This window comes from Bradysia coprophila, unplaced genomic scaffold (assembly GCF_014529535.1).
Source record: "Bradysia coprophila strain Holo2 unplaced genomic scaffold, BU_Bcop_v1 contig_94, whole genome shotgun sequence".
Classification (NCBI taxonomy): Eukaryota; Metazoa; Arthropoda; class Insecta; order Diptera; family Sciaridae; genus Bradysia; species Bradysia coprophila.
The window spans coordinates 7,656,184-7,797,397 of record NW_023504022.1 but is presented as its reverse complement, the minus strand read 5'-3'; the positions used below and the strand labels follow the sequence as shown (position 1 = coordinate 7,797,397).

The window sequence follows — 141,214 nt, the reverse complement described above, 5'->3', positions numbered from 1 at the left end:
TCCAAACGATGAAATTCAACGTTTAAATTAATTATTTTCCAAACGATGAAATTCAACGTTTAAATTAATTATTTTCCAAACGATGAAATTCGAACGTTTAAAATTAATTATTTTCCAAACGATGAAATTCAACGTTTAAATTAATTATTTTCCAAACGATGAAATTCGAACGTTTAAATTAAACAATGAAATTCGACGTTTAAATTAATTATTTTCCAAACGATGAAATTCGAACGTTTCAAAATTAATTATTTTCCAAACGATGAAATTCGAACGTTTAAATTAATTATTTTCCAAACGATGAAATTCGACGTTTAAATTAATTATATTTTCCAAACGATGAAATTCGACGTTTAAATTAATTATTTTCCAAACGATGAAATTCGAACGTTTAAATTAATTATTTTCCAAACGATGAAATTCGACGTTTAAATTAATTATTTTCCAAACGATGAAATTCGACGTTTAAATTAATTATTTTCCAAACGATGAAATTCGACGTTTAAATTAATTATTTTCCAAACGATGAAATTCGACGTTTAAATTAATTATTTTCCAAACGATGAAATTCGACGTTTAAATTAATTATTTTCCAAACGATGAAATTCGACGTTTAAATTAATTATTTTCCAAACGATGAAATTCGACGTTTAAATTAATTATTTTCCAAACGATGAAATTCGACGTTTAAATTAATTATTTTCCAAACGATGAAATTCGACGTTTAAATTAATTATTTTCCAAACGATGAAATTTCGAACGTTTAAATTAATTATTTTCCAAACGATGAAATTCGACGTTTAAATTAATTATTTTCCAAACGATGAAATTCGACGTTTAAATTAATTATTTTCCAAACGATGAAATTCGACGTTTAAATTAATTATTTTCCAAACGATGAAATTCGACGTTTAAATTAATTATTTTCCAAACGATGAAATTCGACGTTTAAATTAATTATTTTCCAAACGATGAAATTCGACGTTTAAATTAATTATTTTCCAAACGATGAAATTCGACGTTTAAATTAATTATTTTCCAAACGATGAAATTCGACGTTTAAATTAATTATTTTCCAAACGATGAAATTCGACGTTTAAATTAATTATTTTCCAAACGATGAAATTCGACGTTTAAATTAATTATTTTCAAAGATAAATATTTTAAAAATTATTTAAACGATGAAATTCGACGTTTAAATTAATTATTTTTCAAACGATGAATTCGACGTTTAAATTAATTATTTTCCAAACGATGAAATTCGACGTTTAAATTAATTATTTCCAAACGATGAAATTCGACGTTTAATTAATTATTTTCAACGATGATTCGACGTTTAAATTAATTATTTTCCAAAACGATGAAATTCGACGTTTAAATTAATTATTTTCCAAACGATGAAATTCGACGTTTAAATTAATTATTTTCCAAAACGATGAAATTCGACGTTTAAATTATTATTTTCCAAACGATGAAATTCGACGTTTAAATTAATTATTTTCCAAACGATGAAATTCGACGTTTAAATTAATTATTTCCAAACGATGAAATTCGACGTTTAAATTAATTATTTTCCAAAACGATGAATTTCGACGTTTAAATTAATTATTTTCCAAACGATGAAATTCGACGTTTAAATTAATTATTTTCCAAACGATGAAATTCGACGTTTAAATTAATTATTTTCCAAACGATGAAATTCGACGTTTAAATTAATTATTTTCCAAACGATGAAATTCGACGTTTAAATTAATTATTTTCCAAAACGATGAAATTCGACGTTTAAATTAATTATTTTCCAAACGATGAAATTCGACGTTTAAATTAATTATTTTCCAAACGATGAAATTCGACGTTTAAATTAATTATTTTCCAAACGATGAAATTCGACGTTTAAATTAATTATTTTCCAAACGATGAAATTCGACGTTTAAATTAATTATTTTCCAAACGATGAAATTCGACGTTTAAATTAATTATTTTCCAAACGATGAAATTCGACGTTTAAATTAATTATTTTCCAAACGATGAATTTCGACGTTTAAATTAATTATTTTCCAAACGATGAAATTCGACGTTTAAATTAATTATTTTCCAAACGATGAAATTCGACGTTTAAATTAATTATTTTCCAAACGATGAAATTCGACGTTTAAATTAATTATTTTCCAAACGATGAAATTCGACGTTTAAATTAATTATTTTCCAAACGATGAAATTCGACGTTTAAATTAATTATTTTCCAAACGATGAAATTCGACGTTTAAATTAATTATTTTCCAAACGATGAAATTCGACGTTTAAATTAATTATTTTCCAAACGATGAAATTCGACGTTTAAATTAATTATTTTCCAAACGATGAAATTCGACGTTTAAATTAATTATTTTCCAAACGATGAAATTCGACGTTTAAATTAATTATTTTCCAAACGATGAAATTCGACGTTTAAATTAATTATTTTCCAAACGATGAAATTCGACGTTTAAATTAATTATTTTCCAAACGATGAAATTCGACGTTTAAATTAATTATTTTCCAAACGATGAAATTCGACGTTTAAATTAATTATTTTCCAAACGATGAAATTCGACGTTTAAATTAATTATTTTTCCAAACGATGAATTCGACGTTTAAATTAATTATTTTCCAAACGATGAAATTCGACGTTTAAATTAATTATTTTCCAAACGATGAAATTCGACGTTTAAATTAATTATTTTCCAAACGATGAAATTCGACGTTTAAATTAATTATTTTCCAAACGATGAAATTCGACGTTTAAATTAATTATTTTCCAAACGATGAAATTCGACGTTTAAATTAATTATTTTCCAAACGATGAAATTCGACGTTTAAATTAATTATTTTCCAAACGATGAAATTCGACGTTTAAATTAATTATTTTCCAAACGATGAAATTCGACGTTTAAATTAATTATTTTCCAAACGATGAAATTCGACGTTTAAATTAATTATTTTCCAAACGATGAAATTCGACGTTTAAATTAATTATTTTTCAAAACGATGAAATTCGACGTTTAAATTAATTATTTTCCAAACGATGAAATTCGACGTTTAAATTAATTATTTTCCAAACGATGAAATTCGACGTTTAAATTAATTATTTTCCAAACGATGAAATTCGACGTTTAAATTAATTATTTTCCAAACGATGAAATTCGACGTTTAAATTAATTATTTTCCAAACGATGAAATTCGACGTTTAAATTAATTATTTTCCAAACGATGAAATTCGACGTTTAAATTAATTATTTTCCAAACGATGAAATTCGACGTTTAAATTAATTATTTTCCCAAACGATGAAATTCGACGTTTAAATTAATTATTTTTCCAAACGATGAAATTCGACGTTTAAATTAATTATTTTCCAAACGATGAAATTCGACGTTTAAATTAATTATTTTCCAAACGATGAAATTCGACGTTTAAATTAATTATTTTCCAAACGATGAAATTCGACGTTTAAATTAATTATTTTCCAAACGATGAAATTCGACGTTTAAATTAATTATTTTCCAAACGATGAAATTCGACGTTTAAATTAATTATTTTTCCAAACGATGAAATTCGACGTTTAAATTAATTATTTTCCAAACGATGAAATTCGACGTTTAAATTAATTATTTTCCAAACGATGAAATTCGACGTTTAAATTAATTATTTTCCAAACGATGAAATTCGACGTTTAAATTAATTATTTTCCAAACGATGAAATTCGACGTTTAAATTAATTATTTTCCAAACGATGAAATTCGACGTTTAAATTAATTATTTTCCAAACGATGAAATTCGACGTTTAAATTAATTATTTTCCAAACGATGAAATTCGACGTTTAAATTAATTATTTCCAAGATGAAATTCGACGTTTAAATTAATTATTTTCCAAACGATGAAATTCGACGTTTAAATTAATTATTTTCCAAACGATGAAATTCGACGTTTAAATTAATTATTTTCCAAAACGATGAAATTCGACGTTTAAATTAATTATTTTCCAAACGATGAAATTCGACGTTTAAATTAATTATTTTCCAAAACGATGAAAATTCGACGGTTTAAATTAATTATTTTCCAAACGATGAAATTCGACGTTTAAATTAATTATTTTCCAAAACGATGAAATTCGACGTTTAAATTAATTATTTTCCAAACGATGAAATTCGACCGTTTAAATTAATTATTTTCCAAACGATGAAATTCGACGTTTAAATTAATTATTTTCCAAACGATGAAATTCGACGTTTAAATTAATTATTTTCCAAACGATGAAATTCGACGTTTAAATTAATTATTTTTCAAACGATGACTAATTTTCGACGTTTAAATTAATTATTTTCCAAACGATGAAATTCGACGTTTAAATTAATTATTTTTCCAAACGATGAAATTCGACGTTTAAATTAATTATTTTCCAAACGATGAAATTCGACGTTTAAATTAATTATTTTCCAAACGATGAAATTCGACGTTTAAATTAATTATTTTCCAAAACGATGAAATTCGACGTTTAAATTAATTATTTTCCAAACGATGAAATTCGACGTTTAAATTAATTATTTTCCAAACGATGAAAATTACCGGACGGTTTAAATTAATTATTTTCCAAACGATGAAATTCGCGTTTTAAATTAATTATTTCAAACGATGAAATTCGACGTTTAAATTAATTATTTTCCAAACGATTGAAATTCGACGTTTAAATTAATTATTTTCCAAACGATGAAATTCGACGTTTAAATTAATTATTTTCACGATAATTCACGATTGAAAATTCGACGTTTTAAATTAATTATTTTCCAAACGATGAAATTCGACGTTTAAATTAATTATTTTCCAAACGATGAAATTCGACGTTTAAATTAATTATTTTCCAAACGATGAAATTCGACGTTTAAATTAATTATTTTCCAAACATGAATCGACGTTTAAATTATTCAAACGATGAAATTCGACGTTTAAATTAATTATTTTCCAAACGATGAAATTCGACGTTTAAATTAATTTATTTTTCCAAACGATGAAATTCCGACGTTTAAATTAATTATTTTCCAAACGATGAAATTCGACGTTTAAATTAATTATTTTTCAAACGATGAAATTCGACGTTTAAATTAATTATTTTCCAAACGATGAAATTCGACGTTTAAATTAATTATTTTCAAACGATGAATTCGACGTTTAAATTAATTATTTTCCAAAACGATGAAATTCGACGTTTAAAATTAATTATTTTCCAAACGGATGAAATTCGACGTTTAAATTAATTATTTTCCAAACGATGAAATTCGACGTTTAAATTAATTATTTTCAAACGATGAAATTCGACGTTTAAATTAATTATTTTTCCAAACGATGAAATTCGACGTTTAAATTAATTATTTTCCAAACGATGAAATTCGACGTTTAAATTAATTATTTTCCAACGATGGAATTATTCCGACGGTTTAAATTAATTATTTTCCAAACGATGAAATTCGACGTTTAAATTAATTATTTTCCAAACGATGAAATTCGACGTATTTAAATTGAAATTATATTTTCAAACGATGAATTCGACGTTTAAATTAATTATTTTTCCAAACCGATGAAATTCGACGTTTAAATTAATTATTTTCCAAACGATGAAAAATTCGACGTTTAAATTAATTATTTTCCAAACGATGAAATTCGACGTTTAAATTAATTATTTTTCCAAACGATGAAAATTCGACGTTTAATTAATTATTTTCAAACTGAATTCACGTTTAAATCCAAACGATGAAATTCGACGTTTAAATTAATTATTTTTCCATTAAAACGATGAAATTCGGACGTTTAAATTAATTATTTTCCAAACGATGAAATTCGACGTTTAAATTAATTATTTTCCAAACGATGAAATTCGACGTTTAAAATTAATTATTTTTCCAAACGATTGAAATTCGACGTTTAAATTAATTATTTTTCCAAACGATGAAATTCGACGTTTAAATTAATTATTTTTCCAAACGATGAAATTCGACGTTTAAATTAATTATTTTCCAAACGATGAAATTCGACGTTTAAATTAATTATTTTCAAACGATGAAATTCGACGTTTAAATTAATTATTTTCCAAAACGATGAAATTCGACGTTTAAATTAATTTTTCCAAAACGATGAAATTCGACGTTTTAAATTAATTATTTTCCAAACGATGAAATTCGACGTTTAAATTAATTATTTTTCCAAACGATGAAATTCGACGTTTAAATTAATTATTTTCCAACGATGAAATTCGACGTTTAAATTAATTATTTTCCAAACGATGAAATTCGACGTTTAAATTAATTATTTTTCCAAACCGATGAAATTCGACGTTTATAAATGATAATTATTTTTCCAAACGATGAAATTCGACGTTTTAAATTAATTATTTTTCCAAACGATGAAATTCGACGTTTAAATTAATTATTTTCCAAACGATGAAATTCGACGTTTAAATTAATTATTTTTCAAACGATGAAATTCGACGTTTAAATTAATTATTTTCCAAACGATGAAATTCGACGTTTAAATTAATTATTTTCCAAACGATGAAATTCGACGTTTAAATTAATTATTTTCCAAACGATGAAATTCGACGTTTTAAATTAATTATTTTCCAAACGATGAAATTCGACGTTTAAATTAATTATTTTCCAAACGATGAAATTCGACGTTTAAATTAATTATTTTTCAAACGATGAAATTCGACGTTTAAATTAATTATTTTCCAAACGATGAATTCGACGTTTGATGAATAAATTAATTATTTTCCAATACGATGAAATTCGACGTTTTAAATTAATTATTTTCCAAACGATGAAATTCGACGTTTAAATTAATTATTTTTCCAAACGATGAATTCGACGTTTAAATTAATTATTTTCCAAACGATGAAATTCGACGTTTAAATTAATTATTTTCCAAACGATGAAATTCGACGTTTAAATTAATTATTTTTCCAAACGATGAAATTCGACGTTTAAATTAATTATTTCCAAACCGATGAAATTCGACGTTTAAATTAATTATTTCCAAACGATGAAATTCGACGTTTAAATTAATTATTTTCCAAACGATGAAATTCGACGTTTAAATTAATTATTTCCAAACGATGAAATTCGACGTTTAAATTAATTATTTTCCAAACGATGAAATTCGACGTTTAAATTAATTATTTTTCAAAGAAACGAGTGAAATATTCCGAACGGTTTAAATTAATTATTTTCCAAACGATGAAATTCGACGTTTAAATTAATTATTTTCCAAACGATGTCGACGAAATATCCGACCGTTTAAATTAATTATTTTCCAAACGATGAAATTCGGACGTTTAAATTAATTATTTTCAAACGATGAAATTCGACGTTTAAATTAATTATTTTCCAAACGATGAAATTCGACGTTTAAATTAATTATTTTCCAAACGATGAAATTCGACGTTTAAATTAATTATTTTCCAAACGATGAAATTCGACGTTTAAATTAATTATTTTTCCAAACGATGAAATTCGACGTTTAAATTAATTATTTTTCAAACGATGAAATTCGACGTTTAAATTAATTATTTTCCAAACGATGAAATTCGACGTTTAAATTAATTATTTTCCAAACGATGAAATTCGACGTTTTAAATTAATTATTTTCAAACGATGAAATTCGACGTTTAAATTAATTATTTTTCCAAACGATGAATTCGACGTTTAAATTAATTATTTTTCAAACGATGAAATTCGACGTTTTAAATTAATTATTTTCCAAACGATGAAATTCGACGTTTAAATTAATTATTTTTCAAACGATGAAATTCGACGTTTAAATTAATTATTTTCCAAACGATGAAATTCGACGTTTAAATTAATTATTTTCCAAACGATGAAATTCGACGTTTAAATTAATTATTTTTCCAAACGATGAATTCGACGTTTAAATTAATTATTTTTCCAAACGATGAAATTCGACGTTTAAATTAATTATTTTTCCAAACGATGAAATTCGACGTTTAAATTAATTATTTTCCAAACGATGAAATTCGACGTTTAAATTAATTATTTTCCAAACGATGAAATTCGACGTTTAAATTAATTATTTTTCCAAACGATGAAATTCGACGTTTAAATTAATTATTTCCAAACGATGAAATTCGACGTTTAAATTAATTATTTTCCAAACGATGAAATTCGACGTTTAAATTAATTATTTTCCAAACGATGAAATTCGACGTTTAAATTAATTATTTTCCAAACGATGAAATTCGACGTTTAAATTAATTATTTTCCAAACGATGAAATTCGACGTTTAAATTAATTATTTTCCAAACGATGAAATTCGACGTTTAAATTAATTATTTTCCAAACGATGAAATTCGACGTTTAAATTAATTATTTTCCAAACGATGAAATTCGACGTTTAAATTAATTATTTTCCAAACGATGAAATTCGACGTTTAAATTAATTATTTTCCAAACGATGAAATTCGACGTTTAAATTAATTATTTTCAAACGATGAAATTCGACGTTTAAATTAATTATTTTCCAACGATGAATTCACGTTTAAATTAATTATTTTCCAAACGATGAAATTCGACGTTTAAATTAATTATTTTCAAACGATGAAATTCGACGTTTAAATTAATTATTTTCCAAACGATGAAATTCGACGTTTAAATTAATTATTTTCCAAACGATGAAATTCGACGTGTAAATTAATTATTTTCAAACGATGAAATTCGACGTTTAAATTAATTATTTTCCAAACGATGAAATTCGACGTTTAAATTAATTATTTTCCAAACGATGAAATTCGACGTTTAAATTAATTATTTTCCAAACGATGAAATTCGACGTTTAAATTAATTATTTTCCAAACGATGAAATTCGACGTTTAAATTAATTATTTTCCAAACGATGAAATTCGACGTTTAAATTAATTATTTTCCAAACGATGAAATTCGACGTTTAAATTAATTATTTTTCCAAACGATGAAATTCGACGTTTAAATTAATTATTTTCCAAACGATGAAATTCGACGTTTAAATTAATTATTTTCCAAACGAATGAAATTCGACGTTTAAATTAATTATTTTCCAAACGATGAAATTCGACGTTTAAATTAATTATTTTCCAAACGATGAAATCGAAAAATAAAACGATGAAATTCGACGTTTAAATTAATTATTTTCCAAACGATGAAATTCGACGTTTAAATTAATTATTTTTCAAACGATGAAATTCGACGTTTAAATTAATTATTTTCCAAACGATGAAATTCGACGTTTAAATTAATTATTTTCCAAACCGATGAAATTCGACGTTTAAATTAATTATTTCCAAAACGATGAAATTCGACGTTTAAATTAATTATTTTCCAAACGATGAAATTCGACGTTTAAATTAATTATTTTCCAAACGATGAAATTCGACGTTTAAATTAATTATTTTTCAAACGATGAAATTCGACGTTTAAATTAATTATTTTCCAAACGATGAAATTCGACGTTTAAATTAATTATTTTCCAAACGATGAAATTCGACGTTTAAATTAATTATTTTCCAAACGATGAAATTCGACGTTTAAATTAATTATTTTCCAAACGATGAAATTCGACGTTTAAATTAATTATTTTTCCAAACGATGAAATTCGACGTTTAAATTAATTATTTTCCAAACGATGAAATTCGACGTTTAAATTAATTATTTTCCAAACGATGAAATTCGACGTTTAAATTAATTATTTTCCAAACGATGAAATTCGACGTTTAAATTAATTATTTTCCAAACGATGAAATTCGACGTTTAAATTAATTATTTTTCCAAACGATGAAATTCGACGTTTAAATTAATTATTTTCCAAACGAAATGAAAATTCCGACGTTTAAATTAATTATTTTTCAAACGATGAAATTCGACGTTTAAATTAATTATTTTCCAAACGATGAAATTCGACGTTTAAATTAATTATTTTCCAAACGATGAAATTCGACGTTTAAATTAATTATTTTCAAACGATGAAATTCGACGTTTAAATTAATTATTTTCCAAACGATGAAATTCGACGTTTAAATTAATTATTTTCCAAACGATGAAATTCGACGTTTAAATTAATTATTTTCCAAACAATGAAATTCGACGTTTAAATTAATTATTTTCAAACGATGAAATTCGACGTTTAAATTAATTATTTTCCAAACGATGAAATTCGACGTTTAAATTAATATTTTCCAAACGATGAAATTCGACGTTTAATTATTATTTTCCAAACGATGAAATTCGACGTTTAAATTAATTATTTTTCCAAACGATGAAATTCGACGTTTAAATTAATTATTTTTCCAAACGATGAAATTCGACGTTTAAATTAATTATTTTCCAAACGATGAAATTCGACGTTTAAATTAATTATTTTTCCAAACGATGAAATTCGACGTTTAAATTAATTATTTTCCAAACGATGAAATTCGACGTTTAAATTACATTAATATTTTCCAAACGATGAAATTCGACGTTTAAATTAATTATTTTCCAAACGATGAAATTCGACGTTTAAATTAATTATTTTCAAACGATGAAATTCGACGTTTAAATTAATTATTTTCCAAACGATGAAATTCGACGTTTAAATTAATTATTTTCAAACGATGAAATTCGACGTTTAAATTAATTATTTTCCAAACGATGAAATTCGACGTTTAAATTAATTATTTTCCAACGATGAAATTCGACGTTTAATTAATTATTTTCCAAACGATGAAATTCGACGTTTAAATTAATTATTTTCCAAACGATGAAATTCGACGTTTAAATTAATTATTTTCCAAACGATGAAATTCGACGTTTAAATTAATTATTTTCCAAACGATGAAATTCGACGTTTAAATTAATTATTTTCAAACGATGAAATTCGACGTTTAAATTAATTATTTTTCCAAACGATGAAATTCGACGTTTAAATTAATTATTTTCCAAACGATGAAATTCGACGTTTAAATTAATTATTTTCCAAACGATGAAATTCGACGTTTAAATTAATTATTTTCCAAACGATGAAATTCGACGTTTAAATTAATTATTTTTCCAAACGATGAAATTCGACGTTTAAATTAATTATTTCCAAACGATGAAATTCGACGTTTAAATTTTAATTATTTTCCAAACGATGAAATTCGACGTTTAAATTAATTATTTTCCAAACGATGAAATTCGACGTTTAAATTAATTATTTTCCAAACGATGAAATTCGACGTTTAAATTAATTATTTTTCCAAAACGATGAAATTCGACGTTTAAATTAATTATTTTCCAAACGATGAAATTCGACGTTTAAATTAATTATTTTCCAAACGATGAAATTCGACGTTTAAATTAATTATTTTTCCAAACGATTGAAATTCGACGTTTAAATTAATTATTTTCCAAACGATGAAATTCGACGTTTAAATTAATTATTTTTCCAAACGATGAAATTCGACGTTTAAATTAATTATTTTTCCAAACGATGAAATTCGACGTTTAAATTAATTATTTTCCAAACGATGAAATTCGACGTTTAAATTAATTATTTTCCAAACGATGAAATTCGACGTTTAAATTAATTATTTTCAAACGATGAAATTCGACGTTTAAATTAATTATTTTCCAAACGATGAAATTCGACGTTTAAATTAAATTATTTTTCAAACGATGAAATTCGACGTTTAAATTAATTATTTTCCAAACGATGAAATTCGACGTTTAAATTAATTATTTTCCAAACGATGAAATTCGACGTTTAAATTAATTATTTTCCAAACGATGAAATTCGACGTTTAAATTAATTATTTTTCCAAACGATGAAATTCGACGTTTAAATTAATTATTTTCCAAACGATGAAATTCGACGTTTTAAATTAATTATTTTTCCAAACGATGAAATTCGACGTTTAAATTAATTATTTTCCAAACGATGAAATTCGACGTTTAAATTAATTATTTCAACGATGAATTCGAGTTTAAATTATTTTTCCAAACGATGAAATTCGACGTTTAAATTAATTATTTTCAAACGATGAAATTCGACGTTTAAATTAATTATTTTCCAAACGATGAAATTCGACGTAATTAATTCAAACATGAAATTCGACGTTTAAATTAATTATTTTCCAAACGATGAAATTCGACGTTAAATTATTTTTCCAAACGATGAAATTCGACGTTTAAATTAATTATTTTTTCAAACGATGAAATCGACGTTTAAATTAATTATTTCCAAACGATGAAATTCGACGTTTAAATTAATTATTTTTCAAACGATGAAATTCGACGTTTAAATTAATTATTTTCCAAACGATGAAATTCGACGTTTAAATTAATTATTTTCCAAACGATGAAATTCGACGTTTAAATTAATTATTTTTCAAACGATGAAATTCGACGTTTAAATTAATTATTTTCCAAACGATGAAATTCGACGTTTAAATTAATTATTTTCCAAACGATGAAATTCGACGTTTAAATTAATTATTTTCCAAACGATGAAATTCGACGTTTAAATTAATTATTTTCCAAACGATGAAATTCGACGTTTAAATTAATTATTTTCCAAACGATGAAATTCGACGTTTAAATTAATTATTTTCCAAACGATGAAATTCGACGTTTAAATTAATTATTTTTCAAACGATGAAATTCGACGTTTAAATTAATTATTTTCCAAACGATGAAATTCGACGTTTAAATTAATTATTTTCCAAACGATGAAATTCGACGTTTAAATTAATTATTTTCCAAACGATGAAATTCGACGTTTAAATTAATTATTTTCCAAACGATGAAATTCGACGTTTAAATTAATTATTTTCCAAACGATGAAATTCGACGTTTAAATTAATTATTTTCCAAACGATGAAATTCGACGTTTAAATTAATTATTTTTCAAACGATGAAATTCGACGTTTAAATTAATTATTTTCCAAACGATGAAATTCGACGTTTAAATTAATTATTTTCCAAACGATGAAATTCGACGTTTAAATTAATTATTTTCCAAACGATGAAATTCGACGTTTAAATTAATTATTTTCAAACGATGAAATTCGACGTTTAAATTAATTATTTTCCAAACGATGAAATTCGACGTTTAAATTAATTATTTTCCAAACGATGAAATTCGACGTTTAAATTAATTATTTTCCAAACGATGAAATTCGACGTTTAAATTAATTATTTTCCAAACGATGAAATTCGACGTTTAAATTAATTATTTTCAAACGATGAAATTCGACGTTTAAATTAATTATTTTCCAAACGATGAAATTCGACGTTTAAATTAATTATTTTCCAAACGATGAAATTCGACGTTTAAATTAATTATTTTTCAAACGATGAAATTCGACGTTTTAAATTAATTATTTTCCAAACGATGAAATTCGACGTTTAAATTAATTATTTTCCAAACGATGAAATTCGACGTTTAAATTAATTATTTTCCAAACGATGAAATTCGACGTTTAAATTAATTATTTTCCAAACGATGGAAATTCGACGTTTAAATTAATTATTTTCCAAACGATGAAATTCGACGTTTAAATTAATTATTTTCCAAACGATGAAATTCGACGTTTAAATTAATTATTTTCCAAACGATGAAATTCGACGTTTAAATTAATTATTTTTCAAACGATGAAATTCGACGTTTAAATTAATTATTTTTCCAAACGATGAAATTCGACGTTTAAATTAATTATTTTCCAAACGATGAAATTCGACGTTTAAATTAATTATTTTCCAAACGATGAAATTCGACGTTTAAATTAATTATTTTCCAAAACGATGAAATTCGACGTTTAAATTAATTATTTTTCAAACGATGAAATTCGACGTTTAAATTAATTATTTTCCAAACGATGAATTCGACGTTTAAATTAATTATTTTCCAAACGATGAAATTCGACGTTTAATTAATTATTTTCCAAACGATGAAATTCGACGTTAAATTAATTATTTTCCAAACGATGAAATTCGACGTTTAAATTAATTATTTTCCAAACGATGAAATTCGACGTTTAAATTAATTATTTTCCAAACGATGAAATTCGACGTTTAAATTAATTATTTTTCAAACGATGAAATTCGACGTTTAAATTAATTATTTTCCAAACGATGAAATTCGACGTTTAAATTAATTATTTTCCAAACGATGAAATTCGACGTTTAAATTAATTATTTTCCAAACGATGAAATTCGACGTTTAAATTAATTATTTTCCAAACGATGAAATTCGACGTTTAAATTAATTATTTTTCAAACGATGAAATTCGACGTTTAAATTAATTATTTTCCAAACGATGAAATTCGACGTTTAAATTAATTATTTTTCCAAACGATGAAATTCGACGTTTAAATTAATTATTTTTCCAAACGATGAAATTCGACGTTTAAATTAATTATTTTCCAAACGATGAAATTCGACGTTTAAATTAATTATTTTCCAAACGATGAAATTCGACGTTTAAATTAATTATTTTTCCAAACGATGAAATTCGACGTTTAAATTAATTATTTTCCAAACGATGAAATTCGACGTTTAAATTAATTATTTTCCAAACGATGAAATTCGACGTTTAAATTAATTATTTTCCAAACGATGAAATTCGACCGTTTAAATTAATTATTTTCCAAACGATGAAATTCGACGTTTAAATTAATTATTTTTCAAACGATGAAATTCGACGTTTAAATTAATTATTTTTCCAAACGATGAAATTCGACGTTTAAATTAATTATTTTCCAAACGATGAAATTCGACGTTTAAATTAATTATTTTCCAAACGATGAAATTCGACGTTTAAATTAATTATTTTCCAAACGATGAAATTCGACGTTTAAATTAATTATTTTCCAAACGATGAAATTCGACGTTTAAATTAATTATTTTTCCAAACGATGAAATTCGACGTTTAAATTAATTATTTTCAAACGATGAAATTCGACGTTTAAATTAATTATTTTTCAAACGATGAAATTCGACGTTTAAATTAATTATTTTCCAAACGATGAAATTCGACGTTTAAATTAATTATTTTCCAAACGATGAAATTCGACGTTTAAATTAATTATTTTCCAAACGATGAAATTCGACGTTTAAATTAATTATTTTCCAAACGATGAAATTCGACGTTTAAATTAATTATTTTCCAAACGATGAAATTCGACGTTTAAATTAATTATTTTCCAAACGATGAAATTCGACGTTTAAATTAATTATTTTTCCAAACGATGAAATTCGACGTTTAAATTAATTATTTTCCAAACGATGAAATTCGACGTTTAAATTAATTATTTTCCAAACGATGAAATTCGACGTTTAAATTAATTATTTTCCAAACGATGAAATTCGACGTTTAAATTAATTATTTTTCAAACGATGAAATTCGACGTTTAAATTAATTATTTTCAAACGATGAAATTCGACGTTTAAATTAATTATTTTCCAAACGATGAAATTCGACGTTTAAATTAATTATTTTCCAAACGATGAAATTCGACGTTTAAATTAATTATTTTTCCAAACGATGAAATTCGACGTTTAAATTAATTATTTTTCAAACGATGAAATTCGACGTTTAAATTAATTATTTTTCCAAACGATGAAATTCGACGTTTAAATTAATTATTTTTCAAACGATGAAATTCGACGTTTAAATTAATTATTTTTCCAAACGATGAAATTCGACGTTTAAATTAATTATTTTCCAAACGATGAAATTCGACGTTTAAATTAATTATTTTCCAAACGATGAAATTCGACGTTTAAATTAATTATTTTCCAAACGATGAAATTCGACGTTTAAATTAATTATTTTCCAAACGATGAAATTCGACGTTTAAATTAATTATTTTCCAAACGATGAAATTCGACGTTTAAATTAATTATTTTTCCAAACGATGAAATTCGACGTTTAAATTAATTATTTTCCAAACGATGAAATTCGACGTTTAAATTAATTATTTTCCAAACGATGAAATTCGACGTTTAAATTATTTATTTTTCAAACGATGAAATTCGACGTTTAAATTAATTATTTTTCAAACGATGAAATTCGACGTTTAAATTAATTATTTTTCAAACGATGAAATTCGACGTTTAAATTAATTATTTTCCAAACGATGAAATTCGACGTTTAAATTAATTATTTTTCAAACGATGAAATTCGACGTTTAAATTAATTATTTTTCAAACGATGAAATTCGACGTTTAAATTAATTATTTTTCAAACGATGAAATTCGACGTTTAAATTAATTATTTTCCAAACGATGAAATTCGACGTTTAAATTAATTATTTTCCAAACGATGAAATTCGACGTTTAAATTAATTATTTTCCAAACGATGAAATTCGACGTTTAAATTAATTATTTTTCAAACGATGAAATTCGACGTTTAAATTAATTATTTTTCAAACGATGAAATTCGACGTTTAAATTAATTATTTTCCAAACGATGAAATTCGACGTTTAAATTAATTATTTTCCAAACGATGAAATTCGACGTTTAAATTAATTATTTTTCAAACGATGAAATTCGACGTTTAAATTAATTATTTTTCAAACGATGAAATTCGACGTTTAAATTAATTATTTTTCAAACGATGAAATTCGACGTTTAAATTAATTATTTTCCAAACGATGAAATTCGACGTTTAAATTAATTATTTTTCAAACGATGAAATTCGACGTTTAAATTAATTATTTTTCAAACGATGAAATTCGACGTTTAAATTAATTATTTTTCAAACGATGAAATTCGACGTTTAAATTAATTATTTTCCAAACGATGAAATTCGACGTTTAAATTAATTATTTTCCAAACGATGAAATTCGACGTTTAAATTAATTATTTTTCAAACGATGAAATTCGACGTTTAAATTAATTATTTTTCAAACGATGAAATTCGACGTTTAAATTAATTATTTTCCAAACGATGAAATTCGACGTTTAAATTAATTATTTTCCAAACGATGAAATTCGACGTTTAAATTAATTATTTTCCAAACGATGAAATTCGACGTTTAAATTAATTATTTTTCAAACGATGAAATTCGACGTTTAAATTAATTATTTTCCAAACGATGAAATTCGACGTTTAAATTAATTATTTTTCAAACGATGAAATTCGACGTTTAAATTAATTATTTTCCAAACGATGAAATTCGACGTTTAAATTAATTATTTTCCAAACGATGAAATTCGACGTTTAAATTAATTATTTTCCAAACGATGAAATTCGACGTTTAAATTAATTATTTTTCAAACGATGAAATTCGACGTTTAAATTAATTATTTTTCAAACGATGAAATTCGACGTTTAAATTAATTATTTTCCAAACGATGAAATTCGACGTTTAAATTAATTATTTTCCAAACGATGAAATTCGACGTTTAAATTAATTATTTTCCAAACGATGAAATTCGACGTTTAAATTAATTATTTTCCAAACGATGAAATTCGACGTTTAAATTAATTATTTTCCAAACGATGAAATTCGACGTTTAAATTAATTATTTTCCAAACGATGAAATTCGACGTTTAAATTAATTATTTTCCAAACGATGAAATTCGCCGTTTAAATTAATTATTTTCCAAACGATGAAATTCGCCGTTTAAATTAATTATTTTTCAAACGATGGAATTCGACGTTTAAATTAATTATTTTTCAAACGATGAAATTCGACGTTTAAATTAATTATTTTCCAAACGATGAAATTCGACGTTTAAATTAATTATTTTCCAAACGATGAAATTCGACGTTTAAATTAATTATTTTTCAAACGATGAAATTCGACGTTTAAATTAATTATTTTCCAAACGATGAAATTCGACGTTTAAATTAATTATTTTCCAAACGATGAAATTCGACGTTTAAATTAATTATTTTCGAAACGATGAAATTCGACGTTTAAATTAATTATTTTCCAAACGATGAAATTCGCCGTTTAAATTAATTATTTTTCAAACGATGAAATTCGACGTTTATTTATTTATTTATTAAATAGGGCGTATGACTAGTTACTCAGTCATACTGCACTTAGGCTGCCTGTGGGCCCATTGTGCTCACCCTTTTGGAAAAATAAATTTATAAAAAGTTGGTGCCGACGTGCACTGCATATGTATTTAGAGCGGAAACTTTCCATACTACACGTATGTAGTTAAGAATATCCCTTCAGTGCACTATTTTGATGTTACCGTATGTTAATGGTGATGTTACCCAAGCAATTATACCTACAAATGTACAAATGCTCGGCATTGGCACCTGTAGTGGGTGTGTAGTAGTAATTACACAAACAAACGATTACGTGGAACGCTTACAAGCGAATATTCCTTCTGGAACTCCAATTGCCATTAACAAAGCTCGACTTGTTCTCTTTTACATAGCTCGACTAGAAATTCGTCGTGTAACAAATCCCGACAAGGCCTGATATGTTCAATTTCTACTTAGCTCGACTAGAGCCGTGAATTTTGTCGTGAGACAGGGCCCGACCAGGGCTTACGTTTTTTTTTTTTTTTTATTATTATTACATAGACCGACTAGGGACGTTTGTTACACAAAACCCGACTAGGGTTTCGTTGCATAGCTCGACTAGAACTATTTTTTGTCGTGAGACAAAGCCCGACTTGGGCACGATGTAATTAATCGCTATAGCTCGATTAGAACTATTTCGCCGTGAGACGAAGCCCGACTGGGGCATCGTTTAATTCATTTCATAGCTCGATTAGAACTATTTATTGTCGTGAGACAGCTCACAGTGAATCTAGGTTATAAACCCGAGAGAACAAAAGTCGAAATGAAAACCGCATGACCACAAACAAAAGAACAATGAACTTCTTTGTACGCACCACTTTTATACAAAAGCAAACGAACATGATACATGAATACTTGTATAAAATCACAGCAAAAAAATAGACAAGCACAGGAAAACAAATCTAAATGGACTAATTATATTGTTGAATTACAATTATTGAATTACAAATTCACAAAATCAAAATTTTGTAGCGCAATGCAAGACGAAAACGCATTTTAGAGAGCGACGTAAAAACACGTCCGTTCTCCATGCCGTCTCTACTATAATAAATTAATTATTTTCCAAACGATGAAATTCGCCGTTTAAATTAATTATTTTTCAAACGATGAAATTCGACGTTTAAATTAATTATTTTCCAAACGATGAAATTCGACGTTTAAATTAATTATTTTTCAAACGATGAAATTCGACGTTTAAATTAATTATTTTCCAAACGATGAAATTCGACGTTTAAATTAATTATTTTCCAAACGATGAAATTCGACGTTTAAATTAATTATTTTCCAAACGATGAAATTTGCCGTTTAAATTAATTATTTTTCAAACGATGAAATTCGACGTTTAAATTAATTATTTTCCAAACGATGAAATTCGACGTTTAAATTAATTATTTTTCAAACGATGAAATTCGACGTTTAAATTAATTATTTTTCAAACGATGAAATTCGACGTTTGAATTAATTATTTTTCGAACGATGAAATTCGACGTTTAAATTAATTATTTTTCAAACGATGAAATTCGACGTTTAAATTAATTATTTTCCAAACGATGAAATTCGACGTTTAAATTAATTATTTTCCAAACGATGAAATTCGACGTTTAAATTAATTATTTTTCAAACGATGAAATTCGCCGTTTAAATTAATTATTTTTCAAACGATGAAATTCAAGCACCTCAGACATACGTTTACTTTTTGCGTATGATCAAGCACCGGGTCTTGGTCTTACTTTACGAACAAAATCCTTTACTCAGTACTCATTGTGTGATTCTATTAGATAGAATTATATTTACTTATTATAAGTGCCTACGCGATGGACTAGTTAACCTCGAGATAAATGTTTGATTTGAGATGTTGTATTAAAGTTTGAATCTGAATTATTGTAAAGTCATCAGAATAAAAAAATAAAAAATTAGTATTTAAATATTGTGAAATGTCGCAATGTGTGAGGATGCTGGTCTAGTTCGCCATTCATTACAAGTTATTTTCTTCATTGGATAGAAAAAAGGACTCGAAATCGTCCACAAATGTCCAACCATCAAACCATAGTGTAATTTGAAGTGTAATTTAGAATTAATGTAAAATCGGTAAAATCGGAAAAATTCAGGAAAATAAGGAAAAATAAGGAAAATTGGGAAAATCGATAAAATGAAGGAAAATAAGGAAAATCGGGAAAACGTTTTCCTTAAAATAGTCCCTGGTGACAAGGGACCCAATTGAATTTTCAAAAATGAACGGCTCCTGTCTGCCTGGTCTATTTTACTCTGCCGTGATTAGGTATGAGCTATACATTTAGCAAAGGTAAATAGGTAAATTAGGAGGCCTCCGTTCGCTCTTTAGTCAGGTACAAAGTTGCTATATTAATTTTAAATCCCAGACAGTTGCCATTGTGTCCGTTTAGCTACCGCTACAAAATAAAAACAATTTTCTCCAATTATACATTAAAAAAACATTTGCAGAAAACGAGTGGACATTGAAACCACGTTTAATAAGGAACAATTTTGAATAATTAATTTGGCGATGTATGTATGATGACACTATGGGGCTGCTCACAAAGTGCGCACACGAAAAATAGAAAATTTCCTGTGTACGAAGCAATGTATGGACGGGATGGGTCAGTGGTTATGTAATATTGTCTTCCACCAAAACGAACCGGGTTCCATTTATAAATTTATCATGTGTCTAGTCTACATTTAGGCGAGATATCAACTGACACCTGACTTTTCTCAGAGAGTGTTTGCATTATTTGAGGTGTGGTTCGGAAGCCAGGTCAAGCTCTGCACTTGTTATTGGCAGCAAAAGACTGTTGGTGTAGTGAGGTATCTAAACAAATGAAATGAAATCACAAACAGAAATGCACAGAGTGGATGCCTCCCATTCAAGAGTATATTACGTAGTTTGTGAATGGCCTCCGTCGCTGCGGTTGATTTATAATTACTGCAGTACCCGGCTTTGCTTGGGATTAATGACAAAATATCAAAACAAATTTTAACGCATCAAAAAATTTCATGTGCGTCAAAAAACGCAAAAAAAAAAATTTGACGCGTTTTTCACACTTTTTCCTTATTTGTCGGTGTGCCAAGTTTCATGTTTCCGCCTGGGCTCCTACAGACATGTCTGCAGACAAAAAAACAAACATTAGACTTTATATTTATAATTTATTAAAATTTACCCATTGCAAAGGGAATTATTGGTGTTCCACATAGAGTTTTCACAAATGAGAGTTTTCAATATTCAATCAACCGTTTGCTACTGCATACACGACGTGCATACATTCGAGGATGTATTGCGCTAGAATTCATAAGTTTATCGCTCAAATGATTTCTCTCTTTCGTCGTATGGGTCTATGGCATGGAGAAGACAGGCCTACAGTTAGGCAACTCGTGTTGAAGTCATTCTATTGCATCTACTACCTGTCATTTATGATTTCATTATCGATGGGATCATATAAAGCAGAGAGTGTTGATGAAACCATTTTCTTAGCGGAAACCGCACTTATTTGCGCAGTTCTGAATATTAAAAATTGGATGTTCCTTTGGAAGCAGACGGAAATTGTGGAGTTTTTAGATCGGATTTGTGTTTTCACAATTCGAGATGAAGAAGGGCTCGCATTTTTCAACGACAAAGTGGAAAGATTTATCAATTTTTTGAAAATGTGCGTGTATGGTACTATGTGTGCGACATTGGGATGTGTAGTTGTCCCATTTCTTGGAAGTAAGAAGTCACTTCTTGTGAATATTGCGTTTCCATTGGATTGGAAAAATAGTGAAATTGGGTTTTGGATGGCGTACATTTTCATTGTTACCGAATATGTTATAGAGATTTTGGCGATAACGTTTTCCGTTATCATTTGGTATTTATTGCTGCACTGTTCAATAAGATATAGAATTTTGGGAATGGAAATGAAAAACATGGGACGAACCGCAGGAAAAGTGAAAATGTCGGTTAACGAACAACAGGCCATTTTTTATCAGGACTTACAGGCGTCGATTGAAGGTCACCTTCATTTAAAGGGGTATGGGTAACACTTATGTTAAATGCTATCTGTCGACACGGTTGAATATTTTCTCCTTTTTTTTATCAGAATAATCGACGAAGTGGAATCATTTTTATCAAAATTGTTTCTGTTGCAATTCGCCACCAGTAGCCTATGCATTTGCGGTTCAATTTATTGCTTGGCCTTCGTATGCATGAAACCAATCCGTACGGTTATGCAATCAAAATTAAAATTTTCGATTTATTTCCAGGATATAAGTGCCAACATTGTGGAGCGCTTAGTTCACGTCTATCTATTTTTATTCAACACTGCTGAATTGTTCATGATAACGTATTTCGGGAATGAGATTATGTTGTCGAGTAGTACCCTTTCATACAGTTTGTTTGAAAGCGAATGGATCGGGCAACCACATTCGACCCAGAAATGCATAATCATTTTTGGTGAATACTTGAAGCGATCGTATTCGATGCTAAAGGATAAATTGTATCCGTTAACATTGGTAACATTTACTAAGGTAGGCGAAGCTTTCTTGGTCAGTCGGTTTAGTCAATGTTGCAATTTTATTGCAGATTTTGAATTCGTCGTACAGGCTGTTCAACATTTTAAAGAACACTAAGCAATAAAAATGGAGGAGGACGCAGAGAGCTCTGACTGAGCGTTTCAATATAAATATATTCTGACACAAAACAGCTCGAGATTTCCCACAATCACTAATACAATCACTAACTAAAGAATGCACATTAGTTTTCACCAATGACCATAGATTAAAAGCAATCTTCAAATGGCAAATTTGTAGCCTACATTTGGGCACAAAAATGTTACATTTTTGACGATAATATTGCCCTCGCATCCTTTTTGGAAAAAGTAAAAACATCGTTTGGTGCTGAAATGTGTTAGCTTTGAATAAAAAATAGAAAGTTTTGTGATGCTGTAACCTAAGTTGGAGAAAACTCAATAGTTCATGAAAATTGACACAAATTTTGAGTTTTCTCGGACCCAGGTTACATCACCACACACCTTTCTATTTTTTATTCAAAGCTAACACATTTCAACACCAAACGATGTTTTTACTTTTTCCAAAAAAAGATGCGAGGGTAATATTATCGTCAAAAATGTAATATTTTTGTGCCCAAATGTAGGCTACAAATGTGCAATGTGAAGCTTGCTCTTAAGAAGCGGAGACATGTAGTCAGGAAAGGATTAGGTGGTTACACTGCAATCATTTATTAATAATAAAAAAATATTGTTCGTTGCTGTTGGACGGCTTTTTTGGTAGTTATGCTTGTCAGTGGCGACGACTTTAGATTTGTTGATGGGGAGGCAAAGAGCACAAAATGATAAAAATGTTGGAAAACCTGGAAAACAGCTGAAGCAAATTCATGCTAAAATTTCACTGCCTCTGACTGTATTTTATTTCTCGAAATCTTGATGAGAATTAATCTTTATCTTAAAAATCTTGAATCTGACTCATACAAGTCCGAAGAAACCTCGAAAATTGATGTTGTGGAAATCCAGATATTTCGAGTACAATCACCAAAAATTAATTACAAATTTTGTTCACAATTTAACCGTTCTTCAACCCACAATTCCAACATAGAAATCTATAAAATATACTAGGTTTCACCGGTAGTTTTGGGTCAGAACCCTTGACTTGACTGTTGTGTAAATCAGTCAAAAAACCCTTAAAGGGTAAATGTGACGAAGGTCCTTTATCTTACTTACAAAATAACTGATATCGCTGAGGGTGACGCATTGTGCGCCGTATGTAAAATTCTTATCCACAAAATATTGACCCAAAAAAATTTTGAAAGAAAGTTTTACAAAAAGAAATTTGCGTCACAAGTGGCAGATGTTGAGGAAACTATTGTTAGTAAAATAGTAAAAAATGTACTGAAAGAATTTACACGGAAGAAAGCCGAATCATTTTGCTCATTTTCATTCAAACATCAATATTTCGAAGTTCAATATATCGGCAAATTTTGAAGCTGCAGTAACGTGTGATAGCTCGTTGATCTCGTATTGATGCCTAGAAAATATCTAAGTTTGGGGGTCGTTGAGTTAAGGGGGAGAACTCAAAAAGTTGCAGTAAATATGCTCCGCCGTCCTCAAAAAAATTTTGTTAAAACATTTTTGGTAGTTGACTTGCGTCACTCCCGCTTACTAACGTGCGAGCATGATATTTGAAAATTTTAATGTGAATTCATTTCCGGACTAGTTTTCATCAATAATAACTGACTTCATTTCGACATTTAAAACAGACCACTGCTGATCTACTCTACCGATCATCTTCATATTCAGACTTGACCTTTGATCGAAATGCCTCTTTTTAAACCAAATTTGTAGACGTTGGTTCGAAATTACACGCTCTCTCGTATTCACAAACATTTAGAGGGATTCTTTTGAAAAACCACCCTCCGAGATCGGACTTATTTCGTCTGGGATGGATATAGCGTTTCAAAGGTCTTGGCCTGAGGAATTCAAAATAGGCCTCAGATCTTTAGCCGAAATTGGTTACTGGTAGCAATGCTTCAAAAGTCGATTGGGTGTTTTTTAAACACAATTTACGGTCGCTAAATATGTGCGATCTGGATGTGAGTGGGTTCGTTGAAAAGCTGAGGTCAAGTACTTTTAGGGCATGCCTAGTTTGAAGTAAAAATCTATGACAAGGCTGTGTCGGTAGTGATGACTGCTAATGTGCAACTAACATGCTCTCCGCTCCGTAACATACGTTATCCAAGCTTTCCATTGATGCTTCATATGCCGATTTGATACTTTTCTGTTGTAGTAGCCTAATAAAACATCCCACTTTTCGGTTTAAATAAACTAATTTATTCAATTATAAAAAAGTGTTTCTCTGTGCTTCCCTTTGATCATAGCACTGAACAAAGCACTAGAACCGAATTTTCAAGAGGGACCTTCTCGACGCAGTAGTCCAAATTTCTCATATAAAAATAAATAAATTAATTGGAACGCAGTAGCATTTTTCAAAAATGAAGGGGCAAATGACCGTTAAAAAAATCTGTTCTACTGCTTGGTTCAGATGCTATGCTTAGACCCAAGATGCAGAGGTAAATGCAGAACAGCAACGAACGAATATTAAATATTACCGTATCTGTGGTGGACGGTATATTTTAGTCAATTTCGCGAGTTATAGCCTCAACGAAGTGAGAGTGATAAGCTAATGCCTAAAATAAACCATCCACAACAGATACGTGTTTCATGGCGAGGGCCTAAATTACGAGAAAATTCCGAAATTTATGCACAAATCTCAAGGCAATGAAAACTTATTTACTATAGTGAACATAATTAGGCCAAGGAAGGCGTGCTTGCTATACTGAGGTACAAAGAAATTATTTTAATTTTTAAAGAATCCCCGCGAATCGTTCTTTCAAATTCAACTTACCATCTATGGGAAACACACATACATACAGTTGCCAATGTTTAGACTGAATTGTTACTGGGCCTTGGCCTGTTATTTGGTCTTTAAACGAAAATAAATAAATAAATGTGTCCAGGTAGCTACCACTAACAATTTTCTCCAATTATACATCAAAAAAACATTTACAGAAAGCGAGTGTCCACTGGACATTAAAACCACGTTTAATAAGGAACAATTTTGAATAAATTATTTGGCAACACAAAACATAACAATGTACGTATGATGACACAATGGGGTTGCTCACAAAGTGCGCACGCGAAAATTGGAAAATTTCCTATGTACGCAGCAATGTATGGACGGGATGGCTCAGTGGTTATGTAGTACTACCAAAACGAACCGCGCTTCTATCACATCACAGTGTTTAAGGAGAGCGATTTTTGATCAATTTGTTTAAACTGGTCTCGGGGTCACACGTCAAAATTAGAGAAATCACATACAAATTTAAACTGGGCTCAACTCTCAATTTCTTTTTTCATTGATGAATATTTAACTTGTTTTCGCTCTCCTGAAACACTGTATTGATAACATCCTAAAGTTCAATCAAGCTTTATATTATAATTTGGATGCGATGAATTTGCATTCATGTGTCTGGCCTACATTTAGGCAAGATATCAATTAACACCTGGATTTTCTCAAAGAGTATTTGCATACTTTGAGGCGTCGCATCGGAAGTCAGATGAAGCCGGTGGTCTGCACTTGTTATTGGAAGTAAGAGGCCGTTAGTGGGGTCTACAAACAAATGAAATCAAATCAATAAAACAGAATGAATGCCTCCCCTTCAATAGTATAGTTTGTGAATGGCCTCCGTCGCTACGGTTGATTTTCATTTATAATTTATTAAAATTTACCCATTGCAAAGGGAATTATTGGTGTTCCACAAAGAGGTATTACGAATGAGAGTTTTCAATATTCCATCAACCGTTTGCTACTGCATACACGACGTTCATACATTCGAGGATGTATTCCGCTAGAATTCATAAGTTTATCGCTCAAATGGTTTCCTTCGTCGTATGGGTCTATGGCATGGAGAAGACAGGCCTACAGTTAGGCAACTCGTGCTGAAGTCATTCTATTGCATCTACTACCTGTCTTTTATGATTTCATTATCGATGGGATCATCAGGGCTCGTACTGCAATTCGATTCGTCCTTATAAGGAAATAAGGACAATTTAAATGCAAAAATGAGGACATTCTAAGGACAATTTTGAACTGAAAATAAGAGCAATTTCGCTTGAAAGAAGTATTTTATTTGCGAAAGAAAGTTGTAAGGTAAGCGAGGTAGTAGCTGACCGTCTAAGCAATTTTTCAACTTTGGTCATCAGTATCTCAGGATGATTTCGATGAAGCTAAGTTTTTCCTTCGTCAGAATTTTTGATCTGTTCCCATTCCGTAGAATATCAGAAATATTGACAATTAATTAATTTTTATTGTAAAAAACTGATTTTACTGAAGCACTGTTTTTGATGCAGTAGCTGACCACTAAAAAACGGATGTTTTTATACCTGACCAGTCTTGTTGCAGTAGTTGACCGCTACAAAATTAAGACATTTTTCACATTGTTCGCAATAATTTCGCATTATTCGACACATTTTCACTCTTAATTCACTGATATTAACCAATTTCAATGATAAAAACTCATAAAAACACAAAATATCAACGAATTTTAATCACATCATTTTGTACACAACAATGCACATGGAAGGTGAATTTGTCACATGAAGAAAAATGTACGGAATTTGGTGCGGTCAACTACACAAACATGGCATATTTTTGATGCAATGTTTTGACCACCATGTAATTAATCAAATATTAACTTTTAGACGCTATTTATGTTAATAATATTAATTGTCGAACTATTTACTACCTAAAAACACCAAAACTTTGTCCATTAATAATTCTTTTGTCAACTAGCCTTTTTTTCTATTAGCGTATATGATGATGATGACGATCATATACGATTGATTATGATGATGATGATATATTATCTATGATGGGATATGATCTATGATGGGATATGTGCTACGATGGGATATGTGCTACGATGAATTATGTGCTACGATGGGATATGTGCTATGATGGGATATGTGCTATGATGGGATATGTGCTATGATGGGATATGTGCTATGATGGGATATGTGCTATGATGGGATATGGGCTATGATGAGATAGGATTGAAAATGAGATACGATTCACGATTAGTACAATACATAGACGATATATGTCCACAGTATGCAAACAGAATGATCGAAGCACAGTGGGAGACGGCGCTGAAGGCAGCAAAGCTGCCTTAAAAAACTGATCCTAGTTGCTGTCCGGGGGGGAGTTGGGCTTCTTGAGTTCCGTTTCGCTCTTTTTTTGGAAAAAAGAAGTTAAAAAATGTTGTATAAGGGAAAATCCTAACGGGCCGTTTCATTAATTATTTTTAGTTCAATCTAAAAATAGAAAAACTCTTTGGCTTTGTTCGGTTAATTTTGTAAAAGGAACAATTCGTTGTGATCGTTCCATCTGATATTCTCCCGCATTTTGCAAAAGGCAAAATTAAAAGAATTTGTTGTATTAGCGATTTCCGGCTCATTTTGTAAAAGGAAAAATTTGATGGCTTCGTTAAAAATAAAAATTTGAAAATTCTTTCTACATTTTGTAAAAGGGAATGTTGCTTGGTTTTGGGTTATTAGCGACTTTTCGGTTCATTTAGTAAAAGGTGAATATTCTCTGTCGATTTATTTGTTGAATTTGTAAAACGGAAAATTCGATGCGATCGATACATTGGACATTTTTCTCATTTTTTTGTAAAAGGGAAAATTGGAAATTCTCCCCACATATTGTAGAAGGGGAAATTCAATGATTTTCCTGTTTATTTTGTAAAAGGAGCAATTAAAAATTCTCACCACATTCTGTAAAATGGAATATTTTATGGCTTCGCTAAATTAGCGCTTTTAGGCCCATTTAGTAAAAGGAAAAATTCCAAATTCTCTCCACATATTGTAGAAGGGAAAATTCAATGATTTTCCTATTCATTTTGTAAACGGAACAATTGGAAATTCTCCCCACATTCTGTAAAATGGAATATTGTTTAGCTTTGCTATTATTAGTGACTTTTCGGTTCGTTTCGCAAAAGGGAAAATTGGAAATTTTACCAACATTTTGTAGAAGGGAAAATTCAATGAATTTGTGGAATTACCGGTTTTTGAGCTCATTTTGTAAAAGGGAAAATTCGTTGTGGTCGGTTCCATTAGAAATTCTCATTACGTTTTGTATAAGGAATAATTGCATGATTTAGGTCAATTAGAAATTCTCCCCATATTTTCTAAAATGGAATATTCTCTGGCTTTGCTAAATTAGCGATTTTTCGGTTCAATTCGTAAAAGGAAAAAATTCGAAATTCTCTCCACCTATTGTTGAAGGGAAAATTAAATGAATTTGTGGAATTACCGGTTTTTGAGCTTATTTTGTAAAAGGAAGAATTGGAAACTCTCCCCACATTCTATAAAATGGAATATTCTTTGGCTTTGCTAAATTAGCGTTTTCGGTTCGTTTCATAAAAGTGAAAATTGGAAATTCTCCCAACATTTTGTAGAAGGGAAACTTCCATCAATTTGTGGAATTAGCGACTTTTCGGTTCAATTCGTAAAGGGAAAAATTCAAAATTTGTAGAAATTCAATGATTTTGTTGAAATAGCGATTTTCCTGTTCAATTCAAAAATCGGGAAAAATTGGAAATTCTCACAATATTTTGTAAAATGGAATATTCTTTGGCTTCGCTAAATTAGCGATTTTTCGCTTCATTTCGTAAAACCAATAATTCAATACATTAGAAATCTTGTCCACTTTTTGTAGAGAAAAAAAATAGAAATTTCAGTGTAGAAAATGACGTAGTGAGTGGGGGTTCCACCCCCACACCCCCGGGCCTCCGGCTATCAGATTTGCATTGACGAAAGTAACGTATTGAGGGAAAGTTCAATTTTTCCCTTTTCAATTAGCGAATTTCCGATTCATTTTCTAATAGGAAAAATTCGATCCACTACTCTATATGTGTTCTTGGATATAAGCGATATTTTTCACTTTCATAAATGTTTGCCGGAAAATGTGAAACGTACTGCCGTTGCACAGCTGTCGTCAGTGGTAACCTCATAAAAAAGAAACGACCACTGAGCGCACAAAAATTTCATTAAAAGTAACCACACCGACAATTTTCCATTGTTCCCACTGTCGATATTTGTGCGAAATGCACTAAATAAACGCTAATCGTCTTAAAACGCGTTAATCCGTCGAAACAGACCAAAAAAATCGATTCTCCGCACTCAAAATATCAAAAAGGCAAAAAATTGCATTTTCGACCGCTGTGCCGGCAGTAGAGCGTCCACCACCAAAAATTTATATGCGTTCGAACGGGCTTGACTCACCCGTCAATATGAGCCATATAACAAAAAAATGCCATTCCAAATGGCCAAACGGCAATCAAAAACATTTTTGCTTCACTGTGCTTTGGAGTAGCTTCGAAGTGACCCATTTGAAGAGTGTTTGTGCGGCGGAAAACATAACCACCACGGCGTGTGAGGTGTCTAATGAAAGCTCAGGACCTGCTCTATCGAATAGAGAAAGAATCCCGTTACCACAGTCCACCTGATCCGCACAGCAAGTGCGAAAGTGTTCCCGACCCTAAGTTTCCATCTCACTTCCAAAGTGTTTTCTCCCAAAATTCAAACCGTACCATATCGTGTTTGGTATCGTTAGATAGGTCTTGAACGTGCCGTCATTTTGAGCCCACCGACTGATGCACTGGCTGCAAATAGTCAAAAACCAAAAGTCGACCGAAAGTCAAAAAATTTTTTTTTTCACTTTTCTCAAAAATGTGACATATCGATTTATTGAGTCATATATGTATCGATCGGGCCGTTCCAGTCGAGGCTAAGGTGAAAATATGAAGAAAAAGTATGGAGCCATTTTTGAGCAAAAAATTTTTCACTAACGTAAAATGACCAAATTTAGTTTTTGAGTAATATATCCTCGAAGACAAAGCCAAATGGGTCGATGTTTGGTATCTACGTGTCGCTCATGAAAATCTGCGTCGATCCATGGCACCTCCGGGTGCCGACGCTTCCATCATACCCCTACCAAAATTCGCAATGTAAGCTGTATTTCATTCATTTTCGCTCAAAAATCGTAAAAAATGATTTTTTTCAAATTTTTTTCACCACTATCATATCGGGCGGTTCCCGCCCGACGTTATGAGACATGGTTAAAAAAATGGAAAAAAAAATTCGAAAAAAATTTCATCCCGAAAATGGTCTAAACACCTAGCCACCACCCCACAGATGAGCCCTATGTATGTCGCTCGGCCCTTGAGGCGCTCCGCTCGCTTTACGAAGCGACTTGACGAAGGTGTATGAAATCAGGGAATTGGACGAACTGACCGAAGATTGGTTGAAAGAGAATTTGACGCGCGTTTAGATCCCAAGCTCTGTCAATCGATTTCTGGATTGGTTAGCCAGTCAGAATAGTTTAATGAACTCAAGTATTTACTAAAAAAAAAATTGCGACCAAAATTGACTCAAATGTGAGGTAAAGTTGTTGGGTGGTTTTAAGTGAGGTCACGTCACAGATTGGTTTAGAATTACATTGGCTGTCGTAATAGTTTTGTTGCATTGATAACGTATAATCGGTCATACTTTGGACTGTGAACATCCACAAAAAATTCTCTAAATTTATAACATTCCTAGTCTAGAATCCCGTATTTTCCCAGTACCCATTCGTGTAAGCAATAATTTGAAGTTAATTAAGAAAAATCAAAATTCGAAAAATTTCCAGCGAAAGTGGTTAAGTCTTATGGAAACGACTAGTCCACTGTTATCTACAACTACCACAAAAATTATCGTTGCTACTAGGAGATACTTTACGCAATTGAAGTAACAGATTTATTTGTCTTGTGTGGATACACTAGCCGTTTCTATAAAATATCAAAATCAATAAATTAGTGCCAAATGTAGTTGATCAGGAGCCAACGTGCGTATCACTGCCCCGCGGTCTGAAGCTATGGGATATTGTTATACTACTCAAATTGAAAAATTTTTTATTCCTAGCACTTTTAGGCGAAAGGAGGAACTCTCACAGTATAGGTCTAGCGTGCAACTAAATCAACTTACATCTTTGAGAATATGTGAAAAATTTTGTTGAAAATTCTGTTGTCAGTAACAAGTTGAAAGATTCGTAAGTTTGACTTGATAGGCACAACGGACTTAAAAAAAAAAATAATTTGATCACCTTTGGGATTAAGTGCATGAATCGAGTGGGTGGCGAACAGTTTTTCGGCCCATACGGAAACTAATAAAAACCCATTTTAAGTGTCGTGTTTTCTAGATGGCATGGCATAACACGGCCCGCTCAATAGTAATTTCTGAAGCTATGTCGAGTTGATTCAGGTTAATACCAAAACCCGATTTATCTCTAGTCTCTAAGATATCAGTTGATTAAGGAATGCACTAGGCCACGTTGAGGCACTCATACTGTTCAAAAACGACAGTGGTATAGATTGCAGATTGGCTTTTGATGTACAGCAACAGCTGTTTTTTGCTCAACATGTGCAAATCCTTAGACAAATTATGCCTAGACTGGTATTTCATATGATAAAATGTGCCCTCAACATCAGTTTTTTTAAGATACACACTTCTTACGATTTTACGAAGAATGTTACGCCAATACATCCAGGCGTACGCTTTTGATTGTTCGTTTTGCCCGCTTAATTAAGAGAACAAATACATACTAAGGTAGGTGACCATGATGCGCGGATGCGAAAACCTGTCATCATGATTTGCTTATGTAAATTTAAATGTAAAATAAATTTTACCGCAAACCACGATCATGTTGGATCTTGATTTGCGGTATAATTGTATGACGCTTTAGATACCTCCAAATATCGGTCTCTATTGAATTTCATAGAAATACCACAAATCACGGACACCATAACGCAAATCTCGATCCAATTAAAAAATTAAACTTAGTTAAAGAAATTCTTTAAATATCGATTAATTTTTGATTAATTGCGAAGCCAAATGTTCAATCTGCATAATAAAGTTAGTCATTACTCCTGGATGTCAAAGGATTTCAAGAAAACGACGTTCAAAGTAAACGAGCCATCAGAACAGTCGGAGCGTTTGCTGCGACTGAGTCCCGTACAAACCCGTATATCTATTGCGTACGTGACCCTAGTGCGTCTGTCACCCTACTTTGACCGTAAACCTATTGCGCCGGTTAATGTAGTTAAAGTAAAATTATTATGTAATATGTACATCTTACAAATTGCGCATAGCGCAATTACAAAGCCCCGTACGACGTTCCTTTCAAATGAAACAAAAATTTCAAATCGCCCTAAAATTTTATTTTTTTTGAAGGGCCTAGTATCGGCCTCAGTCCGAGGGCACAAATTTAATTTTTTTTCAACTACATTCTATTCGGCCTTTGATTACCTCCCAAATGAAACAAAAATTACGAAAAACGGATGAAATTTGCTCGAGTTATATGTAAAATACACATAGGGCCCTAGTAGTGGCCTTAGTCCAAGGACCCAAATTTAATTTTTTTTCAACAACATTCTATTCGGCCTTTCCTTACCTTCCAAATGAAACAAAAATTACGAAAAACGGGTGAAATTTACTCGAGTTATATGTGAAATACACATAGGGCCCTAGAAGCGGCCTTAGGCCAAGGACCCAAATTTAATTTTTTTCAACAACATTCTATTCGGCATTCGATTACCTTCCAAATCAAACAAAAATTACGAAAAACGAATGAAATTTACTCGAGTTCTATGTAAAATACACATAGGGCCCTAGTAGCATTTCACTTCTAAGGCCCTAACTCACGGTCCACTCACCCGATTTTAAAAAACTTTTTTTTCCTGGATTGGTATTGACAATACCTATCATTTGCCGTGTCATTTACATTTCCATCGTTTATTTTGCCATAAATATCAACAAAAGACCTTAAATCACTTAGGTGGCCCTAACTTACGAAGGGCCGACCCGAATATGCCCATCTTCGAACTTAGCCTCACTATTTCGACTATCTTTCAGGGAAAAAAAAAATTTTGAAATCGGATTTGATTTACTCAAGATATCGACGTGACAGACGGACAGACGGACAGACGGACAGACAAAATTTTTATTGCAGATTCGTCATCTATGAACATAGGCAAACACTTTGCCCTTACCGTCTGCTTCGAATTCCATCAATTACACACGGCATCGTAATCCTATAAGCCCCTTTGTACTTCGTACGGGGCTAAAAATTGTCACAATACCACACATCATGGTCAGCTACCTTACTATTGGCATTTCATGTTGGGACCACATATTTTACGTAAGTTTGTTCGAAATTTCCTCTCTAGGTACGATTACTCTCAGTAAAAGTCGCGCACATAAATTCGAATATTACCGAAGACCACTTTACGCCACTAATTCAGGTCCATTAAATTTTATCGCATTTTTATTACACACCATGTGGTTGTTGAAATAAAGTAATTTTGTTGATAAAGAAAACCTACCAAATATGACAAGCAATCCAACAATCACAGAAATTTTACAGCGACCAATTTTTGTACATTTTTTATAATTCAATTTGTAACTGCAAAATTTTACATAAAACTGAAAAAGTTGATGCATTTCATCAAAAAAATGAAAAAAGACAAAATGCCAAACTTGCCGAAACTCGAAACTTGCCACCAGAAAATTCCTTTGAAATTAAATAAAATTTTTGGAGATTCCATTTTAATCTTAAGTTCTTGCATTCCTCATATAACTTCCCAATTAAAAAGTAGAACAGTTACAGTAGCACAGTAGAAAGATTTTTCTTGTGGTAGACAGAAATGTGTTTTAGGACAACAATCGATATAATGAATTTACTCAATCTAATGCACCAATTACAACGTAGATAATCATTGATAACAAATCATTCAAGCACTAAAAATGATAGTTTTCTAAATTAATAAGATAAATGTGCGACTCAACTTATAAGCTTTAAAAATTTGTGTGAATGAATTCCAAATAGTTTTATATAACCGAAAAATGAGGAAATTTAGTGTTCATGTTACTTAGTGTGTATTACTATTGTAGAGACGCTATATAAACTGTAAAATTAATGTTGAATAAATTCGTCAACAACAATTCATAACGTTCAGTTCAGTATGCATTTAGTGTCTGAGAAAGCATTTGTCACTCGGTGATATAAGTAACATTATGCCACTGAATGATATTGCTTTGTAGGCAGAAGATGTGTAGATTCGATGCCTTAGGTCACTCGCTTTATACCATTGATCCGAATCCACCATCTCTTGGAATATCTACAGAGAGTGGGTGAATCATTTGTACATTTGTACAAATGCCTCGCTCCCCATGCCTAAACTATTTTTTAAAATTCTAAAAAAAGATACGGGCCCAATATTGAAGCCTTCCGGACCAGAAAAACATCTCATTACCCCAATATCACACATTCCCCGGAGTCAGTGAGTGGGTGATGCTTTTTGGACTTTATTTACTATGGCGCTAGTTTGATGAGATGAGGCCGTTTCGAGTGAGAACATTGCGTTCAACCTCGAAATTCTAAGAACGGATCTTTCATGCTTAAGACATCGAACGTAGTTCTTGAAACATGAAAATTTCTGCTTTCAACGCATGTAAAACCTTGTTAATAGTCTTATAAAATAGCATAACACGTTCTTTCGCACACTTTATGATTAACGGTATTAATCAATCGTCAGATATCCATATTTTGCTGTAGCAAAAAGTCATTCTAAAATAGATATTTTACTTGTACCATGTGAAATAGTACATTTTGTTACAGTCGCTAAACCTGTAGAAATGTATGTTTTCAGTATAGAGTGTTATGATGAAAGAGAAATTTGCATCAAAGGTACACTTTTCTCAAATCACATGAAACTTTCACAGACAATTTTATTTTTTATTCAAAGCTGACATATTTTTACCCGAAAATGTGGTCGTACATTTTTTAGAAAGGGCTCTCGTAAAATCATATCAGCAATCAAAAATTTCGAAACGCACAAATGTAGGCTACAATTTCAGCGTAGGCTTGGATCCTCTTAACCGTCATTTTGAAACCTCTTAGTAGATCATTTTCATTATACGGTACTTGTCAACGTAACCCCACTAAATGTTTCGTCCAGTAGTCCTTAACCTCAATTAATTGACGTTGACTGCGTTCAATTTACTGGTTTTTACATGAAAATCGTTCGTTCTATTCATTCGATATTTTTCGACATGTCTGACAGCTCTGGGATCGTGTCTGACATTTACAAGGTCATGAAAATGATCTATACGCCCAAATGAATTCGGGTGATTTATTTAATGTTTTCTGCGCTTTCGGTGAATTTCTACCAATAATCAATTGTATTTAACTTATGTTAACATTATGACCAAAAATTATAGGCGCACACACGTCTTTAGCACGGCTTTAGTTACGAAAATATTTGTGTTTATTTGTGAAATCTGGATGCCATCATCGACAACGACATAGTCCGTAATTTTCACCCGGAATCAACATTTGTAACGTTAGTTTCTCAAAGGAAAGAAAACTTATGTCTCGGACGTTTTCACCACTTGTCAGCAATTTTTCCATAGCTGAATATGGCACTGTTGTAGTTTTCAGTATAAAGCTTCACGAAACTACCGTATTCAGCTATGAAAATTAAGGTGGCGCTTTTGTAGTTTTCAGTATGAACTAGTACTGCATGACATGCATGACACATACTATTGTATTATGAATAATTGATAGATTGAACCAATTTTTGAAGCAAACATAAATGCAGTCTACTTGATCGTTCATACATAATTTCGTTCATACAGTTGAATGTAAGGTAGCTGACCATGATGTGCGGATGGGAAAACCTGATCATGATTTGCTTATTTAAATTTACATGTAAAATAAATTTTACCGCAAAGCACGATTCTATTGGACTTTGATTTGCGGTATAATTTGTATGACGCTTTAGATACCTCCAAATATTGGTCTCTATTGAATTTCATAGAAATACCACAAATCACGGACACCATAACGCAAATCTCGATCCAATTAAAAAATTAAACTTAGTTAAAGAAATTCTTTAAATATCGATTAATTTTTGATTAATTGCGAAGCCAAATGTTCAATCTGCAAAATAAAGTTAGTCATTACTCCTGGATGTCAAAGGATTTCAAGAAAACGACGTACGAAGTTAAAAATTGTCACAATACCACACATCATGGTCAGCTACCTTATGTTAAAGGTAGAGTTATGTTTTGCATTTCAAAAGTTTATTTTTCACAGCCTGTTTGCAGAAAACGTTGTATGCAACACGTTGCGAAAGTAGCAGTTTTCGTCACACGACGTGGTTATCATAATATCACATCTAGTGACAAAATCTACCACTTTTCGCAACTAGTTGCATAAATTACTATTTTGGAATTATAATACAAACTCTTCGAAAAACTTCAATTTAGAAAAAGCTCTACATGGTGTGAAGTCTAGAATGTTGTAGCAGCAGCTTTACCTGCTTCACACTTCGTTGTATGGACTGTTTTCCATGCGATAAAATACTAGAATTTACATCATTAATTTTCCCATTTAGAAAATCTACCGTAAACGCTAATGGAAGGACGTAATGGATTTTTGCTTTTATATTAGATGTATATTATACGTTGATGGTACCTAGGTTCTGAAAGAATTTTATTTAGAAAGCTATTATATGAACATTCTCGACTATATTAAGTTGTTAATTTAGAACAATTGTGGGAAATAATCTAACACACCCCCTCAATTTGATATCTTCGTCCCCACAAAAAAGAAATTTTGTCACTCCGCATTCGTTCAAATTGTCCAATGTTCCAATAAGACCCGAGTTGTTTACTATTGCAGTAAGATACCGTGACTCGTGTCAAATAAGGCTTCGTTTTGGCCGCAAACTTCGCACTCGTCAGAGTTGTATAATGTTAGGTTTGCGTTGGTCTCAAACTTCTCAATCTTCCGAGCTGTCTAATATTGCAATAAGATACCGCGAATCGTGTGAATTACGACACTCGCTTCGCTCGGGCCGCAAACTTCACACTTGTCAGAGTTGTCTGATGTTACATTTGCTTGGCTTTTTTAATACTATATATTCACTGTAGTGTATATGTAATTTTAGGTATATGATGCTTGTTAATTATCACTATCAATTATCAGTTATCAATTATATTGTTCATTTAATTTTCTGGCATAACTTCCGAAGCGTTGATCACACTTAGCTCATCGTCGAACTTGATCTTCCCAATGTCAAATGGATAATTTTGGGAACCTATTTTTCACTATTTTCTCAGTACAAGTAGAACAGCGGTTACTGGCACTGTAAGTGTTGGGAGAATATGTTTTCCCTTCCAACGATGCAGCAACCCGACGAATATGAAGAATAAATAAATTCTTTACAAAGTCTTTGCTTGTAAATTTCTTGATTTGGCAAGTGTGAGCTTTGCCGAACGAGCCGAAGGCGAGTGAATTGATCACATAAGCCAAAACAATAACTTCAAAACTTTTTATGACTTTGCAAACGTCAGACACGATACCAATATTACCAGTAAAAACAAAATAGCTACCAAAATCTAACCTCAAATCCTTTGTTTTAGGTAATTCTTGGTTCTTGGTTATGAAAATGATCTATTACGTATGTTATTTTACGTGCTTGTGCACGGTAATTCGCCTCGGATCAACTAACTTCACGCGAACATTCGATATTCAACTTTTCCGTCCTTGTGCCGCAAATATATGACAGTGTCAATCAGGCAATCAAAAGTCGAATCTAAATTTTCAATTTTACTTTTATTTTAGTTTTTCATTAATCTTTGGTGAGAGCTTTACTTAAAATACTAATTCTGAATGTAACTTCACATAAATCGTCAATTTCAAGGATTTTTGCTCCGTAAAAATCTTACTCTGAAGTTTTTTTCACGTTTTAACCGTTTTGTTCAGCCCACAAAATTTTTTTTTATTGATTAAACCCTAAATTTGAATCAAAATTTAATCCATGTAAAATTAGATTGAAACATATACATACACTGGTATTAGGCCTGCTCAGATTCCGGGGATAGTGGGATATTCATCTATAGAGACAAAACATCAACATTTGCATGTAAAATAGCGTAGGTTATGTTTCTGTGGATGAAATCGGGTTTACAGTTATTTGGAACGGGATATTCCGTGGATTTTGTGACTTTAACATGACTTACAACGAGACAGATATATCTGAACTGTAATTGGTGTGAACAAGAAGGCAAAATCCTTCGTAAGTCATGTTACCGTGAAATTTCCCAGAAAGAAAATGGTATTCAGATGAATTGAATTTATTTTTGTGGCTAAAAATTTGAGGCGCCACCGTCTCCAAAAGCAGCGGGAAAATCTGAGCATCCTTGATCAATCATTGAGAATTCCTCTAAACAATCAACGAACCCTTTCGCCAATTCGACGACATCTATAAATGAAAAATAAATAAAAATAAACAAAAAAGAAAACATCAAACCTCAAGCACATCAACATACACGCTACGCGTGTGCAAATAAAATGGACATCCTTGGTATACATGATACCAGAAGATTTTTTTGCCGAAAAACCGGATCCCTTGACTAATTGACTATGTAAGCCATAGCTCGCAAAATATGGCAGATAGAAAGTTCGTCTAAAGACAAATTTATAGAGATTTAGATTCTAGTCAATACATGTTTCTGGTTTTTTTTTCTCCAGAAAACGCCCATTTGGGAGCTGTTAGCGTTTTAATTGTGAGCTACGTGACCATATCTAGGAAAATACAGCTAATAAAAAGTTCCATTCAAAGACAAAGTTAAGAGTTATTTTGGATTCTAGTCGACACGTTTTCAGGATTGTCCTAAAAAGTCGCTTATTTGGGAGCTATGATCGGTTTAGTAGTAAGTTATTTCAACCAAATCTCGGGAAATATGGCTGATATGTTTCCACTCGTAATAAGGACGAATCGAAGTGAAATCGAATTGGCACTGAATTTGTGTTAGAAAAAGTTATTTGAATGGCAGAATAAATAAGAACGTTAAACGGGAAACACGCCCAAATTCAAGTGTTTATTCTCAACCCAAATTCCCAAAAGACACAAATCGTAAGCTAGCTGGTAGCTATCAGTGTTGATAAGTCACGCTTACAGCTTTGATACGCAAAAAGTGTCACAAATGGCAGACAATGAGGAAACTTGTGACGCAATAGCCACACTATGATGAATATTGGCATTGAGTGCCAATAGTCTTAACCAATTTTCTTTCTAAAATATTCTTAAAAACAAGTTCATTTAAAATGGAATGAAAAGTAAGACTGAAATAATTGAAAAATTAAGTCAGTCAAAGTCAAATGACCTGACCCATCCAGTGGTGGGGCCTAATGAAAAGGAGAAAGGAAGTGGAAAAATGACTAGAAAATGATTAGAGATCGAAAAACGACCAGAAATATGGAAATTTTGGTGGGCACCGTGAAAAATTGAAAAACCGGATTTGGATACCGGTAAGAAATAGTACATTACTATGCAAGGGAAGTAAAGTGATATCTCGTATCCAGATGAGAAAAAGTATTCGAGGGCGGCAGCCCGAGGTACTTTTACTCATCGTGATACGAGATATCACTTTATTTTCCGTGTGTAGTACGACGTTTTACTATGCGAGTGATGTAAAGGTTATTGCCTATACATGTAATAGCCTTATTACATGCACCAGCATAGTAAACATTATTTGCACACGCGAACACACACATACCAACGCATCAACACATACATATATTTAAACTTAAACTTTAATGCAAACTTAACTTAACGCCGACCCGTACGAAACACCTATCCGTATCTAAACCCTTTAATGTGAAACTCTGACAGAAACTTAAAATATTCTTAAAATATTTAACTTTCACTAAAATCCAATATGGAAACCGGCAGTCATTTCGTTAGGAGACCGGAACGTTTCACAGTCGTCAATAGGGTGCCAACGAAAAAAATATCATGAAATGCACTGCAGAGAACCTTCGGTGTCTATCTAGGTGTCCTATCTAATAAAGCGAAAATAGTTGAAATTTGTTCAAATTTGGCCAACCTTTATGTAAAAACTGCTTGACGCCTTCTACCTAGTTCATACCAAGGTACCAATCAGGGAAAAAAAAGTTTATGAAATTCGGCTCACCGGAGCATAAGCTAGGTCCCTTGGAGTGAGCTCATATCCGGCTACTCGGCTGTACAGTGAACGTGGTGTTTTTGCTAATATCTTTAGTAAACTTTGACCGAATTTCATGATTTTTTTTTGTTTGAATGGTATTGACGTTATTTCCGGTTTCCTAACAAAATGGCTGCCGACCGCCATATTGGATTTTATTAAAATTGATAAAAATGAAGTGAAATTCATCCGCTATTTCGTTCCTAAAATTACGCCGTAAACATGTTGCACTTGGGCTAGGTGGACAATAATTTTAAGTACAGACGTAATAAGATGATGGAAGTATTAGGGTAACTGACGTATTAGGACTACGGAAGGATTGGGGTCACTGACGAATTAGGGTTACGGACGCGCTAGGATCACGTACGTAATAGGTTTACGGGTCGTACGGGGCTCAGTCGCAGCAAACGCTCCAACTGTTCTGACGGCATGTTTCGCTGATTTGGCATTTCAAGCCACAATAGGTTTCACCTTACTTAAACTAAATTATTTTTACACTAACTAAACTAACTTAATCTAACTTAAGCTAATATCCTCTGGTACTACCGTTAGCTTGTTCTTCTTCTTCTTCATTTTTCTGTTCCTGCACGAACCACTTTTTTACTTCTTCTAAATCTGCCTTCATGTCCACAATTTGAGATTTTAATTTTCGGTTTTCTTGTTCCAACCTTTGATTGTGTCGTTCCAATCGTGTTATTCTTGTCTCATATGTCTCCGTCACTCTCGTGTATTTTTGATTAACTGTCTCCAATTCCATGCTTGTTGCTTTCACGATTTTGGAAATTGACTTTGGCGGCAATGGTGGTTTCACTTAAAAAATGTAAGAAGAAAATGATTAGAGATCATTCTTTTCACACATTCTTTTCGATATACAATTATCTTCCATATAAAACAAAAACCTAGCAAAATCGGATGAAATTTACTCGATTTATGAACCAAAAACCACCTAGGGCCGATCCCACCCAACAAAAACAATGTTCAACAACTTTGTTCTACTCGTCATTAGATATGCAGCTATTGAGTACGTATTTCTGTAGATACGAAAAACTAAAAGACACCTGTAGGGCCCTATCTCTGGAAGGCCCGGCCATACCATGCCCATTTCCCAATTTGACCTTTTGTCCACAACAATCGGGAAAAAATGAATGAATTCATCTCGGACGGACTGACGGACATTTTTTTTATTGCGGATCATCTATGAAAATGCCCCTACCCTACCCCTACTTGCTAAAAACCGAAAGAATTTTTCAACTTACCTTCAGCGTTTTGAGTGACAAAGTTTTTCAGTTTGTCCATTACCGGTTCGATTTCCCGCCGCAAAATCATCGGATCAATTAAATGACTAATTTTCTGTAGGGTTTTCACTACGTGAAAACGTATTAATTCTACAGGATCAGCACTAAGTAGCAACACTTTTGGTAAAATCATTTTTGTTGTTGTTTCGCTATCACAGAAATTTACGATTGCATTGATAGTTAGCAGGCAAGTCCATCCTGATGCGTATGTAAAGAGGAAAATTCGATTAGACAATGAACGATAGGATGATCATCTATGTGATGTAAGACTTACTGTAGATGTAGTTTTTGCTGCTTGACATCAACAGTACTTGGGGAATAATCGCCTGTTCGGCCCAGGCTAAGCCGAACATTTGAACTAATTTCGTTATCGTCAAAATAGCACGCTCTCTTATCGACCGCAGATCATCTTTTAACCATTGAAAACATAGCCCACGTAGCTTTTGATCGAAAAAGTCTTGTCCCAATTTCTCAGCTAAAGCGGGGATGTATTCAATAACTGCTAAACGAACTCGCCATTCGGTGGCTTTGGCTAATTTCTCGATTGAATCAAGGAGTGACTGAAAGAAAAACTTTGTCAACACAATGTTTCGTTCCACTTGCGTAAATCTTTACCTGTGACAACTGATCGATTAAAATCACTTCGTTAACACAGACCAAATTCGAAATGATGTTCAGTCGAACCTCAAGACACTCATCTTTCAACTGAATCAAAAACAACGGCAACAAATGCACGATCGTATTATGTGGTCCTAGAATGGGACTCAAACCCATAATGACAGAAGCCAATGCCGATTTGACATGCGGATCGATATCAAAGACCAATTCCTTGACAAATGGCAAAATTGACGTGATGGACACCTGATTGGCTGTGTCTCCGGCGACGAATAGTTGTTTACAAAACTCCTTTATTTTTGTCGCAGCTGACGCACGTACCTCAGCCTTTTCGTCTCGGAGAAGATATTGAAGAGCTGGTACCAAATCAGAGTTTGTTATTTCCGGTCCGACGGCCTTCTGTAGATCCGTCAATTTATCAGCATACATGAAACGTACACGCCACGACGAATCATGCAGACTATTACGTAATGTGGGCATAACTAAATATTTGACATCTTCCTGTCTCAATAGTTGGGCGATGATTACGCAAGCTTCAACAGCTACCAAACGAACAGAGTCCTGATTGTCTTGGGCTATCTGAACGAACAACGGTATGATATCCGATTTTAGGAATTCTAACCCAACGACTTCAGAAAATTCTCCAAGTTTCTTCGAAGCAGCATGACGAACCTTGTAACAATTACAGTTGATGAAAATATTTCTGGTTTTTTGTGGAGCAAAAAAAAAATCAATTTACCATCAGCGTATCGTCCTTGCACAGTTGCCGGAAAATTTCTCGTAGTTCTGCTTTGACTGCCAACGAAACGCGCGGATAACAAACCGAAAAAAGTGCACACGCAGAGGTTCGTGAAGCATAACTGTCTCCGGAGGCAAGGGTCCGCAGAGTTGGAATGAAATGGGTCTCTAAATCGGCCGCACTATGTTGAGCGGCAACAATGCAAAGCGATTCAACGGCCTTGTCCCGTACAACAAATTTTGCAACAGTGGCTAAACTCATCAAAGGTGGAATCAAATACATAGCGTAATCAGGTCCACCAATAAGATCTGTGCAAACAATCGATATGATTAAATATCGGAAAACATGACAGACACCCAGTTACGCACCTGTGAATGTTCCCAATTGTTCAGCCAAAGACAGTAAATCTTCGTCCTCATCGTAGGTGATTATCGTTAAACGAGGAATCAACTCGGTACGGGCTCTATCTTCTCCCAGTTCCAATGCAATAGTCGATAGATTTTTTATGGAACCGAATCGCAACTGCAAAGTACAAATACAATTTTGGTGGTCGTTCTTTTTGATGGCATTCATCACAAAGCGTCAACGATGTTTAAACTTACGTGAGCCATTATTTTTGTATCGGAGAAAGTAGTCAGGTATTAGTTGAAATGATAAGAATAGAGACCTGGTTTGTTTATAACTTTGTTTACATCAATTGTCAAATTACTTAGTGTAGTGGTTGGTACGACTGATTTGCGAATATTGCGCGAAAATTTCAAAACATTAAACGACATCATTTTTAAAATGTGAATTGTTAGCGGAAATTTTTGAAATGTGTCTGTAGACACTCGATCAATACCAGGACCCTCGATACCGTCCAATGAAAGCATAAACCGGAGGAAATAGCGAAAATTTCTACAACAAAAAAATGCGCCACAAGTGGCAGATGATTTTATTGTTTTATGAGATTGAGGTGTTTCCTCAGCATCGTATCGTTGCAAAATCTTTTCAGTACAATTCTTGTCGACATATTTTCTTGTTGAACTTTTCTTGGTTAAAATTGTGTTTTTTCTTCTGGTAAAAGAAAAAAGGGCAATTTTTCTGCATTTCATAAACATATTCTAAGTACGACTCGGAGCCAACGCTTTAACAAATGGTGAATCTCACAACGCGACAACTCTTCTTCAAATTCTGGTTTTTTAGCTTACTTATCAAATGAGTAATTTGTAGTCGAATAATCATTTCAACCGCCTCCTCTGCTTTTCGTAGCTATTTGCGGGCAAACTTTTCCAATGTGTCTACATTGTTAAAAACATAATTCGACCCATCGACCGACTGTTTCATTCGTTACATATATGGCACTTTTACCGTCTTTCAGTTTCAAATAAAATCTTGAAACCGCGGAATCCGTTCAGTCACAATTTTTCAGTCAACAAAAATAAAATTCATTTATTGGAATAAAATCACAAAATTCATTTATCCAGCGAACATAAATAACTAAAACTAAGAAAAATGAAAAAAAAAAAAAAAAATTTCTTCAGATTTATCACGTTTTGGCCCCCCGTTTATTTCTAGTTATCTTATCGATTCGCTGTGACATGCTGCGTCATACTGTCGGTCTGATAAACTGTCGTTAACACATCGTTGAGTAGAATTAACATCAGCCGTAAGTTCAGCTTACGATTTTGTAGCATTTGGAATAAATTTAACAGACCGTGACGCGTCGTCTCTGATCCAAGGACATGCATTAAGTCGTCTGTAAATGGACACGGGAATGAAAAATGAAATCGATTCGACTCTGCGCAAATCAACTCACCAGAAAGCAATGCAAACAATGCAATGCGGGAAGCCATTCGTGTTCGCAATTTTGTGTTGTCTTCCCTTGCAGCCGGTCCGCTGGAACGTTTCCCTTCCGGCCAAATGTTATTTCTGTAACAACAACAAACGTGTCACCAGAGACTGCCGTTGAATCAACAAAACACTTACAGTATCACCATCAGAAGTTGCTCAATTTTGTCCACTTCAATTAATGATTTGGCCGCTTGGATAATTTTCTTATTTGCTGTGTGACTCACCCACGGTGCACCCAATAAACGATTAATAATTCCGCGTCGCAGCCATTGCGACCGGGCTTGTAAATCGAATACCTCGTCCAGCAGATTCAATGCCGATGTTAACGCTGGATATTCGGAAGATTGCTGTGGATGAAGAGGAAAATTTTTCATTTTTCAATTTTAGACCCTTCCAGACGTTTATCGATGTTACCTCTAAGTGAATGGGAGCAACGTCCAAAAATGAAGCTTCCTTCATTGGACCTTTGCCGAGAAAAATCTTAGCAATGCCGCCGACCAGAGTGTCGGGCATGTTTTTTATCGTTCGCATCCCAGACTTGATTGGATTAACCAGAGTCTCGATCTGAAAAGATTCGTGTGTTAGAAACAAGGAACACGACACTTCAACATTGACAAAGTCCTATACCGTTCGTATAACAGTTCCACCGGATATCTTGCGATCATTCGTGTCCGGCTCAACAAAATCTCTCATAATATTGAATATCTCAAAAAATCATTCAGCACAGCCATTCGGTGTTCTAGTACAGATCGTTGAGTATTTTGGAATGCCTTCTTGGCGGGAAACGGAACTCGTGACATCGTAGGATACTGAAAGTCAAACGATTAATGGTCTGACATTGATCTGACGCTCGTGACGCGATACCTTCTTAACCAAAATTTTCTTAAGCTCCAGGAACCGTGAGTAGCGTCGATAAATATGCCAGCATTTCTGTTGATTATCTTCGACGACCGACACTTGAATGGCATACACGGCGTATTGTCCCTCGCAATGTATCGCAGTGTTAATGATCTTGGCACTGATTTTGTCTAAGCTCGACAAGTCCACTTTGACAACATTACTATCAGATGCGTCAACGGCCGGCAAATGTTTCGTATCGCCTTTTCGGTCCGAATCTTTTGTCTCCTGATGAAACGAATTCACCTTAATATCGGCCATCGTTTGCGTGATTCCCGTGCAGTCGCTATGCGATCGAGAATGTTTGAATCCGACATCTAATAAGCCATTGCCATCGACCGCACAACTCTTAAACATTGGCAGCACCGACAAATCGAAAGCTGCTCCGATTATATTATTTTCGATGGACGGACGTTTATCGGTGGTCGTAAAATGCTCATCATCATCGACATCGTCTTCGTACGGCAGATCACCGGAATTCGAATCGCTGCCGGTGTCCAATTGAGCGCTGTTCGATTCCAGGTCAATGTGCTCGGTATTCTGTCCGCAAAATTCCAGTTCGAGCAGGAGCTTTTTGTAGGCGGAACTTTGGTAGAAATTTGTCAGGAAAATCTCTTCATTCTGGAAAACATTTAAATCGAAATTGTGGTCGTTTACGATAAGAGAGCCCACAAACTACCTTCAGTTTCTCGTAAACAAATTTACAAATCGAATCGAACCACATCGGCTCGGGGCTCAATGTTTGATCTTTCAGTTTAATAGTCAAAGCCTCTATCAGTCCATGGTCGATGTTCAAACAGTTCGAAGACGTTGGAAGCAAGTACTGTTGGAGAAGAAGAAGAACAAAACGGAATTGTCAATGTTTCAGGAGGAAAACTCTCTGTAGTCAAGTGTAATATTAACCTCCGTGAATATGTTTTGTGCCTTGTCGCGCAGACTTTTGAGTAATTCGTCACGGGAAGTTTTCGTTTTGTTGGACTGTAGGTCTAACATTGAACGACTAAATGAAAGTTTCCATTCTGCAAATGAGATTGGCATTAGACCTCAACAACGAATATCACGTCTGGTTCACTCACCCTGAGCCGTTAAATAGAAAATCACATATTTTTGCAGATTCAAGATGCTTAAGTAGTCCAAATAGTAGGACAGTGCAATCTCTTTGTTCAGCAATTCGTCTAATGATAAAATTGGCATATTTGATATTGGCTTATCCTTGTCAGATTTGCCTGCAATAGCGGAACCGGTTTTGTTAACGGGGAAAATTTTATCCATCGAAACCTCAATCTCTTACCCGATCTATGGTTTTGCAAGTAACTCAGCCGTAAATCGATTAATTTCTGTGTGTACTTCAAGCTACTCAATTCCGGATTCGTGGCCGAATCTTTAAATTTCTGCAAATTGGAATCAGACAAAAATTTAGTTTTCAACGAAACCGAACCGAGAACCGGAGGTTTCTCTCACCAAATCCATTTCTTTTGTTATAAACTGTCGACAGGCTCGCAATTCCGAGAAATCTGACGAGCATCGCAGAAGTTTGAGCAAAAATTCCACCGGAGGTTCCTTAGGACACTGGAAAGAAAAATGTCGAAATATTGACCGTCCACATCAACACCTATTAGTCGGAACGGATTGACATACCAAACGCGCAATTTGCAGATTCAAAAAATCCGGATCGGAGAACATTTCCAGCAACGGTTTGAACACAACGTTTGCCAATAAAGTGGATAGGAATGTTCTCAACGGCAGGCAAGCAAAGTCCGTCTCGGGCAATGTGAAATATAAAATCGTTTGCGTGACTTGGGTCAAATATTCTGCATGATTAATCAACCAACATTAAACCATAACGTCATCGACACACTAAACTATAGGCTACTCACTCTCCAACGCCTCGTCATCCAAACATTCGTCCCTGAATGTATCGCAAATGCTAACGAACGCGTGCAGTAACTTCACTTCCGGATCGACCAAAGACTTTTCATCCACATGATCGGTGTAGAATTTCGAATTGGCCACATTCTTGTGCATGCTCACATTCGTCAGATACCAACTGAGATCCGTGTCGGTGACTGATTCGATTTGTTGTCTTTGTGTTCACTGTTTGTCACCGCTTGGCTGGCCAGTCGATAGAGTCGTGAATGGGTGGCAACATTTTCGATTAGTTTCGTTGTGATCAGAGGGACCCATTGAACGGTTTTGATTCTGGAAATGAATGACATTATAATCTAGCGATTGGTCGACACAATGGACGAGTACCTATGGCAAATGTTCTGTACACTCTCCTCGATGCAATTCCTTGTACGAAATTCGCTAAACTCTTTGTTGTCCGACAAGGAACAGAACCATGAATCAATATAGTCTGCAAGAGCGCAAAATGTCAGTTTCAAAATTGAGAGCAATGAAACACGCAAATTCTCACCTCGCAAGATGCAATCGATTATCGTGTGCAACAACTGATCGACAGACTTATTACCACTCAACATCGCTTTGACTTTCCGTTTCGGAGAGCCGTGTTCATCCAACAGATTTGCGTCATTGAATTGGGGCTGTTTGACGACAATTGTCGGAACTGATACCACTGGGTAGCCACATTCTTCTCCTATGCTAATGTTACCTAATGTTAGGATATAAGTCAACGTGCGTTTGAGTTAAACATTTTCGATCAAAGGTCAAATGTTAAAAACATTCAGTAGGGAAAAATATCTGCTGCAAAGCTGCTACTCGATCACATTGTTTGAGCGTTTAAAAAACAAAATGAAAGAGAAAAAAACACAACAAAATCTCCTCCTTCATCTCGTAACATTTGAAGTCTATCTAAGAGTCCATCAAGTCCACCTTGGATCAAAAGCAGCATTTACAGCGTTCTATAGAGCGATTTTGTAGAGCAGTTGAAATAAAATTAAACAAGCAAGCGCATGACCGTGTAAAGAGTGAAAGGTCGCTCAAGTATTAGTCACATTCCTTTTCATTACCCCATTACAAAGTGGCCTCATTGGCTCATTACATCACAATTCGAGCAACATTCATCAAACATCTTCAATATATTCAACAGGCCACACCAGACACAAACGAACAACATTCTATTTGAAAACTTGTCGCTATACCTTTGTGATGATCGTCATGTCCCTTAATTTTATCGGTGTAAATTTTAATGCTGTCGAATGGTTTCCACCGTTTATCCGGATGATGCGGCTGTTCTTTGTTATCTAGAACAACGTCAGGTTGAAATTTTATGTCACTGTTAGCCAATTGTTTACTGTGCGCAGATCGAGCCCAGAATCGATAAGACTTTTCTTTCGATGGTCGTGCGATTTCTTGGCGGATAGTGATTCGGTTTGAATTTTTATATTCGGATTTATTAGGACAACCGTTTTTTTGTCGAATCCTACAGAAGGGTGGAAGATAATAAAATGAACATATTTTTCGGGTGCTGCCGATTAGACGAATAGAACACAAAAAAACCAATAGAAATATTTATACGAAATCCATGCACATTTTTGAAGAAACAAAGAAAGAAAAAAAAACAACTAAAGAGCACGTTTAGGATAGGAAGCCAACGAAAGGTGAACAAAGAGTGAAAGAAAAATCGTTGAAAAAGATTCATGCAAACATAGGAGCAAAGTGAGTTTTTCCAAAAAAAAAATTTGTGAATAAACCATTCAGCAAACGAATTACGTACCTAAGTGTAGCCCGAGTGGTTTGATGTCATCCAGTGGATTGTCTTGGATATTCTTCTGCAAAAATTCGTCAACATTTCCATGATGTAAATATACGACCGATAGGATTCTGTAAGAAAATTGAAACTAAAAATAGGAACCAATTTCAGCAACTGCCTGGCTGTGCTGCCACACACACCCTAGCAAAAATCCAATCAATGATAGTACAGTGACGCAAAACCAAAACAAACCGAAGGCATTAATTAACAAACACAATAACACCGCCGAATAGCTTGCGTATTTCAGTTCCATGTTTCGTGGGTTCTTTTTATAGAGAAAACATAACTGAAACAATTGCTACAGTTATGAGTTTTCAACATCAAACAAAACATTTTATTTTTTCGTTCCACACTAAAACATTGAATTCGAATTTCGTTTAAAAATCGTCATTTATTGCTGAGTTTGCACTTTATCGGTTTTATATCATTTTGCAGTTGATCAAATTCAACAATTTGTCATCAATTTCGTGACAATTTAAACAAAGTCCAACTCTTTTTTTGTTTTGATATGTGAATATGCCTGTCAATCAATCCTGTCACCAAGGCCACCAACATATCGCGACGAAAGAAGTAGCGGTAGAAACCGGAACTAATAATTTTTATTATGCCACTAGAATCAACATTTGTAACGTTAGTTTCTCAAAGGAAAGAAAACTTATGTCTCGGACGTTTTCACCACTTGTCAGCAATTTTTCCATAGCTGAATATGGCACTGTTGTAGTTTTCAGTATAAAGCTTCACGAAACTACCGTATTCAGCTATGAAAATTAAGGTGGCGCTTTTGTAGTTTTCAGTATGAACTAGTACTGCATGACATGCATGACACATACTATTGTATTATGAATAATTGATAGATTGAACCAATTTTTGAAGCAAACATAAATGCAGTCTACTTGATCGTTCATACATAATTTCGTTCATACAGTTGAATGTAAGGTAGCTGACCATGATGTGCGGATGGGAAAACCTGATCATGATTTGCTTATTTAAATTTACATGTAAAATAAATTTTACCGCAAAGCACGATTCTATTGGACTTTGATTTGCGGTATAATTTGTATGACGCTTTAGATACCTCCAAATATTGGTCTCTATTGAATTTCATAGAAATACCACAAATCACGGACACCATAACGCAAATCTCGATCCAATTAAAAAATTAAACTTAGTTAAAGAAATTCTTTAAATATCGATTAATTTTTGATTAATTGCGAAGCCAAATGTTCAATCTGCATAATAAAGTTAGTCATTACTCCTGGATGTCAAAGGATTTCAAGAAAACGACGTACGAAGTTAAAAATTGTCACAATACCACACATCATGGTCAGCTACCTTATGTTAAAGGTAGAGTTATGTTTTGCATTTCAAAAGTTTATTTTTCACAGCCTGTTTGCAGAAAACGTTGTATGCAACACGTTGCGAAAGTAGTAGTTTTCGTCACACGACGTGGTTATCATAATATCACATCTAGTGACAAAATCTACCACTTTTCGCAACTAGTTGCATAAATTACTATTTTGGAATTATAATACAAACTCTTCGAAAAACTTCAATTTAGAAAAAGCTCTACATGGTGTGAAGTCTAGAATGTTGTAGCAGCAGCTTTACTTGCTTCACACTTCGTTGTATGGACTGTTTTCCATGCGATAAAATACTAGAATTTACATCATTAGATTTTCCCATTTAGAAAATCTACCGTAAACGCTAATGGAAGGACGTAATGGATTTTTGCTTTTATATTAGATGTATATTATACGTTGATGGTACCTAGGTTCTGAAAGAATTTTATTTAGAAAGCTATTATATGAACATTCTCGACTATATTAAGTTGTTAATTTAGAACAATTGTGGGAAATAATCTAACACACACCCTCAATTTGATATCTTCGTCCCCACAAAAAAGAAATTTTGTCACTCCGCATTCGTTCAAATTGTCCAATGTTCCAATAAGATCCGAGTTGTTTACTATTGCAGTAAGATACCGTGACTCGTGTCAAATAAGGCTTCGTTTTGGCCGCAAACTTCGCACTCGTCAGAGTTGTATAATGTTAGGTTTGCGTTGGTCTCAAACTTCTCAATCTTCCGAGCTGTCTAATATTGCAATAAGATACCGCGAATCGTGTGAATTACGACACTCGCTTCGCTCGGGCCGCAAACTTCACACTTGTCAGAGTTGTCTGATGTTACATTTGCTTGGCTTTTTTAATACTATATATTCACTGTAGTGTATATGTAATGTTAGGTATATGATGCTTGTTAATTATCACTATCAATTATCAGTTATCAATTATATTGTTCATTTAATTTTCTGGCATAACTTCCGAAGCGTTGATCACACATAGCTCATCGTCGAACTTGATCTTCCCAATGTCAAATGGATAATTTTGGGAACCTATTTTTCACTATTTTCTCAGTACAAGTAGAACAGCGGTTACTGGCACTGTAAGTGTTGGGAGAATATGTTTTCCCTTCCAACGATGCAGCAACCCGACGAATATGAAGAATAAATAAATTCTTGACAAAGTCTTTGCTTGTAAATTTCTTGATTTGGCAAGTGTGAGCTTTGCCGAACGAGCCGAAGGCGAGTGAATTGATCACATAAGCCAAAACAATAACTTCAAAACTTTTTATGACTTTGCAAACGTCAGACACGATACCAATATTACCAGTAAAAACAAAATAGCTACCAAAATCTAACCTCAAATCCTTTGTTTTAGGTAATTCTTGGTTCTTGGTTATGAAAATGATCTATTACGTATGTTATTTTACGTGCTTGTGCACGGTAATTCGCCTCGGATCAACTAACTTCACGCGAACATTCGATATTCAACTTTTCCGTCCTTGTGCCGCAAATATATGACAGTGTCAATCAGGCAATCAAAAGTCGAATCTAAATTTTCAATTTTACTTTTATTTTAGTTTTTCATTAATCTTTGGTGAGAGCTTTACTTAAAATACAAATTCTGAATGTAACTTCACATAAATCGTCAATTTCAAGGATTTTTGCTCCGTAAAAATCTTACTCTGAAGTTTTTTTCACGTTTTAACCGTTTTGTTCAGCCCACAAAATTTTTTTGTATTGATTAAACCCTAAATTTGAATCAAAATTTAATCCATGTAAAATTAGATTGAAACATATACACTGGTATTAGGCCTGCTCAGATTCCGGGGATAGTGGGATATTCATCTATAGAGACAAAACATCAACATTTGCATGTAAAATAGCGTAGGTTATGTTTCTGTGGATGAAATCGGGTTTACAGTTATTTGGAACGGGATATTCCGTGGATTTTGTGACTTTAACATGACTTACAACGAGACAGATATATCTGAACTGTAATTGGTGTGAACAAGAAGGCAAAATCCTTCGTAAGTCATGTTACCGTGAAATTTCCCAGAAAGAAAATGGTATTCAGATGAATTGAATTTATTTTTGTGGCTAAAAATTTGAGGCGCCACCGTCTCCAAAAGCAGCGGGAAAATCTGAGCATCCTTGATCAATCATTGAGAATTCCTCTAAACAATCAACGAACCCTTTCGCCAATTCGACGACATCTATAAATGAAAAATAAATAAAAATAAACAAAAAAGAAAACATCAAACCTCAAGCACATCAACATACACGCTACGCGTGTGCAAATAAAATGGACATCCTTGGTATACATGATACCAGAAGATTTTTTTGCCGAAAAACCGGATCCCTTGACTAATTGACTATGTAAGCCATAGCTCGCAAAATATGGCAGATAGAAAGTTCGTCTAAAGACAAATTTATAGAGATTTAGATTCTAGTCAATACATGTTTCTGGTTTTTTTTTTCCAGAAAACGCCCATTTGGGAGCTGTTAGCGTTTTAATTGTGAGCTACGTGACCATATCTAGGAAAATACAGCTGATAAAAAGTTCCATTCAAAGACAAAGTTAAGAGTTATTTTGGATTCTAGTCGACACGTTTTCAGGATTGTCCTAAAAAGTCGCTTATTTGGGAGCTATGATCGGTTTAGTAGTAAGTTATTTCAACCAAATCTCGGGAAATATGGCTGATATGTTTCCACTCGTAATAAGGACGAATCGAAGTGAAATCGAATTGGCACTGAATTTGTGTTAGAAAAAGTTATTTGAATGGCAGAATAAATAAGAACGTTAAACGGGAAACACGCCCAAATTCAAGTGTTTATTCTCAACCCAAATTCCCAAAAGACACAAATCGTAAGCTAGCTGGTAGCTATCAGTGTTGATAAGTCACGCTTACAGCTTTGATACGCAAAAAGTGTCACAAATGGCAGACAATGAGGAAACTTGTGACGCAATAGCCACACTATGATGAATATTGGCATTGAGTGCCAATAGTCTTAACCAATTTTCTTTCTAAAATATTCTTAAAAACAAGTTCATTTAAAATGGAATGAAAAGTAAGACTGAAATAATTGAAAAATTAAGTCAGTCAAAGTCAAATGACCTGAGCCACCCAGTGGTGGGGCCTAATGAAAAGGAGAAAGGAAGTGGAAAAATGACTAGAAAATGATTAGAGATCGAAAAACGACCAGAAATATGGAAATTTTGGTGGGCACCGTGAAAAATTGAAAAACCGGATTTGGATACCGGTAATAAAACATTATTTGCACATGCGAACACACACATACCAACGCATCAACACATACATATATTTAAACTTAAACTTTAATGCAAACTTAACTTAACGCCGACCCGTACGAAACACCTATCCGTATCTAAACCCTTTAATGTGAAACTCTGACAGAAACTTAAAATATTCTTAAAATATTTAACTTTTACTAAAATCCAATATGGAAGCCGGCAGTCATTTCGTTAGGAGACCGGAACGTTTCACAGTCGTCAATAGGGTGCCAACGAAAAAAATATCATGAAATGCACTGCAGAGAACCTTCGGTGTCTATCTAGGTGTCCTATCTAATAAAGCGAAAATAGTTGAAATTTGTTCAAATTTGGCCAACCTTTATGTTAAAACTGCTTGACGCCTTCTACCTAGTTCATACCAAGGTACCAATCAGGGAAAAAAAAGTTTATGAAATTCGGCTCACCGGAGCATAAGCTAGGTCCCTTGGAGTGAGCTCATATCCGGCTACTCGGCTGTACAGTGAACGTGGTGTTTTTGCTAATATCTTTAGTAAACTTTGACCGAATTTCATGATTTTTTTTTGTTTGAATGGTATTGACGTTATTTCCGGTTTCCTAACAAAATGGCTGCCGACCGCCATATTGGATTTTATTAAAATTGATAAAAATGAAGTGAAATTCATCCGTTTTCGCTATTTCGTTCCTAAAATTACGCCGTAAACATGTTGCACTTGGGCTAGGTGGACAATAATTTTAAGTACAGACGTAATAAGATGATGGAAGTATTAAGGTAACTGACGTATTAGGACTACGGAAGGATTGGGGTCACTGACGAATTAGGGTTACGGACGCGCTAGGATCACGTACGTAATAGGTTTACGGGTCGTACGGGGCTCAGTCGCAGCAAACGCTCCAACTGTTCTGACGGCATGTTTCGCTGATTTGGCATTTCAAGCCACAATATGTTTCACCTTACTTAAACTAAATTATTTTTACACTAACTAACTTAAGCTAATATCCTCTGGTACTACCGTTAGCTTGTTCTTCTTCTACTTCATTTTTCTGTTCCTGCACGAACAACTTTTTTACTTCTTCTAAATCTGCCTTCATGTCCACAATTTGAGATTTTAATTTTCGGTTTTCTTGTTCCAACCTTTGATTGTGTCGTTCCAATCGTGTTATTCTGGTCTCATATGTCTCCGTCGCTCTCGTGTATTTTTGATTAACTGTCTCCAATTCCATGCTTGTTGCTTTCACGATTTTGGAAATTGACTTTGGCGGCAATGGTGGTTTCACTTAAAAAATGTAAGAAGAAAATGATTAGAGATCATTCTTTTCACACATTCTTTTCGATATACAATTATCTTCCATATAAAACAAAAACCTAGCAAAATCGGATGAAATTTACTCGATTTATGAACCAAAAACCACCTAGGGCCGATCCCGCCCAACAAAAACAATGTTCAACAACTTTGTTCTACTCGTCATTAGATATGCAGCTATTGAGTACGTATTTCTGTAGATACGAAAAACTAAAAGACACCTGTAGGGCCCTATCTCTGGAAGGCCCGGCCATACCATGCCCATTTCCCAATTTGACCTTTTGTCCACAACAATCGGGAAAAAATGAATGAATTCATCTCGGTCGGACAGACGGACATTTTTTTTATTGCGGATCATCTATGAAAATGCCCCTACCCTACCCCTACTTGCTAAAAACCGAAAGAATTTTTCAACTTACCTTCAGCGTTTTGAGTGACAAAGTTTTTCAGTTTGTCCATTACCGGTTCGATTTCCCGCCGCAAAATCATCGGATCAATTAAATGACTAATTTTCTGTAGGGTTTTCACGACGTGAAAACGTATTAATTCTACAGGATCAGCACTAAGTAGCAACACTTTTGGTAAAATCATTTTTGTTGTTGTTTCGCTATCACAGAAATTTACGATTGCATTGATAGTTAGCAGGCAAGTCCATCCTGATGCGTATGTAAAGAGGAAAATTCGATTAGAGAATGAACGATAGGATGATCATCTATGTGATGTAAGACTTACTGTACATGTAGTTTTTGCTGCTTGACATCAACAGTATTTGGGGAATAATCGCCTGTTCGGCCCAGGCTAAGCCGAACATTTGAACTAATTTCGTTATCGTCAAAATAGCACGCTCTCTTATCGACCGCAGATCATCTTTTAACCATTGAAAACATAGCCCACGTAGCTTTTGATCGAAAAAGTCTTGTCCCAATTTCTCAGCTAAAGCGGGGATGTATTCAATAACTGCTAAACGAACTCGCCATTCGGTGGCTTTGGCTAATTTCTCGATTGAATCAAGGAGTGACTGAAAGAAAAACTTTGTCAACACAATGTTTCGTTCCACTTGCGTAAATCTTTACCTGTGACAACTGATCGATTAAAATCACTTCGTTAACACAGACCAAATTCGAAATGATGTTCAGTCGAACCTCAAGACACTCATCTTTCAACTGAATCAAAAACAACGGCAACAAATGCACGATCGTATTATGTGGTCCTAGAATGGGACTCAAACCCATAATGACAGAAGCCAATGCCGATTTGACATGCGGATCGATATCAAAGACCAATTCCTTGACAAATGGCAAAATTGACGTGATGGACACCTGATTGGCTGTGTCTCCGGCGACGAATAGTTGTTTACAAAACTCCTTTATTTTTGTCGCAGCTGACGCACGTACCTCAGCCTTTTCGTCTCGGAGAAGATATTGAAGAGCTGGTACCAAATCAGAGTTTGTTATTTCCGGTCCGACGGCCTTCTGTAGATCCGTCAATTTATCAGCATACATGAAACGTACACGCCACGACGAATCATGCAGACTATTACGTAATGTGGGCATAACTAAATATTTGACATCTTCCTGTCTCAATAGTTGGGCGATGATTACGCAAGCTTCAACAGCTACCAAACGAACAGAGTCCTGATTGTCTTGGGCTATCTGAACGAACAACGGTATGATATCCGATTTTAGGAATTCTAACCCAACGACTTCAGAAAATTCTCCAAGTTTCTTCGAAGCGGCATGACGAACCTTGTAACAATTACAGTTGATGAAAATATTTCTGGTTTTTTGTGGAGCAAAAAAAAAATCAATTTACCATCAGCGTATCGTCCTTGCACAGTTGCCGGAAAATTTCTCGTAGTTCTGCTTTGACTGCCAACGAAACGCGCGGATAACAAACCGAAAAAAGAGCACACGCAGAGGTTCGTGAAGCATAACTGTCTCCGGAGGCAAGGGTCCGCAGAGTTGGAATGAAATGGTGTAATATCGGGTAGGACAAGTAATAATACACGTGTTTACAGTACTGCTGTATCAGTATAACTAAACTCATTTATTGACATTACGATCACAGCGTACTACGATACTACATCCACTTCCTCTTTTTATCTTCTTTTCATCTTTTCTCAGTATGAAAGAACTGCCAGAAGAGCACCAGTAAAACCTACTATGACAACGTTACAAACAATTTACGATTAGCCACGAATTACTAATTATACAAATCAATGACAATATTATTATCAAGTAATCAACTGCTGACATTATCTAATCCATTGTTTCCTTCTTGTTTCATTGTTTTCTTTGCAATTCCATGTACTCCAGTTCTCGAGTCTTGACCAAAAGCGTCTGTAAGCGTCTTGCAAGCGTCTTCATAGCAGATGTACAGTGCAAATCTGAACAGAAAAAAAATCTTTGAAAGTACATTCTACCTTTAAATATTTAACTTAAATAACATTTCCTCCTTTATTCAACTCCTGATTCAACGCTTCTAACAAATGACGTAATTTTAAAGACACAATTCCTGGCTCTCAAGCACAATCCTATCAGTCAATGACCCTTCTTTTACTTGACACCTCAACAAAGCTAATGCAAGCTCATGCTTCATTCAGCCTGACCTAAATTAGTCTTAACATTCAACTTAATCCAGGACCTTTGTCCTCAACGGAATTTAATCCAAGACCTTTGTCCTCAACGGAATTCAATCCAGCGGTCCTTTGATCGCGCCACGGAATTTAATCCAGCGATCCCTTGACCGCGCCACGGAATTCAATCCAGCGATCCTTTGACCTCAGCGGAATTCAATCCAGCGATCCTTTGACCTCAACGGAATTCAATCCAGCGATCCTTTGACCGCACAACGGAATTTAATCCAGCTTATCAATCTAACGCTCAGTTGCTATCACACTGATGCAACTGTCAACTCATCCTTCACCGAACGGAATTTATTCCCACTTCAACAATAATTCCAATTCCTTTCGTCTGTAATAACGAAATCCAATTTCAGACCCTTGTCTGCAACAACTCTCTCACATTCCTTTTCCAGCAGTTAGCAATTAGCTAGAACACAATAGCTACGCTTCTTCAGGCTCGCTTTTAGAAACTTAATCCTAAACTGCGTAATAAATCTAACTACTAGCTCACACTAGGCTTCACAATTTAATCCTGACATCGCATCCTGACACTCAGTTCTAATCTTAAAACCCTTTTCTTTTCAGCCTCAAAACCTTTCCTCCTCGTGGCACCGAAGCTAAACCCTTGCCGTGCTAACAAAATTCAATCCTTGTCAATCATTCTATTAACCAGTGATTACGCAACTCTCCTTCACTTCCTTTCGAAACGACACTCATAATTTCTCTTTCTTTAGCGCCCATGCAACTCACTCATCCATTGAACTACAATTTCAACCACCTCATCTCTCATCATAAAACTCAAACTCATCAATCATATTAAAGCAAAATATTTCTGTTTACTTATCTTTTGTTTCCAATTTCGATAGCCTTGTTATTTTAAGGTAAATTTCTGCTTCCCAAAATTGTCCAACCGAACGAGCCAATCTTAATCTATTCGATATTGCTGCCCTTTCGTTCCATGAAATGTATTCGCCTTGTCGTAGTGATTTAAGCCAGCCAACCGTCATGTTGAAATTTCCATGAAAAATTTAATTCATCCCGATCGCTTTTTCTCAGCAAATTTCGAGTCAAAACTGTCAACAAGCAATAACGTATACACGGCGCAGAGACGCCATTTCTGATCCATTTCTCGTTTCAATCCTTTTCTTTCTCCACTTCTAACGCAGTTTCGATTCACTTCAAGTAGCCAAAGTATTCACAACAGATTCACGTCAACACAACTAGGCGCACTAATTCCTTTTACAGATTACTTTCCCGATCACGACATTTGCACTAATTTATTTCTACGCAAACATCCATTCTTCATCCGAATAAACCACAACCACATTGACTTTTTGTACATTAACCAACGCGCCATTTATCACGTACACAGTTTCCATCTTACTAATTCAACAGTTTTCTTTCACTCCCTTTCAGAAAATCAAAAAAAAAATCCTCATTTTTTTTACACCAGACGCCATTTCTCTCACCGCGGCACACACGCTATTTCATTCCTCATCAAAACGCGTTTCACTCAAAAAGAATTTTAACTTACGCGATTCAACACTGTCGATCACCGAATCATTCCTTTTTTTTTGTCCGATAACAATGCACACGATCGATTCGATATCCTCGTCGCCAATGTAATATCGGGTAGGACAAGTAATAATACACGTGTTTACAGTACTGCTGTATCAGTATAACTAAACTCATTTATTGACATTACGATCACAGCGTACTACGATACTACAAATGGGTCTCTAAATCGGCCGCACTATGTTGAGCGGCAACAATGCAAAGCGATTCAACGGCCTTGTCCCGTACAACAAATTTTGCAACAGTGGCTAAACTCATCAAAGGTGGAATCAAATACATAGCGTAATCAGGTCCACCAATAAGATCTGTGCAAACAATCGATATGATTAAATATCGGAAAACATGACAGACACCCAGTTACGCACCTGTGAATGTTCCCAATTGTTCAGCCAAAGACAGTAAATCTTCGTCCTCATCGTAGGTGATTATCGTTAAACGAGGAATCAACTCGGTACGGGCTCTTTCTTCTCCCAGTTCCAATGCAATAGTCGATAGATTTTTTATGGAACCGAATCGCAACTGCAAAGTACAAATACAATTTTGGTGGTCGTTCTTTTTGATGGCATTCATCACAAAGCGTCAACGATGTTTAAACTTACGTGAGCCATTATTTTTGTATCGGAGAAAGTAGTCAGATATTAGTTGAAATGATAAGAATAGAGACCTGGTTTGTTTATAACTTTGTTTACATGAATTGTCAAATTACTTAGTGTAGTGGTTGGTACGACTGATTTGCGAATATTGCGCGAAAATTTCAAAACATTAAACGACATCATTTTTAAAATGTGAATTGTTAGCGGAAATTTTTGAAATGTGTCTGTAGACACTCGATCAATACCAGGACCCTCGATACCGTCCAATGAAAGCATAAACCGGAGGAAATAGCGAAAATTTCTACAACAAAAAAATGCGCCACAAGTGGCAGATGATTTTATTGTTTTATGAGACTGAGGTGTTTCCTCAGCATCGTATCGTTGCAAAATCTTTTCAGTACAATTCTTGTCGACATATTTTCTTGTTGAACTTTTCTTGGTTAAAATTGTGTTTTTACTTCTGGTAAAAGAAAAAAGGGCAATTTTTCTGCATTTCATAAACATATTCTAAGTACGACTCGGAGCCAACGCTTTAACAAATGGTGAATCTCACAACGCGACAACTCTTCTTCAAATTCTGGTTTTTTAGCTTACTTATCAAATGAGTAATTTGTAGTCGAATAATCATTTCAACCGCCTCCTCTGTTTTTCGTAGCTATTTGCGGGCAAACTTTTCCAATGCGTCTACATTGTTAAAAACATAATTCGACCCATCGACCGACTGTTTCATTCGTTACATATATGGCACTTTTACCGTCTTTCAGTTTCAAATAAAATCTTGAAACCGCGGAATCCGTTCAGTCACAATTTTTCAGTCAACAAAAATAAAATTCATTTATTGGAATAAAATCACAAAATTCATTTATCCAGCGAACATAAATAACTAAAACTAAGAAAAATGAAAAAAAAAATTTTTTTCTTCAGATTTATCACGTTTTGGCCCCCCGTTTATTTCTAGTTATCTTATCGATTCGCTGTGACATGCTGCGTCATACTGTCGGTCTGATAAACTGTCGTTAACACATCGTTGAGTAGAATTAACATCAGCCGTAAGTGCAGCTTACGATTTTGTAGCATTTGGAATAAATTTAACAGACCGTGACGCGTCGTCTCTGATCCAAGGACATGCTTTAAGTCGTCTGTAAATGGACACGGGAATGAAAAATGAAATCGATTCGACTCTGCGCAAATCAACTCACCAGAAAGCAATGCAAACAATGCAATGCGGGAAGCCATTCGTGTTCGCAATTTTGTGTTGTCTTCCCTTGCAGCCGGTCCGCTGGAACGTTTCCCTTCCGGCCAAATGTTATTTCTGTAACAACAACAAACGTGTCACCAGAGACTGCCGTTGAATCAACAAAACACTTACAGTATCACCATCAGAAGTTGCTCAATTTTGTCCACTTCAATTAATGATTTGGCCGCTTGGATAATTTTCTTATTTGCTGTGTGACTCACCCACGGTGCACCCAATAAACGATTAATAATTCCGCGTCGCAGCCATTGCGACCGGGCTTGTAAATCGAATACCTCGTCCAGCAGATTCAATGCCGATGTTAACGCTGGATATTCGGAAGATTGCTGTGGATGAAGAGGAAAATTTTTCATTTTTCAATTTTAGACCCTTCCAGACGTTTATCGATGTTACCTCTAAGTGAATGGGAGCAACGTCCAAAAATGAAGCTTCCTTCATTGGACCTTTGCCGAGAAAAATGTAGCTGGTCAGGTACACCTGCACGGTCAGCTATGCCCTCACTTACCTTACAACATAGAAATCTATAAAATATACTAGGTTTCACCGGTAGTTTTGGGTCAGAACCCTTGACTTGACTGTTGTGTAAATCAGTCAAAAAACCCTTAAAGGGTAAATGTGACGCAAGTCCTCTATCTTACTTACAAAATAACTGATATAGCTGAGGGTGACGCATTGTGCACCGTACGTAAAATTCCTATCCACAAAATATTGACCCAAAAAAATTTTGAAAGAAAGTTTTACAAAAAGAAATTTGCGTCACAAGTAACAGATGTTGAGGAAACTATTGTTAGAAAAATAGTAAAAAAATGTACTGAAAGAATTTACACGGAAGAAAGCCGAATCATTTTGCTCATTTTCATACAAACATCAATATTTCGAAGTTCAATATATCGGCAAATTTTGAAGCTGCAGTAACGTGTGATAGCTCGTTGATCTCGTATTGATGCCTAGAAAATATCTAAGTTTGGGGGTCGTTGAGTTAAGGGGGAGAACTCAAAAATTTGCTGTAAATATGCTCCGCCGTCCTCAAAAAATTTTTGTTAAAACATTTTTGGTAGTTGACTTGCGTCACTCCCGCTTACTAACGTGCGAGCATGATATTTGAAAATTTTAATGTGAATTCATTTCCGGACTAGTCTCTTATATATCTTACTCGCTGCTCATGATCGAAACACTGTGGTAAACTCAAAAGGAGATACATCCGAAGCAGCTAAAGCTGCTTAACCATCCTCCTAGGTTTTCTTTATGGGACAGATAAATTGCTTGTGAAAACTTTTATACAGACTATAGGATATTCTTGGATTACTTACTCAGTGCAAAAACTGCAGTCTGTATAATCTGTTGGAATCAAAGATTGCGTTTGAACATTTATTCAAATATAATCCTCCTAATATAATTTTTGTATAGGACCTTTAATGATTTTACATAATAACAAAATTCATTCTATCATCCCGACGACAATCATGGTATGTGAATTATTTGTATTAGAATGAGCGATAATTATAACCTCTCCATAATTTACGCCTCTAACATACAGTTACCGCTAACAATTTTCTCCAATTATACATCAAAAAAACATTTACAGAAAGCGAGTGGACATTAAAACCACGTTTAATAAGGAACAATTTTGAATAAATTATTTGGCAACACATAACATAACAATGTACGTATGATGACACAATGGGGTTGCTCACAAAGTGCACACGCGAAAATTGGAAAATTTCCTGTGTACGCAGCAATGTATGGGCTCAGTGGTTATGTAGTACTAGTCTTCCACCAAACCGATCGGGACTTCTATCGCATCGATATTGATAACATAAAGTTCAATCAAGCTTTATAATTTGGATTTGCATTCATGTGTCTGGCCTACATTTAGGCAAGATATCAATTAACACCTGGATTTTCTCATTTGCATACTTTGAGGCGTCGGTTCGGAAGTCAGGTGAAGCCGGTGGTCTGCACTTGTTATTGGAAGAAAGAGGCCGTTATTGGGGTCCACAAACAAATGAAATTAAATCAATAAAACAGAATGAATGCCTCCCCTTCAAGAGTATGGTTTGTGAATGTCCTCCGTCGCTACGGTTGATTTTCATTTATAATTTATTAAAATTTACCCATTGCAAAGGGAATTATTGGTGTTCCACAAAGAGGTATTACGAATGAAAGTTTTCAATATTCCATCAACCGTTTGCTACTGCATACACGACGTTTTCATAAATTCAAGGATGTATTCCGCTAGAATTCATAAATTTATCGCTCAAATGGTTTCCTTCGTCGTATGGGTCTATGGCATGGAGAAGACAGGCCTACAGTTAGGCAACTCGTGCTGAAGTCATTCTATTGCATCTACACGGAAAAAAATAATGTGGCTGTGGTGGTACCCATAAGTGGACTTAGCACGGTCCTTATTTTGAATAAGGCTGTATGCCCCAATGGCATTGCCCCATATTGGAAAAACTGGAATGAATAAGGCTGTGTGCCGGATATAATGAGTGTATTACTTAGATTATGAGATTACTTCCCATATGAAGTACACCTCATAATATGGTTTTCATGCTTCGGGGCCGAAAATGAGGGCAATTTTTCGAATTTTCTCGGGTTTCCGGCCCTCTGCATGAAAACTCACATGTGCACCTGTTTGGGACGGTTGATTTAAGGCACTTTCGCTTGTAGACCTCACTTCGTTCGGCCTACAATCCGCGAAATTGCCTAAAATCAATCGACCAAAACAGGTACACAAATGACTAATTTGGACCTATAATATAGATGTGTGCTTTATAATATGGGTAATAACTACATATTATGACGTTTAAATATTTTTTTTATGCCAAATACTGCGAAAGTTTGTATTTTCGGTCCTCAAATGGTGACCGAAAGTAAAAAAATTCAGGCCTTGGGCCGAAAGTAAATGTCACTGTCATGATTTTACTTTCGCCCCGTGGGCTTGCGTATTTGCGGGCCGAAAGTAAATGTCACTGTCATCATTTTACTTTCGGTCCTCATATGTCGCGAAAACACATGTTCACTTGATTGAAAGTACGCATTGAGTGTAGTGTTGTGTTGACGATAGCCAAATGTTTTGTGAGCAAGTGAATGTATGTTTATCCTAGCTTTTTCTGAGAACGCGGCTTTTGAAAATCATAATCTTTGGCTTCGTTGGAAATTCTTTTGATATTTCTTTTCAAACTTTTTTTTTCGCGACTTGTTTACCGCTTCATTGTGATTGTGATTTTTTTATACTTGCGTATCAACATTTTCTTTGCAAAAAACTGAAAACACTCGGTGTTCAAGATTTCGATTTGGAAGCCCAGAAAAATGATGTCAAATTTTCGGTCGTTTTTCTTTCAATTTTTAATTTTTCGGTTTTCGGTTGTCCAAAAAAGACTTGAACAAATTTTGTTGGTTTTTCTTTCTTTCAAAACAATTAAGTTACCAACCATTTGGTTGTTTTTCACTATTTCGAAACAATTATGACAACCAAAATTGTTCCACAAAATGACTAAAAGTGCTGATTAGTAAATGCTACACAGTCCATATTGTAATAACAACGCTTCAAAATAAAAACATGTCATAGCACAAGTAAAGTTAGCACATCAGTAGCATAGGTTTCAGTTAGTTTCTCGGGTTAAGCATCAATCGGCGCGGTTAGTACTTAGGTGGGTGACCGCAAAAAACATGCAAAATAATAACCTATGCTACTGATGTGCTAACTTTACTTGTGCTATGACATGTTTTTATTTTGAAGCGTTGTTATTACAATATGGACTGTGTAGCATTTACTAATCAGCACTTTTAGTCATTTTGTGGAACAATTTTGGTTGTCATAATTGTTTCGAAATAGTGAAAAACAACCAAATGGTTGGTAACTTAATTGTTTTGAAAGAAAGAAAAACCAACAAAATTTGTTCAAGTCTTTTTTGGACAACCGAAAACCGAAAAATTAAAAATTGAAAGAAAAACGACCGAAAATTTGACATCATTTTTCTGGGCTTCCAAATCGAAATCTTGAACACCGAGTGTTTTCAGTTTTTTGCAAAGAAAGCTAGCACATTTCTATTTTAAAATTTTTTCAAAATGTTGATACGCAAGTATCACAAAATCACAATCACAATGAAGCGGTAAACAAGTCGCGAAAAAAAAAGTTTGAAAAGAAATATCAAAAGAATTTCCAACGAAGCCAAAGATTATGATTTTCAAAAGCCGCGTTCTCAGAAAAAGCTAGGAACCGACTATAGGAACTGTCATCTTATGTATTCTTAGTGCCCGACGGTTTTCACGAATGTCAGTCACTTTTACTTCTACTTCACTAACTGTTCTTCATTTTTAACGAATACCATTTACTTCGACTCGCAAAACTCTGAGACTTTACAGAAAAAGCCAAGCCACAGGTCGAGATATATACGCAAAATACACCACCTATCAATCTACGGCCGAGGAGCACATTTTTAGCTCACTACGAGGAAGTGGTGTATTTGCCAGTATATCGATCAAATCAACAAAAAGAACTACCAAAACACCTCGTTGGCTGGAGCTAGCCTCCATTTCCTTCAAAAAGTCAAGAAAAGATATGTACGAGACTTAGTCGCACTTAATTTAAGATTTGTTCCTTTCACATGAATATGAGTCCCATACAATTGCTCAATATGGGGCACACAGCTATATTTTTTACTTCTAAAATATGGGGCCTGTACCCTCATAATACATACAGCTATATTATGCGTAATGTACCGATAATATGTGTTTCTAGTCCATATTATGGGTATACAGCTTATATTATAGGCACATTAACCATATCAAGCAAATATGGGCTCAGTTGCCATAATATTATGGATCTCTTACCTATATTATAAGTCATACAGTCAAAATATCCGGCACACAGCAATTGTCGAAAATACTTTTTTTTCAGTGCGTTATCATTTGGTCTTTATTGCTGCACTGTTCATTAAGATATAGAATTTTGGGAATGGAAATGAAAAACATGGAAGGAACCGCAGGTAAAGTGAAAATGTCGGTTACCGAACAACAGGCCATTTTTTATCAGGACTTAGAGGCCATGAGGTCATGAAGTCAGGAAAAGATTAGCTGGTTACACTGCAATCATTTATTAATAAATATTGTTTGTTGCTGTTGGACGGCTTTTTTGGTAGTGATGCTTGTTGTGGCACGAGCGAAGACAGCAGGACTGGAGCCCTGAGGTTAAATATGTATATTGCTGGTCGCGATTCAGGTTGATATGTTTGCGATGGAATTTTTGGTGAAAAACCCTAAACTCTTGAATCAGGACATTCGGAGGGGAAGTGAAATTTCAGCATGAATTTGTTCCTTGACTCATTTGATATTCTAAGTTACCGTAAAGTTCGTTGCGTTATCTAACCAAACATCTTCTGTATTCCCACATATGAAACCCGTTGCCTGATTACTTTTCACAGATTCGTGATTCATCAACAAAAAACCAATTTTAATGGAAATGCTTCGTACAGCATTCATGGCTTGCATTTATTTGCAATATGGTATGAACAGTCAATTATTCGAAAAGGTTGTTCAACAATCGTTTAAATACAAATTAATTTTTTCTAGTTCAGTCGATGAACATTGAAGAACGTTTAAAATACAAAGAAAAAATTGCGCAAATCGCCCACGTCATCGTTGATTCTCTGACGGTTCTCCGAGCTATTGACTGTTATTGTTTCTTAGTTGAAAATAGTTATGTTTGTCTTGAATGAAACACCCGCTCCGCAGACAGAACTTAATGAATTTCGACCAATTTTCATCTTGCGAAAGTAAATCCGGATTTCCGACAACAATCAAGAGGCTCTTCGCTCTTGTAATCATCACGTTGAATCTCTGGAAGAAAAATGTGACCAAAATTAGTACGGTCAATGAAAACATTTTGAACTTAAAGGCGTGGACTGGCGATACTGGCGTTGTTGCTGGATATTTGGGTCGCTAAAAATTTGTCAATTTCAAAAATCAATTTTTTGATCCGTTTTCCAGCTTTGCCTGAGCCATACCAGTCCTGTCCTGCGTTCAACGCGATATAAATGACGACACACACCTGCGGATTCTTCACAAAATCTCCCAATTTTCCGCTGCCACTCCGGACGGTTGATATGATCATCACTTTTCGCTCTTGACCTTGAAACTGTTCGGCCGATCCAATAAGGATGTGACGGTAGCCATTCCGTTGGCATCGTTTACGAATTATGTTGCACTGAAGCCGGTATGGCGACACAATTCCGATATCGCATTCATTTAACGTGTGCGTTGCTGATTGCATCAGCTTATCGACATATTCCATCACATGGTTCACTTCAGCCGAGTTAAACGAACTGAAAACACGTCGAAATGAAGGAAATTTCACATCTACGATCATCCACAATTCAAACTGACCTTGTACTGTCTTCGGGCTTGTTACAGTATCCGTGAACGGATTGGAAAACTATCGGAAAATTCTTCTTAATTAACCGTCCGTGCACGTCCAGATTGATGGAACCTGTACATAAGAAATGGATAGAACTTTTGGTTGAATCAGGAGACAATCACAATTTCATTCGATTATCTTACGTGGCTCAGTAACAGCTTCCAACGAATTGTCGTAGAATATTTCATTTGGAATTCTCAATATTGCCGCATGCGACCGATAATTCCGCGTCAGTTGGGTGATATAATTCGCATTAAATTGACCACTGTCCGGATGTCGCTGGTACAGAGCCATGTCGAACAATCGCTCAAACCAAGACGTTTTAAATCCCAACTGAGTCGACCAATCCGATCTGGTAACCGCGTCCAGCTGCTTAGGGTCTCCAATCAGGACAATATTCGCATGAACCTTACTCAAGGTTGTGCACAAGCCTAAGGACAGTAAAAATTGGTTTTCGTTGCAGTAAAGGGGAAAAAATGACTGGATGACGTACCGGCAATAGGGACCAGAGTCATTGTTTCGCATGCGCTTGCACATTCATCGATGAAAACGTAGCTGAAGTGTTTCGGATCCGACTTGTAAGCTCTGACCAAACATCCCGACACGGAGAGGGTACAAATTAGTACGCGATATTTGTACAGGTAACTCAGTTCCGGATAGTTGAGCTTGCCGTTGAACAAATTGCAAAATGGCTCAATCGTGGAGCTGATGTCGTTCTTATCATGGTTCACCGAAAACATGCGTAGCATTTCGGTGTCGGACAACACTTCGGTTAAACGTTCCGTAATTTCATTGCAAGCCGCATTCGACTGGGAACAAACTAAAATATTCTTTGACGTCGTCCGGACGATGGTCTCGATTGCAGCCACAATGGTCTTTGTTTTGCCGGTCCCTAAAAAATTGATTCAAAATGCAAATTGGCCCATCAGCAACAAATGCAGCAGAATCTTACCGGGCGGTCCGTACAGCAAATAAGGAAGTGGATTGTAACTTCCGCCAATGATGAATTCGATTGCTTGTCTCTGCTCAGGATTCAAGTCAGTTCGTGTGAATCGATCAGTACCCTGGTTAACTGACGCATCCGAACTCTGACGATGATACAACGGATTGTTGATCAAAATGGGAAACAGTCGGTGCATTTCGATGAAATCCAACGCACTGTGCTGGATCTGGTAATTTAATTGATTGACCTCGAAATGGATGTCATATTTCACACCACAGCGCCAATCCTGTGGCGCGAATATTCTCACGAAAATCTTGTTCTCCGCTCGTCTCGTTATTCTTCCTTGCAACGGAACGTGCGCTTTTCTTGACTTCAATGTGAAACGGCTCAACTGATTCTCGTCGATTGCAGCGGTCAGTTTATCGAAATCGGTCTAAAAATGGAAATTGTTAGGCATGTTGATCGTTTGACGGTTTCAGATGATTTAACGACTAACCGAAATATTGAAATAGAATTCGTTGTGATCGAGAGTAAGTAGTTGGACGGCCGGAAAATTATGCGCTTCTATTTCGATTGCTTCAACTGCCGCTTCGAAGAATATCATCATTCTGAATGCCTCGATGTAAATGCTTTCGGAACCTCTGAATTGTGTCTTTTTTAAGAGCCACGACCTGAAAACCAAAATCGCAAAGTTTATTTTTGACGGTCCTTCGTTGTACGTCAACCGTATTTTACTTTATCCATTCGATGGATTGCGATGAGATGTTGTCATTGCGTTCGATCTCTAAAATTCGGTTAGGCATTGGATGGGTCATCATTGGCATCATGTCAAGGTAAGATTCAGGCGTTTGTTTAACACTACGCTTCACAGTACGGATACATTCGACTGGAGTAACATCGCGGTATGCAGCGCATTTGTCCTTCGATTCGATGTATGCGGCGTATTTGTCCTTTGATTCAAGGTATGCAGTGTATTTGTCCTTCGATTCAGTGTAAGATTCGGGAGTTTGTTTAACAACACGTTCCACAGGACGGACACATTTGACTGGAGTAACACATTTGTCTTTTGACGATCGATAGTGACCGGTTCGTGATCGTGAATTGGTTGATGGGTAACCTGGGTAACCGATCGATGATTGTACAACGTTCGTTTTTGGATCGATTCGACATTCAATCTCACTTTTCGTAAAAAGCCAGCTTACGCTCGCGCTGACAGCTTTGTACAATATATTTCCCATTTTCGTAATCTGGTTTAAATTTCGAAACTCAGAGCGTAAATCACAGCCCAAGATTATTGTGAAATTGTGCTGGTTCTACGGAACTGACGCCGGACATTCATGAAAATAATACTTTTCTCTTCGACAAACTCAAATTTCGTGTCAACTTTCTATTTTCTAATTTGCGAGTCTCTTTTGCAAGTCAATGCCGAAGAGGTGTTTCAAGTGTAGTCATTGTTGTATTTAAACTACAACCAAAGTACAAGACACCTTTCTTTGTCGCGATGGTTATGGTTGTGGCATGGATCTTGTTGACGTTTTCGTTATTTGTCAGCAAATTTTCTTTAGCTGAATGTGACGCTTTTGTAGTTTTCAGTGTAAAGCTTCACTAAACTACCGTATTTAGCTATGACAACAAGGATGGCGCTTCTGTAGTTTTCAGCGTAAACTAGTACGCCGTAACCAAAGTATATAAACATATACTTTGGCCGTACCCAAGGCTGTATACTTTGGGCAGGTCACGCAGATGCAGATACGCGGGTTACACACCACGTTTCATACAAACAATTCACTTTTGGTGAATTTGTTTGTATGGAAAAGGTGTGTTCCCGCGTATCTAATGAAATGGCGATCTGCGTGACCTCCCCAAAGTATACAGCCTTGGGCCGTACCGGCAAACTTTCAGTCCATTTGTAGAGGACAGGCAAAGTACCAAGTAACTGTAAAAACGAATTTTCACTGGCCAAACGAACACGATTTCTTCCATAGATCGGTTTTCATATTTCATATCGATGAGGTTATGCGATTTGTGTGACCTCCTCTAAATTTACAGTCTTGTATTTAGGTTTTCAGTGAAAGTAATGCTGTTTGAGAACTGTAGAGCTCAAATTCAAATGTATTACAAATCTCAATTTTATACATTCATCTCTTTTCGCTCTTGAAGCTGTTTCACTATTGTTAGAATAATAGCAAAACAGCTGAAAGAGATGAAACGAGTAAATGTGTAAAAATGCAATGAACGTAAAGTTTCATTATAAAAACGAGATTTGAACTGTAGACTTTTGTATAACATTTCTAGTACAATTTATCATATAATTACAAACGTCAGCTCTATTTCTTTGAGAACTAACTTCACTGCTATGACATTACTACATGTAATTTGGTTCACCATCTTCACCATCCAATTTTTCATAAAAGTAGAGGTCAAATATCAGAAAAGTTAAAAAAGGATGGGACTAGTCTGTTTCAAGAAAAGTAAGTAAGACATGTGTGTTACGAGGTAGAGTCAAATTCCCTTTTTCAAATTCTGTTAACACGTCACACGGTCAATTTGATACTTTCCCAGGACTCGTTCAGACCAAGGCTGTACACTTTGGGGAGTTCACGCAGATACAGATACGCGGGTCATACCAATAAAAGTACAAACCAGGTATGGTCTGCCCATACAAACCGGAGGAAATAGCGATTTCGTATAAAAAAAATCACCTTTCAATGATCGCTATTTCCTCTGCTGCTCCATACAAATTTTGACATTAGACCGTACCTATAAAGTATGCTTTCATTGGGTCACACACCACAGTTGACAAAAAATGGCGGATTTCATCGAGGATCTCAAACAAAAATTCACTTCCCGTGATTCTTCTCGTCGTCGTGATGATGTGGTGAATTTTTTTACATATAAAATCATCCGAAGTGTTGTGTTCCAGCGTATCTAATAAAATGGCTTTGCCCGACCTCCCCAAAGTTTACAGCCTTCACGGAATTTTTAAAAATCAGTCAGTTCTCATCGTAAGATCATGTAATTGGGTGGGTGGTATATTCCATCTAGGCTGTGTTACGATGTACAGCAATATTAACAACAAACTTCACTAAAAAATGAAATTTATAGAATTTAGTTTGAGTTCGGTTAAGATTTAAAAAAAACATTAACGATACAGGTGGAAAGGTTTAATGTCATAAAAACGAAATGCCACTGAACGTCAAGTCATTAAACGCAGATTGTTTCATTAAAATTTTTGAGAGATCGTACCCGCGGAGTAATATTAGATATCAATAAGCACATTTGTGCAATTTAATTACAATTTTTTGAATAAACAACCAACATTTGCCATTAATACAGTTACATTATCACCTACGCAATTATTAAATAAAAGCAAAGACTTGCCATTCATTTAAAAATCGAGAAATATCGCATTTTAGTGGTACTGCTATTCGTGTCGTAATATTTCATTTCGTTTGATGTGGTCCGTTCCTGAACGAACTGCAATAAAACGAATAGAACGGAGATTTTGGTTTTTTGTTGGGTCAAGTTGAATTTTCGTGTATGCACTGGCTGTAACCACGTAAATTACCAATTAATTTGACCGATTACCAGCTGGTCTACCGGATAATACTCTTACGGATAATACGTTAAACTCTACAACTATACTCCAATTAAATTAATTAATTTCTGATTAAATTTCTGATAAAAATTCAAAACGAGTAGAATAACTTATGCGACCCAGAATTTCCATTTGTATCCCAAAAATCGGTTAAATTTTCATTTAAAATTTGTGTCGATTTATTTGACTGGGGTTTCGGTAGATAACCACAGTTTCACGTCGTAGACTCGTTCCAAATCAGATTTTAATTAATTTAATTGGAAAAGAAGTAGCATATTTGGTGTTAATTATAGCATTGTAATGTACCATCCGCCACCGGTTCAAAAACATTTCGGTACATTGGTATATTTGTGATATTGTTGGTAATGATCTGAAAGGTATTACCGGTATTAGACAGTTTGTGTATGGAATTTCAACCTAACGAAAACAAAAAATCTACTGGTCGTCAAAAATTGTGTTCGAAGTGTATTCCGCCATCTTAATTGAGCACAAAAAAGCATAAATTTGAATTATTTTTTGCCATTTTGGACGTGTTAATTATAACTTTAACAACTATTTGGATAATTAGACTATGTCTGAGCATTTAAACAAAACGTTAACATAGCTATGGCTGCGACGCGAAAGTTGCAAGGTGAGGATATTGGAATCAGAAGTGTGAATGCTTGTCGGAGACGACCATTCCTGTACAAAGAGATTTTTAGTGTTTACAATGGGAATAATTGAACGATTATTGAGCAATCGGATCGAATTTATCTGTGAAACAGAATCTCCGAACTGAAAGACGGAATTGTGACCAAAAATTTGATGGAAAAATCGGTTTATTTGACGTGGTAATAGTGTGCTTAAAATATGCTGAAAGAAGAAGAAGAAAAAAAAGTTCCCGAGAAGTTGATTCTGCTGAACAAATCATTTTCTTTTCAATTCTGCGACTTTGAAATATATCTCGCAACATTGAATGAATTTTGTTTGTCGCTGAGTTGTCTGTTACTCTTTGCTGTTGTAATTACCATTATTTGTTCAAGTGATAAAAAAAATATTATTTTTTTCTTGTATTCAACCTATTTTAATTGCATACAAACAATTTTTTGCGCGAATAATTTTCGAAGGAAAAAATCATTGAAGTGAGCTAAAAAAAAATTTCTTGTGCGCTCACGGGGCTTCAGTCCTTTTGTTGGTAATCGTGAGAAATTCGATTGTAAATTATGCCCATTATGCCGAAAACACTTGTGCACATTTCTCGATCGTTTGGTCGGTTGTAATGTCTCGAAGAGAAATCAAAAAGAAAAACGTAAAGAATTGTGTCATCATTACCGAATATGGCATTGACCAATTTAAATTAGTACTCAAGTGTCTGGTCAATTCTGTGCAAATGGTAGCAATTATGCTAATTAATCAATTATTTGCGAGAGTAATTTGTAATCAGTCGGTTCCGATGTTTGATTCAGAGATTTCTAATAAATTTGTTCCGTTTGTTTTCACGACCAATTTTATCGCTGCGAGCAAGTTATATTTTATGAATCTAAAGCAGTTGCACGTGCAATTGAGATTATAATTGATCGGTAATTAGCACACTTTCGTCGGTCCATTGAAATAGGTATTGACTTTCCATAAATGATCCTAATTTTGCATGAACTGGTTCACCCTTTTACTCAACTAAATTGACTGTAAAATTCAATGTCAACCGGCGCCAAATACTTTCTATCTCTCTGTTGCCATATATTTAAGTCAGTGAAATGTGCATCTATCCTCGGTTTCCACTTAATATTTCTGGTGATCACATTTCCCGCAGATGGATACGATCCGTCTGTTAACCTCAAAATATCAAATTGTTCAGCCACGCACATCGGCACCATCCAAATTCGTATCTTATTCGAAAATAATTTTTTTCGGTTTTGTGTGCCGAGGTCAAATCATTGACCCAATTGATTCGCATGCTCTTCGATTTTAAACGGCACATTTTATCGGCCTACGAAAATATATATTCCTCTTATCAATGTCCCGCGCGAGTAATTTTTTTTTTCTCTCTGTAAATTAGTGCGTAATAAAGTCATTCGAGACGTCGAGTGTCTAATACGGTGTCTAATGCGTCGATTGTCGAAATTAATTTTTTTTTGCTTCGAAAAACGTTTCTTTTTGACAACTTTTATTGACCACAGAAATTGTTTCGTTTCGTTTGTACAGGAGAAATAGATAGATGTCTCAAAAAAGTAACCGAAGGTGTTGATACATTCGAAGATATTTGGCAAAAAGTACATAATGCCACTAACAGTAACCAAAAGGAAAAATATGAAGCAGATCTCAAAAAAGAAATCAAAAAGTTGCAACGGCTGCGCGATCAGATTAAAGCATGGATTGCAAGTGCCGAAATTAAGGACAAAAGTTCCTTGCTGGAGTATCGGCGACTTATAGAAACTGTAAGCACGTCAAATAGTCTCATCATCGAAACGCCTAATGTCAAACTTACTAATTTCTCTCTCTCTCTCTTTCTCTCTCCGCACCAAAACCTTTAGCAAATGGAACGTTTCAAGGTGGTCGAACGCGAAACGAAAACTAAGGCGTACTCGAAAGAAGGCTTGGGTGCTGCACAAAAACTGGACCCAGCGCAACGCATGAAAGATGATGTACGAACATGGCTCAATCAATCAATCAGTGCCCTTCAAATTCAAACCGAGAAACTGGAAAGCGAAATCGAATCCCTCCTTGCTGGTAAGAAGAAACGTCTCGACAAAGACAAGCAGGACCGAAACGACGAACTGCAAGCTACACTGAAACGGCACCGGTTTCACGTGAAAAAGCTCGAAATGCTGCTGCGAATGCTCGACAATGATGGCGTCGAAGTGGAGCAAATACGTCGAATTAAGGATGACGTTGACTACTACATTGATTCGTCTCAAGATCCCGATTTTGAGGAGAATGAATACCTCTATGACGACATTACCGGCTTGGACGAGGTGGAAATGTCTGGCACTGGCGCCATTGACGGAAACGAGGAGAACGACGAGGAAGATTCGTCTAGTTTAATATCCGGTTCGAGTCCCGTCATGACGCCTACGATTGACTGTAATGTGAATTTCAATCATAATAGCGAAACGGCGTCGGTGGAATTCCCTGAACGGAAGAATAAAACCGAAAACGCTGTTGGCAGTAAAGTAACGGTGAGTGTGCGTGTAGTGTAGATACGCCATGCCTCGATTTTACTAATTTGTTGTCCTATTTCGTGTAGCCCGTGAAGCCGACTGCAGTGCGAGCAACAAAGACCGATCTAAATGCAACAGTGACACCATCCAGCAATTCGTCGACTGCGAAACCAGTGGTTGTGTGTACAACGCCTAGTAAAACAACGACACAAACAATGTCGCTAGCACCAGCTCCGCCACTAAATGTATCCGCTACAATCGTGTCGTCATCGTCATTGTCCACATCGTTTCAGCCAACTGTTCCGGTTGCATCATCCATTGCATTTGCTGCTGTCGCCAAGCATAACACATCACAAGAGAACGGGCCCGTTATGAATCAATTTTCAGCGTTTGCGGTCACACTTACCACCACATCGACCACATCGCTGCCAATTCAATCAACTCATGCAAATCAGCCTGTGATAAATACCATACAATCGATTCAAGCGCCAGTATCAAATGCCGTGTCAGCAGCAAACAATATTCTTACGTCATTACCAAATTCAACACCATCGTCTGTTTCCGACAGCCATACAATTATGACTTCCATAACCAGTACAACCACCAGCAATTCGATAGCTAACTGTGTATCACCAACGAATTCGATTGTCAGCAGTCGAACATCCCCGTCATTAACATCCCCAAAGCAACAGCAGCAACAGCAACAACAGCAACAGCTTCAGCAGCAGCAGCATCAACAACAGCAACATTTGCTTAATGGTCCTACGTCAGCAATTCCAGGCACAGTAAATAACAAAACCATATCGATGCCATCCGCTGAACCATTGAAAACGATCGCACAGGAAGCGGTTAATCGAGTGGGCTTGGAGAATAGTTCCCCGCTACTGCCAATTCCAGTCGATACGAGACAACTGTTCCCCGAACAGAACGTCTCCAACGGACCAAATCCAAATAGTTTAACATCAACAAATATTGTTAAAGTTGTCGGTACTAATGAAGCGCACATACCGCCACTGTTAGGCGTAGCGCCATTAGGAACGTCCCCGCTTCAGAAGGAACACCAATTACAATTCCAAATGATGGAACAATCGTATTACCATTTACCTACGCCAAGTGATTCAGAACGATTACGAGCGTACCTGCATCGACAACCCGTGCAAACGCCAGCCCATTATCCACAAGTAAGGGAATTGCGTCTCTTCGATCGGAAGATTTTTTATTTTAAAATTTTTTTAATTTTTTTAATTTTTTTTCTTTTCATCCAACAGTCTCAACTGCCACACTCTGACACTGTTGAGTTTTTCCAACGTCTATCAACGGAGACATTATTCTTTGTGTTTTACTACATGGAAGGAACAAAAGCGCAATACTTAGCAGCTAAGGCCCTGAAAAAGCAAAGTTGGCGATTCCATACGAAGTACATGATGTGGTTTCAACGGCATGAAGAACCGAAAATCATCAACGAAGAGTTCGAACAGGTAAACGTTTCCACATTTTCTACCTCAATGTTAAGTTTGACGATTTCGTAGATTGAAGACTGATTCCATTTATCATCTCGAAGACCTGTCTTTTTTCCAAATCTTACTCCCAAATCCTTTGACCTTTGAATGTTTCCACGCATTGCAATCAAATTTTGTCTGCCTTGCCATTACATCAGATTTAGAAGGTATTGGCATTGTAGCAAAGAATAGTTTGGGAATTCAGTTAACACCGGTTAATTCAGTTGCCGGTAATTGCGACCTGTCAACTTTAGGCACACCGGAAAGTGCTAAGGGAGTCGAGGAACACCTCCAAATGAATTTCTAAAAATGAAAAATTTGATTTTTAGAAATTTATTTGGAGCTATTCCTCGACTCCCTTAGTGTGCCGGTGTGCCTAAAGTGCCTATTTGAGCATTATCCCCTTAGTGTTAAATGAATTTCAATTAAATTTTGCCACAATCCGTTCCACTGAATGCGTTGAGAAAAACCGGTTTTTGTAAGATCAATTACTCAAGATCCTAAAGGGTGTCATCTTTGCAAAGTGATCAAATTACGACGTTGCTTCCCAAGTGACGGTGAGACTTCATTTGAATTTCCGCCACAAATATTTTCGGAAGTATCTCTCACTATGACATGAATTACAGAATTGTCCTTAGCTCTCGGTAGAGCCAATGTTGTCGATGTCGATGTACTGCTCACTGTTCAAAATTGTGGGGAAAAATCTTCTTATTGGCTCCCATTCCCCCGCAGCTCCTGCCTTTTGCAATTTGAATCAATTCAGAACGTTCTGCGTTACATTGGGAAAGGCCTCATCGCATTTTGTCAGCCGCTCACTGAGACCGTTTGTAGCCGCGTTAAGAAGAAATCTGTTTTAGGTGCCCGATAGCCACAACTATATGCTTGATCTGAGTGTGTAAAATTGAAAGTGTGGGTCCGCCATTTCGTACTTTACTGTACTTTTCGAAGCTATAAAAAACGGTTCATTTTGAAGCCTTACCGTAGAACAATCATTAATTTAGAATCATGATTTGAGTCGATTAGAATTAACTTGTTTGGATGTTCGACCCCTAATTACCTTTCACTTTCACTCAGTGCCTACCAGGGCCTACTTTTTAGAAACTTTTAGATAAAATCGAGAAAATCAAGAAACTTTGAGAAATTCAAGAAACTTCGAGAAATTTCAAGAAACTAATTTCTCGAGTTTCTTGAAGTTTCTCGAATTTCTCGAATTCGAGAAATTTTAAGAAATTCGAGGAAATTCGAGAAAATTCGAGAAATTCAAGAAATTAGTTTCCAAAAAGTAGGCCCTGCCTACCCGTATTTAAGGACATGGAAATAATGTTTTCTTTCCGGTAACCAAGTCAAAATTTCCCGTTAACTAAAGACATTAAACTGACTTCCCGGTCCATTTCCCTTTTTTGACGAAGGCACGATTTCCCGGTATCCAATTTCTTTGCGAAAAAATCACTGTAATCAGGATAACGAAATAATGGTATTTCCATGTCCGCGGATGTAGACGCAATTTGTTACACAGTTTTCATCCGTATTGGCAGTATTTTGTCATTTCTATTGGCAGAAATTAAGGCTCGGAATAGGGCGACCGCAGTCGAAAAAGTGTCTGAAATTTCCCGACTGAATCTCTGACACCTGTCGGTCAGTTTCAGATTAAACTGAAATTTTCATACAAATTTTAAGGTAAACACCTGTCGGGTTTGAGGTCAGATCTGACCTGTTCACTGTATTGAGGTTTCAGTTAAATTCAGGTGAGGTCAAATTGATTGATCAGGTCGAAAAGGACTCATTAAAAGACTCCGAACAGATCAGTTAACCCTTGATCTGAACCTGAAATTCTAGTCGACCCGAAAGTATCTGAGCCTGAACTGACCTGCACTGAGTTTTTCTGATATCGGAAAATCAATTAAAGTTCAGGTAAATCAGGCCAGGTTTCAGGTATAACTGCAAAAAAATCAGATTTGTCCTGATTTACCTGAACTTTGATTGATTTACAGATTTCAGGTAAATTCAGTCAAGTAAAAATTTTGAACTCAGGTTCAATTCCAATCAGATTCAGAATAATCTGAACATGAGGCTTTAAGTCAACCTGATTTGTTCCGAGCCTGTTCCACGTTATCAATTTAAACAATCAACTTTATCCAGTCCAATCGATATTAAAAGTATGCGAGGTCACTGACCACAGTATTCCATCCCATCCGGAACAAAAAAAGCAACCATCTGCATTATCCTCTGTCACGAGTGACTACAGTGAATTTTCTCTTTTTTATTTCCAGGGAACTTACATCTACTTCGATTACGAAAAGTGGGGTCAACGAAAAAAGGAAGGTTTTACTTTTGAATACAAGTACTTAGAAGACAGGGACCTGAATTGATCAATGATGATGATATGTGTTTTTTGGGTAAAACGAAATTTGAATCGATGCGAGTCCATGAATTAATTAAAACCACAACAACAAATTTCGTTCATCCAAATGGACAGCAGAGAAAAAATATGAGATAGAGAGAGAGATAGAGAAGAGAGAAAGAATTGAGAAAACACAAAACTAAATAAATTTTTTTAAGAAAAGAAAAACCTTAAAATAATAAAATCAACAACAAAGAAATGATGTTTAGTTTTGCGTAAAAAGTTCTTATCATCATCATCGGATGCAATTTTGCTAATTTCGAAAGAGAGAAAAAAGAACATTTAAAATGGCCACTATGATTGCGCAGTGATACATTTTTTAAATTTAATTTTTTTTTTAGTTTTTAAGAGTAAAAGCGCAGAACTTTTCCATGAAAATAAAATTTGTTTTGTTTCATTTCACACACAAAATCAATTAATCAAAGTGTCAACTCAACCACGAATCAGTATAACTAATGTCGATTGAATGCTTTACTTCGGACAAATCTCTTTTTATTCGTTTTTGGAATATTTCCTTTCTGCCGAGGACCTTCCTCTTTTTCTGTTTTCAGTCATATGTTTTTTTCGCTTTGACTCGCACGAATCTCAATCACATTCACACACACACATACATACAAACACACACATACACCACTTGTGCTTTTATCAGAATATAGAAGAACGAAAGATTAAATTACAATGAATTCACTCTCAAAATGGTCATTTTAAAACGCTTTTCATGACGGTTCAATCTTCTGCATTTGAAAAACAAAAACCTACAAATTTCGAGAAATGACGGCATCAACTTTGAGCAAATTTACGGATTTGCTGAGACAACACAAAAAATCTTATTAAATCTTAAAAAAAGAGCAAAAAAAGAGAAAAACCAGAAAAAAAATTGAAAAATTGTAATATTTATTAATAGAAACAAAGAGAAAAAAAAACGTAAAAGTGTTCCGTGAACTGAAAAAAAAAATTCAAATAAAAAAGTGCATTTAAAAAATCAAAAAGTTTACATTGAAAACCACTCAAACCACTTCAATCGCGCACAACAATACAGTGTTAACGGATAGATATTTCGGCTCAGTTAAACTTAACTGGCCTCGAGAGGTTCTCGGGTCGTGGACAATGTCAAAATGACACAAAAAAATCCTTAAAAAACCAACAAAAGACAGAAGGTACACAAGATTCAAGATACAAAATTCATACTTCGAAAATTCGAACTTTTATTTTCATTTCTATAAAGTGTTCTGTTCAAGTTCTAATTTCGAAAAGCTTTTAAAAATGGATGCCACGGGTACGCAGCTGCCTAGTACTAAAAAAAAGCTTTGTCCGTTGTTGTTTTGATTTTGATAGCTGCGAAACGCAGCATCCCTTTTGAAAGCTGTTCGAATAACGAACTGGAACACTCTATAAAGTTCAGAGAGAGGGAGATGCAAGGTAGAGAGGAGGAAATGTAATTCGGAAATATTTCACCTTTTTTGAGGGATGTGTCATATAAGGTTGAGAAGAATTAGACTGTTATGATCAGACCGAGAGTTCCGATCACCAGTTAATTATAACTGACCTTGGGGTACTTGTCATTTCATATTTTCACATAAATGTTTGACATATTCCCCAAGGCGAGTTAAAATAACTGGTCCAAATTATATTTCCTTCTTTCTGACACTGACAAAAAAGAGTTGAAAATCTTACCTGTTGCAGGTAACTATGTCTCCAGGTAACCTACAATAGCTGCCACAGCTATATCTCCCCATATGAAAAACACAGCTGTCGATAAAATAGATTACCTGGAGACAATGTTACCTGCAGGTAAGTTTTTCAACTCTTTTTTGTCAGTCTTATGAAGTGTTAAAGAAGAGTGAAAACCAGTTAAATTTAACTGGTCTCGGTACCAGCTAAAAAAATTCAGACTCTGTTTACAAAAAAAAATCGATTTGTTATCGATTTCTCTGATCTTGACGGCGAACCCCGAGACCAGTTATACGAAAATCACACTCACTGAACATTCTGCTCAATGACAAGTGAATAGCTCAAGTAAAGTTAAAGTGGTCTTAGGTATTCTAGCTCTTATCATGTGTTAACTGAGAGCGAAGATCAATTAAATGTAACTGGTCTTGAGGGCAATGCCAACAATTTCTGATAAAAAATAGAAATTCAAAGTTCGAATTTTCGAATTACAAATATTGTGTCTTGTGACATTTAACTAGAGGCCAGTTAGTTATAAGTGATCCAAAATCTCTATCCGTTTACCCTATTATGATACTTGTCATGTTCATGTGTTTTCCATTCGAGTCGAGACTAATAACTTGGCCAAAGTGGGTTTCCTATTGGAAATTTTCGAAAATAATCTAAAGCTGAGAAAGTCTTTCAGAGGAAACTTTCGTATTCAGTAAAGTCCTCTGCCAATCTCAGCAAAACTACGATACAAGTGATTTTGAGGCTTAGATATTAATCTATCCATTTAATCAACACAAATTACTAAACTGAATGCCGTGAACTGTATCATTAAAGTGATAGCACTGCACTGACTGCCTTGACTTCAATGGTAGCGACTGTCATTAAAACACAAAATCAACGGAGAAGAAGACTGTGAACTTTATGAGTACCTTTAACGAGTGTGGAAAGTAATTCGTGAAGAGTAACGGTAGGTACTAAATAAAGAAATAAGGAATTCACCTGATACTACAAACGGCAACAGTTTCTGATGTAATGTGACGTGACAGAAGCGGTACTAGACCTATGTCGGTAACATTCTGACACCAGGGAAAGATTCTACATCTTCAGTCCTCTTCCAATCACAGCAGCAGCAGCACTCGGCAAAAGAATCTAAGATAGAAACCAATGACTACTCTTCTTCCGTTAATCAGCCAGTAAAAGTCTAACCAAAATATTTAGGCTAAATATTCCCGTCGCCAGCCCATTCGTTTCAAATTTCAAACTACAGATTGCCCTGCAGATTCCAAGATTATACAAAAAATTTCGACCACATTCTCATTTAGTTCAGTTTTATTGCTCCAGTTCTAAATTACATAAACATGCGACCACTGACAGTGCATGATGCAACAGAATTTCATTCTTTAGATGTGAGACCCCGCTGATTAAAGCGAAACGACGGAGACGATCACATACTCGTTGGAAAATCTTTCTTTCTGTCTGATGATGATTAAAATCGCCCAAGGAGGTGATTCGTGACTTCTTACTTAACGTGACCGATGCAAGTAAGTCCGGATTTGCAAGTACTGATGAACAAAGCGGTATCGTTCGAAGGCCGACCATAAATGTGTTCGCTCGGATGATTTGAAAAGGCGGAGATATGTAGGTGATGTAACCGGTCGGTGTGACGCAGATGAAGAATTTGGTAATGTGTCGCTGTCGACGACTACAAAATGTTAGATTTTGCTTAACCAACGACTTTGGTTTTTCGACTTCAATTTCCAATACATCCACAATAGCCAGTGGTTCGCGTCTGTTCGTTGGCCATTGAATAAGTCCTTTGAGAGTACGTGAAAGTAGCGGTAGAAATTCGTTGAAAATTCTGACACAATGCTCATTGTCCAAACACAGCACATCGGATAGCATGAAAAATGGTTCGTTCAATTTGAGTTTTCGTAGAAGTAGAATGAGCATTGAGCGATGTCGCAAACGTTCTGGCAAAAGATTCTCGATTTGTCGAAGTGTTTCCGCTCTGAGACCTAGGTACGACTCTGTTTTTTTCATAATTTGGTCCAGATTGTATGTCTTGGTGCTTCGATCAGTTACGCTGGTCGAAGGTGGTGTGTTCGCACTCGTTGAATTTTGCGAATGCTTCAGAATTTCTTGCTGACTCTTTCCGGAGTACTCCTTGTTTAGAATAACATTTTTGTTGACCTGACCATTTGCTTTCCGCTTACCGGTTCGAGCCGCTGCTTTCGCTTTACTAGCACGATCGTTGCACTGAATAGCCTGATTCACGACTTCGCGTAAAAAGTTTTGAAATCCGTCGTCCGCCTTGAACTTTGCTGTCTTCGATAAGCTAACCTCGAATTGTTGCGAGGTTTCATTCCATGAAACTGTCTGTATGACTCCAGGAAACCTTTTGTTTAATCTTCGTCTGATTTCTCTAATAACAGCACTGCGAAACCCCTCGATATCAACATTCGTTTCCTCCTCGTCAACTGTTGGTTCGTCCGTCAAATCAATTGACTTGTCATCTGCGCTCCAAACATTTCCACAGCGTTTCTGTGCAGTTGGTGTTGAGTCTGATGACTGCTTCGTCTCGTCATCTTCGCACTCGACTATGTCTTCGTTTTCCATGTCTATGAAATCTATTGACTCACTCGGCAGGTCGTTGAACGATACAAAACTAATGTCAAGTGGTTCAACATCATCCTGATCCTCGCAATCATTGGATATTTCAACCAAATATTCCTTAGTCGTGTCCGTACACTCGAGCTCTGTTTCGTCGCACAAAATCAACTCAATCATTTTATTCGATTCGTCAGCATCATCATCCGATAGATCAATGACGGTTGGTGATGGCTCTTCGGTAATGATACAGTCATTATCTTCAGCTGTAGTCGTTGAGGGTTCACAGTTTTCAGAATTGATCTTCCGAACTTTGTTATTCGTAATGTCTTTCGCTGTAAGTGCTCCATTCAGTGTGTGCAACTTCCCATTGTTAATCAATCTTGCTGGTTTCACTTGATTAACATGATTCTCTGAATCACCAGCCTTTCGTTTCCGGTTCGAGTATGCAGGATTACCATCCATACTATTCAGTAACAATTCATTCAGTCTTGATTGGGTGGCCTCTGTTCCTACGGTAGAATTAGGGTCATTATCGCTGGTTAAAGCTGTCGCTGGTAACAGTCTAACATTCTTTTTGCGTAGCTCATTGCGCTGGAAATTGAAATGATTTGATTAGTGAAACATCCACAACCGAATCCACACACACACACACGAACGTTAAATTCAAATTAAAATCAAAATCAACGAAAATTCAAACGCTGAACTTACATCAAAATGAGCCTGACAGAAGTAGTGAAACATGATTGTCTCCGTATGCGATGGTTGATGTGGATTCTTTGATTTTGGCAATGATATTACTTGAATTTGCCGCTGTAATGCCACAATATCCCCTCGTTCACATCCCTTTACGGTGCACTTTTTGACACTCATTGTACAGGTATTTCGCGAATATTGATTTCGAATAAACTAAAACTAAGGCGAACAATTAAACGGGGACGTCATTCAGTGAGGCCAGTCAGGTAAATAAAAATGATTTTAGCTGTCAGTAAGCGTATGCCCTCAAATGCTGACATCCAACAAATCTAATGCAAAATACTAAGTGAGACCTTAAGCTTTTGTTGGCTTTAAGCTTGTTAAGCTCCGCTTTTGTGCTTGTGGAAATTATACTCTGTTTTTGTCGAGCTTTGAAAAAGTTCATCGAGCTTTCGATATGATGCGTCAATATGGTTGGAAGCTGTGCTGTTTGTGTTAATTTGTTTCAGTGATCAATAAGAGATGGCAGCACATGAGTGATTCAGCTAAGACAATTTCACCCCTCACAGGCTTTTAACTTTTCCACGATTTGAACCAATTAAACCGAAATTTCAGTGGTCGGACTTTGGTTTGTTAACGAGTTACACCTTAGCACTGCTTCATTAACAAAGATAATGTTTGAAGTTAGACGGTATCAGATGGCTTTTTGACGTCTGTCATAGGAATGTCTTAATGATGCTAGGAGCAGTGCTATCACGACAGAGTAAAGTAAACCAGGCAGGAACAAACGATGAAAATACGTTCAAAGGAGAACCTAAATCCCGTTATAATCGTTTACGTATTCGTTTCATGCATTTGTATTAGTGAGCGTTTTGCACCAAAATCGAAGGCCTTCTTATGAATTTAGGTCAAAATCGACTGCTCTGCCTGGGTTACTTCAATGAAAGTATAAACCAGGTATGGTCTGTTCATACAAACCGGAGGAAATACATGAAATCGCTATGTCCTCCGCTACATACACAGTTTGACATTCGACCATACCTTGTGTTGACGTTCATTGGGTTACTTTACTCTGCCGTGGTGCTATGGTTACACTCGATATATGGAATGGTGACACTGTCATTTTTATCTATATTATAATGTTTGGTGTTTGTTTGTTTGTTGTTTTGTCTATCTATTCTATAGGAGCTGAGAAGAAAATTCCTTCAATAGCCGATTAACATAAGACTTATACCATGTTTAACCCTTTGCTGATTTTCTAAGTGATTTTTCAGGCTCATGCTCAATGCAATCGACGCAGTATCCTCCTATATTTTTTGCGGCTGAGAGATGTCGTTACCGTCTGCGCATCGAATGGAACTGTCAATATATCCTTGCATATTATTTTGTGTTGTCAAACAAATCCAACTTATTTCGTATAGCGTGCTTGTTTTATCAATAAAATCGCAAAAAAGAACATAACTTTGTTGATAGTCCATATTGATCGCAATATAAACAGAAAAATGGTACGTATAGGCTGTCTATTTCCATTAAAATCATGTGATAGAATGTCTGGAAGTCATAAATGCTGTAGAATCATATTTTTAGTTTCACACCAACCACCTGTTTCGGAAAATAAAATAAAAAAAAAAATTCTTGAATTCGTTTAGAATATTTTGTGTTTAATGTAATTGCCATCATCGGCTTCGATAGTGTTATACTATGTGCAATCGATTCCATAAAAAGACACATATTCGCTTGTCTTTTATGTTTACTCGGTAATATGTTACAAAAAAAAACTTTTTGTGGCCAAATATTTGCTGTATTTTGTTTACATAACCATCGCAAAAGGTCACGGCCACTTCATAACGAAGAATTCACATTTTACAGTAGCAGTTTAATTACCCTCGGGGATTATTTTGTTATATGAAATGACGAACATTCATTAAATATTTCCATTAGTCGGACATGAAATCATTTTCCTATAAATGTTACATCCTCGACCTCGTTGCGAGATGACTGTACGGGTTGTACGTGGTTTTTGAGTATCAATTCGATCGACCATTTAGATCGATAGATTAGAGTTTTTGGGAGTCTTCTTCAATTGAGAAGCACCAACCAGATCAAAGATCTTCTGTTCCCTATTCCCTGACCTTACTACGTCCTTTTGGGGAATTTCCCTGTTTTCGATAGTAGGTCGTTAAGGCACTTGTCATCTAATTATGGTAGATCCTCATCTTGGAGTTCATGACACCAGAAGGTGCGGAACCTGAGATTGGTATAGAGCGGAGAATCCCTAAGGATATGTACAAAGGTCTCAGGTGCCAGGCCATCAGAACAGATAGGGCCGATGGACCTCTCTGTGAAGAGACACCCGTTGAAATTGTTTTGTCTTACCACATAATTCGGTCTGACCTGTGCATTGAATTAATTTTACTCTTTTGGTTGCAGTCTGTGTCAACAAACACCACCACGAGTGTAGCCACAAAGAAATCGATTCCGGGAACTGGTCGCAAAAAATCCGGACCGAAATTCGAGTTGTCGGATGAGCAAAAGTCGGACATTAAGGAAGCGTTCGATATGTTTGACACGGAAGGCACTGGCGTCATTGACATCAAAGAGCTGAAGGTGGCAATTAGGGCACTGGGATTCGAGCCGAAAAAGGAGGATATCAAGAAAATGGTGGCCGATGTCGACAAAGAGGGTACCGGTAAAATTTCCTACGCCGATTTTCTGCAACTGATGACAATGAAAATGACGGAAAAAGATTCCAACGAGGAGATTCTGAAGGCGTTCCGGTTGTTCGACGACGATGATACGGGAACGATTTCGTTTAAAAATTTGAAACGGGTCGCTAAGGAATTGGGTGAGAATCTGACCGACGAGGAGCTGAAAGAGATGATTGAGGAGGCGGACATGGATGGTGACGGTGAAGTGAATCAAGACGAATTTTTGAGAATCATGAAGAAAACGAGCCTGTACTAGGGTGATTGGGATTCACCACCATTTCTTCTTCGTACATTTTTCTTCATTATTTATTTCGATTAAGTTACCGTCTGTGATTCGGTTCGGTTTATTTATTTATAAAAATTTTGCTTGAATCTAAATTCTTTGTAATTTGCACGCGTGTAGAAGGGTCTTGTCACAAATCTCTTTTTTCTTAAGCTTCTAGTCTACCGAACAATCTTGTCAGATGACAACTAAGTAGATTTACATTATAGGTCTGATCTGCTTGAGATATAGCTGTAGACGTGTACAACTAAATTTTAGATAAAAATATTGTAAAAGAAACGGAAGTTTTTTTACTCCAAAGAGCCACGCATTTTTTTAAAATATAATTTAATCGCTAGCGTTTAAGGATATTTTACTAAAAATGATCACTATACATATAATATGAGAGTTGGACGTACGTACGATTTTGTGTGTCTGTGAAATTTAAAATTTAAAATTGGGAAAAAAAATTGTTTGAATGCCCAGCATAATACTAGTCGTTATATTTTACGAATAAATGGACAAAAAGACACTGAAATAAAATGTTTTTTTCTTTTCGATAAGACTAACTGTCGGGTGAGAATAATTGAAAATTTTAATGAACGTTAAAGAGTTTTCGTTTCCTAAATAAGTTGTACTGAAAGAGGTTGAGCTCAGCTTTTCAACGATACCTCACATGATTGCACTGAAGTTTCGACGACAAAGGTATCGACGACTTTCTGAAGGAACGGCGAGTTCCTGAAGAAACAACGACTAGTCAACGTTTCTTCAGGAACTCGCCGTTTCTTCAGAAATTCGTCGTTTCTAATAATTTTATAAAGGGAATATTCCTTTTATATTAAAATATTAAAGAAGTGCAGAAACTGCGAGAAGTATCGACGACTTACTGAAGAAAACGGTGAGTTCCTGAACAAACGTTAGTCGTCGTTTCATCGGTTTCTTTAGTAAGTCGTCAACACTCACGTTGTCGAAACATCAATGCAATCCTCACATGTCATTGCAATGACTACAATTACAGTGATTTTCCTTTGTAAGTGCTTCCTAACTTCAGTCTAATCCATCTAGTTGCTTAATGAGAAACAAAAAATGTACAGCCTAGCAGAACTTGCGAATTTCATTCTAAGGATGCCCAACGCAGTGCGATTCTCTACCGGATTTAGTTACTATAGTTCAGTTGGTGTCTAGTCATCTGACTCAGAATTTTCTTCCTTCAGAAGTTCTTTCGAACTTCATTGATGTTAGCTCCTATAAGACTTTGAACAGCATTCCTTACGAAACATGCTGCACCAAGGCAGCTCTCGAGCTGACTGGTCAATTTAAGTAAACTGTGTTCTCATATTTTAGGTATGTAGATAAGACGAGATGGTTTTACTGAACCTTCAGCCGATAAATTAAAACCATATAAATCAGACGAACCGTTTCATGATGAAATTTTATTTTGCCAAAATACATGTATTGGTGCCCTACCCAGAATCAATATTTACCACCGAGAAAAGAAAAAAATATATTTGAAATTGAAACTGACACCAGAATACTTAGTTTTGCTTTAGACTTTCAATAGCCTTAAGCATATTGTGGTTTTCCATGCGGAGCTGGTCAATAACCTCCTCCAAGTCGTTGTTCCGCTTGAGCAGATCATTGTTTCGACCATTTAGCTCGGCGACGGCTTGTTTCAGTTGTTGAATCCGTTGGCGGTCGACCTCGCCTGAAAAAAATGAATGGAATTGATGCTAGGACTTATGTTCTAGACCGAAAGACTTTTAACCTTTTTCAGACGGCTGTCATGTGTTATCGACAACGACGGCAATCAGGGCCTTTTATAAGGAACAAGCGCGTGGGAAAAATCCCCCCAGGCCCACCTGAATCCCCCCCCACTTTTTATAAATCCCCCCCAGTGCCCCCCACTTTTAAAAAATACTCTACAGTCTCTCACTTACAGTCAGTTACTAAAATTATAAGAAGTTGTTATTCATTAAAAAAAATCGCTGCGCGGCAGCTCATTATTAGTCAACTGCGAAGTATCACAATAAAACTTTCGTCCGTATGTTGAGAGTATTTGAGTAAATGTTATTCGGCTCTCTTTTTTTGTTCCACGTTAGTTAAGTGATTGCTGTGGCTTCTTCAGTTCGTCCTTAAGAATTCGATGGTTAAAGAGTTTAGATTCACAAAATAGAAATAAAAAGGTAACAACAATTTGAATGAGGAAAGGAAAAGCTTATGAAAATTGGATAGTTTCCAATCTAAGGTCTATTGAGTGACCTAAAGTCTGACTACTCGACCATAGAACGTATAGAAGATTTTTAAAATAGAATCGGAATAATAGAACTAAGATAAGTTAATCGATTTGACGCTGAAATGGTGACTTTATGTTCATTGTTCTTTTAGCATTTTAACGGAAGCTTAAAAAACCGAGGACCATTGGAGTTATTAGGAAAATTTTACAATTCTATTTTTTCGTTGCGAACCCAAAAAGCTGACCGGAGGTTGCTTGTGTGGTTAATTGGACAAAGCAACTCTAATTTCTCTAAAAAGCAACTCTGTAAGCGTAAACTAATTGCCGATTAATTAAGAAGTGTTTGATCTTCACAGTACCAATGAATGCTGCTGGTTTCCGTCAAAATGTTCCAAGAACAAAACTTTGAAACAAAGAAAATCCAGTTCCACTAACTCATTATCAATTATCAATTCCTTAGTAGATTTTTTATTTCGAAAAAGTATGGTATTAGATTCCAGACGAAAAGTTCTTTCAGTTATATAAAAATGTCAGGTACCAAAATATTTAGCGTTAGAAACGTAACTAAGTTTCTACTTATAAATGCCTATTCGGATTTCTGATCACCCTCCTCCCAGTAACTAGTAAAAATAAGATTGCGTTGGATCTACTTACAGGGAGACAAAGGTGAAATTCAGCATATTTTCTCATTTGAGAGTTGTTGTGGTTTGTGATTGATTCCAAGAAAAGTTCGTTGAACAAGAGAAGATTTTAATTTTTTGAATTTTGGTTAGGCACGCGCTCAAAACAAGGATGAATAAAATAAAAATCTAGATTTTCATTTGTTAAACAAATTTTTTGTGGAATCATTTACAAACCAAAACAAATCGCAAAACAGAAAACATGACGAATTACACTTTTCTCTCCCTGTAACTCGTAAAATAACTGCCAAAAAACAAGTAAGGGCCGAAGAACTGACAATAACTCTTTTCGAAACGCCACTAAATCGCGAAAGTTTGACTGAGTTGTCCATGTCCTCCTATGGAAACTTAATAAAGCTTTTTCGGATAGATGATCCATAATACCTTAGTGTTCCAGGAATTAATATAGAAAATATTGAAAAGATTGTGAAATCATAGAATGTTCTGCTGATAAAACACACAATATACATGCAACATTAAGCGGCACCTGACAGTAACCCTAGTCACTAAAGTTGTCAAATTTGAAGCTTGTCTAATTTTTCAAAGAAGGCCCCTCACAATAAAAATATAGGGCCCCTTCACGGAAAAAATTGGGGGCCCCAAATTGAAATCCCCCCCAGTGCGAAACTCTTATAAAAGGCCCTGACGGCAATAATAAACGACAAGCTCTAACTAATAAAGTCTTATATAGCAAAAAGCATGTTCAAAACATCTGAAGTAAAAGATTTCTGAAATTAATTTTTGAAAATCTTCGATCTAATGAAGTAATAGATCATATATTAAAACTGTTAATTTGCTTGTCGTCTGTGACAGGAATTTCATACATGCCATCTATTCGTCAAATAGATTCAGTGTTATTAGTCGAATGGAGTGTGTGGAATGCGGAATAATGTGTAATAACTTGACTATAGCCACTACTAGTCCAGGCCCTTGTGTCAGAAAAAATTACTCCCGTTGGCTAAAAATTTTCCACAACTTTTCATTCCCAATCATGTGTGATAACTGAAAATTTAGTAAAAGTTAGAGCGAGCGGATTGACACAAGGGACCCGACTACTACTGTCTATTTTTTGTTCGTTAAAGCAGTATCAAATAGTAAGACATACGTGAATGTTACAAGAGGAGTCGTTTATCAACTGGATATTGCTATGTCAAACACTGAACCATGTCTTATAGACACTACCTATGCATCAGCTCAGCTTTAAAGCCAGAGGCGCTTCTAGCATACTGCGCGCCCTGGACCACTACAATCTAGCGCCTCGTTTTTGATTGTTTTTATTTTGTAAATATATTTATAGGACAAAATTTATTTGTAAGATTACAGTAAAAAATTGAGACATGCGTCTTCGATTTCAAGCAAGCCTTTACCAAACACTACCCTTGATCATATCTGATTCAGTCTTCCAGGATTGAACAAATACCCCGAGAAAATTTTTCTTTCTTTAGGAGGCATCAATGCTTAGCTAAAATTACAGCCATTCGTACTTCACGTACTTCATTTTTGTTAATATCTTTTCATCAGAATCTGATTTAAAAAATGTACGACCGCAATATGTGTTACGAATGTGTAAGCTTTAAATAAAACTTAGTTTTCGTTCTATTCGTTTGACCACTGGTCAATGACCCGCTCTAAGAAAAGTGAGCAGAAAAATTTAACGAAATTTCCATAAACTGCTCAGTTTCCTCAGAGCTGGTCAAACTGCTACAGCCAAACCTATTCTCTGTTGAAAGCTAACAAACTCGTGGTCGTTATTGCGGTCGTCATTGGTCTACATTTTTGAAAAACGATTCTGGTGGAAAGGTACAATCAAAAGTAAATGGAAATCCAGTGTCCAAATGTATGTTTCGTGTCCTGCAGCAGGACATGTAGGACATTTTTTTGAGATACGTGAAAAAAGCAGGATTCCAATTAAGGTTCAAAAACAGCCAGTCCCTTAATCCATTCACATTATTCTGCGGTTAAGCTCGAAAATAAAAAAAATCCGTTACAGTCGGAGAAATATAGATTTCGGGATTTTTAGAGATACCATCGTTTCTGTAATTCTCTCAATTGCCATTTGAAATAACATGCGAAATGAGAGAATACAGAAAAACGATGAAAACGATGATGCCTCTTAAAATCCCGAAATCTATGTTTCTCCGACTGTAAATTGAACCAGAGACGAGGAGAAAACCACATTCCGTTTTGGCGGATTTGCACTTTGATTCCAATTATTTCCTATAATTCCTAATAATTTCTAAGAATTCCATGATATTTTCTGTTACTATCCAATTCATTGTCTACTTTTTAGAAACAATTTTCTAAAATTTTTCTTTCCTTTTCTTTATTCCGATAATTTTCTAAGATTTCCTCCAAATTTAAAGAAAACGAACAAAAGCCGTCGAAATTACTGCAGTGTCGTAGCTGCCGAAGTATCCGATAAGTAATAAGAATTGAAGTAAATACTAGAAAGGGAAGGAGTTACAAGAATTGACTGGTAATACGAGAAATTGAAAGTAAATGAAAGGATCAATCAGTGAGTGAACTGTATTTTACAAACCGAATAGCTAGGACCGGAAACCTGCAGCGAGTGAGAAGATCAAGTTTTTTTTTCATTCGCTTAGTTCTTTCGTTTGTCATACTTATCCGTATTTCCTTTCATTTACGTCACATTTCTCGTATTTCAAGTCAATTCCTTGTAACTTTTCAACTTCTAGTATTTCCTTCAATTCCTCGTTTAGAGATATGATCTAAATCAATAAAGTAAACTATCAATTTCTACACTGACGACAAAGACTTGAGCTGTCTGCGTAATTTCCTCATACTGTATTCGAAAGATGTCAGTGTTATGATAGGAAGGCCGCGCAGCGGACTTTTTTTTTCCTTTGAGGCAACATCCCATGAATTTTCATGCAAAGTATGAAATTTTTGTTCGCATATTCCAGCGCCCCATTTTACCAGCGCCCTGGACCATGGTCCAATTGGTCTCTATGAAGAAGCGCCACTGTAAAGCTCTACATGAATCGGTGGTTTGTTAACAGTTGAAACCAAAAAACCATACATTGGGTCATGCAAATCTTATAGCTTATCATTCCACATTCATAGTTGGATCATTTTCAGTAAATGGATTCTTTAGCAAACAGATGACGAACGGCCAACTGACTACATAAATGCCAACTTTGTGAACTGTTAAGTATAGTTTCCACTTAAAAAGAGCACTCCGTTTAGCCTCCGTTTACATGACAGTTGTAAAATAGAACAAAGGAACTGTCACGTAAACGGAGTAAAAAATTGAAACAAATTCAATTTCCACTCCGTTTGCGTGACAGTTCTTTTGTTCTATTTTACAACTGTCATGTAGACGGAGGCTAAACGGAGTGCTCTTTTTAAGTGGAAACTATACTTTATAAATAAGCAGATTCCTAACTAGGGTGGTCCTAATTAAACAAATTTGGTAATGGCTTTTTCAAGTTCCCCTAACAATTCATGAAAGGTCAAAAGATCGTGGATGAGCCGCTTGTTTAGCTGGCGCAAAATGCGAGAACAAAATTTACCAGAAATTACCAGATGGTAATTATGCATAACAGGCCAACAACGAATAAAAAAACGCCAAAAAATGTCAAATTGTCGATATGAATCACTCTGCTGCGACACTCTAAAGTCAAAATTTTTTCTAGAGGAAAAATTGGAAATTGGAAATTGGAAAGGGTGATTCAGCTGTGGTTATCGGAAATAATAGATGTTTTCAAGAGCTATAAATTAGGCAGAGGTCAATTTTTTCAGATACAAAATTTGTGTGAAAGAGAGAAATTTCAGTTTTTTACCCATATTAAGAAACTGCCGAGCCGTGACTGTCCATTCTTGAAAATATCTATTATTTCAGATAGTACCCACAGCCGCATCACCTTCCAATATCAACGTTTCATCAACAAAAACGAATCGATTTGAATAAAAAATGAAAAAATCATGTCCGAGTTAATATCAAATTATCACGAACTAACTTCGACTTGTTTTGTGGGAACGATCTCGTCTTAGTCGATCCCATTCACGTTCTCGTACCATTACTCATAATAATTTGAATTTGACCGCGCTCGCAAATAGTTCAATGATTCAGTACGTATGTCGACTGATTGTTCTCCAAGGGTCTTGATGGGGAGTAAATGTCGCTCATTGTTGTTTTTTCCGTCATACATTGTAACATTGTAACAAATTGTTGAAAGTTGAGACTAAAAATAATAATCAAGAAATGGGATCTTGAACATCAAATTAGTGACATACGAGTGCGGTATATTAACAACTTCATGCGGAACATCATTTGGTCAAAAACAGTTTCCTTTATTACGAAGAGACCGATTGAACCTTGTTGTGTGTGATTTTCTGTGTCGAAAAAACTAAAAAGGATACAGGAATCGCATTGATCGACTGAACAGGAATCGCAAGACGGCAAAAACTAATCTTTCGGGCAGTAACACACGATTACTGAATATTGTCCATAGTGCAAAGTGCGGTTTCCAATTACACTCTCACAACAAAATACCTACACTTATATCCCTACAATGGCGACAGAGCCAGTGATATTATTGTGTCACGATTAACATCGTGGAAATTATTTAATTTTTAACGATTTCGGGAGTGATTTCTTGATCCAAAATGCAGTCAGACGCGAATGCAGGGCAGATTATTGTCAGTGTAAGTTTTGTCATTGAGTCAATCAGTTGAATTGTGGTGCCGCAATTTAGTAATATTGTTGTTGTTGTTGCATCAGAATACCGATGGATTGCGGAACGTTGAAATATTGGCATCACCCAACGATAGAAGTGTTGCTCAGGTATAAATACATTAGGGCGTATCGAATTTTGCAAATTTTAAGGACCGCGATAGCCTGTGTGCGGAAAACGTATATCATCGAAAACTGTGTCCGGGCATGTGTTTGATGGATCCAATGGAGCCATGGAAGAAGTCCCCCCGGGCGACTTTAAGTTTCCGAAGGTCATAATTCGGAAAGTTGATAGTATTTTTGAAAACAATGTTCTAGCGGAATGTAGAGCTTTGAAAACTCTACAAAACTACCGAAGAAACCGATGGTCCAAAAGGTGTCACTGCCAAGATTGCCTAACATCGAAAATGTGACCTTTTGGTTTTTGACTTATATTTCCTGAGAGACAAATGATTTTGTTTAGCCTGTGGTATGAGATGGTAGAGGAGGTCGAGCACTTCCAGTACACTAGGCATGTCCCGATCCATTATACACTTGAAATCACTTTTTTAACCTTTTTAATTGGAATTTTTAAGAGTGGCCACGTCGCCCACGAAGCAAGTGCAGACACTGCAACCGGTGCTGTTGAGTCGAGGACACCTTGGCCACCTTGCATAATATTCCATGACAGTAGCTGAACTCTTTCACAAAATATTTGTTATTTCGATGTGGCACATGAATTGAAAAACTACGAACTTCAATTTTTCGTAAATATATCGAAAAATATGTATAATCTGTGTATTTGCAACGAAATCGCGTTCTTACTACTATTCGTGGGTGAAATAACTAATTAAATCGATTATTTCTCGTTTTTCTCATAAATTCAATTTATTCAGATTTTGTAGTGTGCCAAATCGAAATCACAGATATTTTGTGAAAAAGTTCAGCTACTGTCGTGGAGTATTGTGCATACTTACTGGCCAAGGTGTCCTCGACTCAACAGCACCGGTTGCAGTGTTTGCACTTGCTTCGTGGGCGACGTGGCCACTCTTAAAAATTCCATTCACAAATGTTTTAAAAGTGATTTCAAGTGTATAATGGATCGGGACATGCCTAGTGTACTGGAAGTGCTCGACCTCCTCTACCACCTCATACCACAGGCTAAAAAAAATCATTTGTCTCTCAGGAAATATAAGTCAAAAACCAAAAGGTCACATTTTCGATGTTAGGCAATCTTGGCAATGGCACCTTTTGGACCATCGGTTTCTTCGGTAGATTTGTAGACTTTTCAAAGCTCTACATCCCGCTAGAACATTGTTTTCAAAAATACTCTCAACTTTCCGAATTATGACCATCGGAAACTTAAAGCCGCCCGGGGGGATTTCTTCCATGGCTCCATCGGATTCATCAACCACATGCCCGGACACAGTTTTCGATGATCTACGTTTTCCGCACACAGGCTATCGCGGTCCTTAAAATTTGCGAAATTCGATACGCCCTAATATACATTGTAGGGCATAGGCATGGAAATAATGCGGAATCCTAGTAACGTTCCGGGAAATTCTTTTCCTAAAAATTGAGTCCCTGCAGAACAAACCCATCGTATTTCCATGCCCGCACATTACAGTCAGAGGCAGTGAAATTTCAGCATGTATTTGCTTCAGCTGTTTTCCAGCTGATCTACACAAACAAGACTGTTTATACATCCTCATACAATTTTACCACTACCACGCGCGTGTAGCAGCTTCACTCGTATACGGTGTTCAAGTAGAGCGAGATGGAAAATCAACTCGGGGTTTGCTGTCATCGATAATACAAAAGAATCTGACAGCATACCCCGAGATGGAACAATAGGTTGTCGTTTCGCCATCTCTCTCACAAACACTCTATAAACATTCATAAACAGTTTTGATTGATGTGTCGATCAGCTGAAAAACAGCTGAAGCAAATTCGTGCTGAAATTTCACTGCCTCTGACTGTATGATCGTAGTTGATCGAAGAATGTTCTCAACCCTTTTCAATCGATATTTCAGTTGGGAAAATATTGGGTGCTCACCAATCTGTTCGACTCACCATACATCTACAATTTAACATCGAAAACCGACAAATACAATGTGGTAAGACCACTTTCGGGGCCAGTGTGAGAGTTCAGATCCTCAACATTAATTTTTTGTAGGATAACCTTGCGAAGCAAGACACATCAACACCGGAACAACAATATATATTGAACGAGACCCAACCGATTCCGATGTCCACCAATCAAATTTCGATCCCATCGTCCGTAATAAGTAAGCTAGACATTACCCGAGCCTATACCTAGCGCACACAAATTGTACATTCAAGCGAACTGTAATTTCTCTGCAGACACGTCGTTCCAAAACAACCAACAGTTGCTGCAGAACATAACCATCCACAACACTCTAAATCAAGCACCGAAGAGTAGCCAGCAAATATTGCGCGAGGTTCTAAACTCAACCGGTCAACATATCGTTTTGCAAGTGAGCAACGATGACATGATCGTTGACCAGAACGATGCAAAGTGCCAGAAACTCGTTCCGAATACGATGCACTTGAACGATATCAGCCAATTCAGTCACGATCATCAGATGCAAGTGCAACAAATCATCGACAATGAATTGAACAATGTGGAGCCGATACATCACATCAAGGAGGAAGTACAAACCAGTAAACAACAAACTTCGTCAGTGTCACAAATTAGCGGCGACAAAAGCCATCTATCGAATCAAATTGTGGACGTGCACAGCGGCGACGGAGTGATTCAAATGAACATAGACGATATCAGTCAGTTTCTTAACTACCACGAAGTGTTCGGTAAAATATCAAACGACAACATACTGACCGTTCCCACAATCAACACATCAACGACCGCGACCACTCAGAGCACGTCCCATCTAATGAACGTAATTCAAACGAATGCGTCACCATCGACGACGACCAAATTTCTAACACCGAAACTGGAAAGTTATCCAACCAGCAGCATAGCGCATACCGATGGTAAAGAGGGCGATTGTTCGACCTCATCGATGCTGCCCGGAAGCCATGCATGCGACGTCTGTGGTAAACTATTCAGTTTCAAATATCAGTTGATTGTTCACCGCCGACAGCACAACCGAAGGAAGCCATTCATTTGTCAAGTGTGTGGACAGGCTTTCGTCTCAACGGTTGAACTGTCGGCTCACGGGAAGTCACACGATAACAATGGGAATAGTATGTTCACTTGTAACGTGTGTTACCATGTTTTCGCTAACGAGGCCAGTCTGGAACGGCACATGAAAAGGCATTCAACGGATAAGCCTTTCGGGTAATTTTATCGAACGTTTACGTCCCGAAAATGTAGTAACTGTTCGCTTATTACACAGGTGCTCGGTGTGTTTGAAAACGTTTGCCAGGAAAGAGCATCTGGACAATCACTTTAGATCTCATTCGGGAGAATCTCCCTTTCGATGTCAGGTAAGCATTTAGTTCATTGGAATTTTTGCCAATTTTAAACAATTCTTTCCAAGTCTGTTTGCACTGCCAGTAAAGTGAAAAAGACAACCCCGGCCACTTCCCTGAATTTCTGATTTTATTTCTAGTTCTGCGCAAAGACCTTCACCAGAAAGGAGCATATGCAAAACCACGAACGAAAGCATACCTCAACAGCGCCCCGATGTGATATCTGCAACAAATCGTTTACACGGAAGGAGCACTACATTAACCATTCGCTGTGGCACAATGGAACCACACCGCATCAGTGTTCGATATGCAACAAGAAGTACACTCGGAAAGAGCATTTGGCCAACCATATGCGGTCACATACTCAGGTTCGTATCAATTACAGTTTTTCCGCATAGTTGTAGTGTGGCGGTTGTTGCTGTAAAAGACAGTCTTTTCTCATACATCCGGTTTGCACTTTGCAGGAAACACCGTTTCGCTGTCAGATTTGCGGGAAAAGTTTTACACGCAAGGAGCACTTCACCAACCACATACTGTGGCATTCAGGCGAAACGAATCACCGGTGCGATTTCTGCTCGAAAACGTTTACACGGAAGGAGCATTTGCTGAATCACGTCCGGCAACACACCGGTATGACCAACGATTTCACAGTGTGTCAAGTGTCAAAATCTGATAGAGGAATTTCCTTTCAACAGGTGAATCTCCACACAAATGCGACACGTGCATGAAAACGTTCACACGGAAGGAGCATTTACTGAATCACGTCCGGCAACACACTGGTAAGATCGAGTCAGAGTTTTAACTGAACCAATTTTCATTGCTCCCTTCAATTGTAGGAGAGAAACCGTTCCAGTGCACCTACTGCACCAAAGCGTTCACGCGAAAAGATCACCTGGTCAACCATAATCTTCAGCACAGTGGCGAGAAGCCATTCAAGTGTACCTATTGTACCAAAGCTTTTACGCGGAAGGATCATCTGGTGAACCATGTCAAACAACACACAGGGGAATCACAGCACAAATGTACCTGTTGCACCAAGACTTTGTAAGTATCGACTGTGTTTGCCCATCGAAAACTTCAGATTCATTGTGATCCGTTTCACTCTTTTTCGGTTCATGCAGTACACGCAAGGAACATTTACTGAATCACATCAACAAACCGCATAAGTGTCAGTTCTGTGCGAAAGCATTTACGAGGAAGGAACATCTGACCAATCATCTCCGGCATCACACTAGTAGTGACAGTTCGCATGTTTGCACCATTTGCAATAAGCCGTTCGGACGAAAGGAGCATCTCATCAATCACATGAGGTCAGTCCATTTTCAAATGGCGACAGAATCGGTCGCAGTGAGTGGTCACAGTTTACTTAATTTTCAATTATAAAATTACTTTCCAGTCGATGTCACACAGACCGTGAACGTCCGTTCAGTTGTTTGGAATGTGGAAAGTCTTTTCCGCTGAAGGGCAATTTGCTGTTCCATCAAAGGTATGACTGATCGATTAGTTGCATGTATTGATTGACTCGATCCCGAATTCATTTCAGATGCCATAATAAAGGCGTCAAGGCTGAACGAAATTTCCAATGTGATCTCTGTCCCAAAGATTTTATTTCGAAAGGTGCGTTAGACACAAAGGTTCTGGATCTCTATGATCGTGAAATCAATTTTTTTTTTGCTTCCATTTTTAGGTCATTTAGTGTCGCACAGGCGTTCTCACTCTGGTGAACGTCCGTTCTCTTGCCAACACTGTTCGAAAGCGTTTGTGGGCAAAGGAAACTGGCTGAGGCATGTGAAGAAAAGTCATCCGCACGTAACGAATCCTCAGTGCAGTAAGTATAAGAGACTGAGTGAGAATGTAGACTTAGCGGGCATCATCACGTTTTCGTTTTAAGATTAAGCAAACGCCCAGCATAAGAAAGGGCTCTCTGAAATAGTTGTCGCTAGGATTGACTGACTCTTCAAGTCGATAATCTCATTCGGTATTTGTTCTAGGTATGGCCAAGCCAAAAGAAACCAAAACTCAGAGTATTCCCACGTCTGTCGTAACACTTTCCCCACCGACTGCATCTACTGTGACCTCAATAACCGGCGGCCAGGCGATACAGCAACAAATTACAATGATGCAACATCAACAACAACAGCGTAAACAGCAGCAACACAACCAGCAGCCACCGAAAAGCGAATTGCACAATTTGATGGAACAACCGAAGACCATCATTACCAAACTTGACCATCACCAGGATCAAGTGAATCAGCAAAAGAATCAACTGCAAACGTTGCTGGAAATGCAAAAGAGCATCATAATAACGAACCATGCCCAACATCAATCGCATGCGACACTTCAGCAAATCAGCGATCATCAGTTAATAGAGGCTAGCCAGGACAGTTTGCCCATAACAATTTTGCGCACCAGTTCGCAAAACATTGGACTCAATGCCGGTGTTCACATTCATCAGTTGTCGGCTGCCACTGATCAGCATTCAATTGTTTATTGAAATTATAATTGTCTGTGATAAAAAACGATTGAATCGGGCGGGCGCACTGATCGTTAACGATTGTAGATATGTAGTGACGGTTGAGTGAAGGTGAGTACTCTTCTTCCCGAAAGGCCGAAACATGGTTCAGGTAAATTCTTGAAGAAAAACTGAGTTTCCCGCGAGGGGAAAAGAAAAGTTCGTAAAAAATGTGAGAAACGACGATCAAAATTCAATTTGACGCGATTGACTGAGTCAATACTCAAATATAGAAAGCAAATTAATTAACTTCCTTGTGATCCAATTTAGAATGACGTTCATTAAATGAAACGTCTGATTGAAATAAAAAAAAAATCGCGAAAGCGAGACAGCATATACAATGACCCCATCAAAGTCTTTAAACGAACATTTGAATACGATTTTACTAAATGAGTTTAACTTGATAAATAATAAGGAAAATGTGAAATCAGCAAAAGAAACAAAAATATAAAAATTTCATTGTGTCGTTAAGCCGTTAAGCATTTGAAGAAAATAAAATTATTTCTCGTTAAACGATCGGTGCACAAATTTTCTTATTTTCAGGTCGTATAGTTGCGAAATGGTCGGTGGTCAGGGCTCATTTTTGGGATTTTTTCTCTCCGAAAAATTCTAAATCTAATTTTTTCCAAGGAATTTTTTCGGAGTTTTTTCCGGAATTTTTCGGAACGTTTTCAGATTTTTCGGAGTTTCTTTTGAGAATTTTTCGGAGATTCACAATTTGGCAAAAGTAAGCCCTGTCGGTGTATGCATCATTATCCTCTAACATCGACTCAGACTTCACATCTTGAGCTGGAACCAGGCTCAAATCACAGTCAGGCTCTCTTAGAACAGCAAGGGAAAAGCACGTTGTGTTTTCCTGTGTCTCTTCGGCCATTCAAGCTGTCCAGAGACTGTTCTGGTTGTCTATCGAGAATTCCCCAGGCCAGTCTAAGGTCTGCAGCGCTGGGCCGCCACACAAGTTGCTAGAACGTATATACCTCTGTATGTTACAGAGATAACTAACAACAACTGCCGCCGCTCGGTCTAACAGTCGGACTAGCTACAAACGTTATCTTTCATTTAGTCAATATAGTCAGTCGAATTACCTCTCTGGCCAGTGCACTTACTACACACTTAGCTACCCGCCATCCGCGCGTTCCTTCCTTGTCGCTGTCTGCTCGTCTGTTCCAATCTGCGCGGTTTGGTGACGTTCTTCCTGCATTTCCATTCAACCTTTGCACATTCCAACAAGCACTCAGCATCCGCCCTCATTCAAACGTACGCGGCTCACCCTACTTTACTCTACTAAATCTTTTCATTCAAAAAACTTCAATACATTCAAGTACCTTACAGTTTACCTGCTTACGTGCTTCCGGCTTTCACGAAACACCATTCATACAAACCATACCATTCATTCAGTCCAACGCAACTTCAACGTGACACTTTCCATCCTGCCTCTTTCCTGTGCTGGAACGTTACTTAAATTGACCTACCACACACCATAGCCCTCGAACACGAAACTGCCATAATACAGCAGCCCTTCGTACCAAAAATATATTCACAAAATATCACCACAAGCTACATACAATCCACGGTAAATGACGAAAGACAAAACCTCCAATTAGCTGCCTCGAGAATTTTGAGAATTTTTCGGAGATTCACAATTTGCCAAAAGTAAGCCCTGTCGGTGTATACATCATTATCCTCGCTTCTAGAATATAAAAAAATAATTTCAGAAAGTGAGATCAGGTATCAGAACCGTATGACTTAGAGGCTCGTCTTGCACCTGTAATATAAATATTTACTAACAGTTGGCTTCTCGAGCACAAAAATAATTTCAGAAACTGAGATCAGATACCAGAACGGTATAAACAAGACTAAAGGTTGGCTTTTGATGCACCTCTTCTCGCTAAATTTTTCAATTTTGACTCTCGCCTTTCATATCTTTCATATCAAACCAGCCGCCTTTCGAAATACGACCTTTCACACAGACTCGTTTTGACCATGCAGTTGAGAAGGGATTAACACCTCTATGAGTGTTAATAGTATATTGCACGTTTGTGCCACAAATAATGCGAAAATGTGGCTTCTTGTGTATACCAACCCAATGCGAAGGCAAAGTTGATAAAATTAGCTTCAGTACTTGCAATACTCTCTCTAGCAAACAGACTCTCAGATCTGTGTGTCATATTCACACCTTATTTCTCTGTATTCTACAAACACTATTCTACATTTCGACTGACTACGCTGTTGTAATTTACTTGATTCTTTCACCACCTCAATAAAAGTAGTTTGGTTGCTAGAGAGAGTATTGGTACTTGTCTGTCTCACAGAACGGTAACAGTTAATGTTTACTTGAAACATGACGTAAAGTCTTCCAGCAGTGAGTAAATTATACTTTCCAACCACACGTTGCTGAGTGTACAACCGTTCAACATTCGATTCCTAAAATGATGATGCAATTTTGTTGCCACCGATTTTTGCCTGATAACAGCTGTTGCAGTCAAGCAATTTATGGTCTGTGCTAGTATACACGTAGCACACATTTTATCAAGCTGTTTAAACTGGTGGTTGTGAGAAGAAGAAAGATTCCGCTTCGCTTCGAAAAGTTTGTACGTTAAATTTTTGGGAAACTGCGACGACGATTCAAGAGAATTTTGCGGGAATTTATTATCAGTGTAACCGGTCGTTTATAACCGAATTTGATTGATTGTAGTCGCACATGGTAAATATTTTCAATTTTTTATTTTCTGTTAAATTAAAAACTAAAGATCTGCGAACTAAACGAGATTCTATTAGCTCTCTAAGTGAATTTCAAAATATTTAAAAAAAAAAATTGCTTCACTCGAGTGGTTCCTTATTCGATCCAATTTTGAAATCTGTTGAATCTTATTGGATGTCTCAACGTCTTTATTTTGATTATAATGTTAAATTCTGACTGACGTAATATTATAAATAGAAAAGAAAATGTTTATAAATAAGCGTCAAGCGCAATTCGGTATGTGTATACAGCCGGTCAGCTAGGAAAAAAATGTCAGGAAGAAAAAAAGAGAGGAAAGAAAACAAATGACCTTGGGAAACGATGAACCCGAATTAAAAAAAGTACCGTCTGTATGGTTATATGACATGCATTATACACTTCATTCATATAATAATGTCATTCATATAGCGCACCACACCAATCCACACGATATTTCTATAAATCCATTAATATTTAACAGTGTAATTTCCCAAACAAAGCCATACGCTGCGTTAAATCTAGTCCAATTCCGAGCTTCTTTTTGGTCTTTTTTGTCGCAAAATCGAGATTATATCGCAATATACATACACTTTCCATGTCACCGACACCGACAAAAAATAAAAATGTCGCAACGTCCATTTTCATCGCCGAACGTAGAATGTATTTTTTAATTTTCCTCATAAAAAAGTATTTAGTGGCCTAAATTTCCCCATCTAATTCCTACAAACCGAAACGGTAACATTCACATCCGATTTCGACTCGAAAATCTATCCATGGTAAGTAGTTCTGGTGCGGTACGGCTTTGTTGAAAAAAACATTGTTCTCGGCTGAATTTGAGAATTTGCATAAAAAATTTTTTTTTGTGTTCTCGCTGTTCGTCTTCCTTACTGAATTTCTCAGTCCATTTCAATGTCGTAATTTCGTTTGCATGTGCGAATTCAATCATTCTCCGGCACAAATGTCATGGTACCGAACATTCGATGATGGAATGGAAACGATTTAGCGAATAACCGAAATTTTACCATTTATTTAGCACAAGCAAAAGTTTGGTTATAATTTTCGTCTTCTTCTATATGTGTTATAGACTATACCTACACTGTACACTTTATATACATATCGCTTCTTCAAGGCCATCCGAAAAGCAATAACGAATTAATCTAAATTTTCTATTGCAGACTGTTCATCAAGTGGTTTTTTTAAGTATTGTTGCCCACGAAAAATGATGTACTCGTCAAAATGTACACCACCAAATTAACAATACCGAAAATACCTACATAGGACAACCACAATCAACATTTCAATTTTTGAAACTAAAACAGTGCGAACGTGAAACAACAACAAAAACTAAAGGAAACAAAAAGTGATACACACAAAGCCGGAAAATCGACAGCATAAAATCATGTCATTGTCCAATGCTGAATGGTACTGGGAAAATATACAACGGGAAGAAGTGAAAGATAAATTACAAGATCGGCCGGACGGAACATTTCTCGTACGTAAAGCAGCTAGCCAGGGTGGCGAGTACACATTAGCATTAGTGAAAGATGGTATTATCAAGCTGATAAAAATTATCATCGACAACAACAAATACGGTTTCGTGAAGCCATGTGAATTCGATACGGTGGTGGATTTGATAAACAACTATCGTAAAGTGTCTCTCAAACAGTACAATTCAACGTTAGATGTAAAATTGTTGTATCCAGTGTCCCGATTCAAAGAAGACGATGACGAAGCCGCTAAGTCAACCGATAAGCTAGTGCAATGCTTCATCGAAACGCATAAGGACTATGTGGAAACGACCTGCGAATTCAATCAAATGCTGGAAAATTATCGGAATTCAAATAACGAACGGGCGCTGAAACGACAGGCTTTCGATGCATTTTCGGAGGCAATTAAAATGTTCAAACATCAAGTGACGCTGCAGGAACAATATGTGCCGGAACCGCATGAAGCCAAAAATGCGGCAGACAATTACGGTTTACTCAAAAAGCGACTCTTTGCGCTGAAAGAAAGTAAAGAGAAACTACAGATCGATTTAGACTTCCAGCGAGAAATGATATTGTCGTTGGAAAGAAATATTACAGATATCAAACCAGATAAGGTGCGGCTGTCCAAATTAAAGGATCGATATCAAACGTAAGTTTCTTATTAAAATTATTGTTTGTGCATCGGTAGAAACGGTGGTAGTAATTTACAGTGGTTGGAGTCAGTGTGATTAACATTCAAATTCAAATTGAAATTAATTCTCAAAATCAATCGGAATGTGCCAATTTTCGATGGAGTTATTCACCCTTGTTGATTTGTAGGTCAGCAACTAGTTTGCATCGTTCGTTTCGTCACTGAAAAGCTGACGTATCTCCGAAATTGAGAATTCATCGAATTTATGATCAGAGTTTGACGAAAATTTTTGTTAATTTTTCGAAATCTTGTCTTCGTTTGTTATGACAGTCGGTCATTGAATGCGGTGTCCTGGTAGCCTAGTTACCGGGAAATTTTTCCGTAAAAAATTTGAATACCGATAAATCGAGCCTTCGCTGAACAAAGCACCGGGAAATGTATGGACCGGGAATTCAGTTTTAAGTTTTTTTGTTACCGGGACATCTTGACTCTGTCATCGAGAAGAAAACATTATTTCTATGCCCGGTGCCAATTTTTGGTTTTGTTCAAAAAAATTGCCCAAATTTTCCAAAAAATTTTTTTTAACAAATTTTGGGAATTTTTGGTACAGTTAACTCTAACTAAAGTGACGCAATTTGCTTCAGCTGTTCCAATCATACAGCCTCATTGCCTTCTACGTGTTTATACGAGTTTAACAGTCAATCGTGTGCATGATAAAACCGTATAAACACGTTTAAGACAGTAAGGTTGTATGATTAAACCAGCTGAAAAACAGCTGAAGCAAATTGCGTCACTTTCGTTTGGCCTAACTCTAAATGTTTGAAGAAAAAAAAAACCAAAAGTATACCCTGCCGTACCCTGCCGCTGTTGTGATGGGATCGAATGATACTCAAGGTCAAAGATCACTGTACGATCCTTCGTAATTCCAATTGACGCACAGACGACAGTACCTTAAATATGGGTGAAAGTCTATCGATGTCATTAGCATATTGAGATGGTGAGATGATGACGAAATTTTTCGTCTCACCAACTGCAATGCTAAATGCTACTGTCTGAAACATATCTTTTTAGGACTATATTTTGATGGAAATTCCTGTTGTTTCGCATCGTTCAGTATTGTAAATTGAATACCAATAATGATGAACATGAACAAGACCTTATCCGATACCCCCCTTTATCCAAATTTATTTGGTTTACGTATTAGATGGGAGACCTAGTGACGAATTGATTGCATTACGGGTTGCAAGTTTTCTTCATTCAAAACAAAAATTCGAATGACAGGCTGCGAGGAAGATAGTTGTCAATTTCAGTTGTAGCCGTTAAGATGACGAGACGTCCTAAAATTGTTAGCTTAGAACATGAAAGTCTGAGAAATAGTTTCTAATAATTGTAAATCGATGAGCGTGTTATCAATATCTGTAGTGAAAATCGGTATCGCTCAATTTTTCCAAAATCAATTTATTTTTGCCAAATTAATTTCGACATCAAATAGATGTCATCATCATCATGAAATTATTGTTTTCAGCCACTGATGATGGCATCTATTTGATGTCGAAATTAATTTGGCAAAAAAAAATTTAGCGATACCGATTTTCACTACAAAATAGTAATAGTTTCTGATTATAGAGATCTGGTCAAATCTGAAACGTGACAGGGTGACCGGAAAATTTGTATCAAAAATTGAAGTTACCTGAAATCTGACTTGACAGTTTTGATTCAGGCCAGATTTCAGTTTTCTGAAATTGACCTGGAAAATCAGGTAATACTGCGGTCGACCTAGTCCAAGCTTTAAACTGTTCGCGTTCATCTATTAAATTGGTAGAAGTTTGTTTGATGATTCATTGATATTACATAAAATCGACTCATGCAATAAGCGTGCAACAGATCACGAAAGCTTTTGAAAACACTTTTAACGAAGCTACTTGATTCTCTGACTCGGAATATCAAATCTTTTGTTAAGCCGAAGACACACAAGTAATTTTGCGTTGCTGGGATAGACAATTATGTTTTCGATTGACGCCCGATTTGTGACATAAACATATGATAACGCAGCTTAATTGTCGATCTCAGCAATTAGCATTGGACCCACTGCCAAAAGTCCAATCAAGATTTTTTGCAGATATGACAGACAAATTTACTTTTTCAAAAAGTCCATCCGCAACTTATTATGGCCAGTCCAGTTCTGTAGCAATACTCGTGTTTGAAAACACACGAGCAACTTTTCGTTGATGGGATCGAAAATTAGGCTGAGTTTTCAATTGTAATCCAATGTTCATCACAGGTTTAAGCAGGGCCTATTTTTGGAACTTTTTTTTGGAAATTTTATCCAAAATTTAAAAAAAAATCCAAAAGACTGCGAACGTCCAAAAACCGAATTTTTCCATAATTTCGAACGGTTTTGGCAACTCCGGAGCTCAGCCTTGTGTTTTAGCCGGCTCTCAACGATTTTGTTTGATTATTGACGCTCTCATCTTTCAAATTAATCATGCTCGACTTCATTTGAAAGCTGATAGTGTCAAGAAATAATCGAGAGTCAGCTAAAACGCAAGGCTGTTTTTGGTTTTTGGACGTTCGCAACTTTTGGAAATTTTGGAAAAAATTTCCAAAAATAGGCCCTGAGTTTAACAATGGAAAATGCAACATAAATGCCGATCCCATCAAAATTGCTAGTGAGTTTTGGACCTTAAAACTTTACGTCCGTCCCACCAATTCATTGGACGATTTCTGCTCATAATTCTCAAGCTATGACCTATTTGTTAGCGAATTCACTACTCACTATGAAGTTCTTAGTAATTACTTGCTTCATCCATTTATCTAACGATTTTTTATCCATTTCCAGATGGCTGATGAACCGAGGCGTAAGCGAACAACAAATTAAAAAACTAATCGAACGGGGTTTCGAAGCGTGGACGGAACAGGACCAAAACGAGCTGTTACATGAAGATGAAAAAACTTGGAATATTCCTAAATGTTCGCGGCCCGAGGCCGAAGCCTATCTGGCCGACAAACCAACGGGTACGTTTCTCATTCGTCCGAGTTCGGCCGGCAATCATGCACTGTCAATTGCATGCAACGGTGTCATAAATCATTGCATGATCCACAAAACGCTGGACGGTTTTTACGGCTTTGCGATACCGTACAATGTTTATCCGTCACTGCTGTCGTTAGTTTTACATTATGCCCAAAGTTCGCTGGAAGAGCATAATGATCTGTTGCCAACAACACTAAAATATCCAATTTTTTCGCCGTACATTCAAAGGTTACAAAAGTAAAACAAAAACAAAAAAAAATTATTAACTATATATATTTTTATAAAATAATATATAAGTCTATAAGTCTATATTGATACAAAAAAACAGAAAAAAAAACAAAAACAGAAAATGATGAAAATGAAAATGTGTTTATCGAATTTGATTCAAAGAGAAATGAAAAAGAAGAAAAAAAATTTGATTTTTTTTATTATTATTTAATAACTAAGAGAGAGAGAGTATCGTTTCGAATAATATTTGCAAACAAACAAAAAAAATGAAAAGAAAAACTATTAAAAAAAACCAACAAAAAACAAGTAATTATTATTATGGATGAAATTAATCATTGGTTACTTTTTCTGCAACCACTCAATATTACTGTAAATAATAAATATTTTTTATTTAAAAAAGAAAAGAAAAGAAAATGAAAAATCTTTGTTTGTTTATATCCTCTTCAGTCAGTGTCATCAGGAGTCGAACTGGCTCGAAAAGCCCTTCGGTCACAACTTAAGAAACAACCACATTCATTTGGACAACTCTTTGAATTAGAGAGAACAGCCAATTCGCGACAACTTCGAACAAGTTGTATGAAACATTAAAACAAGCCATCGACGATTTTTAGAACCTAGACATTAAGAGTCAATTCGCCAATTCGTCAGCCAAATTTTCAATTTTTGATCTCCGATATTAATGAGTTATAGCTCATTCGATTCGTCGTTCAATTCTAGCGAATGGGTGTCTGCCATTTTTTACAAAAAAAAAACATTTTGGGTGTAATGTGTGTACATGTCATATGATGTCAAGGGGTGGTGAATACACTTTTTTAGCAATATCTTGAGGAAAGAGCAACCCAAAAAGTTAGAACTTTATAGGATTGTTGGCCTGTCCACGGCCGACAATTTGAGCCCATCCTGACTTCCGCACTCACCACCCATGGCCAGCCAGCAGTCAAAGTATGGTCAACTTTCAAAGAGTGTTGTATCTCTGCAACATCATTGTTCTGAGGGGCCAACCACATATTATGGTAGTTGACCTCAACCACCATCACATATCAAAATTTGACCTCAGTAGTTTTGTGTTGCAGGATTTGCGGACCATTTGAAAAAAAGTTGACCTTTACGGGTGGAATAAAAGAGTAAATTTGAATCAAATTCTCGTCCAAAATAGTTTTTATTTATTGGTAACGTGTCTGGGGACAATTCTAGCCCATAACTGATCGATTCCGAGGGACTCTTTCTGAAAAAACACTATTTTTTACATTTTGCTCATAGTCGGGAAGCCACTTTGACTGTAGGGAAATGGTGTAGCGATGCAGAGTGAACATAATCTATATTTAAAACATTCCCATGCACCCCAGAACTATATACATGCTGTACCTGTTGCAATTCAACAAATTGGAGAGGTTTTGCGATCATGTGCATATCGAATATTTCACCTACGGCGTAGTATAGATCGGTCAAAAACCCTTAAAAGAGTAAAAAGTGACGCAAGTCCTTGTGTTTACTTCCAAAACAACTGATATCGTTGTAGGCAAATTGGACGAAATTTATAATATTTAATTTAAAATCTCGTCACATGTAAAATGATTAATTGAGTCAGGTGTACATTAATAAAGTCTTACCTTACAGTTAAACAAGAAAGAAAGGACTTCGACCCTGGAACCCAAAACCACTTTCAAAAAAAATCTTCGAAGCTTGGCTGGTGAAAGATAATCAAAAACCGAAAACTTGCATTTTTCTTACCAAAATTTCTCCAGTTACGCGAGCTGTACAGGGCCGTGTGGGGTGTCATTAGAAAGGTAATCACGTGTACCATTGAGCCGAATAGGAACGTATTGGGTTTAAAATTCATCCACACTGTTCTTACAGAAATTTCTCGCGTTACACAAAATGTACATGGTCGTGTGGAGTATCATTTTGGTAAGAAAAATGCAAGTTTTCGTTTTTTGACCACTTTTCACCAGCCACACAAGCTTCGAAGAATTTTTTTGAAAGTGTTTTGGCTTCTAGCGTCGAAGTCCTTCCTAGGTGGCGTGGGGTAATTTGGCACACGGTTTAAAACAACGTACTTTTTAACTACGTAAAAGGTGAACTCGAACACGATTTTTCGATACCAAAATTTTGTAAAAGAAGTCATGCAGTCGATGACATGTCTAAAAAGCATTTGTAGCAATAAACTTGTGTGTGCGAGTTCAAGTTCACCCTTTACGTAATTTAAAAGTGCGTTCTTTTGCCACCGTGTGCCAGATTACCCGATACCATCCCAAATGGTAAACGTTTAGGAAAACTAGAAAATCGTGAAAGTAGCGAGATAATTGAGAAACGAACAGGAATCCAAACATCAAAACTATCCAATAAGAACTGAAAAATTCCCAATTTTCAAATTAAAAATCCTTAATCGATTTTCTCCATTTCGGAAACGTTGAAGTAGTGTAGCTTTAGTCAATACAATTTTTTCTTTCAAAGGAACAAAATTTTTCTCCCGGCCGCTCCCACCTTTCTAATGATGTAAAGACAAACATTGTTACATACCTATGTTGCTTCAATAAATCGGATTTGGATACCGGGAAGAAAACATTATTTGCACACGCGTTCGTTGGAAGGTATTTTATAGGCGCACACGTTTGTCTTTTAAAGTTTCGAAAATCTTCATGTGAGCATCCAGGAATCCACAATTTTGGTTCAAGTCTAATACTAGAAAAATTCACTAAAATTTTACTTGTCATCGTATCTTCGTAACTTTTTTAGGAATTTTAGCAAAGCACTGTCGCTTCGGTGCTATACAGTGCTTTGATTTTAGACAATTATGATTCAGGACCGATGATCTTAATGGTAATTTCGAAAGTTGTACAAACGAAACTACCTCAAATCAACCGTTCCAAGCTGGTACGTATAAATATGTTCAAGCAAAAGAACTGTTCAGTCCAGTCGGAGCTATTCGGTCCAAAACATCGAAAAAAGCAGGTGGGAAGTGGTCGAAGTGTTCTCATTGAAAAGTTATCGAAGGCGACGACGGTGGACTTGGTATGATTGGAAAGCGAATGTAATAAAGTTACGTGGCAAATAGTGCCCTGTTGGGTTTGGGACTCATCCTAACTGAGATATTCATTTTATTGGACTATTGAATCGAAAAAGAAACTTACCTTCATGGTTTCAAATTTCGTATTTTTTATGCCAGCACACTCAAATGGAAAATATCCAGACTGAAATCCAAATATGATTATGGGCACATTTGTTTTTCCCTCGCTTTTTATCGCCCAAGTAATTTCGTTCGTATCACATCACAGACACAGATGGCGCCTAGTTCGGCGAAAAAGAAGAGGTGGAAAAGGTGAAAATGTCAGTTGGTTAACACATGTCATTTTCGTTCGCGTATATTATTTTTGTTTAATTACTTAAAAATAACAAATGAAAAATCAAAAACGGATTTGGTTCCATATTAAAATAAATTGTTTTCGATTTGTGTTTTAAAAACGAGTGACAGATTGAAACGTTCAATTTGAAAACATCTGATTGTGAACAACGCGACAAAAATTTTCATTGGAACGGGAGACGTTTTTTTTAGTTACAAAAGTCCTTACTTATGATAACAGTAACTGAACATTTTTACCCATTTGACAATAAACATTTTACAAATTGTGAATAAGTTGAAATCAAATCTTATTTTCTTACAATATTGCTCTAAGAACACCGATCATTGTATAAAAATCATTCCCTCCAGCAGCGTCAGCATGGGGCTCATACCTGATCGGTAATTACATTATATTCATTCCATTGATCAGATTTATAAAAAAAAATCTTATCTACGAATCAGTTGGTTGACCTACTCGGCCATTGGAGCTAGAATCGAAGGAACGAGGTTCATCGCATTCAAAGTGCCCTTGGATAACTTGGATGTAAATATGGTGAGTAAATGCATTCATATCTATGTCAATTGGATGTACCAGTTTCTCTCGGTTATTTGATCTATTTTTGAAAATGATTATCAGTGGGACCCGCACGTCGCAACAAAAACAAAACTGACCGGTTTGGTTACTGAGGTAGATCTTAAATAAAATAAAAGATAAATTAAGAATGATCTTCACGCTCACTGCGTATCCATATGCATCTCAATGAAACAGTGGAAACCAACCATGTAGAGTTAGGATAGAATAGAACAAGTGTCTAGGTGACAGAAGTCCTAGAAGATGCGAAAATAACGCCAATGGATTTATATATTGTCTGATCTGAGTTCCAAAAAAAGCGGTAAATGATAAGGTTGGTTGGCAGTCTTCGACATTTTAAAAATCCACAAGATCCACGAAAATAAGTGAACAGCTAAAGAGTGGGCAAATGAGAAAATAACAGAAATTATATGCGATTTTCGATGTATCTTTAGCACTTTCCATGAAAAATCAAATACTTTTTGTAACATTCAAGTCCATTTGCTCCAGATAGAAAACCTTTGGAAGTTTGTTCAAATCTCTTATTTGCCCGTATCAGTTCAAGTTAAGGTCAAGCACGTTCAGAAACAAAAATTCTCTCACTGGAGTTACTCAATTAATTTAAATTTTAGTCTACACAGTTCAAGAATCGTGAGACTGGGTGACTCATTGTCAGCTAAGACATTGTTAAAATCGATTTATTCACCGTGATGCCATGATGGCGGAATTTTGGCCAAATGAAGAAAACAGCTCTAGACGCAAGGTCAAATCAATACAATATTGTTCAGAGGAAAATCACAATCACAGCGCTCCCACAGTGTCCTACTTTCCTACTTTGTCCTACTATTTCGAAATTTGTCCTACTTGTCCTAATGTCCTACGTAGGGCACTTCAAGGACTTTAATTAAGTATAACAATCAAGCGGATTTTGAGCTCTGAAAGTAAATTAAAATAATTTTCGACCTAACTTCATATGATTATTGGCTTAGATTATCAGAAATGAAAGATTTCGCGACTGGCAAAAGCGTGTTTTTGTTTGAGCCACGCAAATGCTGTATTCAGCACAAACCTTCTTCAAAATAAAGAGTCGATACAAGGAACAACAGCCAGTCCAGGATGCTATTGATGCATTAAGAGTGTTATAAATATTCCCATAACTGATTGTCTGCTGTCACTTTGTCGCCAACTATCAGGTTTATTTAGATCTTCAAAAATTCTAAGCTGAAAAGAGCTGATCGTGAACATAAGGACAAAAAAGCGAAGGAGAAAATATAAGGGAAATCGATAGATCGATTGGTCAGGAATTGTCAACGTTAAATGTGGCGGAAAAATTGTTGATCGACAGTAACAAATGTTTGAGCAAAGCTGCAAATTCACGGCAGAGTAAATTAAACCAGGCAGGAGCGGTTCATTTAAACGTCAAATAAGCAAGGAAATAAGGGACCTAATACACTGTATAAAAATGAACGCAAATGAACACTGACATAAAAATAAGACTAATAGATTATTCAGGTCCCTAGTCAAATCAAGCGCTCCTGCCTGGTTTACTTTACTCTGCCCTGTGTAAATTCCAACGGAACCGTGGAAATAAGTGAATTGATTAAGGCACATGCAGTTCTAACAGCTGCAATCCAGCGAACGTAGAAAAAAATCGAAGAATTGAAAAAACAGAAACCGTAAATTGAAAAATTGTTATTTATGCAATCGAGGTGCAAAGTACTTTATTAAAGGGCTTATCTAGTTGATATTTTAGAATTTAAAATAGGCCGTTTGTCATAATACACATCGTGAGCATAACAAAGTACTTTGCATTGAGTCAAATTCAACAGTTTATGCCACAGAGGCATCTAAAGTTTGTAGTGGCATAAATAACTACTTTGAACCATAGTTCTTTAATAAATCTCAAAAAAATGTCCTACATGTCCTGCGGTAGGACACGAAAATTTTAGTGCGACCACTGCAATCAGCAAAATCACGTTGTACGGGACATAAAGTTGAGAATCGAAACAGATCTCTTTTATCTGATCTGAAACTGAAAAACGACGATCTGAAATTTTCAGATTGAGATCAGATTCAATTCAATAGTAATCTGATTTGAATCTGAAAATTTCAGATCGAATTTTTCAGTATCAGTTCAGATTAGTCTGATCTGTTCCGAGCTTTAATCGAGACACAAATCCCAAATCTGAACCGGTTCTGAGAAGAATTAACAACGAATGACGCAGCCTAAAAAAAAGATTTCTTATGAAATCAGTATTAGAAGAGAAACGACTTGGGTGGTGTGAACGTTTCTCGATAGTTTCCCAGCACAGTCTTGAAGATTACAGATTTTAAAAATGTGTCAGGCGCTCAGTTTTACGACAGTAATTGAACAAAGTGTACCTTACTGACTGTACTATAGTGTATCGGACCGTTGAAAATACTTAGAATTGATGAAGTACTAGATTCGACACCAGTGAATATGTTTTCAGTATTAATCTTGGTAGATATACGTTTTATTTACCTTTAAGTGGACTGACTTAAGCATTGCAAAAACGATTAGTTTCAACTGTCTTTTAAGTGATAGATCTAACCTCCCTTTAGCTAAATAAAAAAAATTGTAACAGTGAGCTCAAATACCCAAATCAGTTAATTGACTGGAGAGAATAGAATAATAGAATAAATTTCCTATAAGTGCATTTGGTACATAATGCAGTTTATCCCGTTTGTCGTTTCTTCAATCGAATCCGAAGATCATAAATCAAAGTCATAGCTGTAACTGTAGCAATTCGATAGAATTTTATGGCATTTAAACAATCCACCCATTCAAACCGAAGGTTTAAAAAATTTCTAGACTTCCGTAGCAGTGGAGTTTGAATTAAACGAAAGGATTTCTTCGATCCTTGGTAAATTTTCACATAACATAAATTTATGCGTCTGAAACACATGTAAATAAATTAAAACGCCCCTACCATTCTTTGGCCCATAGTGTGTTGAATCTTATCACATCGGAATCTTTTAATTTAAAAAAACAAAAATTAATACGGCGCGTTAAACAAATATATTTCTTTAATTTGAAATGAAAGGGAGTAAATGAATTTTTTTTTTCGTGTGTATTCTTGCTTAGGAGGAAAAGTAATAATGATTTATATTGTGTGGCTGTGTTGGTTTTTTAACATTTTTAATATGGATCTAGAGAGCTTAATTATAGTCCAGAGTAAACATATGCGGGCGTGGACTGGACATATAAACAAAGAAGGAGAAAAAAATCGAAAAATTTTTGTTGAAAAAATATCTCTGGCACTGACTGAAAATAACTTTTTGAACAGAAAAAAAAATTATTGTTTCGGTTCTTCTTCTCTTGTCTCTTTGTATTTTGTTGTATATTATTTATGGTAGACGGAAAGATGCAAAATTGCGTTTTCTCTGTTTGTAGTTTTCGTTTCATATCAAAATTTATTGGTTTTTCGAACAAATGATGGTTCTATAATTCATTTCCGAAAAAATAATAATTTGTGATACTGTGTGTAGCCCTTGCATTATACCGATATAGACGATGGAATTTCGAGAAAAAATCTAAATCACTTTAATGGGGGGGCATTAATTTATTTTATTTGTGTAAATATTTGTTCAATTAAATTAGAAACCAATTTTTCAAATCAAAACAATAAATCGATACGCTAACCTTTTTTGACATATTTCTTCGGTTTGTTACCTGCACACACATCGCAACAAATTTATAGAAGGGCATTGCGGGTTCATTTGATTTGTTTTTGAATTCAGTAGACCAAAATTGGTAGTTTATCTATCCTGTTATTATACTGTGGACAAGAAGTCGATACCGAACCCGATTTTTATATTTTTTTCTTTTGTGAAAAAAATCAATCTGCTGAGAAATCAGGCCAAAAAAATTCACTTTGCAAATACCAAACTCTCGTGTCTTACAAAGGCTCGTCGAAATACGAAATTTCTTGGTTTGACGATCTCAGCATCAAATTTGTTGTTAAAGTCGCTGGCGGCTCAATTTCGCATTCACTGCGGTAAATAAATCTTATGCCGAGCATCTAAATTTGACACTATATTCGGTCAGTGATTCGGCAAAGTTACGTTCTTTTTCACCTGAAATGGCTAATAACACCAACACAGGTGAACATGATCCTGGTGGTGTGTATGCTTAACAAGTTGCCGTTTAATGTGACTTGTCAACTTTCGGCACACCGGAAAGTGCTAAGGGAGTCGAGGAATAACTCCAAATAAATTTCTAAAAATGAAAAAAATTGACCCTTTGCACTTTCCAGCGTGCCTAAAGTGCCTGCTCGAGCATTATCCCCTACGTGTTAAAATGAGCGTCTCTTCAAGGCCTATAGGTGTTTTACGATAATTGTGTCACTCGACTTATCGATTTTGAACAAAGCCGACAAAATAAAGTTTTCCAAACGTAGGACTATGCTTTACTCGCAACAGTTGAACGTATCGTATGAGCTATAACTCGACCCGAACCTCGTGTCTTAAAATGTTTGATTTTGTTCGATGTCATTTTGGCGATATTGCTCTTAATACAATAATCACTACAGTGTACGAAGTATACAGTGTTAAAGGAGCATAAAAGAGAAGAAACTTAACTGGACTCGACGGGTGATGCGGCAAAATTTGTTTGTGAAAGTCCAGTTAACTAGGAACAAACCAGTTAATTTAACTGAGCTCGATGGGTGAATACTCTTTTAACACGTTCTCTTTTAACACTATATGTATACTAAGTTAAGCAGCATTGGTACTTAGCTAAAATTGTAGCCTACATTTGCATTGCATGTCTCGTAATTCATTTTTGATGATGTCTTTTCATCAGAATCGTTTTCGAAAAATGTACAATCGCAATATCGACCACGAATGTGTTAGCGTAAATTAAAAATTAGTTTTAGTTGTAGTCGTTTGACAAACGTGAGCGGTTTAACGAAATATTCATAAACTGCTAAGTTTTCTTAGAGCTGCTACAACCGAATCTGTTTTCTTTTGAAAGCCAACACATTCGTGGTCGTTATTGCGGTCGTGCATTTTTGAAAATAAATTCTGTTGGAAGGATATCATCAAAAGTAAACTAAAATCCAGCATTTAAAAAAACGCCCAAATGTATGCTTTTCAACAAGGCGCCGATGCCCTTTTAAAGAATAACTGAAAAAAGCAGTGAGAGTGAATAGAACAACTTTTAATATTGAAAGTAATGTTTCGGGTAGAACAGGATTTGGATACCTAGATATTACTTTGATATCACGACATGTACAATATTACATGTACAATATTATATGTCAAAGACCTAGTATTCAATATTCACTGCACCACAAGAGACTGGTTTAAAAATCGAGCCACTGACGTCTCTTTACCTTTTCCTAAAGTATCCACACGTATACGTAACATGCACAAAATATGCAAATGTCCACAATCATAAATGCAAATAAAAAAATTTTTGTGAGCTTCGAATTTATTAAAAATAAAAAAATAAAAATTTCTTTTCAAGTAATCGTTTTATTACCATAATTACACTTTTCAATTAAGTCGTCCGTCAGGTACGAAAAGAACACAACAACGGCACATATCCAGCGAAGTTCTTCATTATTATTATTATTATTATTATTATTATACCAAGTAAACGCAAATACTCAATTTTAAAGAATGTACCAGGTACAGGTACCTACACTTAATATTAAAAAAATATTGAACGGCTGCGCTTTTTAAGTTAAAATTATTTTTTTGTACGAAACGGTTGTTTATTATCTTTTCGGTTTTTTTTCCTGCTCGTTTTTTTTTCTGTATTTATTATTTAGTTAATGTGGTATACAAAATCACTAAAGTAAATTACACATTTTAACAAGTTCATTATGCATTCATCAATCGCAACAAGAAACCATCTTATTAGCTTGAAATAGGACGGAGCAGAAAAATGGATTTCAGTGATCCATCATAAACGAAATGTATGCCATTTTATGTGTGCGAAGACAGGTTGCAGTGTGTTGTGTAATTAAAAATGATAAATTCCCCGGTTCATAACGTCTTTTGTTGTTTGGTTATTAGTTTCAAAAAAACGAGCAAACGATACAGCAACGAGCAACAACTAATACTCCCCGTGTCTCATGGGTGGTCAATGATGTTTCCTCCTTTCATTTTCAATTGTGTCTGTATGGTATAATTAAGCTCGTCGCACAAAATATTTATTTAGTGCAGAATTAAGACTGATATTTAATAAACATTGCATTCGATTTGATTTATAAGTGAATTTTCTGCTGTTTTTTCGGTGGAACGCAGAGCATTGAATTAATTGACTTTTTTCGGCACTTACATAACATAAATTGTCTGAATAACAATATTTGCGTACGTTAAGGAATTCTTGGGGCAAAAGAATTTTTGAGAATGTAATGTGACGAGATTTTTGAATGTGTTGGAAATATTATCGGGACATAAATGTTGCATGATTTAGCATCATTCTTGAGTATAGTATCAAATGGTACTGAAAGTATATTTACCCGGACGTAGCTGATCTACACCGTTTGATGGATATTTAACTGTTTTTATTGTCAATTCTTGTACAGACCCCGAGAAGGGTGCTGCACTTCATCAATTTAGTCCATCTACTCTATTTAGTTCCATACCATTTAGTAAGGCTGGGCTTCGCCTAAAGCTCGGAAAAGGTCGACTGTGGTTAAAAAAATTCAATAACCTGAAATATCAGGTCAGGTCTAATTTTTGCTTTGAAGCAGCCTGACCTGACCTGAACCTGAATTTCTCAAACCTATCGGGTATGGATGACCTGAAATTTTTGGAAATTTTCAAACAAATTGCAGATCAATCTTGAACCTGATCTGAACGAAATTTTTGCTCTAACCATCGAAATTTCACAAAACGAAAAGTGGCGCACGACTAGCGAAGCCCAACCCTGTGATTTATTCACATTATGTCCAGAAGTACGGCACTCCTAGACAAGTCCAGAAGTACGGCATCCCTAGACATATTCAAATGGTAAATAGGTGTCACTTTACAATCCAATCTCCGAGCTAATACTTTTCAATTCGAAACGAGCGCTTAATGAGCTGTTTGATTGCTCTAACGTGAGTAAATTACAAGAACGAAAAACAAAAGGTTATTGAGTCTCCACCTCATAAAATAATTTGTTGTTCGGTGCATTTAAAACGAATTTTCTATCCGCAGACCTGGCTCATTCTCTTTAAAATGAAATCCTAACAAGTTCGGTTCACCTAACAATGAATTGGATGCATACACCAATAAAAAAAATAATTTTTATGACTCAGAAAAACTGGTTATAATCGAAAATTAGAATATTTAAATGTCACTGACCAGTCACCAGCACGGCCCTTCATTAAAATAAATACTCACGAGAAATTTTTTACACCCATTCATTTCGATTCAATAATTCTATAACTTTCCTTTTTCACATTGGTTTCGTTACAGGCCAGAGAAACGCAAGGAATTGATGTGGACGTCAACGATATGTAAGTATAAACGAAGATTACAAAATAATATTTATGATTCATTTGGTTATGGAACAGTCAAAATACACATTGGGCTATTGTGTTCTTAAAGGGTTCAATAGTCAATTCGATTCGTTTACAACTGATTTCTTTTTATGTTCAGTTTCAATAATTTTATGAAAAAATTGCATGTCCCTCCCACACATGGAGAAAATACCAACAAAAATTGAAAAAGCGATCATTCACCCTCTTACCTAACCCACCTAATGGCACCATTATAATTTATATTCTATTTGCCCTCGAAGTGACTATTCGCACCGTGATGTGAATAGTGGCAGTAGATTGTATTCCCACCTGGGTGCGATGCGAATATTTGGAGTATAATTATAATCACTTTTCGAACGGACCAAACGAAGTCATATTTTCGACTTTGAAAAAGAGAGACGTTTCGATTAATCCTTCCGATTTTATCCTTTTTCAGGCTGATGTGAGATAGATGTTTCATTTGATCTTGATCCTCTTAAATTTATTGTTTCACGAAGTGTCCAAGGAAGATTGTTTACGGAATAATCCCACCAAATATAGCCATTACTTCCACATCCAAAATAATACTCACATTATTAGCATCCAGGTGCAAATAACATCTACAATAATATACAACGTCCCTGGACAGCAAGCTGTCCTGGAATGACAATCTGGATGAACGAATACAAAAAGCCACTATCTCTCTGTGGCAATGTAGAAGAGCGTACGGCAAATCATGGGGTCTCTCTCCCAAAGTAATGTTCTGGATTTACACGACAGTCATCAGACCAATCTTAACATACGGATGCTTCCTTTGGAATCACATATGTAAATATCAACAAGTACGCTACAAACTAGATAAATTCCAGAGAATGGCCTGCAAAGCAATAACAGGATCTTGGAGATCAACTCCAACAGCTGCCATGGAGACACTTTTGAACCTCACTCCATTGCACATTTTTATAGAAACCGAAGCCATTATTACAATGAGCAGGCTAACCAAGCAACAAGACAATCAGTTCAAGAACACCAACCATTCAAGCATATGGTTCAACACGATTATTGACGAACCTGATCTATTAATGCCCTCAGACAAAATCATAACAAAGCACAAATTTGACAGAAGGTTCAACATCCAGATCCCATCAAGGGAGGACTGGTTCAATGGGAAATTACCACCAAAAGGAATTGTCTTCTACACAGACGGCTCACTGATCTCGAAATCGGCAGGAGCCGGAGTATACTGCAATCACCCTAAGATCAAAAATTCTATTCCACTAGGAAAATGCTCGTCAATATTTCTAGCTGAGATAAGAGCAATCATGGAGGGCTGTCACGCTCTCATCGATAACAATATTACTGGCCAAGACGTATCTATTTGCTCGGACAGTCAGGCGGCACTAACGGCGCTAGCATCAATCAGCTTTAAGTCAGCAGTAACGCTAGAATGCTGGGAAACTTTGAACAGTGCTACCACTATCAACCACATCAACCTAATATGGGTGCCAGGTCACCAAGGTATTGAAGGTAACGAAATCGCAGACGAGCTAGCCAGAATTGCGGCTCTAAGCACACCAATTGGACCAGAACCAATAATGGGCACGCCCCACTCATACAGTAAAAGTATAATTAAAATAATAAGGACAAAAAGATCCAAAAATTATTGGGACAGCATTACAAGCTGCAGACAATCCAAAAACTGCATCAACATATGCGACAGAAACTCAAAGTTTCTACTAAACGTAAGCAGAACAAGACTGAAAATCTTCACCGGCGTAACAACTGGACACTACGGATTTAACAAACACCTCACAACTATAGGAAAACGAACGGATCCAGGGTGTGATCTGTGTGGCCATCACACTGACACAGCCGAACATTACCTCTGCCATTGCCCAGCTTTCATCATGAAAAGGCGAAAGCACTTAGGCAACTACATCATCAGGTATAACCTGATCAAAAACATTCACCCAAGGGACATCCTAAACTACATTACTAGTACAGGAAGGTTCCAATAACCAGCAACTGCACTAATAAGTCATAGCCAGCACAATGGGCCCAAACAGAGGCCCCCGTGCGTGTTCTACCACGGTAGAACGGCTACTTAAAAAAAAAAAAAAAAAAAAAAAATATACAACGTACCGGGTGCGAATAGCATCTACCTTCATACCGAAAGTGATCATATCCTCTCCATCCCTCGTCTTTGAAAACCCCCATCCTTCCTTATCAACACGAATAGCTCATGTATGATTGCATTAGGGCATGTTTTCGTTGACGGTTTCTCCATTTGTCAGCAGTTTTTCTATAGCTGAACTTTTGTAGTTGTCAGTATAAAACTTCAATGACTGTAATCAGCTATGAAAACGAAGGTGTCGCTTTTGTAGTTTTCAGTATAAACTAGTACTGCGTGACATCCTCTCTTGAAACTTCTACCATTAAACATAGATTGTAAAAATTGAAAAGTACTAGAAAACCGAAAGTAGAAAGGACTTTATTTGCGAAATATGTTCGATTGATTGCCAGCAAACCTTAACATTGGTTATACACTAAACCAAGTATGTTGGAATGGGGAATGTGTACAAATTTAAATGTCTGTGTCTTCTACACATTACAGAATAATGCGCACGCTGGAACTTTAGACACCCTGGAAAGTAGTAAAGGAGTCTATGGTGACCCCCAAAAAAAATTTCTAAAAATCCAAAACTGAATTCTAGATTTTTAGAAATTTATTTGTACTCTTTTACTGATTTTCAGGGTGCCTAAAGTCGACAAGTCACAGTAACCGGCAAATTGTTAACACGTTCATATAACCATCTCACTAGGCCTTTAGTCTATCACCTTCTCACCTCATGTTTTCTTATCCATTTAGAATGTGTGGGTGAATGAACACCGAACTTCAGAATCTTTTCCGCAGGTTTTCGCGAAATAAAGTGTTGTCAGACAATGTAATCTTTGCGCTAAGTGTTAGAGTAAGAGTCTCAACCACAGTTCATTCATGCTGGAGAGATATGTTGTATCCCACTATCTCTTTGCAGCCAATTTTTGCTTTCCCAGCATTTCTGCTTCTCAGTAAAGACGACTATCCATTTCCCAAAAAAAATAAATGTGCGGCATGTAGGCACACTGCCTAAATTTGTTGATATGTTGCGATGATATTTTACGATTCAATATTTTGAAAATATTCTTTCGTTTCGGGTAGTACGTTAAATTTTAATATTTTTTTATTTTTCTTCTCTTCATCTTCGTTTTAAATGTATTCACTCACAGCGTGATAAATGAATAAAACGTTTCTTTTCAATAATTTACAAAATCATTCATCCTTTTTATTGGTCTTATATTTTCATTATCATTGTACATCGCATTTATTAACAACAATGCTATGTGGTTCCACGTCGAAAATAAAATAATATTTTAAAAAAAAGAGAGAAAAGAAATTGAGAACATAAAAACCAATTAGTATGAATGTAAGATTTGGTGCGTTGAATATCACAGTCAATGTAATGCCCGTGTTGTAATAATGCTCGTTGTTATTTTTCAATTTTTCTTCTTTTCTTTCATTCAGGATTAATACGAAGATCATGGGTGAACGGATACCAAATTTAGGATTGGTAATTGATCTGACCAACACAAGAAAGTATTACAATTCGAAGGTAAACTTAAGTTGATTTTGCATTGATTGATTGTCAACTGGTCTGACATTTTTCTCATTTCTTTCAAGAACGTTACCGATCAAGGAATCGAATATAAGAAAATTTTTGTACCCGGTCAAAGGTTACCAGCACCGCATATTTACGAAGAGTAAGTCTCTATCGATTTAAATTTGTTAACGCTGACGTTTGATATTTCAAGAGTTTCTGATTTTCATACACGAACAGCGTTAACTTATGGTTAGATTTACTGCCTCCTTTACTCATTAATACCTACCATTCCCGCTTGCAAACCGCTTATTTTACTGGCTTAATAAATAATAATTTGAATTTCTCTCCTCAGATTTATGAGCACCGTTACAGATTTCCTTCGAAGAAATGCAGAAAACGGTAAGTCACGTTTAAAATTCGCTGTTGTTGTTTCAACATCTCCAAAACGAATAACAAGAACACCAACAACAACAGCAACAGAAAAAAAATTATTTATAAATAAAATGAGCAAATAAGTTTACATTGAAAGCAATCTGTCTTGTTAATAATGTTTAAGAAATCATAAACATTCAAGTTAATTATATATCGATTTGAATGCATACTTTATACTTTGAATGGTGTAATGAATTTTGCAGCATTGACATTTAACATTGGTTCACATTTACCGGGGAGAAGAGCATGGTCGAGTTTACCAACTATATTTCCGTTCGCAAATCCATTTTTACATCGGAAATATTCGTTTCGGTTGAATTTGATTGAGTGAGAAAGGATTTTGTAAAGGAAAATTCTCTAAGGATTTTCTTCTGATTTTTAAGATTTTTTTTGTCAATTTCAAAGGAGTCCTTTGATTTTCAAGGATTTTCTTTGGTTTCCTTCGAAATTGTCAAAAATTAATTCCTTTAAAATCAAGGAAAATCAAAGAAATTCCTTTAAAATCAAAGAAACTAAAGAAAATCCTTAAAAATGATTTTCTCTGATTTTTAGTTTTTTTTTTGTCAATTTCGAAGGATTTTCCTTTTTTCTGAGGGTTTCGACCACTGTTTCGATCTTTCAACGTTTTGCATTAATACGCAGTTCAAAAATACTCTATCGAGCACTACACCGATTTTCACACGAAAAAGTCTAGCGAATTATAGTTGAAATGTAATTATGACCTGTACATTTAGTGATCAATTCAGCGATGGTGCACTCCCACAATATAGGATCTTCTAAGATTTAACCGAGCGTTTTTCCCTTCACTGTGCCAGCTGCTGTCACATTTAGTAAATTTTGATTGCAATGACCTTCCAAACAGGATCTGTTTCGGCCTCAGACTGTAATATAGTGGTCCTAGGTCATTGTAATGTAACACGACTTTATTTCACAAGACTGGCGCCGACCACCCACTGTCGATTTCCATTCGAATTTTAAGGTCGTTGCGCTATTTACAGTGGTTTTTTTAGTACTGCACATATTTGAGACTAGTTAGAGATTAAAAATTCGTCGATGTTCCCAGTCAATAAAGTGTTTCCAGGTTATGATATTTTGGCGCAAAATTTGAAAATTCCTAGCGAATTCAACTTGTACGCCAAAATAGTATTTTTCGTACCACAAGACAGATCAATCGTATAGTCATAGAAAAATTCATGTAATTCTTTTCCCGCACTATAAATCGTAAAGAAATGAAATTTTTTCCCGCACGATATACAGTGAATGACATCTCAAATGTCTCACTGTCATTTTTTTCAGAGAATGTCATTGTGAATTTGCAATGACACAATAAAATTCTCAGAAAAATTTGACAGTGAGACATTTGAGATGTCGTTCACTGTATAGTTCGGGAAAAACTGACATTTCTTAATGAAAAATCATGGCAAAATAGGTCGTATTTCAGTTGTCGGATGCACAAAATCTTATACTGCCAAGCACTTTATTAACTGGGAACATCGATGACTCTGATAAATCTAAAATTGTGTTTTCTATCCGTGAAAACTGTACTATCATCTACCTCTCGTCATCGCACCAATTGTGAACCATAAATATCGTCGACCATGCTTCTCCAAAATACTTAGTTGAACACAGTGCGACACAACCACAGCGAAAACAAATTCAAAATCAAATTGACGGAACCTATCAGACGCATTTCATTCGGTTGGGCGGGTAACAACAAAAAAGAATTGTTGTTTCTCTTAATGACGGCCCACTCAGCTTGTCCAACACATTCTGAAGTCAGTGTGGCGTCTGTTGATTTTCCCCTGAATGCCACATTTTATGCTTTGGATTTTGTGAACTACATTCAAATTTGTATTGGCTGGGCATGAATATTCAATATAGTCGCGCGCATAACTCGCTAATCGTACGATATATGCATCCAGCAGAAATTCGATTGTAACAGACATAGTTTTTTTTTGTGTGTGTGGAACCAATCGTTTGTTTGAAATAATTTTAACGTGCTCTCAGCATAAGTGCTTGGCAAAATCATGTTGCTGTTCATAAAGAATTGTAATAAATACTTTTTAATGGGTAGCTCACAGGTAGTAATAAAATGACTGCAGCATATTAATGTCAAGTTTATTAGTCGTTGAATTCCTACCTTCACAAACAATGACGGTGCCTGATGGCTCTAAATTAATGAGTTTAGATCAAAAGGCCGAATAACTCTTAATAGAAACTTTGTAATCGTAAAAAGTGTTTATTGCACTAAATACTTGTAGTAATTGTTGTAACGCTCACGAGTCTCACTAATTAGCCACACCAGTCTCCACACCACGTCCATCTAAAAAATTTAAATTTGTTTGATTTCACAGATAAACTGATTGGTGTCCATTGTACACACGGACTGAATCGAACTGGTTTAATGGTCTGCGCGCATATGATACAGAAGTGCAACATTGACCCGGTTGATGCTGTTGAAAGTGAGTACAAGAAACCAATTTTTCCCTGCAACACCTATTCAAAGACGGAATGCATCGAATTTTTATCTAGGATTCGAAGCAGCTAGAGGTCATAAAATGGAACGTGAAAACTATGTCGAATCATTGAAAACGATGACAGCAAAACTGCACGTGCTGGAAGAAATTGAAATTTCGCACGGTAATTCACGAACCGTTTCTACGCAAACCAATCCCGGCATTTGGCTGGACACGAAAATATCAAGAAAGCGTCGGCCCACTGTCGACATTGCTGATGTTAGAAGTGTCAAAGGAACGGTTTATGTTGACGGCAGCAATTTAATATCCGACGGTTCGGGTAGATATTTCATGCAGGTCGATTTGAACGATGTGAGACCGCTGCGCAGCATGTCCAATACTCACAGCGACGGTCAGCACGCTTACAGCAACCAACGATTTTACCCTCCGCGAGGTTCAAATGTTAGACAGGATTTCAATCGTAGTAATAGTTCGCAGACGTACCAATCGAATCGAAGCATATCTCATCGACCGAATTATCGATCAAACGGACCGAACCCGAACGGAACCTATTTCTCCAATCAATCGCCGTATTCAAGTGATCGCTCTCACGGTGTGCAGTCAAATTATTACGAAATGAGTAATCCTTTTAAGAGTTAGACATAATTGCCTGGATGTACAATTTTTCATTTCTTTTACAAATAAACGAAGTGTTATGTTTTGACCACAAGAATTTTAGTTTAATTGAAGCTGGTGATCATTGTTGGATTCGAGAAAATCCAACTGCGTGGATATCTTAAGGCTAGTATATTCATCGCGCCATGTTTGGTTTCGTTGGAATGCTGAAACCAGTAGCAAACAGGGTAAACATTTTTTCGGTGTTTCTGCAGCTTTTCAATAGCCAAATTTTGTAGTGTCGGTGAAGGTGAATTTTTAACCTAATAAGACCCCCAATTTGCCCCAAAATTACTCGCAATTACCTTCCATAGACACCCCACACGACTTCATAACTTTCACGAATCTAGAAAGGGTTCATATGAAACGTGCTTGCTTTCGAGTTTTCAATTTCAGCTGATTAACTCCTACGAACAAAACCGGCTATGCATGTTTATACGGCTCTACCACAACCACGCGCATGTATTGTTTCCGTATAAACACTAATAACCAGATTAGTTTGTATAAAGGAACCACCTGAAAATCAGCTGAAGCAAATCTAGTGGAAATAGAAGTTGAATTGTTTAGGTGTACAAATTTCATCATAGATGCATCCAAACTTCATAAGACCCTATTTGGCCCAAAAACACATTAAATTACCTGTCAAATGACACCCTACACGACCATGTACGTTCTGTGTACCTAGAGAAATTTCAGTAAGAACAGTGTAAGTCTTCGGTTGAAAACTTCAACTGCACATATTTCAGTGTCGATGAATTTTAAACCCAATAAGTCCCTATTCGACTCAATAGTACATGTGATTACCTTTCTAATGACACCCCACACGACCCTGTACGGCTCGCGTAACTGGAGAAATTTTTGTAAGAAAAGTGCAAGTTTTCGGTTTTTGATCACCTTTCACCAGCCACACAAACTTCGAAGAATTTTTTTGAAAGTGGTTTTGGCTTCTAGGGTCGAATACCTTTCTAGGCACATATAAAAAATTCCAATAGAAAATGCGTCCGATTTCGGTAGGCTGTTTTTCAAAAGAATCCCTAACTGGTTCTGCGGCAATAAATTCATCAACACGATGTATCGAACACTTTGAAATGGAATAGGTGGCGCTGCGGTTGATTTTTTTTTCTCCCAATCGTTTTAGAACTATCTCATTGGTCTATGGTCCAAAATTTACGGTTTTGTACTAAAGTCCACGAAAAGTACATTTTGTTCAACTATGAAGCCTCAATATTCAACGGTGTCTGGTCTTGTATTTAAATTGTGAAACCGCTATCTATAGGATTTATGGTCTCTCTATCCACTTAATACGATGAAAAAAGGAATCAACCAAGACATTCAAACTTTTCCGCTCGCTGCGCTCATTGTTCAATTATGCCCACTTCAGTAGTACGGGTAAGTTTAGAAAACTTTTCTGATTGTCCTCTGCGTTTTGATATCGCTGGTTATGTTTCTTTCGGTATGAATTTGACTCACATCAGAATGCAGTTTAAAAATGTTGAATCGTCTTGAAACATTCAGACCTGTCGTCGTACACTATAAATACAACCATCGACTAACATATAAGTACAGTGAACCACGAAATGCATATTTTTTTGTCGACGTTAGATTTGAAATTATTTTTTTCTCGGCTAAATCAGAGTTGTTTTTGTCGTACTTTTGTTAACAATCAATAATCATTAACATTTTTAACAGTTGATTAAATACAAATGGCATAAATATCTACTTTCAAATGGAACACCCAAAAGTCTTCAGAGTACCTTTTCCACCTACTTTATTTCGTTGAACACTTTCTGTTTAGTACTCGACAAAATTATTGTTAAACCTATTTCTTGTTTATCTGAATTAATTTATTAATAAAAAAATGGTATATGGATGGTGTATGCATTATAACACACCATAAGCATAGAGCACATGAATGCACTCTTAAAAGGGTATTCAAATAATTCATGTAAACGTACATTACGAGGTGTTAAGTAATTCTTACTTCTCTTTCCATAAATTAATTTACATTTGAAAGGTATTTTTAAAAAGATTTTTTCTCCGAATTTGATGGTTTATGTGGAACAAAGTTATTTTACTACTTTTTTGGCGCCATATATCGATGAATAATCCAATTTTTTTTCTATTCAACATTCTACCAATGATGGAAGTAGATCGCAGTGAGACGCATTTATCAAATCTACAACTTCGTTTCTTAACAGTATTTTTTACTGTTCGATACAAAATCTTCTACTACATCTTAGCCTAGAGTTTGGTACATATAATATGAGAAAACATACATAGGTCCACGCTTATTTTTATCGTCGCTATTGATAACAGATGATTAACCATTTTATAGCACCCATAAGTACTGTTGGAGGTCGACCAAAGCAACATGATCAAACGAATAAGAATGAGTAGATCCTAGTATCCTAGCGTACAATGTTACTTCAGTAATAAAGATATTGTTTAGTGAATCGGTCGTATATGTCCACTCTAACAAGAACTGCATCGAATTAAAAGTAGAGAGTAAATGCAAAGTTCTTGCCTATAGAAAATTTTTTCCTTTTATCAAGGCCGTAGCTAGCTGGTTTTTATAGGAGAGGCAGGAGAGTGAAAGATTTATTTGGTTAAAATAAACAAAACTCTGTTTTCATAATTTATTAGGACAGGGTCTGCTTGCGACTGCCTGCCTGCCCTGCATTTTCTGAAGGTAATTGAAAACTTGAAGAAATTGATAGAAGTGTCCGGCGATAATAGAGTCAAATCGTTTTTCGTTTTTTCGGCGTAGAAGTTCAAAGAGGGAACACTGCGTGGGAACAGTTCTTAATAACGAATCATTGAACGAAATATATTATTTGTAAAATTTATTCAAATAAACAATTTGACAAAGAACTGTCGTTCAGCTGACACAATAAAATATATAATTTCAGGGAAGCATAAGCCGCGACACTAGTAATGATCTAGCTCCAAGCCCTTCTTGTGTTGTTGAGCTGTTCAGGCAGAATATTATGGTTCCCTCAACTGTAAAGTCAAAGATCTTACATTATAATATCTGAGGTCAAGTTCGTAGATGAAGAATATCGACTTAATGATCTGGGAATTTTTCACATAAGAATTTGTTGTTTGATAAGTTCAGCAATCCTCAATCGATTTTGGAAATTCGAGGAATAAAATTTTTGGGGCCAAGTTCGTAGAGGGACAATATCGGACTAATTTTCTCGGAGATGCGAACCCCCTTCGCTCGAAAGAAAAAGGGCTTCCATCTTAACCTGAGCTCACAACTAACCTGCTTACTATAAATAGAATTAGGTTTCAATTTTATAGTTTTCGCTTTATCTTGTAAGAGGGCCGGACTGGCTACCACATCTTATACACACACCAATATAAGAATTTAAATAGATAACGCCGAGAGGCGCAATCAAGCTTACCAAATTTCACCATATGGCCTAAAAGGCTAACCAGCTGCTAAAGGGAAAGTTGCAGAGCTTTACGTGGAGATAACGCATCTGTGGACAGAAGATAACCTATTATTTCTGTAAAACTGCTCATGTTTTAAACTTTCAACTTTATCTTATAACATATCTTCTGTGTTACCAACGCACTTCAAGCAAAAGTGGTACTCTAAATAGGGTCCTGAAACTTGACAGTGCTCCATACAAAATTTTGCACTGTAAAATGAGTGGGGATAAAATTTCATACAAAAAGTACTCTATTTGGCAGCTGTCATAAATAGCAATTTTGCGTTGGTGCGTTGGTAGTAACAACTAGTAACAACTACAAATACATCGCTCTAGCTTTATTATGATCATTTTGTACACAGAGCACCGTGCGGGACTAAACACCGCAGCAATTTCCTGCGATCCCCGCTGGTTTCAAATTAACTTCAAAATACAAAAGAATTTCAATTATCTCCTTTAGGGTCGTTGCCGGTCGTTGCGGTAATGCATTTGTTTTTTTTTGTCGAAGTTGTGAATTTCGTTCGTACCACACAAGAACAAACGATACCCGAATCATGTACCTGTTTCTATCTGATCCAGATCTTATGCAAATTAGAATCAATAAATTATAACCTGCTTAGTCATCAATGAATAATTGATGGGATTTTTATAAGCCGCTAAAGAGTTCTGTACATATAATAAACGAATTTATGAGAAATACTGTTTGATCATGTTAAAATGCATGTAAAATATCGTTGATGATTGATCATTATAATTACGATCAATTATTTAAATTATATGTTCGGGGAACATAATTACATTTTGTTTTAGAAAACGTTTTAATTGAATTAAAAAAAATTGAATTGTTTATGCTTTTTCAGAGGCCAAAATTATGGATTCAGAAGTTTATTGAACGAAAATTCAGTAACTAAGAGCGCATAGAATTCGTTTCGGTTTCGTTACATTAATGAGAAACGCGTACAGCACTCCCACTTGTCTCACTTTTGATATAAAAGATTTCATAAAAAATGTGTAGCTAGAAGTCGACCGACCTTTTGTCATGTATAATTCTACTTCCATTCATCTTTGCGCTACATAGATCCCGAAATGTGGACACCATTTAATTAAGGGGGGTATGTCAGCTGAAAACATGTAAAAGAAACCTTTCAGAAATGACTAATCATCTATTATCGACTGCAACGACTAAAATGACCGGCAGCCTCCGGTTAATGAGCGTTTAGTTAGTAAAATGTGTATTTAAACGAATGAAGTAATGGATTGTTGATCAAACACTAGGCGATACATTGAACAAAAGAAGCAGTATACACCTTATTATTCCAAACGCTTTTAAATCTTTCTGGACCGGTGAATTAAACTTTGGTGGGAAAAGTACAGTCTTTGCCTAGTTGCCCTAAATGTTCACAATTAATCTTACACACTGAAATGAATAGTTGCTTGCTGCAGAATAGTCTTTGAGAGAACACGATTCGGCTTAGTTTCTGCTCACTGGATGGAAAACTTAAACGTGGAGCCCGGACAGTTGTCATATTTAATGAAGGTATATATACCAGGTGTATAGCCGATTCGGTCGATTTATCTTGAACTTATTCATTATTCATGTCAAAACAATATGAAAATGAGCGTTTAAATCCATTTTTAAAATCGTTATGTTGTCCGCGGTGTTAGACCATCCCTGGTATTTGAAGTGAAATTATAGGAGAAATTAAATCTGAAATAAAATTTTGGTGCCACGACTGGGACCCGAACCCAGAATCTCCACCTTGCCGAGGTGTTACTCTAACCAATTGAGCTACCGTGGACATTTTAATTTCAGATCTAATTTCTAACCGTTGTTACATTACATTCCATTTCAGATTTAATTTCATTGATTCAATTGTTCCTATAATTTCACTTCAAATTCTAAGTACTAGATTATTTCAGTCACTATTACTGATAAAAATATTCGATCATCCCTGGTAGTTCATTGGTCACATTAAAAATTATTTAAGCTGTCGATAAGTCAAAATTTAGGCGATATCCTGTGGTAGGTCTTACTATGCTTGTAAAATTATTAGAAATCTCTGATTAATGAAGTGAAACTGCAAGGTCGCTCATTTCTGATACACTAAACTTTGCTAAAAGCCGGACTGGCTACCAAAAGGTCATTCAGTGAAATCGGGAAAAGGCCCGTAAATTTCGAAAAAGAGCCCATTTTTATATATAAATCCAAAAGTCCATTCGGGAATCGCCCCAATTCCCAGTATGGTCAGGCCTGCACTGACTAAAAGGCTTATAGCCAATTTTTTTATCGCTAAAAAGAAGTTTTAGTTAACGCATGCTGAGAGTATGAGCTTTTCGTGCTCTTGTTCACATTTCGAGTCTCTTTTCTATCGAGACTTGTCTATTATTTGAGTTAGGTGTTTAAAAAAAAAATCCATTTAAATTTTAGCTGAATTCAAAATTCTTTATCTCATTTATTGATTGGCACAACATGGGTGTAAATTTCCTGAAAACATCTCCCGCATAAATAAATTCCGGTAATTAAAGCTCTCTAAGAAGCCAACGTATTTTGTTTTTCGTATAATTATGCGTAGCTATCCGTCCAGTTTATCGAATTAAATTTGCTCGTTAAATCGTTTCTTTATACCAGTATCATCGACGGTATCATCTTTCAGTTTGTAAATCATATTTTCAACGTAAATTTATTTTTTGAACAACGAAAATGTTATTCTAAAAGAATGAAAACTTTTTAAAAACCACCACAAATCAAATCGTTTATTAACAATAATAACAATTTTTATGTTGCTATTGTGCATAGTCGCGAAATGTGCGGTTTTTTCTTCTTCTTCTTATTCCATGCAATAAAGAAAAATGTTATGTCTCGACACTTTTCTGGTGTATTATTTTCTTTTGATGTGTATTCGACTGTCTGAGGGATCTGTCTGCTATCTTTACGATATCTAAAAGTAATTTACATTGAAGAACCTCCCAAGTAATCTACTTGTTTAATTGAAATTGTTGCATTTTAAGATCGTGGTGCTCCATGTAATGAAATATATACATAAGTGTACTACAAGTTGCACGTATGCATGCAAAGCACATTATACATCAGCCTGATTAAATCCGGTGTTGTAGTGTATTTATGTGTATTAAATTGCTTGTTAAAGAGTTGCGATCAAGCAAAGGTTAATGCGATGTACATCTAAACTGGCTATTATACGAGTACAATTAAATTTAACATTAATTAGTCGTGTAGTGCAGCAGCGAGTAATCATTTTCGGTTAGATAATTTATATGCGCGTTGGATTGCTTTGGTAACTTTCTATATGTTACTTGCACCGAAAATACTAAACTGATTGAACTAACCATTCAGCGAAGAGGCAACTCAGGCTTTAACAGACGGCAAAACCATCTGTTATAGACAGTTCTCTTTTATATTTTTTTTTTATATTTTTATGGTTTAACGCGGTTTTACCACTAACACTAACCCAACTTTTTGAGATAATCAAATCAAATGACCTATAGAAGTTCCGAACCGCTTCATTCCAAAAAAAAGGTCTTCAGAACTACAGGAAGAGAGAAGTGGAATTCGACATATTTTCCAATTTGGCAGTTTATAATTGATTCTACAAGAACTTCGTTGAACAAATGAAAATATAGATTTTCTAACGCATATTTTCTGAATTTTACTAGCCACGGGTTAGTACCAAGAATGAAACACTAAAATAAAAAAATAAAAAATCTAGGAGTTCATTTGTTAATTTTTTATTTTGCAGAACCATTTACAAACGACATCAGCTTTAAAAACAGAAATCATGTCGAATTTCATCATCCTCTCCCTGTACACCCCACCTGAAACTAATCAGATTTCGATAAAATTCGATTAGTCTTCCTCGTAATTAATTAAGTTTTACAGTCTCCGAGATCGAAATCCTGCGCAGTAAAACCTATTCATTTGACCGTTATTTATTTCATTCAAGCATGGTTCACGAACCACAGAATTTTATTGTAATAATTGCGCGAATTGCGAGATAATCTCTTTATATTTATTGGCGAAAAGCGTGCTCCATTGCGAAAGCCTTGAAGAATCAGTTCGGACAAGATGAATCTCAGTATAATCAAAAATCAATTACCGAACATCAAAGTGTTTGTATATTTAATACACAGGTTTTCCCTCCATATCAAGTTGGAAAGAAAAATGATTTAACCATTTAACGCGTTCCTAAACTTTCCTTAAGCCGGGGCACCATTTAGCGCATAAAATTTTACTGCTTCGAACTATGTGGGGTTCATGTAAGACAGAGTTTAATTCAGACAATATAAATCTCAGCCGCATTATCGCTTTTAAAGAATATTTATTTAATGATAAATGGCAACCGATCATGTCAATTTTGCGTTTCAATATAAATTGGGTAAATTTTCCTCGGTACTTAAATCATTAATATACAATTTTGAAATTTATGATACAAACGTACAACTTAACGATAAATTAAATTAACACTTATATCAATTGGATGGGTGGGTTTGTGGTGTACAAGCGCAAGTGAGTATGTGTGCGAAGTCGGTTGTGGAAAATTGTGTAAAATGTAAATGGTCGCACGTTTTAACCTCTTTTTTCACTGGAATTGAGCTGTACGTGCACAAACGCTAAAACAGCTATTTGGTGTGTACCGTGTGTAGCTGCAACGAGTTAAAACAACTTTTTCGCTTCAGACGCAATCATAAATTCATAAAATAACAAGCTACAAAGGTAGAGACAGTCATCAACAGAGTATCTAGGCTTTTAGCGGAAGATTAACTTTAAACAATAATTAACATGTTTTCGAATGATTCAAAACTTATAATCAAATGCTGCAATAAAGGAGAAAAGAGAATTCAGTATTGAGACCCTAGCACATGTGTGTGCAATACATTAATTGAAAACATTATTTAGAAAACAAATCATTTCTGTCGTGATGTAGTATATGTCTGATTGAAGACTTCCGGATTATGTGAATGTGAAACAAATTATCGAGGATTATCACAGAGAGAACCCATTAACCTTTTACGTACGGATACGGTAAACATATTGTTATACATCAATTAAACAAATCTCTTACTTCTCACGTTCAAAGTCTTTTCAAATGTTTGTCAGAAAATCTTTTACTTCGTTAGTTTTAACATTAGCTTTACTTTATAGGAAAACCTCAGCCGGAGGTCACCGTTTTTTTGTAGTTGCTGTCGATAACAGATGAAGCTAGACTATCTGAACAAAACAATCATAAGAATTTGATAAATTATTATAATTTTGAAAGATGCATTCGATGTCGATGAAATTTAGACATAAATTTGCTTCAGTTGTATTTCAGCTGGACCACTCATGCAAATAAAAAGGAAATGCGGATGAAATAGGTACACGTATGTTTGCAGCAGCAAGTTTCTGGAGGACACGAAGGCGGGTGGCATCAAATTTGTTAAACGCACTCATAACACATTGTGTGAAAAGTCAACTTGAAGAAAACAATTTTTAGACCCGTACGAAGTACTAAGGTCTTATGCGTTTACGCATACATCCGTAACACGTCGAATTGGACTCCCTGAGTAAGGGGAAACCTATTGTGGTTGTCTAGAGATGCCAAATCAGTGAAAAAAAAAATGTCCGTCTGTCCGTCTGCACGATAACTTGAGTAAAACGCATCCGATTTTGAAAATTCTTTTTTTTCCCGTTTGGTAATGTCAAAAGACAGGCTAAGTTCGAAGATGAGTGATTTTGGATCTACCCTTCCCGAGCTGTGGCCCAATAAGTGCTTTACGGTTTTTCGAAGATATCTCCGGACATTCAAACGTTACACTTGTACGTCAAACGTGATACGTCAAATAAAAGGTATTTACAATACCGATCGACAAAAAAAAAGTTTATGGAAATCGGATGACCGCGTCGTGAATTAGACCCATTGGTGTGAAACAGGCACAGGGCGGCAAGCAGTTTTTGCTTGTAGGTCGGCCACATTTCAACATATTTCGTCTGTTTTAGCTTTATTAGATAGGTATTGACCGTACCAACCAGGGATTTTTTTTTTTTGAAATTATGTTCTCCGGAGCGTGAGCTAGGTCTCTTGGAGTGAGCTCTTATCTGGCTACTCGGCCGTACAGTGAACGAGGAGTATTTTGTCAATATCTCGAGTAAATTTTGACCGAATTTCAAGAATTTTTTTTTGTTTGAAAGGTACTAACGAATGTAAAGCGTCGGTAAAATTTCCGGTCTCCTAACAAAATGGCTGCCGGTGGCCATATTGGATTTTAATAAAAGTGATATATATTGGGAAAAATGGTACTTAGAGTGTTTCTGTTAACATGGAAATAATTTGTTATGTGTGTGGGGTGTTTCAGGCATTCCATATATGGACATCTATATATATCTATATTCACCTATATAGAGCTATATAATAGCATATTCATCTGTGAAATGTTTATTTATAGGAAAATATAGGTAAATATAGCGGTATATAGCTATATAAATAGGAATTTATGAAAGTTGACTTCGTACGGGGCTGTCTATATTGCCTCCGGCAACTTATTTGTATATGCTAACAAGGCAAAGAAAGATAATGTAAGTGATTTTAAAGGGCGAATAGCTTTTCAGTAGAGAATGAAGTAAAAGAAATGAAGAGTTTCACAGTAAAGGCTTTTGATACGAATAGGTGTTTCGTACGGGTCGGCGTTAGCTATGTTTTTATTGAGCTTCAATTGTCATATAGACTTTCTCAAATCGAATGAAAGTAAATGGATAGGTATGGCCAAACGTTCAAATTTGTTCTGGCCGGAGCACATACGCATTTGCATGGCGCCACCTCAAACGAACTCATTTCTAGTGCAAATTTCCACTAGAAATGAGTTCGTTTGAGGTGGCGCCATGCAAATCCGTATGTGCTCCGACTTGTATGGACTGGCCATACCTGCTTATCTACTTTCATTGCTCAAATCTACAGAGCAATTTTGATGGCATCGCCTTCGTGATCAACTCAGAAGTGTCTTAACCTATTCTTCCATAATCTTGCGTTGTACTGGTAAATCAATCTTCTTCCTTGCTTCATCTTTGAATACGACTAATGTATACAACTATCCTAACTCTTAGTTTTTTTTAACTTCAAGGTCAGCGTAAGTCAGTTTAATTTATAGCCGGGGTACATTTCCATTGATGGTGTTAGGGATCTCGCGTTTGCAATTTCGTTCTTCTCTTATTCCGTTAACCCGAATCGCTGTTGTCGTTGTCATATTTGGCCAGCCCAACTGTGTTTAGTTCGTCCCTTTTATGCACGTGGGGGATAACATTCAAAAAGGGTTTTACTTGCTTTTATCGTGAGAATGGACTTTAGCGAGCCAAACGCTTATCTCGTTTTTGACTTCGTCGACGATGGCTTCTTTTGGTTGCTAGGAATCTCCCGCCGCGTCATTCACAATTATTCACATTTTGACACATTTTGTATATGGAAGATGTCACTTTGTGAATAATTGTGAATGACGCGGCGCGAGATTCCTCAACACCCTTCTTTTATGTGCAACGTGCATCGAATATGCTGACTTTCAATGTGATCTACTTCAGTGACGCCAAAGGACATGCATTGTGGTAAAACAATATTAAAGACGTTTGAGCAGATTTGCTTGTATGAGTGGATCAGCTGAAGCAGATTCATGTCTGAATTTCACTGACGTTCTCTGCATTTTTTTTTTCGACAATCAACGTTTTAGTAATGGTACATACCAAACCGTTTACCGCGGAAATACTATTTTTTATTTAGATTTAACGCGTAATGAGACAAACGAGGAAACGCGAAACGGCGTATGATTAATGACCCCCCAATCAAAAGTTCACTCAGATTCCATGATCAAGCAAAAATTCATATTGCTCATCTTATAACAATTTTAACTACAATAATCAACTGAATACGCCAAAATGAACTTATTAAAAGTGAACGTCTAAAAATTATTGCCTACAATACACAATAAAAGCGAACTGCTCATTTCTCGCCCAATATCGTTTATAATGAATAAATATAAAAAACTTCAAACGAAAATGCTTCTAAACCGAAAATTGGTTCCCATAGCGTAAAAACCGAAGCCCCCCATTTTTAATTATCCATGATATGCACTTCGTCGATATAAATAATAAAAATAAATTATAATTATTAACAGATAAGTTTTCCATATCTTTGATATCTGAAATTTGCCGTGACCGAATAAAAATTGCAAGAATGAAATTTCACGGATCATATGTAAAGAAGGCCTTCATCGAAGAAATATATAATTTGGCTAAACGATTTTTTTATTTTCACGGTTAAACTAATTATATAGAGGTATGTACGAGTGTTTTTACGTATGAAAATAAAATAAAAAGAGAAGAAGTTGCACCGATCCGGTCCAATATTGAACTCATTTTAGACGAACGAAAAGAGCTGAAAAAAGAAGCATTGATGTGGTGAGTAGAGAATATTATTTCCAATTCAAGGACCTGCGCATACACAATTTTAAAAATCGCAAATTTTAATGACCATCACAAATACTGATTTATTTAATGTTTTACTTTTCATAAATTCAAATATTATCGGCTTGTTTTTTTTCCCGTATACTTACGTTATACCAACCAAATGAATACAGCACTTTACTGAAGATGCTCATCATTTACAATATAATGAAGTCAGCTCAACGAAATTGACATTCACGAAACGATTTGAAAGAGAGGCAAAAAAAACTGATTATTTAAATATACAGCATCTGGCAGCACCTGAAGAACCTGAAGAATGCGTTACCATCGACACAACATTCGCCACGTAAGCTAATTTCGTATTACTGTTGTCTGGAAAATTGATCTATCGGAGCCGAGCCACTTTTTCGATGAAAGAACCTTAATGCATCTAATAAACAGCACACACTATACATTCACTGCAATTCCTATTGCCTTTAAGAATGAAAATCAGCGAAAGATAATAAAGAAAAAAAAAATCCTCCTAAAAGCAGTAATTTCGAGGTTCGGTCTTCTTTTTCTCTTATAAACCCCGTTAATGATACATTTTATGAATCTTCAATTTTTATGCTCCCTAATGACTGTATTACGATATAAATATATAAAAACTGAATGAGCGAATTCCCGTGCTGTGGCGGTTTTTTCATTTTGTTCAAATTAAATTTTTTTGTTTTTCGGTTTACCCGAGAGGTGAAAAATGCGTGCTAATGTTGAATATTAAATCTTTTTTTCTTATTTATTTTGAGCGAACGAGCCAATGCGGTGAAATTAAAAAAAAGAAGGAAAAACCAAAGTGCAGATATAAAAGGTCAGACGTACACACGATATGAAATTGATTTAATTTCGCCAAGTCTTCTAAGAAAAAGAAATTATTTTTGATTTCGATGAATGGGAACACATTTTATCATCGCAAGGAGTGTAATCCAATATTATTCAGGACACAGCAACGGAATTTCTTAAGGATTATTGATCAATTGATAAATCTTGATTACGATTGGAGACCATACCCTTACCCTATCTATCCTTATAGTGTCTTTTAGTGGACAAAATAACCTTAGAGTCGTACGCATGAAGTTTTATACATTTAGAGCGACTAGAACGAATAAAACTCCGATTACCTTAAAAATCGAATCGAATATATTTTTTATAAAATTTAAAAATCTATTGAAAAAAATTTCAATCAGTGAAATCAAGTAGTCTGGCCTAGTAAATATAAGTTGATGTAAAAGTTGTAAATCATACTTTAATTCTCCATATACCTTGTATGCAAAAAATACTCCTAATTTCCATGTTTTACGTCAACTTATAACTGAG

At 35.4% G+C, this 141,214-nt stretch overlaps 12 protein-coding genes and 2 long non-coding RNA genes across 16 annotated transcripts; 7 read left to right on the top strand and 7 right to left on the bottom strand.

The window, feature by feature from the left end:
• The first annotated feature begins 21,336 nt into the window (after nucleotides 1-21,336).
• Nucleotides 21,337-22,853, top strand: LOC119085231 (odorant receptor 23a-like). Its single transcript, XM_037195545.1, has 5 exons — nucleotides 21,337-22,103; nucleotides 22,173-22,272; nucleotides 22,336-22,599; nucleotides 22,655-22,759; nucleotides 22,814-22,853. Exons 1-4 carry the CDS (start codon nucleotides 21,370-21,372, stop codon nucleotides 22,706-22,708), a joined length of 1,152 nt encoding a protein of 383 aa, XP_037051440.1. The 5' UTR covers nucleotides 21,337-21,369; the 3' UTR covers nucleotides 22,709-22,759; nucleotides 22,814-22,853.
• A 9,220-nt stretch (nucleotides 22,854-32,073) lies between these two features.
• LOC119085235 lies at nucleotides 32,074-34,080 on the top strand. Its single transcript, XR_005089258.1, has 3 exons — nucleotides 32,074-32,102; nucleotides 32,782-32,786; nucleotides 33,924-34,080. It is a non-coding gene; the product is annotated as an uncharacterized LOC119085235 (long non-coding RNA).
• Nucleotides 34,081-40,910: 6,830 nt separating this feature from the next.
• LOC119085233 (serine/threonine-protein phosphatase PP2A 65 kDa regulatory subunit-like) lies at nucleotides 40,911-50,505 on the bottom strand. The gene is made up of 10 exons (XM_037195547.1): nucleotides 49,986-50,505; nucleotides 49,810-49,916; nucleotides 49,235-49,336; nucleotides 48,536-48,744; nucleotides 43,772-43,925; nucleotides 43,404-43,711; nucleotides 42,665-43,336; nucleotides 42,324-42,609; nucleotides 42,011-42,247; nucleotides 40,911-41,564 (listed from the first exon to the last, which is right to left on the bottom strand). Exons 1-10 carry the CDS (start codon nucleotides 50,096-50,098, stop codon nucleotides 41,281-41,283), a joined length of 2,472 nt encoding a protein of 823 aa, XP_037051442.1. The 5' UTR covers nucleotides 50,099-50,505; the 3' UTR covers nucleotides 40,911-41,280.
• LOC119085230 (sorting nexin-13-like) lies at nucleotides 45,937-48,329 on the bottom strand. Its single transcript, XM_037195544.1, has 10 exons — nucleotides 48,011-48,329; nucleotides 47,772-47,944; nucleotides 47,595-47,702; nucleotides 47,425-47,524; nucleotides 47,210-47,359; nucleotides 47,037-47,152; nucleotides 46,813-46,956; nucleotides 46,714-46,754; nucleotides 46,101-46,235; nucleotides 45,937-46,045 (listed from the first exon to the last, which is right to left on the bottom strand). Exons 1-10 carry the CDS (start codon nucleotides 48,156-48,158, stop codon nucleotides 45,976-45,978), a joined length of 1,185 nt encoding a protein of 394 aa, XP_037051439.1. The 5' UTR covers nucleotides 48,159-48,329; the 3' UTR covers nucleotides 45,937-45,975.
• A 5,969-nt stretch (nucleotides 50,506-56,474) lies between the features above and the next one.
• On the bottom strand, nucleotides 56,475-60,655 carry LOC119085517 (serine/threonine-protein phosphatase PP2A 65 kDa regulatory subunit-like). The gene is made up of 6 exons (XM_037195932.1): nucleotides 60,560-60,655; nucleotides 60,326-60,479; nucleotides 60,114-60,265; nucleotides 57,575-57,730; nucleotides 56,836-57,507; nucleotides 56,475-56,780 (listed from the first exon to the last, which is right to left on the bottom strand). Exons 1-6 carry the CDS (start codon nucleotides 60,566-60,568, stop codon nucleotides 56,475-56,477), a joined length of 1,449 nt encoding a protein of 482 aa, XP_037051827.1. The 5' UTR covers nucleotides 60,569-60,655.
• A 713-nt stretch (nucleotides 60,656-61,368) lies between these two features.
• Nucleotides 61,369-62,263, bottom strand: LOC119085232 (sorting nexin-13-like). The gene is made up of 4 exons (XM_037195546.1): nucleotides 62,202-62,263; nucleotides 61,923-62,134; nucleotides 61,753-61,865; nucleotides 61,369-61,692 (listed from the first exon to the last, which is right to left on the bottom strand). The coding sequence occupies exons 1-4, from the start codon at nucleotides 62,244-62,246 to the stop codon at nucleotides 61,517-61,519; spliced, it is 546 nt and encodes a 181-aa protein (XP_037051441.1). The 5' UTR covers nucleotides 62,247-62,263; the 3' UTR covers nucleotides 61,369-61,516.
• Nucleotides 62,264-67,264: 5,001 nt separating this feature from the next.
• LOC119085228 (putative helicase mov-10-B.1) lies at nucleotides 67,265-70,706 on the bottom strand. The gene is made up of 8 exons (XM_037195540.1): nucleotides 69,908-70,706; nucleotides 69,669-69,843; nucleotides 69,182-69,605; nucleotides 68,723-69,121; nucleotides 68,373-68,660; nucleotides 68,199-68,301; nucleotides 67,864-68,137; nucleotides 67,265-67,652 (listed from the first exon to the last, which is right to left on the bottom strand). Exons 1-8 carry the CDS (start codon nucleotides 70,408-70,410, stop codon nucleotides 67,479-67,481), a joined length of 2,340 nt encoding a protein of 779 aa, XP_037051435.1. The 5' UTR covers nucleotides 70,411-70,706; the 3' UTR covers nucleotides 67,265-67,478.
• Nucleotides 70,707-73,038: 2,332 nt separating this feature from the next.
• LOC119085225 (CCR4-NOT transcription complex subunit 3) lies at nucleotides 73,039-80,645 on the top strand. Its single transcript, XM_037195538.1, has 6 exons — nucleotides 73,039-73,401; nucleotides 74,952-75,184; nucleotides 75,281-75,925; nucleotides 75,994-77,088; nucleotides 77,176-77,385; nucleotides 79,677-80,645. The coding sequence occupies exons 1-6, from the start codon at nucleotides 73,377-73,379 to the stop codon at nucleotides 79,773-79,775; spliced, it is 2,307 nt and encodes a 768-aa protein (XP_037051433.1). The 5' UTR covers nucleotides 73,039-73,376; the 3' UTR covers nucleotides 79,776-80,645.
• A 2,132-nt stretch (nucleotides 80,646-82,777) lies between these two features.
• Nucleotides 82,778-85,278, bottom strand: LOC119085224. The gene is made up of 2 exons (XM_037195537.1): nucleotides 84,785-85,278; nucleotides 82,778-84,667 (listed from the first exon to the last, which is right to left on the bottom strand). Exons 1-2 carry the CDS (start codon nucleotides 84,944-84,946, stop codon nucleotides 82,796-82,798), a joined length of 2,034 nt encoding a protein of 677 aa, XP_037051432.1. The 5' UTR covers nucleotides 84,947-85,278; the 3' UTR covers nucleotides 82,778-82,795.
• Nucleotides 85,279-86,123: 845 nt separating this feature from the next.
• On the top strand, nucleotides 86,124-88,282 carry LOC119085223 (caltractin-like). 2 transcript variants are annotated; one of them, XM_037195536.1, is made up of 2 exons: nucleotides 86,124-86,274; nucleotides 87,206-88,282. In XM_037195536.1, exons 1-2 carry the CDS (start codon nucleotides 86,272-86,274, stop codon nucleotides 87,731-87,733), a joined length of 531 nt encoding a protein of 176 aa, XP_037051431.1. In that variant the 5' UTR covers nucleotides 86,124-86,271; the 3' UTR covers nucleotides 87,734-88,282. The 2 variants fall into 2 exon arrangements, with proteins under 2 accessions (XP_037051431.1, XP_037051430.1); XM_037195535.1 differs by having other exon boundaries at nucleotides 86,134-86,274; nucleotides 87,200-88,282.
• A 3,366-nt stretch (nucleotides 88,283-91,648) lies between these two features.
• Nucleotides 91,649-103,647, bottom strand: LOC119085222. The gene is made up of 3 exons (XR_005089256.1): nucleotides 103,637-103,647; nucleotides 93,429-93,433; nucleotides 91,649-91,707 (listed from the first exon to the last, which is right to left on the bottom strand). It is a non-coding gene; the product is annotated as an uncharacterized LOC119085222 (long non-coding RNA).
• Nucleotides 94,778-101,808, top strand: LOC119085219 (zinc finger protein 888-like). 2 transcript variants are annotated; one of them, XM_037195531.1, is made up of 15 exons: nucleotides 94,778-95,320; nucleotides 95,397-95,459; nucleotides 97,361-97,444; nucleotides 97,504-97,615; nucleotides 97,692-98,649; nucleotides 98,708-98,798; nucleotides 98,924-99,151; nucleotides 99,248-99,413; nucleotides 99,479-99,562; nucleotides 99,620-99,827; nucleotides 99,905-100,093; nucleotides 100,180-100,269; nucleotides 100,327-100,400; nucleotides 100,471-100,611; nucleotides 100,775-101,808. In XM_037195531.1, the coding sequence occupies exons 1-15, from the start codon at nucleotides 95,282-95,284 to the stop codon at nucleotides 101,275-101,277; spliced, it is 3,030 nt and encodes a 1,009-aa protein (XP_037051426.1). In that variant the 5' UTR covers nucleotides 94,778-95,281; the 3' UTR covers nucleotides 101,278-101,808. The 2 variants fall into 2 exon arrangements, with proteins under 2 accessions (XP_037051426.1, XP_037051425.1); XM_037195530.1 differs by having other exon boundaries at nucleotides 94,786-95,320; nucleotides 97,671-98,649.
• A 953-nt stretch (nucleotides 103,648-104,600) lies between the features above and the next one.
• On the top strand, nucleotides 104,601-109,798 carry LOC119085220 (phosphatidylinositol 3-kinase regulatory subunit gamma). Its single transcript, XM_037195533.1, has 3 exons — nucleotides 104,601-104,790; nucleotides 105,190-106,150; nucleotides 108,972-109,798. Exons 2-3 carry the CDS (start codon nucleotides 105,414-105,416, stop codon nucleotides 109,402-109,404), a joined length of 1,170 nt encoding a protein of 389 aa, XP_037051428.1. The 5' UTR covers nucleotides 104,601-104,790; nucleotides 105,190-105,413; the 3' UTR covers nucleotides 109,405-109,798.
• Nucleotides 109,799-112,720: 2,922 nt separating this feature from the next.
• On the top strand, nucleotides 112,721-128,035 carry LOC119085221 (RNA/RNP complex-1-interacting phosphatase homolog). Its single transcript, XM_037195534.1, has 9 exons — nucleotides 112,721-112,979; nucleotides 113,013-113,130; nucleotides 113,194-113,284; nucleotides 120,740-120,780; nucleotides 124,346-124,433; nucleotides 124,502-124,581; nucleotides 124,774-124,820; nucleotides 127,208-127,315; nucleotides 127,386-128,035. Exons 2-9 carry the CDS (start codon nucleotides 113,111-113,113, stop codon nucleotides 127,967-127,969), a joined length of 1,059 nt encoding a protein of 352 aa, XP_037051429.1. The 5' UTR covers nucleotides 112,721-112,979; nucleotides 113,013-113,110; the 3' UTR covers nucleotides 127,970-128,035.
• The last annotated feature ends 13,179 nt before the right edge of the window (nucleotides 128,036-141,214 follow it).

Bases quoted from the DNA above. Each gene is read 5' to 3' on its own strand.
- LOC119085224 (XM_037195537.1), bottom strand. From the start codon at position 84,946: ATGAGTGTCAAAAAGTGCACCGTAAAGGGATGTGAACGAGGGGATATT. The intron at 84,668-84,784 runs GTAAGTTCAGCG...TTCAATTTCCAG, and splicing joins TCTGTCAGGCTCATTTTGAT to CGCAATGAGCTACGCAAAAA.
- LOC119085219 (XM_037195530.1), top strand. From the start codon at position 95,282: ATGCAGTCAGACGCGAATGCAGGGCAGATTATTGTCAGT. The intron at 97,616-97,670 runs GTAAGCTAGACA...TGTACATTCAAG, and splicing joins GATCCCATCGTCCGTAATAA to CGAACTGTAATTTCTCTGCA. The intron at 99,152-99,247 runs GTTCGTATCAAT...TGCACTTTGCAG, and splicing joins ATATGCGGTCACATACTCAG to GAAACACCGTTTCGCTGTCA.
- LOC119085233 (XM_037195547.1), bottom strand. From the start codon at position 50,098: ATGGAACTGAAATACGCAAGCTATTCGGCGGTGTTATTGTGTTTGTTA. The intron at 49,337-49,809 runs GTACGTAATTCG...ACGTTGTTCTAG, and splicing joins ACCACTCGGGCTACACTTAG to ATAACAAAGAACAGCCGCAT. The intron at 43,926-48,535 runs GTTTCATTGCTC...TGTACTTTGCAG, and splicing joins TGCGAGGTGAGAATTTGCGT to TTGCGATTCGGTTCCATAAA.
- LOC119085228 (XM_037195540.1), bottom strand. From the start codon at position 70,410: ATGGGAAATATATTGTACAAAGCTGTCAGCGCGAGCGTAAGCTGGCTT. The intron at 69,844-69,907 runs GTAAAATACGGT...TTTGGTTTTCAG, and splicing joins CAATCCATCGAATGGATAAA to GTCGTGGCTCTTAAAAAAGA. The intron at 68,661-68,722 runs GTACGTCATCCA...TACTGTCCTTAG, and splicing joins GACTCTGGTCCCTATTGCCG to GCTTGTGCACAACCTTGAGT.
- LOC119085517 (XM_037195932.1), bottom strand. The intron at 57,508-57,574 runs GTAAATTGATTT...AATTGTTACAAG, and splicing joins GCAAGGACGATACGCTGATG to GTTCGTCATGCCGCTTCGAA. The intron at 56,781-56,835 runs GTAAAGATTTAC...TTTTTCTTTCAG, and splicing joins TAATCGATCAGTTGTCACAG to TCACTCCTTGATTCAATCGA.
- LOC119085231 (XM_037195545.1), top strand. From the start codon at position 21,370: ATGTATTGCGCTAGAATTCATAAGTTTATCGCTCAAATGATTTCTCTC. The intron at 22,273-22,335 runs GTATGCATGAAA...ATTTATTTCCAG, and splicing joins CAATTTATTGCTTGGCCTTC to GATATAAGTGCCAACATTGT. The intron at 22,600-22,654 runs GTAGGCGAAGCT...ATTTTATTGCAG, and splicing joins CATTGGTAACATTTACTAAG to ATTTTGAATTCGTCGTACAG.
- LOC119085220 (XM_037195533.1), top strand. From the start codon at position 105,414: ATGTCATTGTCCAATGCTGAATGGTACTGGGAAAATATACAACGGGAA. The intron at 106,151-108,971 runs GTAAGTTTCTTA...ATCCATTTCCAG, and splicing joins TTAAAGGATCGATATCAAAC to ATGGCTGATGAACCGAGGCG.
- LOC119085232 (XM_037195546.1), bottom strand. From the start codon at position 62,246: ATGAAGGAAGCTTCATTTTTGGACGTTGCTCCCATTCACTTAGAG. The intron at 62,135-62,201 runs GTAACATCGATA...CTTCATCCACAG, and splicing joins TTGCTCCCATTCACTTAGAG to CAATCTTCCGAATATCCAGC. The intron at 61,866-61,922 runs GTAAGTGTTTTG...TTGTTGTTACAG, and splicing joins CAACTTCTGATGGTGATACT to AAATAACATTTGGCCGGAAG.
- LOC119085230 (XM_037195544.1), bottom strand. From the start codon at position 48,158: ATGCACAAGAATGTGGCCAATTCGAAATTCTACACCGATCATGTGGAT. The intron at 47,703-47,771 runs GTATGTCAATCC...TTTTCTTTCCAG, and splicing joins ATCTGCAAATTGCGCGTTTG to TGTCCTAAGGAACCTCCGGT. The intron at 46,755-46,812 runs GTAGTTTGTGGG...AATGTTTTCCAG, and splicing joins TTGTTTACGAGAAACTGAAG to AATGAAGAGATTTTCCTGAC.
- LOC119085225 (XM_037195538.1), top strand. From the start codon at position 73,377: ATGGCTGCGACGCGAAAGTTGCAAG. The intron at 77,089-77,175 runs GTAAGGGAATTG...TTCATCCAACAG, and splicing joins CGCCAGCCCATTATCCACAA to TCTCAACTGCCACACTCTGA. The intron at 77,386-79,676 runs GTAAACGTTTCC...TTTTATTTCCAG, and splicing joins TCAACGAAGAGTTCGAACAG to GGAACTTACATCTACTTCGA.
- LOC119085221 (XM_037195534.1), top strand. From the start codon at position 113,111: ATGGGGCTCATACCTGATCG. The intron at 124,434-124,501 runs GTAAACTTAAGT...ATTTCTTTCAAG, and splicing joins GAAAGTATTACAATTCGAAG to AACGTTACCGATCAAGGAAT. The intron at 124,582-124,773 runs GTAAGTCTCTAT...TTCTCTCCTCAG, and splicing joins GCACCGCATATTTACGAAGA to ATTTATGAGCACCGTTACAG.